General features: G+C 35.0%; 3 protein-coding genes and 4 long non-coding RNA genes across 8 annotated transcripts; all 7 read right to left on the minus strand.

Annotated features, from left to right (window-relative positions):
* Positions 1-7,704: 7,704 nt before the first annotated feature.
* Positions 7,705-98,455, minus strand: LOC116402692. The gene is made up of 11 exons (XM_031882465.1): positions 98,402-98,455; positions 68,199-68,333; positions 67,999-68,059; positions 67,425-67,517; positions 66,545-66,706; positions 66,372-66,455; positions 65,324-65,490; positions 11,129-11,198; positions 9,753-9,964; positions 9,391-9,430; positions 7,705-8,428 (listed from the first exon to the last, which is right to left on the minus strand). Exons 3-9 carry the CDS (start codon positions 68,008-68,010, stop codon positions 9,875-9,877), a joined length of 678 nt encoding a protein of 225 aa, XP_031738325.1. The 5' UTR covers positions 68,011-68,059; positions 68,199-68,333; positions 98,402-98,455; the 3' UTR covers positions 7,705-8,428; positions 9,391-9,430; positions 9,753-9,874.
* LOC116402693 (NAD-dependent malic enzyme 59 kDa isoform, mitochondrial-like) lies at positions 16,846-20,295 on the minus strand. The gene is made up of 8 exons (XM_031882466.1): positions 20,218-20,295; positions 19,510-19,643; positions 19,303-19,363; positions 18,732-18,824; positions 17,850-18,011; positions 17,678-17,761; positions 17,472-17,578; positions 16,846-17,237 (listed from the first exon to the last, which is right to left on the minus strand). The coding sequence occupies exons 3-8, from the start codon at positions 19,312-19,314 to the stop codon at positions 17,063-17,065; spliced, it is 633 nt and encodes a 210-aa protein (XP_031738326.1). The 5' UTR covers positions 19,315-19,363; positions 19,510-19,643; positions 20,218-20,295; the 3' UTR covers positions 16,846-17,062.
* LOC116402696 lies at positions 43,770-45,759 on the minus strand. The gene is made up of 3 exons (XR_004215198.1): positions 44,291-45,759; positions 44,140-44,202; positions 43,770-43,914 (listed from the first exon to the last, which is right to left on the minus strand). It is a non-coding gene; the product is annotated as an uncharacterized LOC116402696 (long non-coding RNA).
* Positions 51,548-80,276, minus strand: LOC116402444 (electron transfer flavoprotein subunit alpha, mitochondrial-like; the record flags this gene model as incomplete). The annotated part of the gene is made up of 15 exons (XM_031881691.1): positions 51,548-51,889; positions 70,777-70,865; positions 72,290-72,367; positions 73,091-73,495; positions 73,807-73,867; positions 74,014-74,147; positions 74,756-74,862; positions 76,670-76,739; positions 77,036-77,176; positions 77,828-77,880; positions 78,206-78,364; positions 78,646-78,809; positions 79,254-79,465; positions 79,761-79,970; positions 80,049-80,276. Coding segments are annotated over 10 exons (1,347 nt in total), but the record flags the coding sequence as incomplete, so codon positions are not given.
* A 9,813-nt stretch (positions 98,456-108,268) lies between the features above and the next one.
* On the minus strand, positions 108,269-119,911 carry LOC116402695. Of its 2 annotated transcripts, none has more exons than XR_004215197.1 (6): positions 118,778-119,911; positions 115,894-115,997; positions 114,501-114,571; positions 114,336-114,407; positions 114,185-114,247; positions 108,269-108,837 (listed from the first exon to the last, which is right to left on the minus strand). It is a non-coding gene; the product is annotated as an uncharacterized LOC116402695 (long non-coding RNA). The 2 variants fall into 2 exon arrangements; XR_004215196.1 differs by having other exon boundaries at positions 108,269-108,842.
* Positions 119,912-125,435: 5,524 nt separating this feature from the next.
* LOC116402694 lies at positions 125,436-133,697 on the minus strand. Its single transcript, XR_004215195.1, has 7 exons — positions 133,654-133,697; positions 132,662-132,761; positions 132,499-132,554; positions 127,900-128,034; positions 127,701-127,761; positions 127,131-127,223; positions 125,436-126,413 (listed from the first exon to the last, which is right to left on the minus strand). It is a non-coding gene; the product is annotated as an uncharacterized LOC116402694 (long non-coding RNA).
* A 4,436-nt stretch (positions 133,698-138,133) lies between these two features.
* Positions 138,134-141,230, minus strand: LOC116402604. Its single transcript, XR_004215051.1, has 2 exons — positions 138,528-141,230; positions 138,134-138,393 (listed from the first exon to the last, which is right to left on the minus strand). It is a non-coding gene; the product is annotated as an uncharacterized LOC116402604 (long non-coding RNA).
* Between the last annotated feature and the right edge of the window lie 1,027 nt (positions 141,231-142,257).

Consider the following 142,257-nt stretch of genomic DNA (forward strand, 5'->3'; position numbering starts at 1 on the left):
TTCTCTTAAGCACTGAATCCAAGTCTTGAACAAGGGGCCCACCCTCTCATTGGCCGAGAGGGATTAAGTTTATAGGTTGAACCTTAAACCAATTGTTCAATGGTGGATTAGTGGAACTTAAGGAGCAAGATGTAATCTTAGGGGTAAAACGATATTTTGACCCAGCCAAGGTTACGAGCAACCTGTGAATGATTAACTTACTGATTATGGTTTTATCAAATGAACACAAATATATCTATAGTGAGGGGAGTGCAACTACGAGACTTTAGTGGAATGACCCGTTAGTTAACGAATGTTGATTAACTCAGTTTAAAAGAGTTTAGCTAGTTAATCTTGAATCGTTGGAGCCCGTGATCTATAGGTCCATTAGGTTCCTTTGCTAGCTCATATGGATTAAACTTAGAACAGTGTGATGAAATAAGTCGAATTGTTCGAATTGGGAGAAGAAAGAGAAACCGACAAATATAGTGATATAGTCGTCGGTCTTCTAATTAGAAATAGAGCTTTATGTTTTACATACTATAAGTATGAATACAGATTCATACTAAGAAGCTCGGAATTGATGGAATTGGTCAAAAATAGTAAAAAGTCAAAATGTTGACTTTTGATTTTGAAAAGTCAAACTTTGACCGGCCTTATATTCAAATGTGATTTGAATTTTGGAAAAATGAATGCGGATTCATGCTCGGGAGGTTGGAATTAGTCAAGACGGACAAAATGGTAAAAAGTCAAAATATTGACTTTTGACTAAGAAAAGTCAAAGTTTGACTTTTGACTAGAAATATCTAATGACCATTTTACTCTTGGACTAAGTTAGTGGGAAAATCCAACATTTTGTTGGATAATCCCACTAACTCTTAGTGGGATATGTGGCTATATGAGATATAGACACCTAGCCCACTAAGTTCCACTAATTGTTAGTGGAACATTAGGTGTTGAGATTTGGCAAATGAATTGCATGCATTTTTGCATGTAATTAGGTTATAAATAGAGGTGTTTTCAAATGTTGAAGGACTTTTGCCTCTTTTATCATTTTCATCATCTCAACCAAAGAAAAAAAAGGAAACCTTCCAATCCCATTTTATCTCCATTACTTTCTACACCAAAATTGGGTCCCACAACCCGGTTCTTTGTCTAGAGGATAGCAGTTGAGTACTAGTGGTGGTCTCGGCTTGAATTGGTAAGAAGATATCAAACTTTTTGAAAGCTTCAAAGGTAATATTTCCTAAAACCCTAATTTGATTAGTTTATGGTTACATGTTAATTGTGGCAATTAGGGTAGAAATTCGATTATTTTTCCGCTGTGCATAACTTAGTTCTATCAAAGGGTACTTTAAGGTTTAGTGTTTAGAATTTTAGGGTTCGGGTTTCAAGATTAGGGATTGGGGTTTTGGGTTCGGGGTTCGTGGATTTGGGTACTTTAGGGTTTAGGGTTTAGGGTAGAGTTCTAGGGCTGTGTGTACTTAGATTCCGAGACGATGACCAATTTTAATCAAGTTTGATACCCAAAATGCATGTAATTCAAATCATAATAAGAAACTCAAAATTTCAAACCAATCCATAATACAAAATGCTTAAATATTCCCTAAATAATAGAAATTGTTATCTCCACCAATAAAGTTTGAAGTTAAGATTACAGGTTTCAGATTTCAAGTTTTGAGGTTTTGGGGTTTTGGAGTTTTGGGGTTGGGAGTTTGGAGGTTTGGAGGTTTAGGGGTTGGGAGGTTTGGGGGTTTGGGGGTTGGGAGTTTGGAGGTTTGGACGTTAAGGGTTGGAAGGTTTGGGGGTTGGGTTTAGGAGTTTTGGTTTTCGAAGTTAGACTTTTCAAGGTTTTGAGGTTGGGGGTTTGGAGGTTTGGGGGTTGAGGGTTTGAAGGTTTGGTTGTTGGGTTTAGGTGTTTTGGGTTTCGAGGTTTAGACTTTTCGAGGTTTCGAGGTTTGTGGTTTTGGGGTTTCAAGTTTCGAGCTCTGGGTTCGTGGTTTGAGGTTCGAGGTTTGAGATTCGGGGTTCGAGGTTCGAAGTTAGGTGCTTTAGGGTTTAGGATTTTCGGTTTGGGTTTTGAGATTGGGGTTTCGAGTTTCATGTGTCGGGGTTTTGGGCTTTTGGTGTTGGGAGTTTAGAGGTTTGGAGGTTGGGAGGTTGGAAGGTTTGAGGGGTTGGGGGTTGGGTTTAGTGGTCTCGGGGTTTAGGGTTTGGGGGTTGAGGGTTGGAAGGTTTGAGGGTTGGGTTTAGGGGTTTTGGGTTTCATTCGAGGTTTTGGGGTTTGGGGGTTGGGGGGTTTGGGAGTTGGGGATTGTTCTGCACCAAGATCACCTCTGACAACCATTGCCTAAAATGAAAATAAATGTTCTTCAATTAGCAACAAAGCCCCAGACTACCAACAAAATTGAAAACCTTTGAATGAAATTTAACATTAACGAAGCTATAAAAAAATTCAAACAATTACCCATCAGAAGCTGTAATAATTGAATGAAAATTTGGTATGGAGTATACACTTTCTATATTTACAATCACGTTAATATCAGCATCAAAACCTGTAGAGTCAGATAAGTTAATAAGTTTGTAGTAGAACAGACTAGCAGAAATGCAGCATCCAAATTGTATTTATAAGCACAACATAAAGATTTGAAGCTATTTACTCTTGAGATATTTCAACTCATGAAGTAGTTTGTTGTCAACTCCAAATTTAATATCATCCAAATCCTTCTCAGCAAGAAGTAGACAACAAATTCATTGAGTCACAGACAAAAAAATAAATTTACTTATAGAAAAATCCCGAAAAGAAGAAACTTCACGAAAAGGTGAAATCTATAGGATATGCTTATTCAATCCAACCAATAATTGAAGGAAGTGTAGCACTTTTCCCTCGAACATTTCAATGTCTCATGGACTTGAGCTCTCCTCCATCAATAACTTCACATAAGACAGAATCTTCTGTCTTAGACTTCACCATCAACGACATCATTCCACCTCTAATGGATTTAAATAGCCAATGTTTGTGCAAGCCACGAGATAATTAGAAAAAAGAAAGCACATGCGATGTAACATACATAAAAAAAATAATAATAAACATTATACATCATCTAAGATAGCAACAAGGAAATACTAAAGAACTTGGGCATCACAGAGGTATGGGTGTGGGTGTGGGTGTGGGAGGGAGATCAAACCATTTGCTATAGTCAATCCATCCAGTGAAAAAAGTCAATATGTCGTTTCCCTTGGCTAAAACCATTTGCTATAATCTGGCTCATTTAGAACTTATTTGAAAGTTCATTGCTGTGATATATATATATACATATGTCCTTTATTATAATTTTACATGGTCTCTAGGGTTTAGTTTATTCTCTATATAAATATGTAACATTGCTTTGACTCAAACATAATAAGACAGATACTTCTCTGAATTCTAGATTACATGGTATCAGAGCCATTAGGGTTTCGAATGGCCATTAGCTTCCTCCTCCATTAGGTTTGAGTTTAGGTTACATTCCGCTGACCATTTGTCGACACCGCCCATACCATAAGAAGCACCACCTCCGTCCGCCCAAGTCTGTCTTCGTCGATCGCCGGAAAACACCGCGCGTGACCGTCACGCGCCACCGAAATCATCGTCGCCTTCACCCACGAGTCGACCCGTGAGAAGTCCGATTTGTCTTCCGTCTTCTGGGCTTGTCTCGAACCATTGTTTCCTGTTAGTCTATACCATTGGGTCTATCAAATAACATTTGGGTTTGACGAAAACTGAAGGTTACACGATTGATTTTGGGTCTTTTTCCAATTTTACAGCTGTTTGGATTGATTTTCTCTTTGTTCGTGTGGACTACAATCAACGTGTGACTTCAATATGGCCGACATAAAAAATTTGGTAGTCTCCAACGTTATTCCCTTGGCCTCTAAGATCACAGAACATAAGTTAAATGGATCCAATTATTACGATTGGCGTCGGACAATTTTATTTTATTTGAGAAGTACTGATATGGATGATCATATGACTGAAGATCCCCCAAAAGATGCAAAGCAGAAGAAGGATTGGCTTCGTGATGATGCCCGTTTATATCTTCAGATCAAGAATTCAATTGAGAGTGAGATAATTGGATTGGTTGATCACTGTGAGTCTGTTAAAGAACTTTTGGAATTTTTGGATTTTCTATACTCAGGTAAAGAGCAAGTGCATAGAATGTTTGAAGTTTGTATGCAATTTTTTCGTGCGGAACAGAAAGCTGAGTCTGTCACCAGCTACTTTATGCGGCTTAAGAAGATCATTGCCGAGCTTGGCTTGTTGTTACCTTTTAGTCCTGATGTTAAAGTTCAACAAGTTCAACGAGAGAAGATGGCTGTTATGATTTTCCTGAATGGACTCTTACCTGAATTTGGAATGGCAAAGACACAGATTCTCTCTGACTCCAAGATTCCATCATTAGATGATGCCTTCACTCGAGTCCTTCGCATTGAAAGCTCTCCGACTAGTGTGTCTATTCCTCAACCCAGTAGTGCTCTCTTTAGCAAGAACAATAACCCTCGAGCACCTCAGAGGAATAGTACTGATCATCGAAAACCAGAGTCTGTAGAGATTGTTTGTAACTACTGTCGTAAGCCAGGCCATATGAAACGTGATTGTCGGAAATTGCTATATAAGAATAGTCAACGATCTCAACATGCTCAGATAGCCTCCACATGTGATATACCAGAGGCGTCAGTTACTATTTTTGCAAATGAGTTTGCTAAGTTTCAGAATTACCAAGAGTCATTACAAGCGTCATCTTCCTCTACTCCGATTGCATCCACTGTTGCCCCAGGTAATACAAAGTGTCTTCTTACATCATCTACCAAATGGGTCATAGACTCTGGTGCCACAGCTCATATGACAGGTAATTCTCACCTATTTTCTAGACCGTTGTCCCCTGCCCCTTTTCCATCGGTTACATTGGCCGATGGCTCCACATCTTCTGTTCTTGGCTCTGGCACTATTCACCTTACCCCATCCTTTTCTCTCTCTTCTATGTTACATTTGCCTAACTTATCCTTTAATTTAATTTCTACTAGTCAACTTACTCATGACCTAAATTGTGTTGTCATGTTCTTTTCTGGTTATTGCTTGTTTTAGGATCGTGTGACGAAGAAGATTATTGGTAGAGGATATGAGTCAGGAGGCCTTTATCTCTTTGATCATCAAGTATCGCAAGCTGTGGCGTGTCCTGTCGTTCCCTCTCCTTTTGAAGTCCATTGTCATTTAGGTCATCCATCTTTGTTTGTGTTGAAGAAACTTTATCCAGAATTTAGGTCTTTGTCCTCTTTAAATTGTGATTTGTGTCAATTTACGAAATTTCATCGTCTTAGTTCGAGTCCTCGAGTCGATAAACGTGCAATTGCTCCATTTGAGTTAGTTCATTATGATATTTGGGGTCCATGTCCAGTTGTATCTCAAACAGGCTTTTGTTATTTTGTTACTTTTGTTGACGACCATTCTCGTCTAACTTGGTTATATTTAATGAAAAATCGTTCTGAGTTATTATCTCATTTTTGTGCCTTTCATACTGAAATAAAAAACCAGTTTAATGTCTCTATCAAAACTTTGCGTACTGATAATGCGGGTGAATATTTTTCTCATTCTCTTGGCTCTTACTTGTGTGAAAATGGCATTATTCATCAGTTTTCTTGTGCTGACACTCCATCTCAAAATGGTGTTGCAGAGCGAAAAAATAGGCATTTACTTGAAACTGCCTGTGCTTTATCGTTTCAAATGCATGTTTCAAAAACCTTTTGTGTGGATGCTGTCTCTACAGCTTGTTTTTTGATTAATAGAATGCCTTCCTCTGTTCTTAATGGTGAGATTCCCTACCGTGTTCTTTTTCCTACCAAGCCTTTGTTTCCTATTGCTCCTAAGATATTTGGTTGTGTCTGTTTTGTTTGTGACGTTCGTCCTCATCATACTAAGTTAGATCCCAAATCCTTGAAGTGTATCTTCTTGGGTTATTCACGTGTTCAAAAGGGTTATCGTTGTTATTGTCCTACCCTTAAAAGGTATCTGGTTTCGCGTGATGTTGTTTTTTTTTAGGATACACCCTTTACTTCATCACCATCGAGTTCGTGTCAGGGGGAGGATGACAATCTTTTTATATATGAGGTTACCTCTCCCACACCATCCTTGTCTACTGATGTGCCTCCTTCCCGCCCGTTGATTTCTCAAGTCTACTCCCGACGACCTCCACCACAACCTTCAGACTCATGTCCTCCATCAATGCTTCCTTCATCATGTGATCCAGAGCCAAGTGATGATCTTCCCATTGCTCTTCACAAAGGTAAACGCAAGTGTACTTACCCCGTTTCTTCCTTTATTTCCTATCACCAGTTATCTCCCTCCACATATGTGTTTATTACGTCTCTTGAGTCCAGATCTATTCCTAACTCTGTTCATGAAGCTTTGTCTCATCATGGCTGGCAAAATGCAATGATTGAGGAGATGACTGCTTTAGATGATAATGGTACTTGGGATTCGTCTTGCAGGAAAGAAGGCCATTGGTTGTAAATGGGTGTTTGTTGTCAAGATGAATCCTGATGGAACAGTGGCTCGATTAAAGGCTCGCCTTGTTGCCAAAGGTTATGCTCAAATCTATGGAACTGATTATTCAGATACATTATTTCCGATTGCCAAGTTAACTTCCATTCACCTATTTCTTTCCATGGTTGCTACCAATAAATGGTCGTTGCATCAACTTGACATTAAGAATGTTTTTCTTCACGGTGATCTTCAAGAGGAAGTTTATATGGAACAACCACCAGGGTTTGTTGCTCAGGGGGAGAGTGATAAAGTATGTCGCCTTCGAAAATCTCTGTATGGTTTGAAACAGAGTCCTCGTGCGTGGTTTGGTAAGTTTAGTCAAGCCCTTGTATGCTTTGGTATGAAGAAGAGTACATCTGATCATTTAGTTTTCTATCGTCGATCTGATAAGGGTATGATTCTACTAGTTGTATATGTTGATGATATTGTTATTACTGGAAATGATGCATTGGGTATTTCGTCTCTCAAAACTTTCCTTCAGGGTCAGTTTTATACAAAAGATTTGAGCCAATTGAAATATTTTTTGGGCATTGAAGTGATGAGAAGCAAGAAAGGTATTTATTTGTCTCAATGAAAATATGTACTTGATTTGTTTAAAACAGGAAAATTAGGCGCCAAACCAAGTGGCACTCCAATGATGCCAAATCAGCAACTTGTTAAAGAAGGAGAATTATGTAAAGATCCTAAGAGATATAGGAGATTAGTTGGGAAGTTGAACTACTTAATAGTGACTCGACCAAACATTGCATATTCTGTAAGTGTTGTAAGTCAATTCATGTCTTCCCCTACAGTGGATCATTGGGCTGCAATAGAGCAGATTTTATGTTATCTAAAAGCTGCTCCTGGACGTGGGATCCTATACAAAGATCATGGACATACGAGAGTTGAATGTTTTTCTGATGCTGATTGGGCAGGGTCTCGTAAGGATAGGAGATCAACTTCTTGATATTGTGTTTTTGTAGGTGGAAACTTAGTTTCATGGAAGAGTAAGAAACAAAATGTTGTTTCTCGTTCGAGTGTTGAGTCAGAATATAGAGCTATGGCACAATCTGTGTGTGAAATAGTATGGATTCACCAACTATTATCTGAGATAGACTTCAGTATTACCGTGCCAGCTAAATTATGGTGTGATAATCAAGCTGCACTTCATATTGCATCTAATCCAGTATTTCATGAACGAACTAAACATATTGAGGTGGATTGTCACTTCATTCGTGAGAAAATCCAAGATGGGTTGGTGTCCACAGGATATGTGAAGACCGGAGAACAATCGGGAGATATTCTAACTAAAGCTTTAAATGGAACAAGGATAAGCTATCTGTGCAACAAGCTGGGCATGATCGACATATTTGCTCCAGCTTGAGGGGGAGTGTTATGATATATATATACATATGTCCTTTATTGTAATTTTACATAGTCTCTAGGGTTTAGTTTATTCTCTATATAAATATGTAACATTGCTTTGACTCAAACATAATAAGACAGATACTTCTCTCAATTCCAGATTACATTCATATCCTTATTAGGTACAAATATGTAAGGAAGGAATCAAGAAACTTACACTTCCTAGTAAATATATTTGATAAAGAACTCGAGAAAAGACTACTCTCATACTGAGAATTCATCGTATTGACTTCATTACTTCGAGAAAAATAATTGGATGTTTTTTCAGCTCCAACATGTCTATTCAGGATAAGACTTGCATTCTAGTCTCTCACAAGAAATGAAACATGATTTTCCAAGGAGTTCTCTGGCAGGCACTCACATATTGAAATTTTTTCCACAGATGATGAAGAACGTGATATGTTACTGGTTGTTCATAAACATTGAAGAAACACATCTTTCAGTTACATGAAAGTCCTCACCACACTACAACAGAATAGATAGGGTGAATGAGATAGTTTTGGAAATATAAATTCGACCTCCAATCCAATCCTTTAATTTGCTTTAAAAAAAAACCCTTTTGTTAGAAATTCCCATAAAAATGCACAGAGGAAGTCCATAAAATATATAAAGCAAAGTAAAACCAACTATATAGGTTTGGGAAAATTGAAACAGGCTAAACTATGCAAAATTGATGACTTTCTTTATATTTTTATTCTTTGGGTATGTGTGTGTGGTGGCAACCCAGAGGGAATAGAGTACTATACACTTTAAGTCAGGTAATGTTGTTTCAGCAAGAACCAATGTGGGTAGGCATAATCATCAAAGAAATGAACAAACTAAAAGTCTTTAAATAGTAGTGGGTCAAACCACAATGACCATCTATCTAGGAGGTCAATAAATCCTCCAAGATTCCTCACGCCAAACATAATAGGGTAAGAATTGTTATTTTGTGAGATTAGTGATGTTGCAAAAGTTGAGCCAAACAGTCATGACTATGAAACAAACAAAGCGTCATTACGAAATAAAAAACAACATAAAAAAAAATAATTCTTATAAAAAAATATACAAGTTATTTGAAATCTCTTGGAATTCATGAATTGTACATCATAAAAAAATGATAAATTTTGTTACTACTATGAAGTGGGATAATCACAGATTAGTGTCTTTCAAACATTGCACTTTTCATGCATTACATGTCATGTTAATGCTCCTAATTATGAGAATTACCTTCCACTATAATTAGATTCAAAATCATTTTAATTTCCAAATGCCTCTTTAGAACCCCTAGACATTCTACATTTCTCATGATATAGTACAGGAAATATGTGGTGGTCAATCAATTAATGACAAACTATATCCTGTCACTTGAAAGATCAAGTATACAAAGATAAAAACACAAGAAACCAAAAGTAATCAAAACAGAAAAAGAAGATAAATGCACTAACCGTGGTGATTTGGCACACTAGCTGACTTCCAAACTCCAACCTGCACAGGGAATGCAGGGAAGAAAAAAAAAAGAGAAATATGAAGTAAATAGAAATTATGTGTGGAGACACTGAAGAAAGATGCAGTACTATGAACTGCAAGAACAAGCAATCTCTTAAGCTAGAAAAAGAAGAAACATGAAAAACCAAGGATGTAATTGTTGATTTTATGGAATAAATCTATATTTCATTTATTATTTAGTAGAGATACAAGCCTATATATAACCATAGAGAAATACACTTAAGGAAATAATATCAAATAATATCTCCAGAATAATATCACCTAAGAATAATCTAATTATATTAATAGTTATTATCTATACCTCATTTGTATGACGTAAATCGTCGGAGAAGAAGGAAGATGAAGACAAACCCTTCAAGTCCAAAACTTTAGACGACATGATGGAACCGAAAAAGAACAAATCCCAAAATAAAGAAAGAAAACTCAAAGAAGCTCCGTAAAAAAGGACGCCAAAAATTGTAACCCCACTCCTTCAGAAGGCAATTCAAAAACTTCCCTCCAGCCTACAAAACTCTGCAGGTTGAGCAAAACATTTCATGAGTAGAAAAAGAAATAAAAGAAATTAAATTACAAAATGAAGAACCATTGATTAAACTAACTTAAACACCACAATTCATATGTACCACATAGTCAAACAAGAAAGTAATGCAACAAATTAAACAAAACAAATCATAAACATTAATTAAGAGATCGCCTCTCAAAAATTAAGTTTCAAAAACACAAAAAAACAACTGAAATAGAAGGAAATAAAAAGGTTCTCTCCAACACTATTTGTTATAACAAAATCCAGACAAGAAATGGTTTCCTAATTACTATTTCCTTTCTTCTATGGAGCTGCATAACACTTGGCTAAAACCATGAATGCTACTAATACTTTGGTTGAAAATGTTGGTTAAATGGTCAATGGAATCCCATATAATAAATACCCACATAGAGTGAGTGAGATCGAATAAAATTTCACATTTACATAAGAACTAGCAGTTGTAGGGTATGGAGAAGAAAGTTTCCTAATCATTAAAAAGTTGGAAGATTCTAAAAGTAGGGCTTATATTTGATAAAAAACAATACATAAACTTTAAGAACAACCAAATCAGACAAATAAGTAAAAGAGATAAATAACAAAACCCATGAAGAGCAAGGAAAAAGGTACCTGCAACGACAAGGAAATGTCATTTTTTTGATAAATTAAAATAATAAATCTTGAATGTTCATGTGATAAATTTTGGTTGTATACAATTACACAAGTTGTATAAATATATAAATATATAATTTATTTATGTAAATATGGTTGAAAGAATGAAAAGAAAATGTGGAAAAGATGATAGCATATAAGGAAATGTCATTTTTTTGGGGGAAGGAATTAAAAACTGCCCATGAGAATCAATACCCTGCTGCCTTAATGCCTTTGATTCTCAATCACAATATTCCTCTATATTTCACTTTTAAATTTCACTTATTAACAAAAATAGTTCCTATAATAAAAACTTATAAATTACCAATTCCAAAATTCATGGCACAACTTCTATTTTTATTATTTTGAAAGAAAAAAAGAAAGAAGCTTAACCTAATCAATGGAGATGGTCAAAAACTACTGAAGAGTAATGGCAGAATCCTCTGTGAGTGTTGAGGAAATTAGCTAAGTATCCCTAACCATGAAGGGAGTTTGAGAAAGCTTACCACTTCTAATAAATTGGCTCCTTCACTGAGTCCCTCGAGCTCTCTTGGATCTTGGTGAACAGGTACCACCCTAAATAGTCAGAAACATGGAACTATTTCTCATCTCTATTATCGTAATTATTTGTGAACTCTCAATGTTCAAGAGGCTGAGTAGCTTTATATGAAATAGGTGCAAGAGCGGTTTGAAGTTCTTAAAAAGAGAGAAACATCAGGAAGCTTCACAGAGCAAGGTAAAGCTTAAGAATTCAGAGTTAGTTAAGATCAAAACCATAATCATAGAACAATCAACAACAAACAAATCTCATATCTCATCAAATTTTTCAAAAAGATAAATAAAAGAAAACAAGTAAGAATTAGACAAGCAAACATACAATGTCTATTTTTCCATTTGAATTTTTCCTACATCTGTTAAGTTCCAAATATGTTTTTGAGTCATTGGAAATTACTTTTTATATTACAAAATCACTTTTAAAAGTAGACACAAACAAATGTTAATATGGCTAATGGAACAATAACCTACAAATTTGTAGGTACTCTACCCTACAAATTAAATTCACAATTCTTGCAACAATGCTTTTGACTTCATTTATATCAAGATATTGATGTCACACCAGTGATACTAATAACAAGAAACAAAACCAAGAATCAATAGTTTCATCATTTTTTCTTTTCTCTTGGGCATTGTCGGTTTCATTCTAAAGTGATTTTTCTTAGCCAAAACAACAATGAAATCAAATCACAGTTACTATGAATATGTTAGTGTAAAGTACGAAGCATTCTTCTTCATTTTTGGTTGATCCATTCTCCATTGTACTCAATGGAAAATTAAATAAAATTATGGAACTGTTTCTTCATCCATTTCCAATAAACCCAGTAAAGAAATCACTCAGAACAACAAAAAAATGATAATAAATATATAGCAACTTTGAACAAGAAAACATGTTTTTGAATTGAATCTTTCCCTTAGCCAATATCAAAGTTTTAATACAGTGGAAGAACACTTTTAACAAAACATTTATTAATAAAAATCAACTTTGTTAACTAGTTTCTAAAAACACTCTCAAATATGCCTTCCATAACCTGGTTTAAGTTTTGAAGAAAAATGACTAATGGGCTGGGATACTCATGCCATGGAATGGCAAAAAAGAGGCTGAGCTTTGTATTTGAAGTATCATGTTGGTGAAGACATGTAAAAGGTCTTATGAACATTTCAATTTAACTCTTTTGTCTCTTGAGTACTATAGCTTTAGACTAATGATTATTTTCCAGTTTGTCTCTACACAAAAGACCAGTTTGTCCATTTCTACTTTAATTGTCAGCCTTCCAAGCTTGTCAAATACATCAGTTTTTAAGATTTATGTGCACCCCATGTCATTAATCCCTTCCTAAGCTGATTTTCCTTCGTAAATATATATTACACTTAACACTTAAACACACATATTTCAAAGATTGATTCCAAAACGAAAATGAGAAATGAATGAAACTCAAATTAAAATAGAGAAATAGAGAGTGGAGGTGAAAATAACCAGAAAATTTTTACAATAATGCTATGGAGGAAAAGAAGATAAGTGACTGAAGGAAATGAGGACTCAGGGAAAAGACTCCTATTGGAAGAAGGAAACTAAGTTACCATTTTGAAATTTCAAGAAAGAAACTGATGGATCTGAAATGGGTGTATGTATCTCTTATTAGCAACCCAAACTACTGTTTGAACAGAGATTTTATTATACCAAATGCTTATGTAATACTTGGATGAAGAAGATGAAGATTTCATGAGTAGAAAAAAAAAAAAGAGAAATATGAAGGAAACAAAAATGATGTGGGGGGACACTGAAGAAACAGATCCAAAAACATGCAGTACTATGAACTGCAAGAACAATCAATCTCTTAAAGCTAGAAAAAGAAGAAACATGAAAAACCAAGGATGTAATTATTTATACCTCATCTGTATGACGTAAATCGTCGGAGAAGAAGGAAGATGAAGACAAACCCTTCAAGTCCAAAACTTTAGACAGCATGATGGAACTGAAAAAGAACAAATCCCAAAATAAAAGAAAGAAAACTCAAAGAAGCTCCATAAAAAAAAGGACGCCAAAAATTGCAACCCCACTCCTTCAGAAGGCAATTCAAAAAATTCCCTGGAGCCTATAAAAATCTACAGGTCGAACAAAACATTTCATGAGTAGAGAAAAAATAAAAGAAATCAAATTACAAAACGAAGAATCATTTATTAAACTAACTTAAACACCACAATTCATATTTTTTTAGGGTTACCCATTGTGCACCCACCAAATCATTCTTAAGAGATTTAAGTTTAACAGTAAAGACCAGAGATGGATCAAACTATTACACCATTGTTAAAAAGAAGAAAAGAAGGCCCATAGAAAGGGAAGCTATTAAGGAAGATATTTCATTGTTGGCAAAGAGCATTGAAAGGCTGGGTGTGCAGGCTGGACAACAACAGCAGCAGCAGCAACGAACTTTCATGAAAATATACTTAAAGAATGATTAAGGGAAAAACAACATGGGAAGAAGTTCCAGAAAGGTTCGTCCAACAAGAAAGAAACTATGATTGATGTCAGTGATTCATTTGTGATGGGAGGAAAATCGGAAGAAAAATACACCAAGTTGTATTTTTCTAATAATCCACTATTTTTCTATCTAGGGTCCTTACACATTTCTTCATTGGTGATCCTCAAGAAGGGGTGTGTATGGAGCAACCACTAGGGTTTTGTTGCTCAGGGGAAGAATGGAAAGGCGTGTCGCCTTTGTAAATCTTTAGATGGACTAAAACGTAGTCCACGGGCTTGGTTTGGGCAAATTTATTAAGGTGATCGAAAGTTTTAGAATGCAAAAGAGCCCGTTAGATCATTCAAACTTTTTTAAAAGATCCGAGAGTGGGGTGATCCTAATAGTAGTATATGTTGATGCAACTGTGGTTATTGGTGATGATTCTTTAGATATCCAGTCCCTGAAGACTTTTCTCTATTGCCAATTCCAAATAAAAGATTTGAGCATGTTGAAATACCTCCTAGGAATTTGAGGTATAAAACACAGGCAAGAAAGCAATAATACTTATATCACAGAGAAAAAATATGGACTTGTTGACTAAAACATGGAAGGTATGGGCTAAGCCATGTAGTACCCCAACGATGCCTAACTTATAGCTCACAAAAGATGGAGAATTGTTGAAAGATCTTGAAAGATATAGGAGGTTAGAGGGAAAACTTAATTACCTTCCAGTGGACTCGACTCGACATAGCCTATTTAGTAAGTATTATGAGCCAGTATATGTAATGCCCTAAAGTTGATCATTCAAGCTGCTTTGGAATGATTCAGTGTTATTTTGAAGGCTGCTCTCAGGCATGGTTTTATTATATAAGGATTATAGTCATACTAATATTGAATATTTCTCAGATGTTAATTGGTAAAATCTAAAGAAGACAAAAGATCAACTTCAGGATATTTTGTTTTTGTTGGTGGCAATTTGATGTCTTGGAAAAGTAAAGAAACAAAATGTGGTGTCACATTCAAGTGCATAATAAAAAATATAGCGCAATTGCACAGTTTTTGTATGAATTGGATATATCAAATTGATTTGGATATATCAACTTTTTGACTATTGTTGAGTTGGGATTTGAAATCACCACACTAGCAAAATTGTGGTGTGATAATTAAGCAACACTTGATATCGCATTTAATCCGGTGTTCCATGAAGTTAATGACAATTCTATCACTGGTTCTTTTTATTCTATACCAAGTTCAATAGCTTTTACCTCAAGTTCCTCTATACGATCATCCTCTTCCACTACTTCCAATTCCTCCTCATTTGCTTGAACAACTTAACACTCTGAGTTCCTTCTGATCCTTCACCTTACATCTATGGCCTGCACAAAATTTTTCCTCACAACAAAAGCAGATCCCTTTTCTCACATCTGGCTTTTGAAACTCAACATCACAAAAAGTCGTCTTGGTGGTCCTTCCCGTCAATTAATTTTCTGCAGCCCCTCGAAGTGTGATAGCCCTTACTGGAACAGTACCTTCTGACTTATTGTCATTTGGAAACTACATGAAATTGAGTATTTAAAGAAGTAGAAACCTGGGTTTTATCATCCCCTACACATTTTAAGTCAGATTCACCCTTATCACCTCTCGGTTCTCAATTTTCTGGGCCAATTTCATCATTTTGAGCAAAGCCCAACAGGTTCCCAACATTCCAATTTTGTCTTAATCCAAGGTTTCAAACCATTCATAAATGTCTCTTCTATAACTGTCTTATGCAGAAAAGGCAAAGGTGCCACCAATTTATCAAAAAAAATTATGTATTCATCCACTGTAGTGTCTTGTTTTATCGTTAAAAATCTGCCCAATATTGATCCCTCACGGTCTGATCGAAATCGAATAATAAGTCTTCTCTTTAAATCTTCCCAATTAACAAACGGTTCACGGTCTTCATGAGATCTATACCAATCCAAGGCTGCACCATCAAAACCTAATGATTGTCACCGTCATCTTCTCTGACTCAGTAAGTTTGTGTATCTGAAAATAACGTTCTACTCTAAATAACCAAGAATCCGGGCAATACCCGCGAAAACTGGCATGTCAATTTTCTTGAATTTGCTTCGATCCCCTGCAGATTCTTCTCCTTCCAACTTGGTGTATTTTTCTTCCGATTTTCCTCCCATCACAAATGAATCACTGACATCAATCATAGTTTCTTTCTTGTTGGACGAACCTTCTGGAACTTCTTCCCATGTTGTCTTTCCCTTAATCATTCTTTAAGTATATTTTCATGAAAGTGGTTTAAAAAAAGATGACGATTCTTTCAGTTTTCAAACCCACTGACTTCATGAAATTAATAAATAGAAGTGTGAAAGTAACATAGACATGAAATATATAAGCTAGAGCAAAGGCATGACTACTATACCTGACTACCATTACATAGCGCTAAAAGAAAATGTAATTTTCTTTTTCATTTAATATGTACTTTGACGTAATAGTAATAGTAATTCCTCTTTCAAACAACCACTTTTTTTTCAACAAAGAGGACAAGGCTTATGATCCCTAAATCGTTAGCAATTAAGATGCAGCAAATAAGGTAGTTAAGATGCAAAAAATAAGAAAACACCCCAAATCACTACAGTGCATAACAAATCTATCACATAAGCACAAAGATAAATACTGAGAGTATTAGTTGAAACTTAGCAAACACAAACAGGGCAAACTATTATTTAACGTGCTAGTTTAAATATATATCTAAACTAAACTACACAAGTATTTCAAACAGGCAAAACTAAAATTAGATTTATAGAAACAACGTGTCCTCATCCTTTCTCCCAAGGAATGCTATTCATTATGATTTTATCTTTTGAGTTTTAAAATAAGCTATTTATTATTCATATCTTTTCTTGTGCTATCTAGAAGCTAACCAAACAACATAGAGAAAGTACATTTGTATCACTAATCAATATTTGAAATGATGAAGCAGATTAAATAATACAAAATTCAGGAAGTAGAACTTGCCGACTTCAGCTGCTCCCTGAGTTCCTTGAACTTAAGGTTTCTCATGTTCTCAACAATGAAAACAAAAATTGAGTTGTAATTTTCCACACCCTGCCTGATCGATTCCACCATTGATTTCTTGTGGTCCCTTCCTTTTCTTCTTTGTTTTTGATAAAGTAATTGCATTTATCCCACAGACAATTAGATAGAAGACTTAAAACACTAATCTGCATAGGACTAAGTTCATATTTTCCCTCTTTCTTTTTATGTTAAAAACCACATGAGTTTGACACTGATTACTACCACCACAAGTCATTTAACTTCTTCAACTGCCTCATACTTTTCACAAGAAACTGCGTCATACAAATTAACCCATAATAAAGCTATCCAAATTTCGAACCCCATCTGATTGGTTTATGAAATCAGTAACTCTCATGGAAGGAAAAACTTGGACAGACTGATGCAGAAATTGAGAAATGAAAGTTTGAAAAAGATTCTTACATCTTTGTCTATTAGAAAAAAAAATTGATTTCTTGTACTAGAATCATTGTTCCCTGCCATTCTCGAAACAACCTGAATAGTCATGTTAAGAACACCGAGCCCTGCACTAAAGTTTAAAGAGGGGAAAAAACAGCATGTTGAAACAAATGAAGGTTAAATCAAAAGGATTGAACTATAGTTTCCAAAGTTTTCATTTATCTTATATTCACGTAATAGTAATAGTAATTCCTCTTTCAAACAACCACTTTTGTTTCAACAAAGAGGACAAGGCTTATAATCCCTAAATCGTTAGCAGTATTGCTATTTGGAGAAAATGTTTAAGTTAAACAGCTGACAATACCTTCCAGCCCCTACCACTACTATCTTTTCGTTAACAAAATCACTCAATGGCAGCCCTTGAGCTCTTACAGTTCCCAATAGTCCAACGAGAGCAACAGCAGCAGTTCCCTTTATGAAATCAAATAAACGAAAATGAATGTCCTTTTAAGTAATTATCAACTGCATGAATACATCATCAACTGCATGAATACATCATCAACTACTCACTTGTATGTCATCGTTGAACATGCAGAACCTCTTACGATAACATTGTAATGTTTCAAAAGCCCATTTCATTTGAAAATCCTCAAACTGGCATCATTCAAAATCAAATTACGAGATTACAATACTGATTACTCGCAGTGAACACAGTTAAAATTTGATATCTTAACCAATAAACCTGAACAATAGCTTTAGGCCAACATGTATGCACGACTTCCATAAAATCATCAACAATTGATAGATACTCTTCTCCCTCCAATCTAGGTATTCCTATTCCCTGAACTCGAAGGTCACCGAGGCCAAGAATACGACGTCCATCTGTCAAGACAATCATGTCAACCTGTAGTTGGAAGAAGAAAATACAATGAACTTCAAATATGGTGTTGCTGGAAATTAAAAGGGATTTTCATTTTTATTTTGCTCAAAATCAATGCTCTTGAGCTTTTAATGTCCCGAGGAAGGTGAAAGTTTCCCAATATATCGTGTATGGAAGTTTAAACTTTTCAAAGAAAACAAGGGTGATCAACATACAAAAGCCTCATGTGGATAGAAAATTAATCAAACAAAAATTCGATTGTTCTGTAGCAGTTTGACTTTGTTGTCAAGGAAATTAAGAGTGATAAGATGGCGAGGGAGTGACTTTGAGTGGTGGCAATTCGACAGCCAAGCAACTACACTCAAAGTTGCAGGTCGAATAGGCAGCAGGAAGAAACGAACGAAGAAGAAGAAGAAGAAAAGTTTTCGATCTATCAAACGTGATCATCATACAATAGAAAGTCATTTAAATTATCCAAATATATTTTGAAGTAATTTTAACATTTTCAAAATAACTCTTAATCATGCTCTAAATATGGAATGAATTATCTATCCAACTACAAATACAATAGTTTTTCTAAAATCACTCTAACTAATTATACAAATTCCACAACACATAGATCTCATGCTTCCCAAGAACCCACAAAATTGTTCAATGCGGCATTTCATCAAACAGTTGGTGGATGGAGACAACAAAAACAAGTGTTTAACAAAATTATCTTAGAAACAAACACATTAATATTACCTGAAGATGGAACTCCAATTGAACAGCCTTGAACAAGTGATGGAGAAACCAACAGAACATAAAGATTGTGGGACTCCTCAACTCCAATAAATCCTGCAATGGAAAAATGGGTTAGAAGGTGGAAAAGCATAGTAGAGGATTATGATAATGAAAATGGGTAGTGATGTTTTTCAGTAGCTATCTTTTTCTTCTTTTTTTATTCATGTTGTTGATGGTTGTTCTTGACTGTCTTTATCTTTTTTTTTTCTTTTTCCTTTTTTACATTTGGGAAAAAACAGTTTGTTGACTAAGAGGTGATGATGCTGGTGAGGGAATTTATTAAAGTAATGAATACTTTTTGGAGGACTTAAACAAGTAAAAGGACGAAATGAAGCAAGCTCAAGCAACAAATTTTCTGTTAAGTAAGCATAAATATTAACTAGAGGCTTAAATAAAATATTTCACCACCACCACCACAACAACAAAAAGCCCAGATATATCGCCATTGACAACAGAAACAGAGCAATATAAGCACAATATATTACAAGGAAAATATGGAGATAAAAGACATGAAGGTTTCCCTTTCACTTACAAAGAGGATCATTAAGTAACTTCTCGTTGTTAGAACCAATATCTAGCATTACTTGAAAAATCTGTCAATTAAACAAGAGTAAACTTAATGAAATTCAGAAAGTGGGGTTAAGAAAAGTTGCTAAAAAAATGTCACCATTAAATGATATTAATATTCTTAGATAGTCTACAAATTTCATGAAGAAAAGACAACAGACTTGAGAGTTACCCCCACTATCAGGAATACTTGCTTGAACGGGAAAAAGATATCGGCAAATTCTAAACACGGCACAATAAACTCTCACTCTCCTGGTTCTTGCTTAAAATCACATGTACATGTCATTGCCGATAGTGCCTCTTTCACTGAAACAAACAAAATTTCACTGAAACAAACAAAATTTCAGTACCAATTAAGATGCAGAAAATAAGGTATTTAAGATGCAGAAAATAAGGTAGTTAAGATGCAGAAAATAAGGAAACACCCCACATCACTACAGTGCATAACAAATCTATCACATAAGCACAAAGACAAACACAAAAAGGACATAAGCTTATTCTCAAATTTCAGTACATATACTCATCAAAATTCAGAATCTCACGTCACAAACCCGAGCTTAGTGCTCAAGGGTTGACAGTCATGCCTTTTATGCAAGATCTAAGAAGCTATGATGCTCATTATTGTAATGAAAAACTTTTGAAAATTTTTGAAATTTGAGCAAAATTTGAAATCCCCCAAGTTTAGACTAAACAAGCGAGCTATTATCCACCCTTCGCTTAAAAAATTGCTTGGAAGTTGCCCAACATGAGAAGAGAAAACTATCTGAATGTAGGCAATCCTATAAACAATTAAAACAATAGCCACAACTGATTGAAATCAAGTTGGATAAACAACCATTTGATGAAGGGAGGGCGTTGAGCTTGTCTAAGAAAAATATACTCTTTAAGGGTTTATGCCAGCAGCAGCAACATACATATCCAGCTTTCCTATAGGTATTCCTATTCCCTAAACTCCAAGGTCACCAAGGCCAAGAATACGACTTCCATCTGTCAAGACAATCATGTCAACCTGTAGTTTGAAGAAGAAAATACAATGAAGTTCAAAAATATATATATATCTACAAAGCATAACAATTATCCCATAGCTGAAAGAAATAATATTTGTTATGCTATGTATATAATTCACAAATTAATAGACCATCATCTCAATGTACAAATTGTGTGAAGCTAAGGTCTCTGAAACAACTTAAAGAGGATTGAAGAAGAGTACCAGAAGTTTTTCATTAGCCATCAACCCAGGAAATAAATGAAGCATCAAGCATGTCTAATAAACTGAACTGGGTCCTCAATATGTAACACAAATTACACAAAAATCTAGGGAGCGAGGATATGATTTAGATCCTTAAAATACTTAGAGGTTTGAGAGAGAATCAAAATAACTTATTGCATTCACTAAAGAAATATATATACAAGATGTTCTTTGTAAACTTAATCCTCAGTTTATCCAAGACCCAATGGTTAATTGATTCAATAGATGTTCTTCTAAAAGAACCAAACTGGAAGTTTTTCAACAAATATGTGAGTGATGAAACCGGAACAACATAGCTATCCAAAAGTGAAGTTTCCCATCATTTTTTTATGGGCTTTTTCTGATGTATAATGCATATGTTTGTTTTATTTTAGCTCTTAATTGTCTCGCTGTTTTAAGTTTTACATTTGCAAGTCTCTCTTTTCTTTCTTTGGTACGGACACAATAACCGGTGGGGTAACCTTTCTATGGTTCTAGACTTAGTTTCTAAGTTTGACTGCTCCCTTCAGAGTGACAACAAGCCTCATTTTCCTCCTACTATGGAACGGGGAGGATTCCCCCTCTTTTCAAAGCCCTCGTCAAACTCAATGCTAAGTTTGATTGCTCCCTTCGGAGTGACAACAAGCCTCGTTTTCCCCTAGTGTGGGACGGGGATGATTCCTCCTCTTTTCAAAGCCCTCATCAAACTCGATGCTATGACTAGAACACTAAGAGTAGGTGGTCTGGTTTTGCTTAGGCCATAAGTGAAGTTTCCCCTCATTTTTTTATGGGATTTTTCTGATGTATAATGCATATGTTGTTTGTTTGTTTTTTAGCTCTTAATTGTCTCGCTGTTCTACGTTTTACATTTGCGACCATCTTTTTTGTTTCTTTGGTATGCACACAAGAACCGGTGGGGTAACCTTTCTATGGTTCTAGACTTAGTTTCTAAGTTTGACTGCTCCCTTCGGAGTGACAACAAGCCTCGTTTTCCCCTACTATGGAACGGGGAGGATTCCTCCTCCTTTCAAAGCCCTCGTCAAACTCAATGCTAAGTTTGACTACTCCCTTCAGAGTGACAACAAGCCTCGTTTTCCCCCTAGTGTGGAACGGGGAGGATTCCTACTCTTTTCAAAGCCCTCATCAAACTCGATGCTATGTCTAGAACGCTAAGAGTAGGTGGTCTGGTTTTGCTTAGGCCACAAGTGAAGTTTCCCCTCATTTTTTTATGGGATTTTTCTGATGTATAATGCATATGTTGTTTGTTTGTTTTTTAGCTCTTAATTGTCTCGATGTTCTACGTTTTACATTTGCAACTATCTCTTTTGTTTCTTTGGTACGCACACAAGAACCGGTGGGGTAACCTTTCTATGGTTCTAGACTTAGTTTCTAAGTTTGACTGCTCCCTTCGGAGTGACAACAAGCCTCGTTTTCCCCCTACTATGGAACGGGGAGGATTCCTCCTCTTTTCAAAGCCCTCGTCAAACTCAATGCTAAGTTTGACTGCCCCCTTCGGAGTGACAACAAGCCTCGTTTTCCCCCTAGTGTGGAACGGGGAGGATTCCTCCTCTTTTCAAAGCCCTTATCAAACTCGATGCTATGTCTAGAACGCTAAGAGTAGGTGGTCTGGTTTTGCTTAGGCCACAAGTGATGTTTTCCCTGATTTTTTTATGGGATTTTTCTTATGTATAATGCATATGTTGTTTGTTTTTTTTGGCTCTTAATTGTCTCGCTATTTTACGTTTTCTATTTGCAACTATCTCTTTTGTTTCTTTGTTACGCACACAAGAACCGGTGGGGTAACCTTTCTATGGTTCTAGACTTAGTTTCTAAGTTTGACTGTTCCCTTCGGAGTGACAACAAGCCTCGTTTTCCCCTACTATGGAACGGGGAGGATTCCTCCTCTTTTCAAAGCCCTCGTCAAACTCAATGCTAAGTTTGACTGCTCCCTTCGGAGTGACAATAAGCCTCGTTTTCCCCCTAGTGTGGAACGGGGAGGATTCCTCCTCTTTTTCAAAGCCCTCATCAAACTCGATGCTATGTCTAGAACGCTAAGAGTAGGTGGCCTGGTTTTCGTTAGGCCAAAAGTGAAGTTTCCTCTCATTTTTTTATGGGCTTTTTCTTATGTATATTGCATATGTTGTTTGTTTTTTTAGCTCTTAATTGTTTCACTGTTTTATGTTTGCAAGTCTCTCTATTCTTTGTTTGGTATGCAATGTGGTAACTAGGTCTTGCTAGAACCGGTGGGCTAACCTTTCTATGGTTCTACACTTAGTTTCTAAGTTTGACTGCTCCCTTCGAAGTGACAACAAGTTTTGTTAATGTCCACCCTTTTCTAGAGGGATTTAGTTCATTGTGGCTAGACAAACGGCTCCTAACTCATGTTATTTGTTAAAACCATCTCAATTTCTAAAGAGTACCTCCTATCCTTTTTTAACTCTATCTATGCTAGGTTTGGACCAAGTGCATCATAGGTAAGTCACAGCAACGCAACAAAGGAAGACAAAGCTAGAAAAGTATCCATGCAATCAAGCATTCACAACACACATACCATTTTCTCAATCATGCATTCACATCTGAACAAGATATCGCTAACATCTCAATAAGATATCGCTAAAAAGGGACGTAAACCAAAAAAGACGGCAGCTTATGCTCAAATTTCAGCACATATAATCATCAACATTCATAATTTTACATCACAAACCCAAGTTCAGTGGTCAAGGGTTGTTAGTCATGCTTTTTATGCAAGATCTAAGTAAGCTAATAAGGTATAATGCTCCTTATTGTAAGGAAATTTTTTTTAGAAATTTAGAAATTTGGGCAAAATTTGAACCCCAAGTTTCGACTAAACATGCAAGCTTTTGAAAATCAAAGTAAAGAGAGAAAAATAAGGGGGAACTTTGGACTCCCCTAGAAGGATCGACGTCCTTGACTTTTGTTTGAAGCTTGCATGGATAAACCTCTTCATTTCTTTTCCATTGATTAATTATCCTTGTTCCTGAAAATCAAAGGAAATTCTCTCAATTTCATTTATTACTAAAATTAGGATAATTATAGTAACGGTATTTTTAACTCTTTTGGTAGTTTACGTCTTGAGTGTGTTTTCAATGGTATTTTTATATAAAGTACAAAGTTTAGGGGTATTCTGTATAATGGAACCTCTTTGACAAAAAAAAAAAAAAATTTAAACCCATGAAGTCTAACTAACCGAACACAATTAGATTTCTAGTAGCAGTAATTTACCACAGAAACAGAAATCAAAGGTTAGAAAATAATTTAATGGCATTTCTATAAATTTATCACATGATCTTTCTTCTTCTTTTTTTTCTTTCCTTTTTTGATAAAGCTCTAACCATGTAGTTAAGCTTCTACCTGTAGCAGTTAATTAAAATAGAGACATAAACTATAGATTAACAAACAATTGGAAGGCCTCTCGATCAATTTAATACACAATAAGTTCATACTTATGTCTTTTTGGAAGTATAAAAAATGAAAAATCGCTATTTTCCCAAAACGAAACCTCTTCATTCCTCTTTCGTCGATTATTCATCCTTGTTCTTCAAACCTCAAGCCTTAAAATTGAGGAAGTAGAGGAAATTCTCTCAATTTACTTCAAAGGAAGGATCATGTTCTCTCCTACAAATGGTGTCTTTCTAATTTTCATAACTTTATGACTTAATATGGCAGTGTTGTATAATGCAAATCCATATAGAAGAAACACCATTTACAGCACAGCCAAGGAAAATGAAGATTCAATATCTTTTTCAAAAAACGCTCTATCTCATTTGCACTTATTTCTCTCTTCTTCTTCCACGCTCAATGAAGAAAACCCTTAATGAAGAAAAAAATAAGAAATCAACCCTAAACCCCTCAACCCAACATCCTGGTGTGCTTTCTCAATCTACATCCTTCTCAATGAAACATACTGATGTGCTTTCTTAATCTACATCCTTCTCAAAGAAATGAATTGAAAAATCTCTAAAAGTTTCCTCATCAAACAATACCATGCAACAATGTTTAAAAAGGATAGTAAAAAGGAAGAACAATGACGTAATGGTGTTTAAAGAGAATGGTAAAAAGGAACAAAGATGGTGAGAAGAAATTTATTTTCAACTTAACCATGAAGAACAGTTCAACAAAAAATAAATAATAAAATAAAGGCACTTGGGAAAGCAACAAACCTGCTTCTGTAACTCAAGAAGCTGCCGCTCTTTCTCATGAATGTGTTCTTCAAGTTCATGCAAATGTTTTATTTGCTAAGCTCTTTCAGCTTCAGAATGATCATGTTCCTCCTACAAATGATATGTTTCTAATTTTCATAACTCAATGACTTAATATGGCAGTCTTGTATAATACAAATCCGTAATAGAAGAAACACCACTTACAGCAGAGCCAAGAAAAATGAAGATTGTGTGTAATGTACTGCAATAAAATTAAAATACTAAAGAATGTGTTAGGATGTTAGCGTAAGCAAAAAGTAAAATCAATGGCAAAAGAAGGGAAAAATTGAAGGGCATCAACAAAAAATGTAAACCTTTAAGTTGCTATTTCCTTATCTTGTTCCTGCAGAAGATCATCCTTGGCCCAAGCCTATGAAGAAATTATAGAATAAAAGGGTTGGTGAAGAAAAAAACAGATCATTGCAAAACATTCTTATGCAAGCAAATCAAGCATGAGGGGGAAAAAAAAACACACCGCGTCGTTGTCTAATTTAATTGATTGCAATTCCCTATCTTTATCTTCTATTTTCCTTTCCAGTTTGAGAATAGCCTGGTGTCTTTCACATAGCCTGTTCCTGTACAGCCACAAAATGTCTCATTGAAGTATTAAAGTAGACCGCATCTAAATAGTGATTTGCCTAATTCTTCAAAAATAAACATTAAGTTTTGAGTTGTGGCAATATGAACTAGGATCTCCTTTACAATTGTGCTCTAAAGATATTGAAGACAATTTATAGAATAAATCAATCTTATTAATGATAATAATAGAATTAGTAATGACGATATTACATATCCTTTAAAATTTTTTGTTAAGTGAAAATTATGAGGTTTCTTTCCGCTTTTGTGTGTTCTCATGTTTAATTGTACTTTATCGTACCAATTTAGAATTTTAAAATGTTTTTAATTCACTATTTGAGGCTTCATCTTGCCTCTTCAAGTCAAAATACCTCACAGCCTGCCTTTGTTGAGTTATTTTCTATTGAATAATAGATTGTGTTTTCTTTTTTGGTCAAGAGACCAAAGTAGATTAGTTTACAATTAGAAACAAAAAGGTGGATTTCGATTTCCCATAATAAACAATAAGAGTGGATCACCAACAAGTCATAAACCTACTATCATTTATGTTCCACTTGATCCAAACATAACAAACAAAAATGAAAGGTTTGGACTTACTTGAGAATTAGTGTTGAAAAAAGATAGTTGTATGACCTTTGTTAGCATAGGAGTAACAACTTGAAAATGCATCAAGAATCTACAAAATTATTTAACATTAGTAGTTAAGAATGCAGAAAATAAGGAAACACCCCACATCACTACAGCGGATAACAAATCTGCCACATAAGCACAAAGATATAAATACTGAGAGTATTATTTGAAACTTAGCAAACTCAAACAGGACACTGATTTGTAGCTATGCCTGAGGGAAAAATAAATCATGAACACTGATTTCAACTCCAAGATGCTTCTAAAAGGCTTGTCTTACACCGATTGAGGCAAGTCCTTGCTAAACTTTCTCTTTCTTGTATCTTTTTCAAAAAACGCTCTATCTCATTTGCACTTATTTCTCTCTTCTTCTTCCACGCTTAATGAAGAAAACCCTTAATGAAGAAAAAATAAGAAATCAACCCTAAACCCCTCAACCCAACATCCTGGTGTGCTTTCTCAATCTACATCCTCCTCATTTTTTTTATGACAAATCTTTAATTAACGAAATTCAAGTAAAGAATAGGTTTGCTTTCAAGTAATCCTCTGATTAGGTTTACCTCATTAAAGAATTCATCTGCATCTGCCCACTGTCCGCTAACTTCATCGACACATAATCTTCTGTATTATATTATCCCCTTCATCTCCGTCCTTGGATGGCGGCAGCAAGAGCACTACCACCTGAAAATCACAGAGACAGTTCACACTAGGCAAAACTTCCAAACTTGAATCTTAAACTAAAAACTGTCACTACACCACCGAAATTAAGACAAATAATCCAAAACCCCCATAATCACACCACAACACGTAAAGTACCTTCACACCCGAATCAGACAATCCAGAGATGGAATTCTCAGGAACGGTCTTCATACCTCTCGCTTAAGTGGGTTAGAAGAGGGAGGCCCGCTTCCACCTAGCCAGCGAGGGTTTGGAATCAGGAACCATGGAGTCGGGATCTGACGGTGATGGTGGAACAAAAGGACTTTGGAAGACGAATTGGGTTTCCGAGGGGTCTGCCGCTCTTGATTCCGGCGCCGTTAGGGCTAGGAGAAGACGATGGCGTGGATCGGCAAGATGGGCAACTCACAGAGAGCGAAAGAGAATGAGAGAGGAAGAGGAAGTAGAGAGAGTTACCGTTGGAAGAAGGATGGGGAATTATAAAAAATAGGATAATTTTGAAGGATGTAAAGAGATTTGAGATGAATTTTAAAAATTATGACTGTTAGGACAAATTAGTTGGAAAAAGTCTATATTACCCTCAAGTTAAAAAATATCCTCAAATCAATTTATGAATCCTCTCTTCTCCTTCTCCCTCTATTTTTCCACTTTCTAAAAATATTTCATTTTTCTCTCATCCCTTCTTGTATTTCATTTTCCCTCATTTTCACAAAATTTCCTTTTTCTTCCTTTTCCATTCTTTAATTCGTTTTCTTGAAATTCCTTTCTCAAACTCCTCCCATGGTCTCCCACCGGCCTTTGAAAACCATGTCGTTCCTTATCACCTCATTCTTTGCCTTTTTCAAGCTTCTTCCTTTCTTGAAATCAAATCCTCTTTCATAGAAGTCATTTAAGCTCTCACAGCTCGTTGTCATGGTTGTCTCCCACTATGTATCATCTTCGATATCTTTCTTAGTTGGACTACGTAGCCAAACAACTCGACATCTACCACACAATGTTTAGCGGCATTGGAGGTTTTTGCCTAGCTTGCTATGTCTCTCTTTGGCTCAACCTTCCTCACCGGAACGTCGTCGCCCACGACATTCTCTGTCAGATTTTAAAGAAGGTATCGTTCAGCTCCATAAGACCTAATTGTCGACTAACATCGCGGAAGCAAATGGTGAAGATGGTTGGTCGATTTTTCAAAATCTGTCTATTTTAGAAACTTGCAGGTTGTTACTGTAGCTAAAATTGAGCAATAATTTAAAAATTTTGGTAGATTTCTACCTAATGATGTGTATTTATTAGGTCTCGGAGGCCCTTGTTTTTGATTATTTGTTTGGATTGGCTCACATGGATGGTTCTTGATGCATTTGTTGGTGGTGCCATGAATAGGAAGGGAAAGAGGGAGAGGTAGTTACCAGTCAGATGCTCCTAAGGGACGGTTTGGTTCTCATAGTTTGGGTCGAGGAAGTAGCCAAGATGCCTATGGTCAGTTGAGAGGCAACGGTTTCCCTCAGTGGTATCACAAGGTTCAATAGTAATGTTAATTTGTGGGGAATTGATTATCAAGATAAGATGGTACTTTTCCCCCTTAGATGGTTTTTAAGATGCAATTCAAGTGGAAATTTTTTGACATTTCAAGTACAAGCACTAGTTAGACAATGGGAGGGAAATAGACTTGAGAGATGAAGACCCTTTTCATTAAATTTTACCCTTTTGTAGTAGTTCCGTAGTCATTAGGTGAATATTGTTGCCATTTTACAATCAAATAATGTATAATTGAGTGAGCATCTTGCCAAATAAATGAACAATTTAGATCCTTGAATGCCATTTTTTCATCATGCTTTATAGTGAGATTTCGTTAATCAAAATCAATGAACAACTTGATTTATGAGATGTTTGAATTTTGAAGTTTAGTTTGAAAAAAAAAACTCATGTGTTGTGTATAGTTGTTTTTCAAGGATAACGTTGGATCATGATACATGTAAGTCTTTCGATATGTAACAATATCATAGTGGAGTATGGAAAAAAAATTAAGTGAATTTATTTTATGTTTTAGTTATTTTTCTAATTTTACAAACATATATATCCCTTTTAAGTGGGTCTATTCCGCACGCATCTCAAACCTATCTCACAACATTTTGCACATTTCAAACTTTCACTATGAGTTTCACAATCAAATTGCTACCGCTTCTAAGTTATCTCGCACACATCTTGCACCCATCTCGCACCTTTCTCGTACACAGGTTAATTTGTCCTAAATGTCCTAAATCTTGCACCTATCTCGCACCTATCTCCTACCTTTTCTTCTTCTTAATTTGCTTTCGTCAATTTGTGCAATTCATTCTCAAATCTTTCTTACTCCATTTGTCACTGACCATCAGGTGCAATGGAGCAACAAAGCAAACAGCAAAGAGTGAAAGCAAAAGAAAAAGGTCAATTCTCACATAATTATTTTTAACATTCTACTTCCACCATAAGAAAAATTGCCATAACAATTCATGTGAAGCATACCTTGATCTTCAATGCTCGATTCTTGCATGCTTATCTTGATACTCGTTTCTTATTTTTTGATTGCTCAACTTTAATTTCTATCAATATGATAGAGTGGGAATCAAGAACAAGTAGCAAAAGCGAGCAAGTGTCAAGTCATCACGAGCTATAACAAGATTAAGTTGCAAGAATCAACTATTAAGAGTTGTCATACATATTTGTTATTGGTAATTTCACTTATAATAGCAAATGCAAAAAAAAATCTAAAATATGGATCCTTTTTAAATTTTAATGGATGATCCATCAACATTCGAAATTTATCGAACTTTGTGTCCACAAAAACATTGTGCCATCTAAAAAAAATCTTATATACATGACGTCCTTGATATTCTAAAAAAGAAAGTTTGAAGACTTCAAATATATGTGTAAATCTTATATACTCTAAAAGATATTTTCAAGGCCTATATACACATATACACATGTACACTGTAGTCAAGTAGGCTTGGTTGGATGTTATTGTGACTGTACGAAATCAATTAGAGAACTTTGAGATGGGTTTTTGATGTTGTATTGAAGTGAGTTCAATCAAAGCTTGGAAAAAGCTTTCTTACGCGAAGGTAAGGGGGCGGTCATACACTCAATTGAGGGGAGTATAAGTACATTATATTGATGGGATCCATACAAAGCTTGAAGAAGAGAGTAATGTAGGAGTGAGGAGGGAGAAGTTAAAGTTAAAACTAAAGAATAAGCTATACAGATAAATACTCCATTGTAATTTAACTCTTTATAAGTTGATTTTTTTTTTCTATTAGGGCATACAATCCTCCAAATAGTAAGTAATATTGCACTAAACGAGTTATGAATATTTTCGTCTCACAATCTCTTTGTTCTTCTTTGATATTATGTTATTATATTTGTCGGCAATTTTGTTACGCAACCATACCCTATTTCTTAGTCATCTCTAAAAACATCTCTTTTTTTCCATATATTGACTTTTCTATGTAATTTCTTTTCAAAGTGCATTTAAGAACTAAGTCCCGTAATTTAATTTGCCACTAAAACCACTTACTTGAACAATTGATTCATTCGTGAGAGAAAATTAAAATTTAATCGAAGGAAGAACTTTTTTTAAAAAAACAAAAAAAGAAAAAGTTAATATATTTCAAAAAAAGAGTAGGTAAGATTTAGAGAACGTGTTTTAGGTCGGTCAAAGAAATTATGTTTTGATCTCGATTAAATTTATTTTTTTAGTACAATAAAGATCAAAAGATGTGAACTACAATTTTTTTGGTCACAACTCATCGACACATTTATATTATCCATAATATGATACTTAACTATTTTACTATTCAAAGCAATCAAATTTACATAGGAATCTTTTTGTAAGAATGATTTGTTCACGAGGTCTTTTACGATTAATAAACTCGTCCCGTCGTAAAGGATTCTAACATTTTTCTTACATCATAGTGCACTACTACATTTTATAACGCGATAACCATTCCTATTACGGTTTTAGATGAGAAAAATGAAAGAATGTGCTAGAGATGATCGTCAAGTTAAGGCCATGTGTACATTATAAAAAGCAATAGTGTGTTCTAAGGATAAGTATAAGTTTGTGAGGGAGAAGTGTTACATGGGAAATTAACAAAAAAATAGGATAATTTTTAAGGGTTTAAAAAGTTCTAGGATAAATTTTAAAAAATATGACATTTAAGACAAATTAACTAGGAAAAGTCTATATTACCCTTTGGTTATAAAAAAACCTAAAAAGCAATTTATGGAATTCCTTCTTTTTCCTCCATTTTCTCACTTCCAAAAAGAATATTTCATTTTTCTCTCATCTCTCCCTGTGCGTATTCCATTTTTCCTCATTATCACAAAACCTTTGATTTCTTTTTTCTTCCTTTCCCATTTTTCATTCACAAAACTACAAAAACAATGATAGTTTCGGTGATTTCATTGTGGAACATTCACAAAGATGTGTATGAGATAGGTGTGCGAGATGTGTACGAGATAGGCTAAGAGGGATTAAAGAAAAGTTCAATCAGTTTACAAGCCTAGAGGATTAATAGTGGAGAAGAAATGGATGGAAGAGAAGAAACGTAGGCACCAAAAGTTGAAGGAAGGAAAAAGAAAAGAGGAAGGAGGAAATTAAATGAGAGTATTTTCGTCATTTCACCTCTAATTTGTCCTAAATGTCAACTTTTTTACAATCAATCCTAAAAATCTTTATCTACCTCATCTTTTGCCTATTTTTGTCAATTCCCCAAGAAGGATGGGGAAGAAATTTGACGGGGAATTGCCAAGAAGAGTACAAATTTGACCACATTTAAGACTTTTGTGACCAAATTTTAAAAAGAAGAGTTTTGGGACAAATGGGTATGTGAAATATCTAAATTACCCTTTAGTTTAAAAAAGCTCTAAAATTTTGAAACCCACGATTTCTCCTCACGCAACACATATTATGCTGCTCGCAGGTGACTCCATTTACAGAGATAACAAATCCCAACCAACAAACGGAGACAATCGATCAGATGGAGTGGCGATGACTTGGGTAGCAACGACATCTATTGGGCGACTTGGACAACAACAACAATTTCTATGGATTGTGTGTCAACAATTTCTATATCTTTCTTTACATAGATTTTTTTCCTCATTTTTATTGCTTATATGTTACTTATGTATACCAGGTAGGAAATTTGGTTGCTCTAGTTGAAGATTGGACAACTAGTGGAAAGCAAGTATCAAACAACGCTTGATGGCTTATTAAAAGCAAAAGATATGGACACACATGGTGTAATTAGCTTTAGGGTAGGCATTACAGAAACTGGAGTTATTGTTTTGTATTTATATTGAACTTATGTCGAACCATTTAATTGTATTCTTGAAGTTGATCATTTGTGATATAGATATTATAATCGATGTAGTTGAGAAGAATTTTGTTCTTTCATTATCTTTAATGTATTATTCCAACCCTTACTAGATAGGTGCGAGATGTGTACGAGACAGTAGGGATAACAATTTGATTTTGAAATTATTAGTAAAAGTTTTGAAAATGTGCAAGATAGGTGTGAGATGTGTACGAGATAGGTGCGAGATGTGTACGAGATGTGTACGAGATAGGCTAAAAGGGATTAAAGAAAAGTTCAATCAGTTTACAAGCCTAGAGGATTAATAGTGGAGAGTTGTGGAGAAGAAATTGATGGAAGTGGAAAAGAAATGGACGGAAGAGAAGAAACATTCACCGGAGGCACCAAAAGTTGAAGGAAGGAAAAAGGAAAGAGGAAGGAGGAAATTAAATGAGGGTATTTTCGTCATTTTACTTCTAATTTATCCTAAATGTCAACTTTTTTACAATCAATCCTAAAAATCTTTATCTACCCATTTTTGGCCTATTTTTGTCAATTCCCCAACTTTGACGGAGAGGGTTTTGTATAAAAGGCAATAATAATAATTCCTATTCTTTTTAATATTATTTATTAATAAAAATAATTAAAAGTTTAAATAATCCATCACACATATACTTCTTATCAGTTATTAGAATTAAAAAAAAAAAGTCAACAAATAAAATTTATAAAATTATCATACATCAAGAACAAAAAAAAATACATTTGTGAAATAAAAAAAAATGTATAAAAGATAAAAAATGAATCACCTTAATTTTAATAATATTTTATATCTTATCTCGAAAGATATAAAAAATATTAAAATGTATCTATCTCGAAATAGGTTTTCAACTACGTCCCAAGTGGAATAAAAAATTGTTACCAAACTCTTAAATATAGAATTTCATAATCTCTCCATAATTTGTATGTTAGTATGAGTTTGTAGGGTGTGTTTGTCCCATGAAGTTAGAAGTAGTGTATAAAAGTTGAAGTTGTAAAATCCAGTTCTTGTTTGACTTAAATAGTTGGCGGATCATTATTAGAAATTTAATTCTAAGCACTCTACTTGTCCAACATTACAATTTATTCAATTAGATAGTTAAAAAAAATGACGTCACAAGGTTCTTTATTAATGTCCCTACAATTCCTTCTTCCATCTAATGCTACAAATATGAACAATCAGCATTCACGAAAGGACAAAAATTGAACTACATACAGTACAACAAGAAAACAGATAAAGTCAAAGCCAAAGTACATTGTATTGATGCCAAACTTGTTTACGAAGCTCATGAAATAGAAGTTGATGCAGACCATTGGTTGTTTCACACCAACTACTTTTCTATAGAAAAATAGCTTACCCATAAATTAAGAGACAATAACCGAGGAGAGCATAGAAGTTGGAAGGTATTTACATTGTTGTTGATGCAAAGAGATAGTAAGCAGAGGTTGTTAGAGGATGTGGAACTTAAGATCTACAGTATGGTGGATAAATTATTTGGGTCAACAGTAATATTTCAGAGTTTGGAATGGTGAAAAGAGTTTATATACTGTGATATTCCATTCAATGCACTTACCATAAAAACGAGGTAGAAGAAAGGAAGAAGAAAGACTAACCTTGAATCATTAGCTTCAAGTGTCTAACAGTAGCAGAGGATGGGCTGGTAGACGACGAACCCTAAGCAAAACCAATGTGGACGACGGTGAGAGATCAGCATGTTGTTGTGAAACAATCGTGAGAGGCAGGGTATCGCAGTCGTCGTGTTGGGTTTCAACGTGGCTTTCGTAGTCGTGCTAGAGCGCACTAGAGAGCAAAATGAATTAGATTGAAAGAGGCCGAAAATGGGGGAAAATATTTAGAGGGAACTTAAATATTTATTTCCCGCTTTTTCTTTGTTGTTCTTTTCCACATCCCATTTAAAATAATGGGCTATTAAAAGTTCATTTTGGTGTAGTGCTATTTGTGTCTCGATCGTCCATTTTCGTTCAAACTACTTTAAAGATACAAGTATGATAACCAACAACACGATCGAAAGAATTGGTCTATGCAACTTCAACCTACGTGGCTTTATCAGGTTCACACACACAATGAGTGACTTTCCTTCGTTTGGATCCATTTCGAAAATTGTACTCTATGGCCCAAAATGAAAGGCCCATCGTCTATTTACTCAAATCCTAGCAATAATTTATTCTCACTTAAAATTTTAAACGTATATGGAAAGTCCACAATGCTCGACCCAAAATTAACTTATAAAAATACCAAACCATAGTCTTGCCTATTTGGTAGTTAATTTGAGTCTCAAAGCCCGACCCCAATTACAAGAACACTCTCTCATGAGAGACCCCATTATAAGAACACATTCTCAAAGTTTTTAACCACTCACATTTTTTATCCACTCTCCAACTAGATAATACAGAAGGAATTTAATTAGAGTAATCACACTAAAACTTAAAATGTTTATAAGTGAGAATTTCTAAATAAATGAAATAGGTTTCTTTTATAGTCTTTGAGTCAAACTTTTCTATAAAAAAAATGGATGTGAGATAACCACATCTTGCCAAACCCAATACTTAAAAACAAACAAATCAAATCATTATTTTTACAAAAAAAAAAAAAACTAAAAAAATGCAAGTCGATTCCTATTTATTAAAATAATAAAGAAAACCAGTTACCAAAATATGAAATTTGTTTTTAAAAAATCTACATCTAAAGATCTACCATATTCATAAATTAATAATTCTTGTGTGATTTCACATTGAGATCATAAATAACTTAAAATTACCATGTCGAAGGAAATTTTTTTCGACAAGAGCCTAACTTATAAAGGAATGATGGAAAATAATATGGTGCAACCTTCAAAACAACATAAATAAGAAAATATTGCAACATAGTTAGCAAATAAGAGAGAAAGAGAATGTAACCTGAAAAGGAAGTTTATGATTAATTTCATAATTGTTGTGGTTTTGTCCATGATCTCTTTAATATTTTCTATTATCTTCATTGCACTCCTAGTAATTGATACCCTTAGGCAACCACGGCTCAACATCCTTCTTACAAAAAAAATAGGCAAAAGACGAGGGGGCTTGTAGAGGTTAATAAAAAAAAGGGGCAGAATAGTAAAGGATAATGAAAACACAAAGAAATGTAATTACAGGGCGAACTTTTTGTGGGAGAAATGGTAGAATAATTTGTAGAAATTTGATCGTCTTTTTTATGTGAAGAAGACAAGAAGAACAAAGGATAACATAAAAGCAAATTAGAAATTCGTGGAGTTATTACGGGAAAAACTAGCTCTGAGAGAAAGCTTGAAGAGAGAAAATAAATGAAAGGTACTCTGATTTTGTGGACAATGGCAATCCACAACTCTCTTGTACATTATTTAAAATAGAAAATAGAAACTAGAACATGAACCCCATTGATAAATAAACCGCTAGCCTAACAAAAACCGTAAACCCCGAATCCCTAACCCCTAAACCCCTTTGCTATAGTAAATGGTATTTAAAAATCTCAAATTAACTATCTTAAACACTATTTCAAATCCTCAATTTCCTATAATATTTATTATTTACTACGATATTTGTTAAATTATTTTTTTGTGAAGTTACAAAACTATACTTGTTGAAATACTTTGAAAATTATTCAAAAGAGATGGAAAAAAAAAAGATGCAGTGGAAAATACATCCACGTATATTTTCACAATTTCAAAATTAATTTGACTAAATACAATTTAATTTAGTCAAACCCTAAACCCTAGACCCGTAAACCCCTAAACAAACTCTTTTGTGAATGATATCTTTGCGCCTATAGCTCCTTTGACCGGAGTTATCCCCTTTCCTCTCATACTCTACTAGACTCTATAAACTCCTAATACTAGGATTTTCATAATTCGAGATCCGAACAAGGAGTTAGCTATTTTAGTCAACTCCCTTCCTTGCAAATCTGGACCCAAACACCCCAACATGGTAACAAACGACTATAAAAAAAAAAAAAAGTAATATCCACAAAAATAGACATGGTCCAAATTCGAAAAATACCTGTTTCTTGGTGATGGAATGGAGGGTTTGAGAGTGATTGTGGTGTCCCCATAGTTAGCAACCATATTGGTGGAGATCAAGTATTTGGTGTAAGTTAACAGAAGGTATGAAGTAGATGTTACATATTGCATATTACTGTCGCTCATTCTGAACAGCAACCCTCCTTCACAAAACGGTAGGGGGAAGGGGTTAAACTTCATTTTCTTTTTACCATTTTACCGATAATAAAAATAAAAAAGTAGTCGTTGATCATCAAAATAAAAAAAGACATGGAGTGTATTTGGGGCAGGAGAATGATTCTCCGAGAATGATAAAGCAAATGGCGCTGTTGTTGGGGGTTCTTGGCACGGTGTAGGAACTTTAGTTGAACCTTGCTGAAACTTTTGTTAGTTAAACAATTGAAAGCATATTTTTATTTTTACAATAATAGCAGCCATACACACATATATAATAAAAGTTTTACATATTCTTATCTCTTGAATTTATCTTTTCTTAAATAGTACCATATAGAAGAGAAAATATAAAAAGATCGCATGCTCCCTTTTCCTCTTCTTGCTTATAGTTTTGCACGATCTTTACTCTCTCCTTGGTTTTTGATGCATGTCTTCTGCTCTAAATAACATAGAAAATTTTGAAGACATGATATGATTAAATAAAGAAGATTAAGAAGAAGAAGAAAGAAACTTAAAAGATAAATTAGTTTAGGGCAAAACAATCTTCAAGAAGATCCACCCTTAGAAACACATACCTGAAACCGAAACTTGAAACAGAACCTTGAAACCTAAACCTTGAACCCCAACAAACGAACCACAAAACCCCAAACCTTCAAACCCCAAAACTCCTAAACCCAAAACTTGAAACTCCAAACGCTCCATCCCGATGCTCGAAATCACGAACCTCGAACCGATCCATGCACCCTAAACCCCGAAACCTGAAACCCTAAAATCCAAACCCCCAAACCCCAAAACTTCTAAACCCAAAAAACCTCAAAACCTCAAACGCTCCACCCCGGAGCCTGAAATCACAAACCCCAAATCGATCCATACATCTTAAACCCCGAAACCTAAAACACGAAACCCTAAATCCCTAAAAACCGTAAACCGTAAACAATAAACCCTAAACTTTAGCCCCTAAACCATAAACCCTAAAGTACCCCAAAACCACAAACCTCGAAAGCTCGAAAGCTCGAAAAGTCTAAACCTTGAAACCTAAAACCCCTAACCAACCCTCAAACCTCCAAACCCCCAACCCCCAAACCCAAAAACCTCGAAACCTGAAACTTGAAAACCGAAACGCTCTACCCTGAGACCTGAAATCCAACGAACTCCCATAACCCTGAAAACCCCTAAAAACCTAAAACCGTAAACCATAAATCCTAAATTTTAACCCTTAAACCATAAACCCTAAAGTAACCAAAGTACCAAACCACGAACCACGAACCCCGAACCCCAAACCACGAACCCTGAACCCCAAACCCCAATCCCCAATCTCGAAACTCGAACCCTAAAATCCTAAACACTAAACCCTAAAGTACCTTTAACCTCAAACCCCAAACCCCGAACCTTGAACGTCGAACCTCCAACCTTGAACCCTGAAACGAAACCTAAAACCCAAAAACTACAAACCTCGAAACCCAACCCACAAACCTTCAAACCCAACCCCAAACCTTCCAACCCCAAACCTCCAAACCCCAAACCCAACCCTGAAAATCGATATCTAAAACCTGTAATCCTAACTTCAAACTTTGTTGGTGGAGATAACAATTTCTATTATTTAGGGAGTATCTATGCATTTTGCATTATGGATTGGTTAGAAATTTTTAGTTTCTTATTATGATTCGAATTACATGCATTTTGGGTATCAAACTTTGATTAATATTGGTCATCGTCTCAGAATCTAATAACACACAACCCTATAACTCTAACCTAAACCCTAAACCCTGAAACCCCAAACGCTCCACCCTGAATCCCAAAATCACGAACACTGAACCAATCCATGCACCTTAAACCTCGAAACCTAAAACCCTAAACCCTAAACCCCTAAAAAACCGTAAACCATAAATCCTAAACTTTTAACCCCTAAACCGTAAAACCTAAAGTAACCCAACCACGCAACCCGAACCAACCCGAACCCAAAATCCTAAATAATAAACCCTAAAGTACCCCAAACCCAAACCCCGAACCTCGAACCCGAACCTTGAACCCAGAACGTGAAACCTATAATCCCAAAACCACAAACTTCGAAACCTCGAAAAGTCTAAACCTTGAAACCCAAAACCTCTATACCCAAACCCAAAACCTTCCAACCCTCAACCCCCCCAAACCCCAAAACCTCAAAACCTCGAAAAGTCTAAACCTCGAAACCCAACCCCAACCTCTCAAACCTTCCAACCCTTAACCCCTAAACCTTCCAACACCCAAACCTCCAAACTCCCAACCCACCACACAAAACCCTAAACACCAAAACTCAAAATCTGAAACCTGAAATCCTAACTTCAAACTTTGTTGGTGGAGATAACAATTTCTATTATTTAGGGAATATCTATGTATTTTGTATTATGGATTGGTTTGAAATTTTAAGTTTCTTATTATGATTCGAATTACATGCATTTTGGGTATCAAACTTTAATTAATATTGGTCATCGTCTCGAAATCTAATAACACACAGCCTTAAAACTCTACCCTCAACCCTAAACCCTGAAACCCCAAACGCACCACCCCAAAGCCCAAAATCACGAACCTCGAACCAGTTCATGCACCCTAAACCCAAAAATTGAAACCGTAAATCCCAAATCCTCTAAACCCCTAAACTCCTAAACCTCAAAACTCCTAAATCCGAAATCCGAAACCTGTAATCCTAACTTCAAACTTTTTTTGGTGGAGATAAAAATTTTTATTATTTAGGGAATATTCATGGATTTAGTTTGAAATATTGAGTTTTTTATTATGATTCGAATTACATGCATTTTGGGTATCAAACTGTTGTTTAATATTGGTCATCGTCTCAGAATCTAATAACACCCAGCCCTATAACTCTAACCTAAACCCCAAACACTCCACCCAAATCTCGAAATCACGAACCCCGAACCGATCCATGCACCCTAAACCAGAAATCTGAAATCGCAAACCATAAATCCTAAACTTTAACCCCTAAATCATACACCCCAAAGTACCCCAAACCTCAAACCACGAACCCCAAACCTCAATCCCGAAACTGGAACCCAAAGTCCTAAACACTAAACCCTAAATACCCCTAACCCTGAACCCTAAACCTCGAACCTCGAACCTCGAACCTTGAACCTGAAACCCTGAAGCCAAAACCACCAACCTCGAAACCTCGAAAAGTCCAAACCTCGAAACCCAAACCGCAAACCTTCCAACCCTCAAACCCCAACCCCAACCCCAACCCAAACTCCAAAACCCCAAACCTCAAAAGTTCGAAAACCTAAACCTCGAAACCCAACCCCTACCTCTCAAACCATCAAACCCTAAACCCTAAACCCTAAACCCTAAACCCAAAACCACAAAACCCCAAAACGACCAAACAATCCTTAAGTGTAAGTTCGTAACTCACAAACTAACAAAAAGTTCAAAATGTGTGAAAATGCACTTTGAGACCTAAAATGGCAACCAAGTATGCAAGTGAAACAAACCTAGTCTTAAACAAATCTAAAATTTGTTCAAACTATGTTTAAGTATCACTTGAACTTTCAGAACGACCTAAGAACGTTTACTTGTAAGTTTGTCACTCATAACCTACCAAAAAATTCAAAAAGTACGGAAAAGAAAAAAACACTACAGGACCCAAAATGGCAACCAAGTGTGCAAGTGCAACAAACTTAGTTCCAAACGAACCTAAAAAGTGGTCAAGGCGTGTCTAAGTATTACTTGGACTTTCAAAACGACCTAACAAAGCTTAAGTGTAAGTTGGTAACCCATAGCCTACCAAAAAGTTCAAAAAGTGTGAAAAGGGCACTTCAAGACCCAAAATGGCAACCAGGTGGGTAAGGTCAACAAACTTAGTTTCAAACCAACCTACAACGAGTTCAAAACGTGTCTCAGTATCACTTGAACTTTTAAAACGACCTAAAAATCTTACGTGTAGGTTCGTAACTCATAACCTACCAAAAAAGTTCAACTAGTGTGAAAAAAGCACTACAAGACCCAAAATGGCAACCAAGTGTGCAAGTGCAATAAACTTAGTGCAAACCAAGCTAAAACGTGCTCAAAACGTGTCTAGGTATTACTTGAGTTTTCAAAATGACCTAGCAAATCCTAAGTGTAAGTTTGTAACTCATAATCTACCAAAAAGGTTGAAAAAAGAATTTCAAGAACAAAAATGACAACCAAGTGTGTAAGTGCAACAAACGCAATCTAGCCTAAAATGTAATCAAAATGTGTGTAAGCATCACTTGAATTTTCAAAACGACCAAACAATGCTTAAAATGTAAGTTTGTAACTCACAACCTACCAAAATTTCAAAAAGTGTGAAAAAAGTACTTCAAGACCCAAAACGGAAACGAAGTATCTAAGTGCAACGAACTTAGTTTCAAGCCATCCTAAAAAGAGGTCAAAACGTGTCTAAGCTTTCAAACCGACCAAACAATACTCAAGCGTAAGTTCGTAACTCACAACCTACAAAAATTTCAAAAAGTGTGAAAAAAAAGCACTTCAAGACCCAACATGTCAACCAAATGTGTAACAAACATAGTTCCAAACAAACACAAAATGTGTTTAAAAGGACCTAACAATGCTTAAGTGTAAGTTCGTAACTCATAAACTAACAAAAAGTTCAAAATGCTTGTGAAACAAGTATGCAAGTGAAACAAACTTAGTCTTAAACAAATCTAAAAAATTTCAACGTGTTTAAGTATCACTTGAACTTTCAGAACAACCTAAGAATGTTTATTTGTAAGTTCGTCACTCATAACCTACCAAAAAGTTCAAAAAGTATGGAAAAAAAAAACACTCGAGGATCCAAAATGGCAACCAAGTGTGCAAGTGCAACAAACTTAGTTCCAAACCAACCTAAAAAGTGGTCAAGGCGTGTCTAAGTATCACTTGGACTTTCAAAACGATCTAAGAAAGCTTAAGTGTAATTTGGTAACCCATAGCCTACCAAAAAGTTCAAAAAGTGTGAAAACAGCACGTCAAGACCCAAAATGGCAACCAAGTGGGTAGGTCAATAAACTTAGTTTCAAACCAACCTAAAACGAGTTCAAAACGTGTCTAAGTATCACTTGAACTTTCAAAAGGATCTAAAAAAGCTTATGTGTAGGTTCGTAACTAATAAGCTACCAAAAAGTTCAAAAAGTGTGAAAAGAGCACTTGAAGACCCAAAATGACAACCAAGTATGTAAGTGCAACAAACTCAATCTAACCTAAAATGTATTCAAAACGTGTGTAAGTATCACTTGAACTTTCAAAACGACCAAACAATGCTTAAGTATAAGTTTGTAACTCACAAAGCCTACCAAAATTTCAAAAAGTGTGAAAAAAGCACTTCCATGACCCAAAATGGCAACCAAGTGCACAAGTGCAACAAACTTAGTTCCAAACCAACCTAAAAAGTGATCAAGGTGTGTCGAAGTATCACTTGGACTTTGAAAACAATCTAGCAAAGCTTAAGTGTAAGTTGGTAATGATAGAACTAAGACATGCACAGCAGAAAAAAGAATCGAATTTCTACCCTAATTGCCACAATTAACATGTAACCCTAAACTAATCAAGTTAGGGTTTTAGGAAATATTACCTTTGAAGCTTTCAAAAAACTTTGATACCTTCTTGTCAATTCAAACCGAGACCACCACTAGTACTCAACTACTATTCTCTTGGACAAAGAACCGGGTTGTGGGACCCAATTTGGTGTAGAAAGAAATGAAGATAAAATGGAATTGGAAGGTAGAAATTTTTTTCTTTTGTTGAGATGTTGGAGGATAATAAAAAAGGCAAAAGTCTTCAACAATTTGAAAACTCCCCTATTATCCTAATTACATGCAAAAATGCATGTAGTTAATTTGCCAAATCTCAACACCTAATGTTCCACTAACAATTAGTGGAACTTAGTGGGCTAGGTGTCTATATCTATAGCCACATATCCCACTAAGAGTTAGTGGGATTATCCAACAAAAATGTTGGATTTTGTCACTAACTTAGTCCAAGGGTAAAATGGTCATTAAATATTTCAAGTCAAAAGTCAAACTTTGACTTTTCTTAGTCAAAAGTCAACATTTTGACTTTTTACTATTTTTGACTAATTCCATCAATTCCGAGCTTCTTAGTATGAATCCGCATTCATACTTATAGTATGTAAAACATAAAGCTCTATTTCTAATTAGAAAGCTCTATTTCTAATTAGAAGACCGACAACTATATCACTATATTTGTCGGTTTCTCTTTCTTCTTCCAATTCGAACAATTCGATTTATTTCATCACACTGTTCTAAGTTTAATCCATATGAGCTAGCAGGGGAACCTAATGGACCTATAGATCATGGCCTCCAACGATTCAAGATTAACTAGCCAAACTCTTTTAGACCGAGTTAATCAACATTCGTTAACTAACGGGTCATTCCACTAAAGTCCCGTAGTTGCACTCCCCTCACTATAGATATATGTGTGTCCATTTGATAAAACCATAATCAGTAAGTTAATCCTTCACAGGTTGCTCGTAACCTTGGCTGGGTCAAAAATACCGTTTTACCCCCCAAGATTACATTTTGGCTTCTTAAGTCCCACTAATCCACTATTGAACAATTGGTTTAAGGTTCAACCTATAAACTTAATCCCTCTCGCGGCGCAATGAGAGGGTGGGGGCCCCTTGTTCAAGACTTGGATTCAGTGCTTAAGAGAACAACCTATCTACTAAACCTAAAGCGGGTAGGAGTGAATTCCATCTTGTACCCTATGTTCCCAGTTATCCACTAGATCTTACCCCTGAAATGGGAGGCTTATTGGGTCAACCCTGATGAGCTGCCCTCATCTATGCAGATCTAAGGATAATCTCGTGTGAACAGGAGTTCATAGTTAACTCAGAATTAAGATTAAGTTACCTAGGTCATCAATAATCGAGATAGTCAGTTTTAAACAGTAAACGGTGTTATAACGTAAAAAAGACTAATTCATGGTTTAGTCTTATGTAAACACTTTACATAGGATGCCCCCACTTTCATGTCTCTACATGAACGATTCAGGATCACCTCGTTTGTACTACAAAGTGGGCCGCATCCATAGTTTCTCTAAATAAGGCGCCCAACCTTTATTCATATACTATAGACTATTTAGGCTATATATACTCGAACTTGATCCACGTTTATATTTACACATAAAGTTCAAGTTTATTCAAAAAATAGCCTTGGAACTTGATTTATTGGATTTAGGATTATTTAATTTCTCAATAACAACTTTATTGAAACAAAATATGATTACAAACTACGAGTTTTAGGACAAAAAATTCCAACAGGTAACTCATAGCCTACCAAAAAGTTCAAAAAGTGTGAAAAGAGCACTTTAAGACCAAAATGACAACCAAGTGAGTAAGGTCAACAAACTTAGTTTCAAACCAACCTAAAACAAGTTCAAAACGTGTCTAAGTATCACTTGAATTTTCAAAACGACCTAAGAAAGCTTACGTGTAGGTTCGTAACTCATAAGCTACCAAAAAGTTCAAAAAGTGTGAAAAGAGCACTTCAAGATGACAACCAAGTGTGTAAGTGCAACAAACTTAGTATCAAACCAACCTAAAACGTGCTCAAAACGTGTCTAGGTATTACTTGAGTTTTTAAAACGACCTAGCAACTCTTAAGTTCTTCTGCCTTCTCCTTCAACGCTTAGACAGATTGTTGAAATTCTGTGTTTCTGCAATGTTTCCCAGAACATGAAACATTCGTTACAGAAATAAATACCATGAATACAAACCGTGAAGAAACAGTAAAAAACAGTCAATACAAGAAGCAAGTGGAAACTCAGAAGTTTCATATTTCATCAGGATGATTTTCATTCTGATTGTCTAATATTCAACTCTAATTACATAAGGTGCATTAGTGTGTAAGCAAAGACGGAAACAAAAGAAACATAACTCACATTACCGCCTTCTCTAATTGATCCATTTGCATCACGTATGCAGTAGACCTGTTGCGTTTGGAACTGTTGAAATTCAATAAAAAGGAGTTAACATCATCTCATCCTACAAAACAAAATCCACAACTATAGAATAAAGATTGTCAGAGCATACAACTACAATGATAATGGGAGTGCTTCCCATCATCTTGGTCTCTCGCACCTCAACATCTGAAATGTGCAGAATCTGTTTATTATAACAGAAATAATTACTTTTAAGTCATAGAAAAAAGCCTTACATTAATTAGAATACCATCCACCTATCAAGGTGTGTACAGACCTCAAACAATAGCCAAAGCACAAGGGGTGTGTTTAATGCAATTATGAACCCTTCAATATAAAAAAAATGATTAATAATAAAATACTCAGATGTTTTCTTTCACTCTCGTACTATTGTTTAAGTGCTTCTTGGTCAAGCACCTAGACCAAAAGGCTATCTATGAGCGTTTTCTAGTTTCTGAAAAAAGAAATACTCTAATGTGTGGTCGTACTAGCATAAACAGTCGTAGATAATTATGAGATGATACCCTTCGTAATGGGATAAGATAATACTTACTATTATTTAGTATTTTCTTTTATTTAATTGAAGAAATAATTGGAAAATAAAACAGAAAGTACAAAAATGAGTAATAACCCCTAGTAGAGACCAATACGATTCAATTCAACATTTTGTTTGGTCTCTCGACATGATGATAATTTTTACCTAGAGTGCTTTTGCTTTACCTAGAGTGCTTCTAGGCCATAATGCAATTATTAACACGTGACAGAGTTCCCACATATGACTTTATTCTCTCATTGTTGCCCATTATGTAAAGTTGTCGATGAAACACCAGCCAGTTTATTAGTTGCCATTTTGCTGAAAAATTTAGGAAGCAGATCTATCTCTCCTTTGGTTAATGCCACCCTATGAAACAAATATTATGAACCTTCTTTTATGCACCCTCACTGGCACTCTTTACTGACTTTAAAAGAATTATGTGGATGCATCTTATTCGGAAATTTTTACAAATTCGCATGGAAGGAACATGAACAATCGCCTCCTTAGTGAAAAGGCATGCCTTAAGATAGGTTTTTTATTCTTTTTAAAATATAATCTATCCTGCTATGACTTAGTGCAATTTTTCATGTCTCTATAGCTATTCCAATCTCTATTCTTGCATCTCTTCTGACTGATTGGAGAAATCTCTTGTAAACTCTATTGGCGTGGGTGTTCCACCAAACCTTTTGTAAATTTCATACATCAATAAAATTACTTCTTATAAAAAAAAAATAAGGGGAAGAAACTACGTTTTAGAGACAGATGGCTCTAAAGCACATACAAACAATCTCCATCTCACTCTCTATCTGCCCTGTTTCCAATTTAATCCGACATTCATTTGAGGTTATTGTAGGTTCATATTTAGAAATAGTCATTCATGTTGTGATGCAAAATCCTTTTTATGTATCTAAAACTAAAATCACGAAAATCATCGTGGACATGCAGCACAACAAACTAAATTTTCACGGGAAGCCTTTGCTAACAAAATCATAGACAATAATTACTCAAACAAGAGAGAAAGACTATAATTAATTAACAGAAGTACAAATCAATATAGGTGCACAACCACCAAGCAAGAGAGAAGAAACAATAAACTTCAATAACAAAAGAAAGGTAGTATCAGGACTATCCTTACTTGTTATCGAAGAAGATACCTTGGCCCTGGTAAGCCCGATACTCTTCCATACAACGTTCAATTACCTCAGTACTACAGCGTTTTTTTCAAAGTTTGGGAATCTACCTAAAACATAAATATATATTACAACTTGAAAACCTCCATGTCAGAAACTTTACTTTAATTATCAAACCAGATGCTATGCAAGAATTAGTTAGCAGAAATACAACATAAATAGTAATGATATTCTTTGGGGAGGGGATAAAAGCATCTTTCATCTTAGAAATAAGCTTAGCAGTTAGCATTAACCTTTATATTTTGATTACGTCTTAAACTTCATCTACAAAATCTGGTAAACAGAAAGACCTAATCCATAATGCTAAAGAGGAAAAGACCAAGTCAGATTCCTTTATTCAAACAGGTTAGTATCACAGCTCCAAAAGGAAAAAACTTACGGATCTCTACGACGAATTCCTTGAATGATGTAGCAGCATCTGATGCTTGAAACACGGTTTCATTTATGTTGTGAAAAATAAGATCGATAAATAAAACTTTTGGCTACAATTAGCCACAGAAACATAAAGTTGTGACAGGAAAATAAAAGCTAACAGATAATTAACTATACAGTTTGTAGGCAAAATACCAAATAGCCCATAATCAAGATCACAACTCAAGCAGACAATAATGTGTAGTTTATCATTTCCAACCAAATAATTCAATAATACATAAGGTCAAATGGCCAAATAATATGGCCTTTCACATAAATACTTGCTCCCTGAATATTTTGAACGATAATGTTATCGTTTCTCTCCCACGTTTCACGAAGGTGTTGGAATTTTTTGTCCTAAAACTCGTAGTTTGTAAATCATATTCTGTTCAATAAAGTTGTTATTGAGAAATTAAATATTATAATCTTAAATCCAATAAATCAAGTTCCAAGACTATTTTTGAATAAACTTGAACTTTATGTGTAAACATAAACGTGGATCAAGTTCGAGTATATAGCCTAAATAGTCTATAGTATATGAAATAAAGGTTGGGCGCCTTATTTAGAGAAACTATGGATGCGGCCCACTTTGTAGTACAAACGAGGTGATCCTAATCGTTCATGTAGAGACATGAAAGTGGGGACATCCTATGTAAAATGTTTACATAAGACTGAATCATGAATTAGTCTTTTTTACGTTATAACACCGTTTATTGTTTAAAATTGACTATCTCAATTATTGATGACCTTGGTAACTTAGTCTTAATCCTGAGTTAACTATGAATTCCTGATCACACGAGATTATCCTTAGATCTGCATAGGTGACGGTAGCTCATCAGCGTTGGCCCAAAAGCCTCCCATTTCAGGGGTAAGATCGGGTGGATAGCTGGGCACATAGGGTACAAGATGAAATTCACTCCTACCCGCTTTAGGGTTAGTAAATAGGTTGTTCTCTTAAGCACTGAATCCAAGTCTTGAACAAGGGGCCCCACCCTCTCATTGGCCCGAGAGGGATTAAGTTTATAGGTTCAACCTTAAACCAATTGTTCAATAGTGGATTAGTGGGACTTAAGGAGGAAGATGTAATCTTGGGGGTAAAACGGTATTTTGACCCAGCCAAGGTTACGAGCAACCTGTGAAGGATTAACTTACTGATTATGGTTTTATCAAATGGACACAAATATATCTATAGTGAGGGGAGTGCAACTACGGGACTTTAGTGGAATGACCCGTTAGTTAACGAATGTTGATTAACTCGGTTTAAAAGAGTTTAGCTAGTTAATCTTGAATCGTTTGAGCCCATGATCTATAGGTCCATTAGGTTCCTCTGCTAGCTCATATGGATTAAACTTAGAACAGTGTGATGAAATAAGTCGAATTGTTCGAATTGGGAGAAGAAAGGGAAACCGACAAATATAGTGATATAGTCGTCGGTCTTCTAATTAGAAATAGAGCTTTATGTTTTACATACTATAAGTATGAATGCGGATTCATACTAAGAAGCTCGGAATTGAAGAAATTGGTCAAAAATAGTAAAAAGTCAAAATAGTAAACTTTTGGCTTTGAAAAGTCAAACTTTGATCGGCCTTATATTCAAATGTAATTTGAATTTTGGAAAAATGAATGCGGATTCATGCTCGGGAGGTTAGAATTAGTCAAGATGGACAAAATGATAAAAGTCAAAATATTGACTTTTGACTAAGAAAAGTCAAAGTTTGACTTTTGACTAGAAATATCTAATGACCATTTTACCCTTGGACTAAGTTAGTGGGAAAATCCAACATTTTGTTGGATAATCCCACTAACTCTTAGTGGGATATGTGGCTATATGAGATATAGACACCTAGCCCACTAAGTTCCACTAATTGTTAGTGGAACATTAGGTGTTGAGATTTGGCCAATGAATTGCATGCATTTTTGCATGTAATTAGGTTATAAATAGAGGTGTTTTCAAATGTTGAAGGACTTTTGCCTCTTTTATCATTTTCATCATCTCAACCAAAGAAAAAAAAGGAAACCTTTCAATCCCATTTTATCTCCATTACTTTCTACACCAAAATTGGGTCCCACAACCCGATTCTTTGTCTAGAGGATAGCAGTTGAGTACTAGTGGTGGTCTCGGTTATAATTGGTAAGAAGATATCAAACTTTTTTGAAAGCTTCAAAGTTAATATTTTCTAAAACCCTAATTTGATTAGTTTATGGTTACATGTTAATTGTGGCAATTAGGGTAGAAATTCGATTCTTTTTCTGCTGTGCATAACTTAGTTCTATCAAAAGGTACTTTAAGGTTTAGTGTTTAGAATTTCATGTGTCGGGGTTTTGGGGTTTTGGTGTTGGGAGTTTAGAGGTTTGGAGGCTGGGAGGTTGGAAGGTTTGAGGGGTTGGGGGTTGGGTTTAGTGGTCTCGGGGTTTTAGGGTTTGGGGGTTGAGGGTTGGGTTTAGGGGTTCTGGGTTTCGTTCGAGGTTTTGGGGTTTGGGGGTTGGGGGTTTGGGAGTTGGGGATTGGAAGGTTTGGCAGTTGGGTTTAGGGGTTTTGGGTTTCGAGGTTCCAAGGTTTGTGGTTTTAGGGTTTTCGATTTCGAGTTTAGGGTTCGAGGTTCAAGGTGCGAGGTACGAGGTTCATGATTCGAGATTTGGAGTTAAGGGTACTTTAGGGTTTAGTGTTTAGGATTTTAGGTTTGGATTTCAGGATTGGGGTTTGGGGTTCGGAGTTTGTGGTTTGGGGTACTTTGGGGTTTATGGATTAGGGGTTAAAGTTTAGGATTTATGGTTTACGGTTTTAGGTTTTTGAGGGTTTAAGGTTTAAGGTTTAAGGTGCATGGATCGGTTCGGGGTTCGTGATTTCAAGATTCGAGGTGTAGCGTTTGGAATTTCAGGGTTTAGGGTTTAAGATTTAGGTTAGAGTTATAGGGTTGTGTGTTATTAGATTCTGAGACGATGACCAATAATAATCAAAGTTTGATACCCATAATAAGAAGCTCAATTTTTCAAACGAATCGACAATACAAAATGAATAGATATTCCTTAAATAATAGAAATTGTTATCTCCACCAGCAAAGTTTGGAGTTAGGATTACATGTTTCGAATTTCGAGTTTCAGGGTTTTGGGGTTTTGGGGTTGGGGGTTGGGGTTTTGGAGGTTTAGGGGTTAGGGGTTAGGGGTTGGAAGGTTTGAGGGGTTGGGGGTTGGGTTTCGAGGTTCAGGCTTTTTGAGGTTTCGACGTTTTGGGGTTTTGGGGGTTGGGGGTTTAGGGTTTGGGGGATGGGAGGTTGGAAGGTTTGGGGTTTGGGTTTAGGGGTTTTGGTTTCGAGGTTCAAACATTTTAAGGTTTTGAGGTTTGTGGTTTTGGGGTTATAGGTTTCGAAGTTCGAGGTTTGACATTCGAGGTTCGAATTTCAGGGTTCGGGTTTAGGGTTTGGGGTTAGAGGTTAAGGGTACTTTAGGGTTTAGTGTTTAGGATTTTGGGTTTGGATTTCGAGATTGGGGATTGGGGTTTGGGGTTTACGGTTTAGAGTTAAGTTAAAGTTTAGGATTTATGGTTTTAGGGGTTTAGGGTTTAGGGTACATGGATCGGTTCGGAGTTCGTGATTTCAAGATTCGGGGTGGAGCGTTTGGGGTTTCATAGTCTAAGGTTTAGGTTAGAGTTAAAGGGTTGTGTGTTATTAGATTATGAGACGATGACCAATATTAATCAAAGTTTGATACCCAAAATGCATGTAATTCGAATCATAATAAGAAACTCAACATTTCAAACCAATCCATAATACAAAATGCATAGATATTCCCTAACTAATAGAAATTGTTATCTCCACCAACAAAGTTTGAAGTTAGGATTACAGGTTTCAGATTTCGAGTTTCAGGGATTAGGGGTTTTGTGGTTGGTGGTTGGGGGTTTGGAGGTTTGGAGGTTTGGGGGTTGGGTTTCGAGGTTTGTGGTTTTGAGGTTTTAGGTTTCGTGTTCAGGGTTCGAGGTGCGAGGTTCGAGGTTAGGGGTACTTTAGGGTTTAGTGTTTAGGATTTTAGGGTTCTGGTTTCGAGATTGGGGAGGGTTTCGGGTTCAAGGTTCGTGGTTTGGGGTACTTTAGGGTTTATGGTTTAGGGGTTAAAGTTTAGGTTTTATTGTCTACGGCTTTAGGTTTTTAGGGGTTTAAGGTTTAGTGTTTTAGGTTTCAGGGTTTAGGGTGCATGGATCGGGGTTCGTGATTTCGAGTTTCTGGGTAGAGCGTTTGGGGTTTCAAGTTTTAGGTTTCGGGGTTTTGGGGTTTTTGGGTTTTTGGGTTTGGGGGTTGGGTTAGAGGTTTTAGGTTTCGAGGTTTAGACTTTTCGAGGTTTCGAGGTTTGTGGTTTTGGGGTTTCAGGTTTCGTGTTCGGGGTTCGAGGTTCAGGGTTTGGGGTTCGAGGACTATAGAGGATTGAGGCTAACCACCAATCAGGATGAAAAATGAAAACAAATTATATTATAAACATTCTCAAATCTAATCCGATATAATAATAAAAGTTTGAAAAAGTAGCACCACTCAACAAATAAAAACAACAAAATTTTGTGGGAAATTGTCTGTATGGCCAAAAACAATATTCCAAAAGTTCTTCAATGCTAAAAAGAAAGAGGATAAAGAAGATAATAAACATTAAACTGGAGAGTATCATTTCCTATACCATCCAACGTGTAGCTAATAGAGTGACGCATCGGTAAGAGTATAAATAAAATTGAAAACTAAGAGTGCTCAGTTTTACTTTGATCGTGCAAATGGTCTATCTTTCTCGAGTTCTAACTCCATAAGTTTAGCTTCTACTTCTCAGTTTTTAGCTAAGCCCATGCCCCATTCCAACTTTATCTCCTGTGACCGGAGACCAGCATCACAAGCAGCCACAGTGAGATTTGATAAAAGCATTGATAAGAACTATAACTTCTGAGAAGTACATAGTTTAAAGTAGAATTTTAATTAAATCTTAACTCTTGAATACCACCCTAAGACTTCAATACTATACTTTAATTCAACCAACCACTAATAAACATAGAACAAGAAATTGGAACAAGTCTGAATTATTAATATCACAAAGCCTAAATATTAGAATTATCAATATGAAAAAAGATGAAACAAGTCTCAACTCAAGATAGCTAGTTTTGAGAAGCTTTAAGTTTGTAGCTTTTCAACATAGTCAACAAAACATGAAGCATACCTAAAGAAAGAGAAAGTCTCATGCTATTAAATTAATTGAAACCACAAGCAACAACAAAAAAATTAGCTTGATTAAACAAGTTCTTAATAATCTTTTGATTGAGCCAAACAAGCTAAACCACACCATTCAGACTAGTCAAAAGCAAACAACCCAAATGCTGAATTTCATTATGATTCGTCCTAACATGTATATATATCTAAACATGAAACTAAAACTTCCCAATTTTGCATAAGCTTAAAAAAGACATGAATTTAAGATAATTAAAAAAGTTATCTAAGGTACCCAAAGGATCGCTTCTTTTTTTAATATTATTATTATTGAAAAAGTTAACTACAGGAGGAACCTCTTCAATAAAAAGTTCTGCACCAAGATCACCTCTGACAACCATTGCCTAAAATGAAAATAAATAATGTTCTTCAATTAGCAACAAAGCCCCAGACTACCAACAAAATTGAAAACCTTTGAATGAAATTTAACATTAACGAAGCTATAAAAAAATTCAAACAATTACCCCATCAGAAGCTGTAATAATTGAATGCAAATTTGGTATGGAGTATACACTTTCTATATTTACAATCACGTTAATATCAGCATCACAGCCTGTAGAGTCAGATAAGTTAATAAGTTTGTAGTAGAACAGACTAGCAGAAATGGCAGCATCCAAATTGTCTTTATAAGCACAACATAAAGATCTGAAGCTATTTACTCTTGAGGTATTTCAACTCATGAACTAGTTTGTTGTCAACTCCAAATTTAATATCATCCAAATCCTTCTCAGCAAGAAGTAGACAACAAATTCATTGAGTCACAGACAAAAAAATAAATTTACTTATAGAAAAATCCCGAAAAGAAGAAACTTCACGAAAAGGTGAAATCTATAGGATATGCTTATTCAATCCAACCAATAATTGAAGGAAGTGTAGCACTTTTCCCTCGAACATTTAAATGTCTCATGGACTTGAGCTCTCCTCCATCAATAACTTCACATAAGACAGAATCTTCTGTCTTAGACTTCACCATCAACGACATCATTCCACCTCTAATGGATTTAAATAGCCAATGTTTGTGCAAGCCACGAGATAATTAGAAAAAAAGAAAGCACATGCGATGTAACATACATAAAAAAATAATAATAAACATTATACATCATCTAAGATAGCAACAAGGAAATACTAAAGAACTTGGGCATCACATAGGTGTGGGTGTGGGAGGGAGATCAAACCATTTGCTATAGTCAATCCATCCAGTGAAAAAAGTCAATATGTCGTTTCCCTTGGCTAAAACCATTTGCTATAATCTGGCTCATTTAGAACTTATTTGAAAGTTCATTGCTGTGATATATATATATATATATATATATATATATATATATATATATATATATATGTCATTTATTATAATTTTACATGGTCTCTAGGGTTTAGTTTATTCTCTATATAAATATGTAACATTGCTTTGACTCAAACATAATAAGACAGATACTTCTCTGAATTCTAGATTACATGGTATCAGAGCCATTAGGGTTTTGAATGGCCATTAGCTTCCTCCTCCATTAGGTTCGAGTTTAGGTTACCTTCCGCTGACCATTTGTCGACACCGCCCATACCATAAGAAGCACCACCTCCGTCCGCCCAAGTCTGTCTTCGCCGATCGCCGGAAAACACCGCGTGTGACCTTCACGCACCACCGGAATCATCGTCGCCTTCACCCACGCATCGGCGCGTGAGAAGTTTGATTTGTCTTTCGTCTTCTGGGCTTGTCTCGAACCATTGTTTCCTGTCAGTCTGTACCATTGGGTCTATCAAATAACATTTGGGTTTGACGAAAACTGAAGGTTACACGATTGGTTTTGGGTCTTTTTCCAATTTTGCAGCTGTTTGGATCGATTTTCTCTTTGTTCGTGTGGACTACAATCAACGTGTGACTTCAATATGGCCGACATAAAAAATTTGGTAGTCTCCAACGTTATTCCCTTGGCCTCTAAGATCACAGAACATAAGTTAAATGGATCCAATTATTACGATTGGCGTCAAACAATTTTATTTTATTTGAGAAGTACTGATATGGATGATCAATATGACTGAAGATCCCCCAAAAGATGCAAAGCAGAAGAAGGATTGGCTTCGTGATGATGCCCGTTTATATCTTTAGATCAAGAATTCAATTGAGAGTGAGATAATTGGATTGGTTGATTACTGTGAGTCTGTTAAAGAACTTTTAGAATTTTTGGATTTTCTATACTCAGGTAAAGAGCAAGTGCTGATAGAATGTTTGAAGTTTGTATGCAATTTTTTCGTGCGGAACAGAAAGCTGAGTCTGTCACCAGCTACTTTATGCGGCTTAAGAAGATCATTGCCGAGCTTGGCTTGTTGTTACCTTTAGTCTTGATGTTAAAGTTCAACAAGTTCAACGAGAGAAGATGGCTGTTATGATTTTCCTGAATGGACTCTTACCTGAATTTGGAATGGCAAAGACACAGATTCTCTCTGACTCCAAGATTCCATCATTAGATGATGCCTTCACTCGAGTCCTTCGCATTGAAAGCTCTCCGACTAGTGTGTCTATTCCTCAACCCAGTAGTGCTCTCTTTTAGCAAGAACAATAACCCTCGAGCACCTCAGAGGAATAGTACTGATCATCGAAAACCAGAGTCTGTAGAGATTGTTTTGTAACTACTGTCGTAAGCCAGGCCATATGAAACGTGATTGTCGGAAATTGCTATATAAGAATAGTCAACGATCTCAACATGCTCAGATAACCTCCACATGTGATATACCAGAGGCGTCAGTTACTATTTTTGCAAATGAGTTTGCTAAGTTTCAGAATTACCAAGAGTCATTACAAGCGTCATCTTCCTCTACTCCGATTGCATCCACTGTTACCCTAGGTAATACAAAGTGTCTTCTTACATCATCTACCAAATGGGTCATAGACTCTGGTGCCAAAGCTCACATGACAGGTAATTCTCACCTATTTTCTAGATCGTTGTCCCCTGCCCCTTTTCCATCGGTTACATTGGTCGATGGCTCCACATCTTCTGCTCTTGGCTCTGGCACTATTCACCTTACCCCATCCTTTTCTCTCTCTTCTGTGTTACATTTGCGTAACTTATCCTTTAATTTAATTTCTACTAGTCAACTTACTCATGACCTAAATTGTGTTGTCATGTTCTTTTCTGGTTATTGCTTGTTTTAGGATCGTGTGACGAAAAAGATTATTGGTAGAGGATATGAGTCAGGAGGTCTTTATCTCTTTGATCATCAAGTATCGCAAGCTGTGGCGTGTCCTGTCGTTCCCTCTCCTTTTGAAGTCCATTGTCGTTTAGATCATCCATCTTTGTTTGTGTTGAAGAAACTTTATCCAGAATTTAGGTCTTTGTCCTCTTTAAATTGTGATTTGTGTCAATTTGCGAAATTTCATCGTCTTAGTTCGAGTCCTCGAGTCGATAAACGAGGAATTGCTGCATTTGAGTTAGTTCATACTGATATTTGGGGTCCATGTCCAGTTGTATCTCAAACAGGCTTTTGTTATTTTGTTACTTTTGTTGACGATCATTCTCGTCTAACTTGGTTATATTTAATGAAAAATCGTTCTGAGTTATTATCTCATTTTTGTGCCTTTCATACTGAAATAAACAACCAGTTTATTGTCTCTATCAAAACTTTGCGTACTGATAATGCAGGTGAATATTTTTCTCATTCTCTTGGCTCTTACTTGTGTGAAAATGGCATTATTTATCAGTCTTCCTGTGCTGACACTCCATCTCAAAATGGTGTTGCAGAGCGAAAAAAAAGGCATTTACTTGAAACTGCCCGTGCTTTATCGTTTCAAATGTATGTTTCAAAAACCTTTTGTGTGGATGCTGTCTCTACAGCTTGTTTTTTGATTAATCAGGAAGCTTCACAGAGCAAGGTAAAGCTTAAGAATTCAGAGTTAGTTAAGATCAAAACCATAATCATACAACAATCAACAACAAACAAATCTCATATCTCATCAAATTTTTCAAAAAGATAAATAAAAGAAAACAAGTAAGAATCAGACAAGCAAACATACAATGTCTATTTTTCCATTTGAATTTTTCCTACATCTGTTAAGTTCCAAATATGTTTTTGAGTCATTGGAAATTACTTTTTATATTACAAAATCACTTTTAAAAGTAGACACAAACAAAGGTTAATATGGCTAATGGAACAATAACCTACAAATTTTTAGGTACTCTACCCTACAAATTAAATTCACAATTCTTGCAACAATGCTTTTGACTTCATTTATATCAAGATATTGATGTCACACAAGTGATACTAATAACAAGAAACAAAACCAAGAATCAATAGTTTCATCATTTTTTCTTTTCTCTTGGGCATTGCCGATCTCATTCTAAAGTGATTTTCCTTAGCCAAAACAACAATGAAATCAAATCACAGTTACTATGAAAATGTTAGTGTAAAGTACGAAGCATTCTTCTTCATTTTTGGGTTGATCCATTCTCCATTGTACTCAATGGAAAATTAAATTAAAATTATGGAACTGTTTCTTCATCCATTTCCAATAAACCCAGTTAAAGAAATCACTCAGAACAACAAAAAAATGATAATAAATATATAGCAACTTTGAACAAGAAAACATGTTTTTGAATTGAATCTTTCCCTTAGCCAATATCAAAGTTTTAATACAGTGGAAGAACACTTTTAACAAAACATTTATTAATAAAAATTAACTTTGTTAACTAGTTTCTAAAAACACTCTCAAATATGCCTTCCATAACCTGGTTTAAGTTTTGAAGAAAAATGACTAATGGGCTGGGATACTCATGCCATGGAGTGGCAAAAAAGAGGCTGAACTTTGTATTTGAAGTATCATGTTGGTGAAGACATGTAAAAGGTCTTATGAACATTTCAATTTAACTCTTTTGTCTCTTGAGTACTATAGCTTTAGACTAATGATTATTTTCCAGTTTGTCTCTACACAAAAGACCAGTTTGTCCATTTCTACTTTAATTGTCAGCCTTCCAAGCTTGTCAAATACATCAGTTTTTAAGATTTATGTGCACCCCATGTCATTAATCCCTTCCCAAGCTGATTTTCCTTCGTAAATATATATTACATTAACACTTAAACACACATATTTCAAAGATTGATTCCAAAACGAAAATGAGAAATGAATGAAACTCAAATCAAAATTAGAGAAATAGAGAGTGGAGGTGAAAATAACCAGAAAATTTACAATAATGCTATGGAGGAAAAGAAGACAAGTGACTGAAGGAAATGAGGACTCAGGGAAAAGACTCCTATTGGAAGAAGGAACTAAGTTACCATTTTGAAATTCAAGAAAGAAACTGGTGGATCTTGAAATGGGTGTATGTATCTCTATTAGCAACCCAAACTACTGTTTGAACAGAGATTTTATTATACCAAATGCTTATGTAATACTTGGATGAAGAAGATGAAGATTTCATGAGTAGAAAAAAAAAAAGAGAAATATGAAGGAAACATAAATGATGTGGGGGGACACTGAAGAAACAGATCCAAAAACATGCAGTACTATGAACTGCAAGAACAAGCAATCTCTTAAGCTAGAAAAAGAAGAAACATGAAAAACCAAGGATGTAATTATCTATACCTCATCTGTATGACGTAAATCGTCGGGGAAGAAGGAAGATGAGGACAAACCCTTCAAGTCCAAAACTTTAGACAGCATGATGGAACTGAAAAAGAACAAATCCCAAAATAAAGAAAGAAAACTCAAAGAAGCTCCATAAAAAAGGACGCCAAAAATTGCAACCCCACTCCTTCAGAAGGCAATTCAAAAACTTCCCTGGAGCCTATAAAAATCTACAGGTCGAGCAAAACATTTCATGAGTAGAGAAAAAATAAAAGAAATCAAATTACAAAACGAAGAATCATTTGTTAAACTAACTTAAACACCACAATTCATATTTTTTTAGGGTTACCCATTGTGCACACACCAAATCATTCTTAAGAGATTTAAGTTTAACAGTAAAGACCAGAGATGGATCAAACTGTTACACCATTGTTAAAAAGAAGAAAAGAAGGCCCATAGAAAGGAAGCTATTAAGGAAGATATTTCATTGTTGGCAAAGAGCATTGAAAGGCTGGGTGTGCAGGCTGGACAGCAACAGCAGCAACAACGAACTTTCATGAAATATACTTAAGGAATGATTAAGGAAAGACAACATGGGAAGAAGTTCCAGAAGGTTCGTCCAACAAGAAAGAAACTATGATTGATGTCAGTGATTCATTTGTGATGGGAGGAAAATCGGAAGAAAAATACACCAAGTTGGAAGGAGAAGAATCTGCAGGGGATCGAAGCAAATTCAAGAAAATTGACATGCCAGTTTTCGCGGGTATTGCCCGGATTCTTGGTTATTTAGAGTAGAACGTTATTTTCAGATACACAAACTTACTGAGCCAGAAGAAGATGACGGTGATAATCATTAGGTTTGATGGTGCAGCCTTGGATTGGTATAGATCTCATGAAGACCGTGAACCGTTTGTTAATTGGGAAGATTTAAAGAGAAGACTTATTATTCGATTTCGATCAGACCGTGAGGGATCAATATTGGGCAGATTTTTAACGATAAAACAAGACACTACAGTGGATGAATACAGAATTTTTTTTGATAAATTGGTGGCACCTTTGCCTTTTCTGCATAAGACAGTTATAGAAGAGACATTTATGAATGGTTTGAAACCTTGGATTAAGACAAAATTGGAATGTTGGGAACGACTGTTGTTGGCTTGCTCAAATGATGAAATTGGCCTAGAAAATTGAGAACCGAGAGGTGATAAGGGTGAATCTGACTTAAAATGTGCAGGGGATGATAAAACCCAAGTTTCTACTTCTTTAAATACTCAATTTCATGTAGTTTCCAATGACAATAAGTCAGAAGGTACTGTTCCAGTAAGGGCTATCACACTTCGAGGGGCTGCAGAAATTAATTGACGGGAAGGACCACCAAGACGACTTTTTTGTGATGTTGAGTTTCAAGCCAGATGTGAGAAAGGGATCTGCTTTTGTTGTGAGGAAAAATTTTGTGCAGGCCATAGATGTAAGGTGAAGGATCAGAAGGAACTCAGAGTGTTAGTTGTTCAAGCAAATGGGGAGGAATTGGAAGTAGTGGAAGAGGATGATCGTATAGAGGAACTTGAGGTAAAAGCTATTGAACTTGGTATAGAATAAAAAGAACCAGTGATAGAATTGTCATTAACTTCATGGAACACCGGATTAAATGCGATATCAAGTGCTGCTTAATTATCACACCACAATTTTGCTGGTGTGGTGATTTCAAATTCCAACTCAACAATAGTCAAAAAGTTGATATATCCAAATCAATTTGATATATCCAATTCACACAAAAAACTGTGCAATTGCTCTATATTTTTTTATTATGCACTTGAATGTGACACCACATTTTGTTTCTTACTTTTCCAAGACATCAAATTGCCACCAAACAAAAACAAAATATCCTGAAGTTGATCTTTCGTCTTCTTTAGATTTTACCAATTAACATCTGAGAAATATTCAATATTAGTATGACTATAATCCTTATATAATAAAACCATGCCCGAGAGCAGCCTTCAGATAACACTGAATCATTCCAAAGCAGCTGAATGATCAACTTTAGGGCATGACATATACTGGCTCATAATACTTACTAAATAGGCTATGTCGAGTTGAGTCACTGGAAGGTAATTAAGTTTTTCCTCTAACCTCCTATATCTTTCAAGATCTTTCAACAATTCTCCATCTTTTGTGAGCTATAAGTTAGGCATCGTTGGGGTACTACATGGCTTAGCCCCTACCTTCCATGTTTCAGTCAACAAGTCCATATTTTCTCGTGTGATAATAGTATTGCTTTCTTGCCTGTTTTTACCTCAAATTCCTAGGAGGTATTTCAACATGCCCAAATCTTTTATTTGGAATTGGCAATAGAGAAAAGTCTTCAAGGACTGGATATCTACAGAATCATCACCAACAACCACAGTTGCATCAACATATACTACTATTAGGATCACCCCACTCTCGGATCTTTTAAAAAAGTTCGAATGATCTAACGGGCTCTTTTGCATTCCAAAACTTTCGATCACCTTAATAAATTTGCCAAACCAAGCCCGTGGACTACGTTTTAGTCCATCTAAAGATTTACAAAGGCGACACGCCTTTCCATTCTTCCCCTGAGCAACAAACCCTAGTGGTTGCTCCATATACACCCCTTCTTGAGGATCACCATGAAGAAATGTTAGAAATTAATAAGCTAGATACATTATGGATAACACATTAATAGATACATTTCTAGTTTCAAGATACATATGCATTTCTAGATACATGTAATTATTCAAGTACATGAATGGTATGTATTCATGTACTTCATTTATTTTGTGTCTTTTAGGAAGTGTCTCTTGAATACTATATATAGAGATCATTTCCTTCATTTGTATACAAGAAAAAAGAATCAAATCAATAGAAGCAAATTGAGTTTCAAGAGAACAACATTCTTCTCTTGTGTGTTATTGAGTTTTCTAAGAGAACAAATTTCTTCTCTTAAAAGTTTGTGAGATTTAGAGTAAATTTAGAGTGGGCTCGTCAACGCCTCCAACAAGAAATGTGTAAGGACCCTAGATAGAAAAATAGTGGATTATTAGGAAAGATGGAAGAAGACTCGACCGCAGTTGAGAGAGGACTTGGGAGCAAGCACTTAAAATGGGCTGCTAATTGCAAACTTGAGGTGGATGAGAGGGAGAAACTCCATGGACATGGGAGCATATGCAGAAATGGATTGTGGATTGCAAGGCAGAAAGAATACAGAGGAGTGCTCAAACAATACATCAAAAGCTTTCTGAAGGGCTGCAAAGAGATAAAGAAAGAGCGGAGAAGAAACTAGAAGAAATTAAAGTTGAAGAAAAACAGAAATGGAACAATGACTTAAAGATGAAGGAATCGAAGAACGACCATGAAAAAGATGAAGGAGGAGGAAGCCAAATCTAACTGTGTATTCCCATGGCCGACAACTAAGGGTGAGGTGGTCGGAGACAAACACTTGGTGGAAATGGAAACACCGAACAGAGAAGGCGGAAGCATGGGAAAGGAGGCAAACACTATGGATGAGAAGGAAGGCAAAGAAACGATTGAGGAAGCGATCATTGATACTTGGTGGTAGTGAAGAAAACAAAAAGAAGAATCAAACAGTACATGTGTGGAACAAGTCGACCTGGATACGATCTGTGAAAATAGAAGAAACGACTCATTGGAGTGGCAGTATTGAGAGGCTGATCATATATATAGGCCAAGATTTTGTTGAGGTACGTTACTTTCCTTGCCTTTCTTTTGTGGCGTGCGAGTTATATCAAAGTAGGGAAGGGATGAGGAAGCTAGGCAATGAAGAAGATGAACAAAGGAATTTCGAAGGACATCGAAGTAAGATAGAATGGGTAACGACAAGGAAGAAAATGGCAATGGAATTAGTACAGGATCACAGAAGAGGCTGGCGAATGGAAACATATTGGGTCGTGACAGAAAATCGAGGCGGGATGAATAGAAACCGCGGCGGAGGAAAGATTCTGAGTCGGTCACCAGTGGCCAGAAAAAGAAGAAGATGGATTGTCGAAAAGTCCAGTTACAGGAAGAGGAGATGGAGACAGGGTGCGTTGGAGCTAGTCGACCTAAGCCACAAAGGGAGTTTGTCGGAACGCGAATAGCAACGAAGCTGCAAGTGAGATCGGAAATTGTCGGGAAGAATGCTTTGATATTTGCAGAGGAGTGAGCAGCTACGGACAAAAAAAATTCAGAAAGGAGGGGAAGATTTCTTGAAGAAAAACGATTCTTCAACCCACGTGAAGCGTCAGACGTTAGGGCGAAAAATTAGAGACAGTAGTAGTTATGATTTGTTTAATGGGCTGAAATTAAATGAAAAGGCCCAGATTTTCTCAAATGAGCTTGGCCTAGTGGAGAAATTGGGGATCAAATTCCTAATAAATGTCCAGGAAAACAAAGTGGAGGCTAGGAGAAGGATTGGCACATGCAAACCTCAATGGTTAAAGTATATCACGTGGGATGGCAAATAGGGAAAGAATTTAATCAAAAGTGGGCCAAAATGTTGCTTTTTGGGCTGATTGCAAAAGTAAGGGATGAGGCCCATTATACCTCAAAAAAAAATAAATTGATGGCTTTATCTAAGGAAGTGGAAATCCTATTGGAATATGGATGGTGGGCCAAACATGAGATGATAAACAAAGAAATACAGCCTTCATAAAGAAAGAAAGGAAATTAATGGGCTTGAATTTGCTAAATTCATTGAGACCCATTTGTTAGTGTGGCTGAAAGTAACTTGAAACTGGATCGAAATTGCCTGAAGCTCATTGGTAATTTTAAGAAAGATGGTGTATGGGCCGTGAAATTGATTTGGGGATGGGGTTATAAAGTTAATTGTGGGCTTAGCCCATTAGAGAGGAAGAGCTTCAAATTAAAATGCAAGTGGCATGGAATTAGGCTCAGGAAATGGCAGTTGGTTAATTGGGATCACTTTCCGTGTGAGAAGAATGAAGATTGGGGAAGTTCTTGGAGTCTAAAGGGTTGGATGCATGCAAATGTAATTATTACAACGCAATAGAATTTCAAGGTAAAGCTGAATAAAATTTCTTCCAAGAAGGCAGGGGTATGGTAGAGAGTTCAAGGTTTGTAGGTCGTAAGCACACCTTGAGGACAATGTGTCTTCGAAGGGCGGAGTAATGTAAGGACCCTAGATAGAAAAATAGTGGATTATTAGGAGAAAATGAAAATGGTTGTTAGTAAGGTCATATTAGTAAATAGATGGGTTAGGTCTTTTTGTTATAAATAGTAGGAGAGGGGTTGGGGAGAGGTGTGAAGAATTTTGAGAAAGTTTTCCTTGTAAGGGAACCTTGGGAGAGTCTAACCCTCTCGAAAGGCTAGGGTTACTTGTTACTTGTTATTAAGATCTAATATATATTTCATGTGTAGATGTTTTTTAAGTATTCTTGAGTTCATCTTTTCTTCTTGAGGTAATCCTTGTTAGGTGGGATCCTAACAAATTGGTATCAGAGCCGTAACATCTTGAGAATGACACGGGCTTGGATGCAAAAACAAATGGAGGAGAGGAATTGGAGAAGAATAAGGACATTAGGGAACTTAAAGATGTAACTTTGGAGTTGTCCAAAAGCATCGAAAGACTGGCAGAGGAATTACGAGAAACCAAAGTTAGTTGCCAACGGGAAGAATCTGCTACATCGTAGGGATCAGTGTTGAAAATGAACGGAAAGATGGAAGATGACTCGACCGCAGTTGAGAGAGGAACTTGGGAGCAAGCACTTAAATGGGCTGCTAATTGCAAACTTGAGGTGGATGAGAGGGGAGAAACTCCATGGACATGGGAGCATATGCAGAAATGGATTGTGGATTGCAAGGCAGAAAGAATACAGAGGAGTGCTAAAACAATACATCAAAAGCTTTCTGAAGGGCTGCAAAGAGATAAAGAAAGAGCGGAGAAGAAACTAGAAGAAATTAAAGTTTAAGTATTCTTGAGTTCATCTTTTCTTCTTGAGGTAATCCTTATTAGGTGGGATCCTAACAAAATGCACTTTTAATATCAAGCTGATGTAAAAAAGTTGGAAACAAATATTGAACCTCTCCTCTCCTCTCACCCACCCTCTTCTCTCTTCATTCCGGCCACACCTTCTCACGGTGACGTCGACGGCAACGCCAAACCCAGGGAGTTACAACTCCATCTTTTTCAGAAATGGAAGTCAAAAGTTGAAAAATGGTAGACACTTTCTACTGTATCTAGTTCGAAAAGGGGAGGTTCAATATTGAAGATGTAGACTTCCAAAAAATCCTCACTTTATCCAAGATCCAATTAGAGTGGTTCATTGATTCAATAGATGTTCTTGTAAAAGAACCAAACTGGAAGTTTTTCAACAAATATGCGAGTGATGAAACCGAAACAACAAAGCTATCCAAATTCTGAACCCCATCTGATTGGTTTCTGAGGTGTGTTGCTCGAAACTTCTCTGGAATACAATCCTTCATCCATCTACTCATGAGAAACCAGACAAGGTTGGGTCTCCTTCCTCAACATGATCAGGTCCTTTTTATTGACTCATAATTACACCTCCTTTTCAAAAATATCAAGCTGATGTAAAGGCCAGTGACTGATTGAAGTTAGTGAAATAAACAACCTCACAAATGTCATTTTTACTACTCGAGAAAAAGTATCAGCATAGTTAACGCCATGTTTGTGCGTAGCCTTTCACTACAAGGTGTACTTTTAATTGAGCGACAAAACCATCAGGATTAACTTTAATTGTAACCACCCATTTGCAACTGATATACTTTTTTCGTGCAGGGAGAGAAACTAAATCCCAAGTACAATTATCATCTAAAGTAATCATCTCCTCCACCATTGCAACACACCAACCAAGATGAGAATAGGCTTAATGATACAAACTCTAATGATGCAATGAAAGAACATGCAGAAGACAACTAATGGTTATATGAAACAGAAGAGGAAATAAGATGAGCACACTTAAGTTTACCTTTACGAAGAGCAATAGGAAGATCATCACTCATTTCTGGATCCAATGACGAAGAAGCCTTAGGGGTAGGGCATGGAATTGAAGAAGGTTGTCGTCGATCATAGACTTCAGTGATGGGTTGACAAATAGAAGTAAACACACGTGAAGATGAACCACAAAGAGGATTAGAAGGAGAGATAACATTGTAGATAAAGAAATCATCCTTTGACTCTTGATACTCCCTCGACTCATATTCGAAGAGAAAGAAGGTGAGGAATAAAAGGAGGAATGTTCAAAGAACACGAGAATAACCAAAAAGATATATTTTAAGGTCTTTGGATCCAACTTTGTATGTTGAGGCCGAACGTCTTGGACAAATCAAGTATAACCAATTATTTTGGGTGGAATGAGAAACAAATGTTGTTTGGGGCATAAGATACAAAAAGGTATCTCACCCTTAAAAATGGAAGAGGGCATGCAATTTGTTAAGAAACGGGCTATGGAAACATCAGCCCAAAAAGAAATTGGAAAATTCATTTGAAACATTAGGACTAGTGGTTTAAAAAGGATGACGATTCTTTCATTTTGCAAACCCACTGACTTCATGAAATTAATAAATAGAAGTGTGAAAGTAACATAGACATGAATATATAAGCTAGAGCAAAGGCATGACTACTATACCTGACTACCATTACATAGCGCTAAAAGAAATTGTAATTTTCTTTTTCATTCAATATGTAATTTGACGTAATAGTAATAGTAATTCCTCTTTCAAACAACCACTTTTTTTTTTCAACAAAGAGGACAAGGCTTATGATCCCTAAATCGTTAGCAATTAAGATGCAGCAAATAAGGTAGCTAAGATGCAGAAAATAAGAAAACACCCCAAATCACTACAGTGCATAAGAAATCTATCACATAAGCACAAAGATAAATACTGAGAGTATTAGTTGAAACTTAGCAAACACAAACAGGGCAAACTATTATTTAACGTGCTAGTTTAAATATATATCTAAACTAAACTACACAAGTATTTCAAACTGGCAAAACTAAAATTAGGTTTATAGAAACAACGTGTCCTCATCCTTTCTCCTAAGGAATGCTATTCATTATGATTTTATCTTTTGAGTTTTAAAAATATGCTATTTATTATTCATATCTTTTCTCGTGCTATCTAGAAGCTAACCAAACAACATAGAGAAAGTACATTTGTATCACTAATCAATATTTGAAATGATGACGCAGATTAAATAATACAGAATTCAGAAAGTAGAACTTGCCTGCTAGCTGACTTCAGCTGCTCCCTGAGTTCCTTGAACTTGAGGTTTCTCATGTTCTCAACAGTGAAAACAAAAACTGAGTTGTAATTTTCCACACCCTGCCTGATCGATTCCACCATTGATTTCTTGTGGTCCCTTCCTTTTCTTCTTTGTTTTTGATAAAGTAACTGCATTTATCCCACGAACAATTAGATAGAAGACTTAAAACACTAATCTGCATAGGACTAAGTTCATATTTTTCCTCTTTAAAACACTAATCTGCATAGGACTAAGTTCACATTTTCCCTCTTTCTTTTTAAGTTAAAAACCACATGAGTTTGACAATGATTACTACCACCACAAGTCATTTAACTTCTTCAACTGCCTCATACTTTTCACAAGAAACTGCGTCATACAAATTAACCCATAATAAAGCTATCCAAATTCCGAACCCCATCTGATTGGTTTCTGAAATCAGTAACTCTCATGGAAGGAAAAACTTGGACAGACTGATGCAGAAATTGAGAATGAAAGTTAGAAAAAGATTAATTGCTATAGAAAAAAATGATTCTTGTACTAGAATCGTTGTTCCCTGCCATTCTCGAAACAGCCTGAATAGTCATGTTAAGAACACCGAGCCCTGCACTAAAGTTGAAAGAGGGGAAAAAACAGCATGTTGAAACAAATGAAGGTTAAACCAAAAGGATTGAACTATAGTTTCCAAAGTTTTCATCTCTTATATTCACGTAATAGTAATAGTAATAGTAATTCCTCTTTCAAACAACCACTTTTGTTTCAACAAAGAGGACAAGGCTTATGATCCCTAAATCGTTAGCAGTATTGCTATTTGGAGAAAATGTTAAAGTTAAACAGCTGACAATACCTTCCAGCCCCTACCACTACTATCTTTTGGTTAACAAAATCACTCAATGGCCGCCCTTGAGCTCTCACAGTTCCCAATAGTCCAACGAGAGCAACACCAGCAGTTCCCTTTATGAAATGAAATAAACGAAAACGAATGTCCTTTTAAGTAATTATCAACTGCATTAATACATCATCAACTACTCACTTGTATGTCATCGTTGAACATGCAGAACCTCTTACGATAACGTTGTAATGTTTCAAAAGGCCATTTCATTTGAAAATCCTCAAACTGGCATCATTCAAAATCAAATTACGAGATTACGATACTGATTACTGGCAGTGAACACAGTTAAAAATTTGATATCTTAACCAATAAACCTGAACAATAGCTTTAGGCCAACATGTATGCACGGCTTCCATAAAATCATCAACAATTGATAGATACTCTTCTCCCTCCAATCTAGGTATTCCTATTCCCTGAACTCCAAGGTCACCGAGGCCAAGAATACGACTTCCATCTGTCAAGACAATCATGTCAACCTGTAGTTGGAAGAAGAAAATACAATGAACTTCAAATATGGTGTTGCTGGAAATTAAAAGAGATTTTCATTTTTATTTTGCTCAAAATCAATGCTCTTGAGCTTTTAATGTCCCGAGGAATGTGAAAGTTTCCCAATATATCGTGTATGGAAGTTTAAACTTTTCAAAGAAAACAAGGGTGATCAACATACAAAAGCCTCCTGTGGATAGAAAATTAATCAAACAAAAATTCGATTGTTCTGTAGCAGTTTGACTTTGTTGTTAAGGAAATTAAGAGTGATAAGAAGGCGAGGGAGTGACTTTGAGTGGTGGCCATTCGACAGCCAAGCAACTACACTCAAAGTTGAAGGTCGAATAGGCAGCAGGAAGAAACGAAGAAGAAGAAGAAGAAAAGTTTTCGATCTATCAAACATGATCATCATACAATAGACGAAAGTCATTTAAATTATCCAAATATCTTTTGAAGTAATTTTAACATTTTCAAAATAACTCTTAATCATGCTCTAAATATGGAATGAATTGTCTATCCAACTACAAATACAAAAGTTTTTCTAAATCACTCTAACTAATTATACAAATTCCACAACACATAGATCACATGCTTCCCAAGAACCCATAAAATTGTTCAATGCGGCATTTCATCAAACAGTTGGTGGATGGAGACAACAAAAACAAGTGTTTAACAAAATTATCTTAGAAACAAACACATTAATATTACCTGAAGATGGAACTCCAATTGAACAGCCTTGAAAAAGTGATGGAGAAACAAACAGAACATAAAGATTGTGGGACTCCTCAACTCCAATAAATCCTGCAATGGAAAAATGGGTTAGAAGGTGGAAAAGCATAGTAGAGGATTATGATAATGAAAATGGGTAGTAATGTTTTTCAGTAGCTATCTTTTTCTTCTTTTTTTTTTCATGTTGTTGATGGTTGTTCTTGATTGTCTTTTTTTTTTTTTTTTTTTCCTTTTTTGCATTTGGGAAAAAACAGTTTGTTGACTAAGAGGTGATGATGCTGGTGAGGGAATTTATTAAAGTAATGAATACTTTTTGGAGGACTTAAACAAGTAAAAGGACGAAATGAAGCAAGCTCAAGCAACAAATTTTCTGTTAAGTAAGCATAAATATTAACTAGAGGCTTAAATAAAATATTTCACCACCACACACCACACACAACAACAAAAGAACCCAGATATATCGTCATTGACAACAGAAACAGAGCAATATAAGCAAAATACATTACAAGGAAAATATGGAGATAAAAGACATGAAGGTTTCCCTTTCACTTACAAAGAGGATCATTAAGTAACTTCTCGTTGTTAGAACCAATATCTAGCATTACTCGAAGAATCTGTCAATTAAACAAGAGTAAACTTAATGAAAAAGTGTGGTTAAGAAAAGTTGCTAAAAAATGTCACCATTAAATGATATTAGTATTCTTAGATAATCTACAAATTTCATGAAGAAAAGACTGCAGACTTGAGAGTTACCCCCACTATCAGGAATACTTGCTGAAACGGGAAAAAGATATCGGCAAATTCTAAATACGGCACACTAAAACTCTCACTCTCCTGGTTCTTGCTTAAAATCACATGTACATGTCAATGCTGATAGTGCCTCTTCCACTGAAACAAACAAAATTTCAGTACCAATTAAGATGCAAAAATAAGGTATTTAAGATGCAGAAAATAAGGTAGTTAAGATGCAGAAAATAAGGAAACACCCCACATCACTACAGTGCATAACAAATCTATCACATAAGCACAAAGATAAATACTGAGAGTATTAGTTGAAACTTAGCAAACACAAAAAGGACATAAGCTTATTCTCAAATTTCAGTACATATACTCATCAAAATTCAGAATCTCACGTCACAAACCCGAGCTTAGTGCTCAAGGGTTGACAGTCATGCCTTTTATGCAAGATCTAAGAAGCTATGATGCTCATTATTGTAATGAAAAACTTTTGAAAAATTTTGAAATTTGGACAAAATTTGAAATCCCCAAGGTTAGACTAAACAAGTGAGCTATTATCCACCCTTCACTTAAAACATTGCTTGGAAGTAGCCCAACATGAGAAGATAAAACAATCTGAATGGCAGGCGATCCTATAAACTATTAAAACAATAGCCACAACTGATGAAAATCAAGTTGGATAAACAACCATTTGATGAAGGGAGGATGTTGAGCTTGTCTAAGAAAAACATACTCTTTGAGGGTTTATGGCAGCAACAACAACATACATGTCCAGCTTTCCTGTAGGTATTCCTATTCCCTAAACTCCAAGGTCACGGAGGCCAAGAATACGACTTCCATCTGTCAAGACAATCATGTCAACCTGTAGTTGGAAGAAGAAAATACAATGAACTTCAAAAATATATATATATCTATAAAGCATAACAATTATCCCACTGCTGAAAGAAATAATATTTGTTATGCTATGTATATAATTCACAAATTAATAGACCATCATCTCAATGTACAAATTGTGTGAAGCTAAGGTCTCTGATACAACTTAAAGAGGATTGAAGAAGAGTACCAGAAGTTTTTCATTAGCCATCAATCCAGGAAATAAATGAAGCATCAAGCTTGTCTAATAAACTGAACTGGGTCCTCAATATGTAACACAAATTACACAAAAATCTAGGGAGGGGGGCTATGATTTACATACGTAAAATACTTAGAGGTTTGAAAATAACTTATTGCATTCACTATACACCGAGTAAGAAGAGAACGAAGGCGACGGGAGAAAGGAAAGGGGATAAGGAAAAGAGGAGAACAGAAAGAGAACAACGACAAGAGGAACCAATTTATTTTGGGGAAAGAGGTATTTTAGGAATTTTCATTTTTATTGAGGGACCGACTGTGATTTTAACTAAACGGGATAGTTGCAAATTTAGCAATTAACTAAAAGAGGATAAAGAAGATAATAAACATAAAACTGGAGAGTATCATTTCCTAAACCATTCAACATGTAGCTAATAGAGTGGCACACCGGTAAGAGAAATAATCTTTGATATTCTAGAAGTATAAATAAAATTGAAAACTAAGAATGCTCAGTTTTACCTTGACCGTGCAAATGGTCTATCTTTCTCGAGTTCTAACTCCATAAGTTCAACTTCTGCTTTTTGGTTTTTAGCTAAGCCCTTGCCCCATTCCAACTTTATCTCATGTGACCGGAAGACCAGCATCACAAGCAGCCACAGTGGGATTTGATAAAAACATTGATAAGAACTATATCTCCTGAGAAGTATATAGTCTAAAGTGGAATTTTAATTTAAATCATAACTCTTGAATACCACCCTAAGACTTCAATACTATACTTTAATTCAACCAACCACTAATAAACATAGAACAAGAAATTGGAACAAGTCTGAATTATTAATATCACAAAGCCTGAATGTTAGAATTATCAATATGAATAAAGATGAAACAAGTCTAAACTCAAGATAGATAGTTTTTAGAAGCTTTAAATTGGTAGCTTTTCAACATAGTCAACAAAACATGAAGCATACCCAAAGAATACTTTAATTAGCTTTATGCATAAAGTAGCTAAAAAGTAAGAGAAAGCTTCATGCTATTAAATTAATTGGAAACAGCAACAACAGAAAATCAGCTTGATTAAACAAGTGCTTAATAATCTTTTCATTGAGCCAAACAAGCTGAACCACACCATTCATCCGATCTAGTCAAAAGCAAACAACCCAAATGCTGAATTTCATATTGATTCCTCCCAACATGTATATATATCGAAACATGAAACCAAAACTTCCCAATTTTGCATAGGCCTAAAAAAGACATGAATTTAAGATAATTAGAAAAGTTATCTAGGGTACCCAAAAGATCGCTGGTTTTTTTAATATTATTATTATTGGAAAACTTAACTACCTGCAAGAGGAACCTCTTCAATAGGAAGTTCTGCACCAAGATCACCTCTGGCAACCATTGCCTAAAATGAAAAGAAATAATGTTCTTCAATTAGCAACCAAGCCCCAGACTATCAACAAAATTGAAAACCTTTTAATGAAATTCAACATTAACGAAGCTGTGAAAAAATTCAAACAATCACCCCATCAGAAGCTGTAATAATTGAATGCAAATTTGGTATGGAGTATACACTTTCTATTTTTACAATCACATGAATAGCAGCATCACAGCCTGCAGAGTCGGATATTAAAAATTCAAACCCATAAAGTCTAACTAACTAAACACAATTAGATTTCTAGTAGCAGTAATTTAACACAGAAACAGAAATTAAACATTAGAACATTATTGCATGGCATTTCTATAAATTTATCACATGTTCTTTCTTCTTCTTTTTTTTCTTTCCTTTTTTGATATAACTCTAACCATGTAGTTAAGCTTCTCCCTGTAGCAGTTAATTAAAATAGAGACAGAAACTATAGATTAACAAACAATTGGAAGGCCTCTCGATCAATTTATATAATAATAAGTTCATACTTGTGTCTTTTTGGAAGTATGAAAAACGAGAAATCACTATTTTCCCTAAACGAGAAACCTCTTCGTTCCGTTTTTGTTGATTATTCATCCTTGTTCTTCACAGGAAATTCTCTCAATTTTCTTCAAAGGAAGGATCAAGTTCTCTCCTACAAAGGGTATGTTTCTAATTTTCCTAACTTTATGACATAATATGGCAGTGTTGTATAATGCAAATCTACAATAGAAGAAACACCATTTACAGCAGAGCCAAGAAAAATGAAGATTAAATATAATGTACTGCAATAAAATTAAAATACTAAAGAATGTGTTAGGATGTGCTTTCTCAATCTACATCCTAAACCCCTAAACCCATAAACCTCTAAACCCAACATCCTGATGTGCTTTTTCAATCTACATCGTTCTCAAAGAAACATCCTGATGTGCTTTCTTAATCTACATCCTTCTCAAAGAAATGAATTGAAAAATCTCTAAAAGTTTCCTCATCAAACAATATCATCCAACAATGTTTAAGAAGGATAGTAAAAGGGAAGAAGAATGATGTAATGGTGTTTAAAGAGGATAGTAAAACGGAACAAATAGTGATTTGCCTAATTCTTCAAAAAAAACATTAAGTTTTGAGTTGTGGCAATATGAACTAGGATCTCCTTTACAATTGTGCTCTAAAGATATTGAAGACAATTTATAGAATAAATCAAACTTATTAATGATAATAATAGAATTAGTAATGACGAAATTACATATCCTTTAAAATTTTTTGTTAAGTGAAAATTATGAGGTTTCTTTCCGCTTTTGTGTGTTCTCATGTTTAATTGTACTTTATCGTACCAATTTAGAATTTTAAAATGTTTTTAATTCACTATTTGAGGCTTCATCTTGCCTCTTCAAGTCAAAATACCTCACGGCCAGCCTTTGTTGAGTTATTTTCTATTGAATAATAGATTGTGTTTTCTTTTTTGGTCAAGAGACCAAAGTAGATTAGTTACAATTAGAAACAAAAAGGTGGATTTCGATTTCCCATAATAAACAATAAGAGTGGATCACCCAACAAGTCATAAACCTACTATCATTTATGTTCCACTTGATCCAAACATAACAAACAAAAATGAAAGGTTTGGACTTACTTGAGAATTAGTGTTGAAAAAAGATAGTTGTATGACCTTGTTAGCATATGAGTAACAACTTGAAAATGCATCAAGAATCTACAAAATTATTTAACATTAGTAGTTAAGATGCAGAAAATAAGGAAACACCCCACATCACTACAGCGGATAACAAATCTGCCACATAAGCACAAAGATATAAATACTGAGAGTATTATTTGAAACTTAGCAAACACAAACAGGACACTGATTTGGAGCTATGCCTGAGGGAAAAATAAATCATGAACACTGATTTCAACTCCAAGATGCTTCTAAAAGGCTTGTCTTACACCGATTGAGGCAAGTCCTTTCTAAACTTTCTCTTTCTTGTATCTTTTTCAAAAAACGCTCTGTCTCATTTGCACTTATTTCTCTCTTCTTCTTCCACGCTTAATGAAGAAAACCCTTAATGAAGAAAAAAATAAGAAATCAACCCTAAACCCCTCAACCCAACATCCTGGTGTGCTTTCTCAATCTACATCCTTCTCAAAGAAACATACTGATGTGCTTTCTTAATCTACATCCTTCTCAAAGAAATGAATTGAAAAATCTCTTCTCACAGAAATGAATTGAAAAATCTCTAAAAGTTTCCTCATCAAACAATACCATGCAACAATGTTTAAAAAGGATAGTAAAAAGGAAGAACAATGACGTAATGGTGCTTAAAGAGAATGGTAAAAAGGAACAAAGATGGTAAGGAGAAATTTATTTTCAACTTAATCATGAAGAACAGTTCAACAAAAAATAAATAATAAAATAAAGGCACTTGGGAAAGCAACAAACCTGCTTCTGTAACTCAAGAAGCTGCCGCTCTTTCTCATGAATGTGTTCTTCAAGTTCATGCAAATGTTTTATTTGCTGAGCTCTTTCAGCTTCAGAATGATCATGTTCTCTCCTACAAATGATATGTTTCTAATTTTCATAACTCAATGACTTAATATGGCAGTCTTGTATAATACAAATCCATAATAGAAGAAACACCACTTACAGCAGAGCCAAGAAAAATGAAGATTGTATGTAATGTACAGCAATAAAATTAAAATACCAGAGAATGTGTTAGGGTGTAGAGCAAATCATCTTCACTGCAATTATTCGGGAGGTTCTGTAAAGATAATTCCAATACCAGAACCTTCTTACCTCATATATAGTCCTTTCATCCAACTCTGTCAACTTTGCTCTTTCCGTTTCCTGCACATCAAATAAGCTTCAATTTCAACCAAACTCGTAAAGGTTACAACTCTCAGGTGATGCTAATTGAACGGAAGTTTAGAAACTGGGACAGGGTATGAGCTAACTTCATTATGCTCAAGCAACAAATTTTATGTTATGTAAGCATAAATATTAACTAGAGGCTTAAATAAAATATTTCACCACCACCACCACAACAACAAAAAGCCCAGATATATCGCCATTGACAACAGAAACAGAGCAATATAAGCACAATACATTACAAGGAAAATATGGAGAATAAAAGACATGAAGGTTTCCCTTTCACTTACAAAGAGGATCATTAAGTAACTTCTCGTTGTTAGAACCAATATCTAGCATTACTGGAAGAATCTGTCAATTAAACAAGAGTAAACTTAATGAAATTCAGAAAGTGGGGTTAAGAAAAGTTGCTAAAAAAATGTCACCATTAAATGATATTAGTATTCTTAGATAGTCAACAAATTTCATGAAGAAAAGACAACAGACTTGAGAGTTACCCCCACTATCAGGAATACTTGCTTGAACGGGAAAAAGATATCAGCAAATTCTAAACACGGCACAGTAAACTCTCACTCTCCTGGTTCTTGCTTAAAATCACATGTACATGTCATTGCCGATAGTGCCTCTTTCACTGAAATAAACAAAATTTCAGTACCAATTAAGATGCAGAAAATAAGGTATTTAAGATGCAGAAAATAAGGTAGTTAAGATGCAGAAAATAAGGTAGTTAAGATGCAGAAAATAAGGAAACACCCCACATCACTACAGTGCATAACAAATCTATCACATAAGCACAAAGATAATATACTGAGAGTATTAGTTGAAAGTTAGCAAACACAAAAAGGACATAAGCTTATTCTCAAATTTCAGTACATATACTCGTCAAAATTCAGAATCACACGTCACAAACCCAAGCTTAGTGCTCAAGGGTTGACAGTCATGCCTTTTATGCAAGATCTAAGAAGCTATGATGCTCATTATTGTAATGAAAAACTTTTGAAAAATTTTGAAATTTGAGCAAAATTTGAAATCACCCAAGTTTAGACTAAACAAGCGAGCTATTATCCACCCTTCGCTTAAAAAATTGTTTGGAAGTTACCCAACATGAGAAGATAAAACAATCTGAATGCAGGCAATCCTATAAACAATTAAAACAATAGCCACAACTGATTGAAATCAAGTTGGATAAACAACCATTTGATGAAGGGAGGGTGTTGAGCTTGTCTAAGAAAAACATACTCTTTGAGGGTTTATGCCAGCAGCAGCAACATACATATCCAGCTTTCCTATAGGTATTCCTATTCCCTGAACTCCAAGGTCACCAAGGCCAAGAATACGACTTCCATCTGTCAAGACAATCATGTCAACCTGTAGTTTGAAGAAGAAAATACAATGAACTTCAAATATATATATATATCTACAAAGCATAACAATTATCCCATAGCTGACTATTTTAGGAATAATCATTAAGGATATAGCAACATTTTAAAAAAAAATGCAAATATAGCAAAACTATCCCGATAGACCAATATTTGCAACATGATCTATCAAGGATAGATTTCTATCATTTATAGAATTTGACAAATTTTGCTATGTTTGCAATTTTTTTAAATGTTATATACTCAATTATTTTGAATCTAATTGCTAAATTTGCAACTACGTGTTTTTTTTTAATATATATTTTAGGTTTGTTCTTCTTGTTTTTTTTCTTTACATCATCTTTTCCTCTTCTTCTTCTGTAGTTTTTTTTTCCAACTGTTATTTAATTGTTCCAAATATAGAAGGTCGTGCAAAAAGATAGTGAAAAAAAATTAAATATTGAATCGATCATGTACAAAGAAATTTGAAAAAAATTGCAAATCTAAATGTACATACAATAGCCAAATCTAAACCAAACAATCTTGGATCAAATATAAACGATCATATACGAAGAATAACCAAATAATAGCCAAATCTAAATAATAGTTTTAGAAATATACTACGGTCACTTGATATTATTTAATCACAAGACCTTTTTGGTATTTTTTATTGTGGATGGGTAAACTTTTCCGTTTTCAAAATTATTTTATAGCATGTAAATATTTATTTCTTTGTTATATTTTTAAATTTTTGCAATATGCATGTTTATGTATTATTTTAGTTTCAATATCTTTAATATATGATCTGATATCTAGTAGAATTTCTTTACCGAAAACCAAGTAGAATTTAACCATTTTCCCACTAAAACATTTAGCATGACTTTAATATTTTCCAACCATGATATTTACATAATTACATAATTAAATTGAATTCAACAATTAAATTGAATTCGACTCAACATTATTTAAGACAAATAACTTGAGTTGGGATAACAATGTCAAGACAAATAACTTGAGTTGGGATAACAATGTCGATCCAATTTGAAGAACATATAAATGATATAATATAAGTCTATTATTCTATTTTAGATGTCCTAAAATTCATATGATGACATAATCTTTTGATAAAATACTTTTTATGTTCAATGTGGAACATATATATTATTGTTGCAAAAAAACAAGAAACAGGAAATATGAAAGTTATCCTTACACAGTCTTACTTTTATTTTCAAAAGAAACAGAAAATGAAAAACAGAGAAGAAACAAAGACAAAAATAAATAGAAACGTTATCAAACAGACTCTTATTAAACTGAAAAACAAACACTTGTTCAATAACTATTTTGTCTCCAATTTTCTTACCATAATTTCACATCACAAACAAAAACAAGTTTTTAAAAACAACTTTCTTAATTCTCAAATTGGATTATGAAAACATTTTTAAAAAGATGTTTTAAGGTATTGTCTATATATATGATTAGCAAACAAAGCCTCAAGGATTATTTTTCTAACTAAAAAAGAATACGAAAATTTAAAGGATCAATACACCAAGTTCATTATACTTTCACATCACACATTCTCAATAGAGGCTACATCCATATATTTGGAAAGATGTATATTTTTATTTCCTTTGAATATTTACATCCTTAATTTAAAGATTTCGTGGTGAGGGGTTTGATTTTCTCAAAGTAACATTCCTTTTTGTTTGTATTTAATATAAATGACCCAAATACTCAGATAATGGAATGCCCTTTGAACTCGTTCCCGCACAATACAGTTAGTGATAAGGTTACTTACTTTCAGGAAGCTTTTCAAGCAACTTGGGTATAACCTCAAACAGATCCCCAACGACTCCATAGTCAGCAACCTGCATATTAGAGACAATTAATTCATTGGAATGTAAAAACAGCGGTCAGACCAACCTCGGATACATTTATATGAAATCTAACAATGCATAAACTTACACTACGTTTTGAAATACTTATAATCTAGTCGTACTGATTCGGAATAAATAAGAGGATGTTGAATTTGAACACGACAAGACTAAGACTGATTTTACCACTTCAAACATGACCTTAAGCATCCAAGTTCGCCCTGTGGCCTAAACTAACAGTGATTTTTTTCCTTTTTCTGTGTGTGTGTTTTAGGGGAGGGGGAGCTGACCTTAAAAATTGGTGCATCTGCATCTTTATTCACAGCCACAATAACCTTAGAATCTCTGATTCCTGCCAAATGTTGAATGGCTCCTGATACACCAAAAGCCATATATAGTTTTGGTGCTACAATTTTACCAGTTTGTCCAACCTGATATACACAAGAGTTTTAACTAGGAATCATCGAAGAAATTTGCACTCGATAAAAGAATAAAAAACTATGGATAAATTCAACCCACGTTAATATGTGTTATGGCACTATCCATATAAAATATTTGCACATACCAAGTATATTTTCCACAAAAAGAATTACAAAGGAAAAGAAAGGGCAAGAGAGAAGGAATTGGACAATTTTTTTGTTTTAGTTTTTTTTTTTTAATTTTATTTCTCTTTGAACTTCTGGTGGGTGGGGTGATCTAAAAGTTCACCTTCCCTTCAGTCAAGTTCCAGTGAAATGCCTAACTTAGTAACTTCAATGTTCACTTTTAATTTGGATTAGGTACACTAACTTTTTTCTATATCCGTGAGTATCCAAGCTCACGTACTATGACTAATCTAACAAGACAACCTGTATGATCCTACAATATTTTGGTGTCAAAAAAACTCATAGGAAATTAATTCCAAAATAGCTGATCACCGTAGATTGAATCCATGACATTTTGCCAATTTATTGAGACTTTGTCTCCTTTTTCATTATAGACCAACCCATGATGGTTAATTTGGATTAGGCAAACTACAATTACAAAATTCAGATGTAATAATACTCTCAACTTGGAAGGAAAAGCACCAAGAAGGCAATTACCTGAAGGTCATTGGGAACAAATCCAGCATCAACAGCAGCACGTGTGGCACCAACTAAACAAATAAGAGAAGAAACATCAAATTAGGTTATAGGATTAGAGAATGAAGAAAGCAACATATTCATTATTTGTGTGTTGACAAAATTGATTACTTTGATACTGTAGAATAAATAGAAAACAGTACTCTATGCAAAGTGTTTTGAGATCTAATGTTTTCTGTTCTCATTAATAGGCTCCGTGTGCCCCCAAGTTCCATGATATTTTTAGGAAATTTGACAATCAATATTTTATAACCAGAGAAAAAATTAAAATAAATGATGAAGGCGATGCAGAAGGAAAAACAACTTGAAGTTCAATTCAAAAATTCAAACTGAATCAACCTGCAGCACCAAGTTTCTCGGCAAGCTTCTCAATCATTTTGAAGTTCTCAGCGGTTTTCAAACCACGTCCTCCAGTGACAACAACACGTGCATTTGCAAGATCAGGACGTTCTGCTTCCGGAGATGTTTGCTTTACGTATCTAGATTTTCCAATAGAATCTGAAAGATTGATATCACTCATTAGACCTAAACCAAGTATCACTCATTAGACCTAATTACATGTCCTAATCCTTTGGCAGGCCACTAAAGTAATATAACAGAAATTAAAATGATCCAGAGAAGTACTATGGAAAGTGTTCCCTTAATAGGATGGAACAATCATCAAAACTAACTTGGGTTAATCAAATAAGCAGAAGCATTCAATTCTTGATGTTATTATGGCTTCCTTTTTCTAGAGTGTGGAGAATTATTGGAGATGGAAAAGTAGGCTGTAGGCTTACCTCCACCAAGCATTGAGAGATCAACCTGAGATATAGCGGACTTATTTGATGCCAACTCAACAGATCTTGCAGGCACTGGGAATGATGTAGATCTTATGGTCAACATACAAGGGTCAGCTCCTGTGTATCTAACTGTACAAAGCGCATTGCCAGCATATATGGGCCTATTATGAGTTCCAAATTGTATTGTCAGTCATCCTTCTTCTTTTGTAAGGAAAAAAACTATTGCACATCAATTTAGAATGTACTTAACTAAAAATTAGGACATGGACAATTTAAGTGCTCCATCATAGTCACAAGACGAAATTGGCATACAAAAAAATGCAAACTGAGGTTCGAAAATAAAAAAAAAAACAAAACAAAACATGGAAATTGGAATGTTGAAAAACAAGGATTAGAGAATTTAAGTATTTCTCCACTGAATGAAGTTCTCCACCATAAACAACATCAGCAGTGAAAATTATGTTTTTCTACATACACAAGGAAGGTTAAATTAGTGGGAAACACATTTGTTAGGATTAATGTAGACTGTAGGTACTTAAAACAGTTCACAAAGTTGCATAAATGTCAATATAATCAAGGATTTAAGTCTAAAAAACAGGATAAACCTCACAAATTGTCGAGATTCAGATATAGCTACGACATCCGTAACCGGAGAAACATCTAAAAGAGCGGCAGCGCGTGGAAGAATGTTTTTCCCAAAAGAACCTGAAGCCGCAATTACATGAGAAAACCCATTCTTCTGTTGAACCAATTGGACTAACTGAGCCCAAGGTTCTGCCAAGGGGTATGTAAATTTATCAGAATCAGCAACAAGCACCTAAATAACATTTAACCTCCGATATCAGTAATAAGGAAACGACGAAGAACACAGATCACTCTAATTACTCTATCTTGATTCTAAAAAGATGGCATAGGACGAAGGTTATAACTCATCAAATGTTCGAATGAGAATAGAACAAAGCAACAACCACCATAAAATTCCTGGAATTTGGACTAATTCTAGGAGGTAATGCATAAAAAAAAAAAAAAAAAAAAAAGAATATGTGAAGAAAAAATGTTGGGCGGTCGAATCTCCATGTAAAAGGCGATAGATAGAGAGTAAATGATAATACCTGAGAAATAGATGGGTGGCAAGAGGCAGCATGTTGAGCAGCTTGATGAAGCGAAGGCCCAGAGCCCGCCAAGAGGAGGGAAATGGAAGTGTGAGTGCTCAAGGAAGCGGCAGCCGCTATAGCGCTAAGGGAAGCGGCAGCCGCTATAGCGCTAAGGGAAGCGGCATTGATGGAACCGGAATCGTGTTCCGCCAAAACCAAGGTGGTGACCTACAATTCCATAGCAAAATGTTGGAGAGAAATGAAAAATGATGAAACGGAAATGAAAGAAAGGAGAGAAGAGCATACAGATCGACAAGGTGAGGAGGAGAAGAGGGGAGCAATTGGGAGGAAGAGGATGGAAGAATGGATGTCTTGAAAGCAGTGAATAGAGTTCGAGCAATCATGTTGATGGATGAGGGATACTCTCTCCTCTCTCTGAAATGAATAATAATAGTGTTTAGAAGAAGAGGGTGGGCGGAGGAGAGAATGGTTCAATGGAGGTTTGAAAGAGGAATGCGGCACTGCTCCATCCAGCGATTAAAAGTTTCTCTAATTTGATTTTGTTACCCATAGTGTTTATCAGATCCACTAGGTGGGAATACCTTATAACAATTTCCTTCCCCCCAACACAAACCCTCCCGAGTTTCTTTTTAAGAATTTTTAGACAACATAATTAAATTTAAACCACATTTCAACAATTGGTTACTTCTCTTTTCTATTATTTGTGATTTATTCATCATCTATTTCACATTTTTTCAGTTCATTTTTTTTTTAATCTTCTTTTTCTTTCTTTCTTCATCTTCTCTTTCTTTCTTACAAGTACTCCTCTTCCACAATGTCAACATCATTTAAATATCACTTTGACATGATCTAAACGATCACTTACTTATTCAACACAAGCGTTTAACATGGTCAACACAACCGTTTAGATTAGAAAATTTTTTCCATCGTTAAAAATAACTACAGGATCGTGTATACTTGCATAATCGCGTATCATGATCCTTTCAAGTGCGTGTGTGGTCGATGTTGATACTACCTACACAATCGTGTATAATTTCTTACACAATCGCGTATCATGATTGTTTAAAAGAAAAATTACACACACTGCGTGTGGCCGATTAATTGCGTGTTGACTTGGACATTTTTGGTATAACTCATTGTGAGCATGTGTGGGCTTTTTTTTTGTTTTCAAAATTGTTCTATATAGTGTAAATTTTTCGTCGATTTATTATATTTAAAAAAAAAATCCATTTATTTATGAATATAATTTATGTTTACAAAATTGATTAAATTGCAATTTAGTTTCTATCGTTTGAAGAAAGTTGGAGTTTAACCTATAGTTTTGATAAAACCTCATATATCATCTTTATGATTTGAAAACCTTCATAAATAGTCCATACAAGCGACACTACTTTATATGATTTATCAAACCAAAATGACTAAATTTTAGTAAACTATAAAGACTAAATTCTATTATTTTAAAATTATGAGGACCAAATTTGTAATTTAACCTAAAAAGTTATATAATTATTATTTTATATTGTTATAACGTATAATACATTAGATAATGCATATTATTATTGAAAAAATGAATTGAGTTTATAACCCAACATATATTCTAATAAATGACTACTATATGATAGATCATGAAATCACATCGCACACCCTAAATCCGGTACACCTAAACAAAATTAAAGTAATAAGAGATGTTACGTAGGGACAAATTTAAAATGATTTTTGGGCTCAGAATGTACTATTTAAGTTGTACTTCATGGTTTAATCTTACTAATAACTGATTATTGATTTTTCATAGACGGGTTGTTAATCATGGTTTGAACAATTTGTGGTCATTTTCACAATCTAGCATGTGTTAAGTTTAATTGGTGGTTCACTAGAGTGGAAACTTCCTTTGGTACAACATAGTAGATTGAATACACTGCACGACATGTTTACACTGTTTACCTCTCTAAAGAATTATGTTTAAAAAAATGCTAAATTGAATTGGACATTTAGTTTAGCATGCATCAAAGCAGAATCTAAGTGCTGAGAAGGCTAAGGGACATCATGATTTCATTACAACAGCATAGGACGTCTTACAACCTAGGAATAGAAAAAGTTGACTCACTTTAGGGATAAAGAATTTTTCAATAAAATGCATGCATGAATTAGTTAACTATGGAAAGTGGAAGTTAAGCACTGGGAGCCAAGTCAAATGATCCAAAGGATTATTATACAGAGATACATTCTGACCAAGTTATGTTAGTCATGATTGATGTGATCTCATTAGCTGTTTTGCATTGCTAGGAATGTTGAGGCACTACTACCCTTACAAGTTTGGGTTATCCTTGAAACACACTCATCACCAAAATTGGTGTTTTGCAAAATAATTTCAAACTACTCCTTGTGGAGCTTCGACACTTGGGAATATCTAGGAATTATCACTTCTTCACCGTGTATACTTGCATTTAGACCTTCCTCACTTATCATATCTTCATTTATACACAAAAGGGAAATCAAATGTTACTCTTGTCAGACAAACATCATGATTGTCAACGACCAACCATTATCATCATTAATGATCGATTGTCGTACCTATTCACAAACGATATTAATGATGGTCAATGACCAAATGTCATGACTTTTGATGATTGATTTTCATGACAGTTGACTACCAACCAATCATCTCTATAGTTGGTGATCATTGACAATCTTCACCATCAACAAACGATCATTGACCGTCTTTACCATCAATCGGTGACCATTGATCGTCTTTACATCGGCAGGTGGTCGTCTTGATCATTGATATCGATGCTTGATCGTCATGACTACTAACAATTGATTGTTAATATCAAATTTTTTACTAGAAAAATAAAATTACAAAGTATAAATATATACTTAATCCATAAAAGAAACTGCTGCAACTAATGAGTGGCATATACGATATAATATTTTTTAAAACGTTGGCAATCAAATACTCCAATAATTTTTTTTCACGATCTTAAAAAACTAAATAACAGTTTGAAAAAATAGCATGATCTTGAGCCAAATAACAATTTGAAAAAAAAAATTACAGATGAAGAGAAAAAGACGATGAGAAGGAAAAAAAATTGCAGAAGAAAGATATGAAAAAGAATGGCAAATGGAAATATTTAAAAAAATTGCAGAAGAAGATAAAAAGACGATGAAAATAAAAAATATCGCAGAAGAGAAGAAAAGAAAGACGATGATAAGAAAGGGTAAACCCATAATTTTTTTTTAAAGAAAATGATCGGTGTTGTGGATCTTTTCATTTTGTTACATGGACCGTAAATATTTTACTGGTTTATTATTTTTATGAAACTTAACGTTTTATAATTCTAATAATCATTATATATTATTATTATTTTAGTCCCCATGCCTAATAGATAGTAGCGGCATGTGAAAGTGTAGAGATATTGACAAACCTATATTTACCTATCTCTCCACTCCTTCCAAAACTTGGGTGTCCCATGGACAAGTAGTCCTTAGTTCAAATCTATATAGAAAAAGAATAATTATTAGAATTATAAAATATATTAAATAATAATTATTATTAATTTCCAATTAAAACATCAATTATAAATCAATACAATGATAGTCATTCCCCACACAAATTAATACAAATACCTCTATTTAGTAATATAACAAATGTAAACGATCTTGTACAAAAAATAATAACCAAATATAAATGATAGTGTATAAAAAAATCTTGAAAATAAATTGTTGAGATTTGGCTACCCAAATTTAAACGATTAAATTAAACGACCGTGTACCAAATATAAACGATCGCGTACCAAAAAAATCTTGAAAAAAATCGTTTAAATTTGACCCAAATCTAAATTATCGTATAGGGAAAAATAGTCAAATCTAAATTTTTGTTTCCCAAATATATTAGGCGAGTTGGATGTCAATCAATCACGGGACATTTTTTGGTATTTTCCATTGTAGGCCCGTGAGTTTTTTTTGTTTTCGAAATTGTTGTATGTCGTGTAAATATTTTGTCGCTTTGTTATATTTTTTAAAAGATCTCATTATAAAACGTATTGAATAATTATTATTATTAATTTTCAATTGAAACATCAATTATAAATCAGTACAATAATAGTCCATTTGCAACAATTTATTGTGACATTTTTAAACGCTATAAGTAATTGTTGCAATCAACTCTATTGCAACCGTTGTTAAAATTATTGCAACTTAAAATATCAAACTTCGAAGAGATGTCGAGATATTGCCGACAAACTTGAATATTTTTTAAAAAACAAAATTGAAAAAACACTAGGGTAAACGTGAGAGATGGACGCTTACCTCACGTTATCTCTTTTCTTTATTTTCTTAATTATTATTATTATTTCTTTATGATTGGTTCATGCCATAGTTTTTCTTTTTTGGAAAATATTGCATCAGATAACAAAAAAAACAACTCATAACACCTATTTTTTGCATATTGCAAATATGACAGCTATGATAAGTAATTAATCATATCAGACGGTTATCAAATGAATATCAGACAGTTATCATAAGACTATCAGAGGATTATTGCTTTTAAATTTGCTACTTTTGCAAATTTAGAAAATGTTTTGACATTGACTTTATTATCATAATTTTTTTTGCTATTTTTGCAAAAGTCACTTAGAGAATTGAAAACAAAATGAATTGGGTTAAAATTTTCCATCACCATCAACAAAAATAAATTTCCACAAACAAAAACATGTATAGAAAAATTACAATAAAATAACAAAATATATATGACAAAAAGAAAGTGAAACAATTAATATAAATATTAATATTAACTTTATATTTTTGCCCATCAAGGAAGGTACTTGATTGTGGTTGTCTATCAAGAAAAACAATTTGAAAAATAAATTACTTACTTAATTTCTTTAAGAGTTCATTACCATTAAGAAAGGTTTTCCTTGATGGTCAATGCTCATAGAGGAAGAGTCGTTTTTGTAAAATGGGCTCATCAACAAAATTAATTCTTTGCCCATCAAGGCAAACCAAATTGTTTTTCCATGAGTTCTTGATGGGCAATGCTCATCAAATAATAATGTATTTTTTGTATGTATTGTCCATCAAGCAATGCTTTTCTTGAAGGTTTTATCGTCAAGAATCGCCCCAACCCAAAAACTTACGTATTTTACTATTTTTGCATATGTGTCTACAAAATAAGGGATCTTTTCTTAACGGTCAGGACTATCAAGATAAATCTAGAAGAGAAGATAAATAAATCGAAAAAAAAGAAAAAGAAAAAGGGGAAAAATACATAATAATAAATGGAATTTATGAAAAAATAATCGGACTTCATGGACTTTTTTTATTTTATTATACGGGTCATAAATATGTAGAGGTTTTGTTACATTTATGTAAATTAAACTAAAATAAATGAAAAATATGAAAAAAAAACGAAAAAAAAAAGTTAATTTTCATAAATATAACAAAACACCAAAATATTTACAACGCGTGTAACAAAATAAAAAAAAGTACATGAAGTCGACTATTTTTTAAAAATATTTTAGGTTTGCCCTTTCTTTCCATCTTTCTTCTGCAATTTTTCTTTTCCTTTCCATTGTCATTTTCTCTTCTACTTTTGCAATTTTTTCAAACTCTTATTTGGTTCAAAATTGTATACCAAATATAAAAGATCTATTTTTTTTATAAAAAAATTCAAATTTTTATTTAATTGTTCAAGATCGTGTGCCAAATATGAAAAATCATGAAAAAAAACATTGTAATATTGAGTAGACAAATCTAGACGATGAATCTTAAAAAAATCGTTTAGATTTGGGTAGTTGAATCTAAACGATCTTGTACCAAAAACTCTTTTAAAAAACCTGTTTAGATTTAAATCTAAATGATGGTATACAAAAAATAATTGAATCTAAAGAATTGTGTACAAACAAAATCTTGAAAGAAAATTGTTTAGATTTGGATACCTAAATATTTAAACAATCAAATCTAAACGATCGTGTACCAAAAAATCTTAAAAAATAATCGTTTAGATTTGTGTAGCTAAATCTAAATGATCAAATCTAAACAATCATGTATCAAAAAATAGTCAAATCTAGACAATCGTTTATCAAATATATTACTTGCACTGGGTGCTAATTAACAATCATGTGTCAATTAATAACGAACATTTTTGGTATTTTCTATCGTGGACATGTGGGTTTTTTCCGTTTTCGAAATGGTTCTATATCGTGTAAATATTTGGACGCGGGGTTATATTTTTTAAAATACTCCAACAAGAAAAAGGTTTTTAAAAATATATATACATAAAAAGAAACTGTTTACGATCAAACAGAAAAAACCAACTAAAACACACCAAAATCTATTACACATCCTAAATATTTCATCTATTTTACTTCTTTTTTAACAATTTTTCATATATATATATATTTGTTTTAAGTTTAATGGAGTATTATTGAAATCTCAACTATAAAAATGTTACATTTGGAAACAAAAAAAAAAAACTAAATAGAAATTATATCTAAAACAAAGGGAACAGATAGATACTTTTTCAAAAAAATATTAACAATAAATGTATTAGAATTTATTATAATAGATTTGAAAGTATAACAATTTAAAAATTTTAAAAATCAAAAGTTTATTTATGCATAGATTGATACGTATATTGCAAAGAAAATAAATTATTTGGTAGCTTTAATTTATGAAAACTATAGCAAAGACCACAATTTAGTAAATAAACTAAAAAATTTGCACAACCATAAAATATTTATAAAAATAACAAACATTGATCAGTGAATTTAATTTTTTTTTATAATGTTAAGTTTACCATTACGTGACTATCTAATAGAAGTTATCACTAATAGTTGCTATCAATAATAGCAACTGATAACATATTTCTCAAATCGAAAGTTATCACTAATAACATCTATCATTGACAGCAGCAACTATAAATTGCTATCACTGATAATTGCTACAAATGATAGCTTTCAATTTTAAAAAACTCAAGAAGAAGCACTTGTAATGGTGGTAAATGAAAAATTATCATTGATATCATTAATTATCAAAGATAGCAACTCATAACAGCCATCGGTGATAATAGTTTATAATAGTTATTGGTGACAACAACTTATAGTAACTATATGTGATATTCACTAATTGTCGCTCTTAGTGATAACACTTAATGGTAACTATCAGTGGCTATCATTTATAGTTGTTATTAGTCATAGCTTTCAATGTGAGAAAATCAGAAATGTGTGAAGCTAGTCATTTCTAAAAAAAAAAACTATTAGTGATAACTTTTAATTTGAGAAATTTGGGAAGAAGTGCTCACAATGGTAACCGTGTGTATTTAGTATGTTACTAAATTTTGTGCTATATATATAATTTATTTTATCATTGTATTATACATGTGTGTGGTTTTTTTTTTCAAAAATAGAACAAAACGCGAAAATATTTATACTACATAGAATAATTTTAAATAGAAAAAAAATTACAACATGAAATAACAAAAATACATATTAATTGGTTAAACACGTGTAAAAAAATTATGCTGTACCCTCAATCCTAAAGCTAATAAATAGTTGGTTTTAAAACAATTTTAATGATAAAAAATTAAAATTAAATGACTATTTTTGCAATGTTAAGAGTGATTGAATCATAGTCATAAACTGATATATGAGTGTAATAAATAGTTGGTTTTAAAACAATTTTAATGATAAAACGTTAAAATTAAATGACTATTTTTGCAATGTTAAGAGTAGGATTGAATCATAGTCATAAAGTGATCTATGAGTGTAATTCAATCCTTTCACTTTGCCACGTGCATCACTATTATTAGCTGTCCACTATGCCACTTGTATGGAAAAGTTTGCTTTAAAACAAATTTAAACTTTAGGGGCTAAAACTTATTAAAATTTAGGGTTGATGGTCATTTTTATAATCTAAATTAAATTGTTTCAACATATTATATTCCTCATTTATCTTCAGAAAATAAGAATATTTGAAGAAATTAAATGATATTAAATCCTGTTGTTTAAAACTTGGGAGATAATTTTTGAAATGATGCTTGGATAAACGGCAAAGTTAATTCAATTAATTTTAAATATGGCAACACTAATATGAATTTGCAAGCACACTTATAAAAATATAAACTTAAAAAGGTGAAATTCACCGGCATAAAATTTCTCTCTCTTACAATGTATCTACTACATATGTCTAGCTCTAATTATACCAATTTTGTTTTAGATCTTTATTGTCAATTTACATATATCGTATATTGATGTGTGATTTCCCTCCAAGATGATTGTCGTCTGTAGTCGTAGATTCTAAATTCTTTAGATAGTACTTGGAGTTAGAACAACTAAAGGGAGTTGGAATTGTTAGATTTTATGTCCTAAAACACGTAGTTTGAAATTTAAAATCATATTATATCCAATAAAATGGTTATTAAGGGCTTATTTCTTGAAAAAAGAAGAAGCAAAAAGTTTTTCTTTCTTTGTAAAAGCAGTCTTGAGACGAGGGTAATTTTGGGAAAATTAAATGTAGATTTACCTTTTTGCCCTTTACTTTTCTCTCACCTTTTCAATATATTTGCAAGATGTCATCACTTTCCTTTCTTTGTATTTCTTTTGTTGCATGGTTCACCGAGAGAGTAAGGAAGAAGAAAAAAAATGTTTCGAAAGGGGGTTTCTTAATGGATGAAGTTTATAGATGAAGAGATGAGAAAAGTGAACAAGATGAAGTTTATAGTGATTCAACACATAGCCTACATCATCACTCTTCATAGGTAAAAATCCTTTTATTCAACATTCAGTGTGAAAGTGATAGAACTAAGTCATGCACAACGGAAAAAGAATCGAATTTCTACCCTAATTGCCACAATTAACATGTAACCATAAACTAATCAAATTAGGGTTTTAAGAAATATTACCTTTGAAGCTTTCAAAAGGTTTGATATCTTCTTACCAATTCTAACCGAGACCACCACTAGTACTCAACTGCTATCCTCTAGACAAAGAACCGGGTTGTGGGACCCAATTTTGGTGTAGAAAGTAATGGAGATAAAATGAGATTGGAAGGTTTTTTTTTCTTTTGTTGAGATGATGAAAATGATAAAAGAGGCAAAAAAGTTCTTCAACATTTGAAAACACCTCTATTTATAACCTAATTACATGCAAAAATGCATGCAATTCATTTGCCAAATCTCAACACCTAATGTTTCACTAACAATTAGTAGAACTTAGTGGGCTAGGTGTCTATATCTCATATAGCCACATATCCCACTAAGAGTTCGTGGGATTATCCAACAAAATGTTGGATTTTCCCACTAACTTAGTCCAAGGGTAAAATGGTCATTAGATATTTCTAGTCAAAAATCAAACTTTTGACTTTTTACCATTTTGTCCGTCTTGACTAATTCCAACCTCCCGATCATGAATCCACATTCATTTTTCCAAAATTCAAATCACATTTGAATATAAGGCCGGTCAAAGTTTGACTTTTCAAAGTCAAAAGTCAACATTTTGACTTTTTACTATTTTTGACCAATTTCATCAATTCCAAGCTTCTTAGTATTAATCCGCATTCATACTTATAGTATGTAAAACATAAAGCTCTATTTCTAATTAGAAGACCAATAAGTCTCCCACTTGTCCTAGTGGTATGAGAGATGTGGTGTGAGAGAATATAAAACTAGGGCACATGGCCAATAAGTCTCCCACTTGTCCTAGTTTACAAACATCGTAGACCTAAACTGTGTAGGTGACCCTCAAACACTTTAGCCGTGAGGGCTTTTGTAAAATGATCAGCTATACAAGTTTGCTTTATGCTTCTCCAAACTACTGCTCCTCCATTTAGAGTAAATACTGATCCTGATGTAGACTTTCTAACATCTTTATCAGTTTGGAAATCTGAATCAGTGTATCCAGTAAGGATCAGATCCTTTGTACGATACATGAGCATGTAGTCGTAAGATATAGAATGTTTTTAACGGCTGTCCAGTGATCACGTCCATGATTGGATTGATACCTACTGACCATCCCTACTGAGTAGCAAATGTCAGGTCTAGTACATAACATTGCATACATTAAACTTCCAACAGCGGAAGCATAGGGAATATTTCTCATATCCTCAACTTCTTGAGGTGTCTTAGGACATTGTTCCTTTGACGAATGAATTCCATATCTATACGGCAACAGACCTTTTTTTTGGAATTCTGCATTTTATATCTAGACAACATTTTGTCTATGTAAGATGCTTGAGACATGGCTAGTGTTTTGTTCTTACGGTTTCGAACAATTTGGATTCCGAGAACGTATTGTGCATCTCCCAAATCTTTCATTTGAAATTGCATAGCTAGCCATTTCTTGATATCAGTAAGATATCCTACGTCATTTCCAATAAGTAGAATATCATCTACATATAAGACTAAAAATGCTATAATGGAATTGACGACCTTTTGTAAACACAAGGCTCGTCAACATTTTGTTCAAAGCCATAAGATTTGATCGCAGTATCAAATCTTATATTCCAGGATCTAGAAGCTTGTTTTAATCCATAAATGGATTTTTTAAGCTTACAAACCTTTTGTTCTTGATCTTGTTCTATAAACCCCTCTGGTTGAGACATATAGATACTCTCTTCAAGATTACCGTTCAAAAAAGCTGTCTTGACATCCATCTGCCAAATTTCATAATCATAAAAAGTGGCGATGGATAAGAGTATTCTAATTGACTTTAACATGGCAACGGGAGAGAAAGTTTCCTCATAGTCTACTCCCTCTCTCTGGTATAACCCTTTGCCACAAGTCGAGCCTTGAAAGTCTGTACTTTACCGGCATGGTCTCGTTTTCTCTTGTAGATCCATTTACAACCAATAGGTTTTACGTCATTTGGTTGATCTACTAGAGTCCAGACAGAATTAAAGTACATAGACTCCATTTCGAGGTCCATGGCTTTGATCCATTGGTCACGATCTACATCTTTCATTGCCTGTTTATAGGTTAATGGATCCTCTATGCCATCGTCAGGTATGACGACTTGAGTTTCAATTAAACCCAAATAGCGATCAGGCTGATGAACAACCCTCCCACTACGTCGAGGCTCTCTCAACTGTTGAGAAGGATGTGATTGACCAGATTTCCTAGTCTTATCAACTACCTTAGTGGATGAACTAGGTTTATCTATAAGCACTTTTTGGGAAATTTCTTTTAATACTAGTTTACTACGAGGTTGATGATCCCTGATGTGGTCTTCCTCTAAGAATGTGGCATTTGTTGACACAAATATTTTATTTTCTTGAGGATCATAAAACAAACCACCTCTTGATTCTTTTGGATAACCTATGAAAAAGAATTAAAATAAAAAGCATAATTTTGAACGATGTTCCAATTTCTTAGGATTTTGTACCAACACGTGTGCTGGACAACCCCAAATTCTAAAATGACGTAAACTTCCTTTACGCCCTTTCCATAGCTCATAAGGTGTTTCTGAAACACTTTTAGAGGGAACATTATTCAAAATATAAACAGCTGTTTCTAAAGCATATCCCCAAAAAGAATCTGGCATCTGAGAAAAACTCATCATAGAGCGAACCATGTCTAACAAGGTCCGGTTTCTTCTTTCTGATACACCGTTCTGTTGAGGTGTACTAGGTGCAGAGAGTTGTGACTGGATTCCATTTTCTATTAAATAGTCTCGGAATCGTAAGTCCATATACTCTCCACCTCGATCTGATCGAAGTATTTTTATTGTTTTACCTAATTCGTTTTCTACTTCAGCCTTATATTCTTTGAACTTTTCAAGACTATTAGACTTATGATGTATTAGGTAAATATGACCATACCTTGAATAATCATCAATGAAGCTAATGAAATATTCATATCCACCTCGAGCTTTGACATTCATTGGTCCACAAAGGTCCGAATGTACGAGCTCTAAGGGTCCTTTTAGCTCTTAGACTTTCCAGTAAAAGATCTCTTGGTCATTTTTCCTTCAAGACAAGATTCACAAGGAGGTAAAGTATTATTTTCTAACTGACTTAGAAGCCCACTTTTAACTAATCTCCCAATCCTATTGAGATTTATGTGACCAAGTCTTAAGTGCCATAAATAGGCATTAGAAGAAACTTTTTGTCTTTTATTCTGAGTTTCAGCTGTTCTGAATATTTCAGTATTTAAGACAAAATTTGCTCTGGTTGGTCTTAACTTATATAAGTTGTCTTCAAGTATAGCAGAACAAACTAGAATACCTTTATAGAAAACGAACGCTTCATTAATTTCAAAAGATATTCTATACATTTGTTCCAAAATACAAGAGATAGATATTAAATTTCTTTTCATTTGAGGTACATATAAGACATTCTTAAGTATGACATATCTATCTCTAAAAAACAACTTTAAATCTCCCACTGCTGAAGCTGAGACCATCTCTCCTGTTCCAACCTTGAGAGTGATCTCGCCTTCTGAAAGCTTTTTCCAAGAACTATTTTCCTGAAATGAGAAGCAAATATGGTTTAGTGGCTCCTGAATCTAGTATCCAGGTACAATTTTCATATTCCACTAAACATGTTTCTACAACTAGTAAATCATATTTACCTTGTGTTTCCTTCTCTGCCTTTTTTTCTGCAAGGTATTTTGGGCAGTTTCTTAACCAGTGCCCGTTTTGGCCACAATGGTAACACTTACCTTTTTCTGCACCTTTCTTACCCTTGTTCTGTTTGGGAGTCTTTCCCTTTCCCTTCTTTTTTATTTGAGCATTAGGTTTTGAGGGTCCAGCTTTGGTTTTAGAGGACGATCCTCTTATAAATTTTCTTTTTGTGGTAGCAACATTTGCTTCCACTTGTTTTCCTTTACCCATAGTAAGGTTTTGGAATCGCTGGAGTTCATTCAGAAGGGTTGTCAAGTTAAATTCTATCTTGTTCAAAGACGCATTCGTTTGGAATGGAATGAAGCTCTTCGGAAGAGACTCTAAGATAAAACTAACTTGATTAACCTCTTCGATGGGACCACCATTCACTTCAGCGATGTTGAAGTGCATCATCATGTCCAGAACATGTTCTCTAACAGAGGTCCCTTCCTTCATACGCTTAGTGTAAATGTATTTGACTGCCTCGTGTCTTAAGGACCATTCTGGTTGCCCAAACATTCCCCTTAATGAATCCATAATCTCTTTAGCCGTGGCTAAGGATTCATGTTTCTTTGCCAATACATCAGACATGCTGGCAAGAATGTAGACACGGGCTTTTTCATTAGCTTTTATCCATCGATCATATGCATCCCGACTAGTTCGGTTAGCATTAGAGGCAGGGTTTTGAGGACATTCCTCAGTTAAGACAAATCTTAAATCGTCAACCACTAGTATTGTGTTAAGATTTGATTTCCAAGCCGCATAATTATCGCCATTAAGTTTTTCGGAAGCTAAAAGTTGAACTATTGAGCTATTCATGCTGAAAAACAAACATATTCTTTTTAGGAAAAAACTATAATCATAAAAAATATTCAATCTAATTTAGCAATTACTAATAATGTACCCTTTCATTATTTGTATTTTGCAACAATATTTCAAAGGTTTAGAACAACCTTCTCCGAAGGGTAGTTGATTATTCCTCCTTTGAACCAAGACAATCTTCACTAGATGGTATCTCTAGAATAACTGCTTATTCTTTATAGCACTTAGTTATCGCTACTTTAGTCAAGAATAGTGAAGTTTCCTCTCATTTTTTTATGGGCTTTTTCTTATGTATATTGCATATGTTGTTTGTTTTTTTTAGCTCTTAATTGTTTCACTGTTTTATGTTTGCAAGTCTCTCTATTCTTTGTTTGGTATGCAATGTGGTAACTAGGTCTTGCTAGAACCGGTGGGCTAACCTTTCTATGGTTATAGACTTAGTTTCTAAGTTTGACTGCTCCCTTCGGAGTGACAACAAGCCTCGTTTTCCCCCTACTATGGAACGGGGAGGATTCCTCCTCTTTTCAAAGCCCTCGTCAAACTCAATGCTAAGTTTGACTGCTCCCTTCTGGAGTGACAACAAGCCTCATTTTCCCCCTAGTGTGGAACGGGGAGGATTCCTTCTCTTTTCAAAGCCCTCATCAAACTCGATGCTATGTCTAGAACGCTAAGAGTAGGTGGCCTGGTTTTCGTTAGGCCAAAAGTGAAGTTTCCTCTCATTTTTTTATGGGCTTTTTCTTATGTATATTGCATATGTTGTTTGTTTTTTTAGCTCTTAATTGTTTCACTGTTTTATGTTTGCAAGTGTCTCTATTCTTTGTTTGGTATGCAATGTGGTAACTAGGTCTTGCTAGAACCGGTGGACTAACCTTTCTATGGTTCTACACTTAGTTTCTAAGTTTGAGTGCTCCCTTCGAAGTGACAATAAGTTTTGTTAATGTCCACCCTTTTCTAAAGGGATTTAGTTCATTGTGGCTAGACAAACGGCTCCTAACTCATGTTATTTGTTAAAACCATCTCAATTTCTAAAGAGTACCTCCTATCCTTTTTTAACTCTATCTAGGCTAGGTTTGGACCAAGCGCATCATAGGTAAGTCACAGCAACGCAACAAAGGAAGACAAAGCTAGAAAAGCATCCATGCAATCAAGCATTCACAACACACATACCATTTTCTCAATCATGCATTCACATCTGAACGAGATATCGCTAACATCTCAATAAGATATCGCTAAAAAGGGACGTAAACCAAAAAAGACGGCAGCTTATGCTCAAATTTCAGCACATATAATCATCAACATTCAAAATTTTACATCACAAACCCAAGTTTAGTGGTCAAGGGTTGCTAGTCATGCTTTTTATGCAAGATCTAAGTAAGCTAATAAGGTATAATGCTCCTTATTGTAAGGAAATTTTTTTTAGAAATTTAGAAATTTGGGCAAAATTTGAACCCCAAGTTTAGACTAAACATGCAAGCTATTGCCCACCCCCACTTAAAAAGTTGCAAGCTTTTGAAAATCAAAGTAAAGGGAGAAAAATAAGGGGGAACTTTGTATTGGCCAAGTGCCCTAGTTTCATATATATTCTCTCACACCACATCTCTCATACCACTGGGAATTTTAGTCCAAGTGGGAGTTTGTTGGAATTTTTTGTTCTAAAACTCGTAGTTTGTAAAATCATATTCTGTTCAATAAAGTTGTTATTGAGAAATTAAATATTATAATCTTAAATCCAATAAAACTAAGTTCCAAGGCTATTTTTAAATAAACTTGAACTTTATGTGTAAACATAAACGTGGATCAAGTTCGAGTATATAACCTAAATAGTCTATAGTATATGAAATAAAGGTTGGACGCCTTATTTAGAGAAACTATGGATGCGGCCCACTTTGTAGTACAAACGAGGTGATCCTAATAGTTCATGTAGAGACATGAAAGTGGGGGCATCCTATGTAAAATGTTTACATAAGATTGAACCATAAATTAGTCTTTTTTACGTTATAACACCGTTTACTATTTAAAACTAACTATCTCAATTATTGATGACCTAGGTAACTTAGTCTTAATCCTGAGTTAACTATGAACTCCTGTTCACACGAGATTATCCTTATATCTGCATAGGTGAGGGCAGCTCATCAGCGTTGGCCCAATAAGCCTCCCATTTCAGGGGTAAGATCGGGTGGATAGCCGAACATAGGGTACAAGATGGAATTCACTCCTACCCGCTTTAGGGTTAGTAGATAGGTTGTTCTCTTAAGCACTGAATCCAAGTCTTGAACAAGGGGCCTCACCCTCTCATCGGCCCGAGAGGGATTAAGTTTATAGGTTGAACCTTAAACCAATTGTTCAATAGTGGATTAGTGGGACTTAAGGAGCAAGATGTAATCTTGGGGGTAAAACGGTATTTTGACCCAGCCAAGGTTACGAGCAACCTGTGAAGGATTAACTTACTGATTATGGTTTTATCAAATGGACACAAATATATCTATAGTGAGGGGAGTGCAACTACGGGACTTTAGTGGAATGACCCGTTAGTTAACGAATGTTGATTAACTCGGTTTAAAAGAGTTTAGCTAGTTAATCTTGAATCGTTGGAGCCCATGATCTATAGGTCCATTAGGTTCCTCTGCTAGCTCATATGGATTAAACTTAGAACAGTGATGAAATAAGTCGAATTGTTCGAATTGGGAGAAGAAAGGGAAACCGACAAATATAGTGATATAGTCGTCGATCTTCTAATTAGAAATAGAGCTTTATGTTTTACATACTATAATTATGAATGCGGATTCATACTAAGAAGCTCGGAATTGATGGAATTGGTCAAAATAGTAAAAAGTCAAAATGTTGACTTTTGACTTTGAAAAGTCAAACTTTGACCGGCCTTATATTCAAATGTGATTTGAATTTTGGAAAAATGAATGCGGATTCATGTTCGGGAGGTTGGAATTAGTCAAGGCGGACAAAATGGTAAAAAGTCAAAAGATTGACTTTTGACTAAGAAAAGTCAAAGTTTGACTTTTGACTAGAAATATCTAATGACCATTTTACCCTTGGACTAAGTTGGTGGGAAAATCCAACATTTTGTTGGATAATCCCACTAACTCTTAGTTGGATATGTGGCTATATGAGATATAGACACCTAGCCCACTAAGTTCCACTAATTGTTAGTGGAACATTAGGTGTTGAGATTTGGCCAATGAATTGCATGCATTTTTGCATGTAATTAGGTTATAAATAGAGGTGTTTTCAAATGTTGAAGAACTTTTGCCTCTTTTATCATTTTCATCATCTCAACAAAAGAAAAAAAACCTTCCAATCCCATTTTATCTCCATTACTTTCTACACCAAAATTGGGTCCCACAACCCGGTTCTTTGTCTAGAGGATAGCGGTTGAGTACTAGTGGTGGTCTCGGTTAGAATTGGTAAGAAGATATTAAACTTTTTGAAAGCTTCAAAGGTAATATTTCTTAAAATCCTAATTTGATTAGTTTATGGTTACATGTTAATTGTGGCAATCAGGGTAGAAATTCGATTATTTTTCCGCTGTGCATGACTTAGTTCTATCACTTTGGACTCCCCTGGAAGGATCGACATCCTTGACTTTGGTTTGAAGCTTGCATGGATAAACCTCTTCATTTCTTTTTCATTGATTAATTATCCTTGTTCCTGAAAATCAAAGGAAATTCTCTCAATTTCATTTATTACTAAAATTAGGATAATTATAGTAACTGTATTTTTAACTCTTTTGGTAGTTTACGTCTTGAGTGTGTTTTCAATGATATTTTTATATACAGTACAAAGTTTAGGGGTATTCTGTATAATGGAACCTCTTTGACACAAAAAAAATAAATTCAAACCCATGAAGTCTAACTAACCGAACACAATTAGATTTCTAGTAGCAGTAATTTACCACAGAAACATAAATCAAAGGTTAGAAAATAATTTAATGGCATTTCTATAAATTTATCACATGATCTTTCTTCTTCTTTTTTTTTCTTTCATTTTTTGATAAAACTCTAACCATGTAGTTAAGCTTCTACCTGTAGCAGTTAATTAAAATAGAGACAGAGACTATAGATTAACAAACAATTGGAAGGCCTCTCGATCAATTTAATCCACAATAAGTTCATATTTGTGTCTTTTTGGAAGTATAAAAAATGAAAAATCGCTATTTTCCCAAAACGAAAAACCTCTTCATTCCTCGTTGATTATTCATCCTTGTTCTTCAAACCTCAAGCCTTAAAATTGAGGAAGTAGAGGAAATTCTCTCAATTTACTTCAAAGGAAGGATCATGTTCTCTCCTACAAAGGGTGTCTTTCTAATTTTCATAACTTTATGACTTAATATGACAGTGTTGTATAATGCAAATCCATATAGAAGAAACACCATTTACAGCACAGCCAAGGAAAATGAAGATTCAATATCTTTTTCAAAAAACGCTCTGTCTCATTTGCACTTATTTCTCTCTTCTTCTTCCACGCTTAATGAAGAAAACGCTTAATGAAGAAAAAATAAGAAATCAACCCTAAACCCCTCAACCCAACATCCTGGTGTGCTTTTTCAATCTACATCCTTCTCAAAGAAACATACTGATGTGCTTTCTTAATCTACATCCTTCTCAAAGAAATGAATTGAAAAATCTCTTCTCACAGAAATGAATTGAAAAATCTCTAAAAGTTTCCTCATCAAACAATACCATGCAACAATGTTTAAAAAAGGATAGTAAAAAGGAAGAACAATGACGTAATGGTGTTTAAAGAGAATGGTAAAAAGGAACAAAGATGGTAAGGAGAAATTTATTTTCAACTTAATCATGAAGAACAGTTCAACAAAAAATAAATAATAAAATAAAGGCACTTGGGAAAGCAACAAACCTGCTTCTGTAACTCAAGAAGCTGCCGCTCTTTCTCATGAATGTGTTCTTCAAGTTCATGCAAATGTTTTATTTGCTGAGCTCTTTCAGCTTCAGAATGATCATGTTCTCTCCTACAAATGATATGTTTCTAATTTTCATAACTCAATGACTTAATATGGCAGTCTTGTATAATACAAATCCTTAATAAAAGAAACACCACTTACAGTAGAGCCAAGAAAAATGAAGATTGTATGTAATGTACTGCAATAAAATTAAAATACTAAAGAATGTGTTAGGATGTTAGCGTAAGCAAAAAAGTAAAATCAATGGCAAAAGAAGGGAAAAATTGAAGGGCATCAACAAAAAATGTAACCTTTAAGTTGCTATTTCCTTATCTTGTTCCCACAGAAGATCATCCTTGGCCCAAGCCTGTGAAGAAATTATAGAATAAAAGGGTTAGTGAAGATAAAAACAGATCATTACAAAACATTCTTATGCAAGCAAATCAAGCATGAGGGGAAAAAAAAACACCTCGCGTCGTTGTCTAATGTAATTGATTGCAATTCCTTATCTTTATCTTCTATTTTCCTTTCCAGTTTGCGGATAGCCTGCTGTCTTTCACATAGCCTGTTCCTGTACAGCCACAAAATGTCTCATTGAAGTATTAAAGTAGTCTACATCTAAATAGTGATTAAGTTTTGAGTTGTGGCAATATGAACTAGGATCTCCTTTACAATTGTGCTCTAAAGATATTGAAGATAATTTATAGAATAAATCAATCTTATTAATGATAATAATAGAATTAGTAATGACGATATTACATATCCTTTAAAATTTTTTGTTAAGTGAAAATTATGAGGTTTCTTTCCGCTTTTGTGCGTTCTATGTTTAATTGTACTTTATCGTACCAATTTAGAATTTTAAAATGTTTTTAATTCACTATTTGAGGCTTCATCTTGCCTCTTCAAGTCAAAATACCTCACGGCCAGCCTTTGTTGAGTTATTTTCTATTGAATAATAGATTGTGTTTTCTTTTTTGGTCAAGAGACCAAAGTAGATTAGTTACAATTAGAAACGGTCTTCATACCTCCCGCTTAAGTGGGTTAGAAGAGGGAGGCTCGCTTCCACCTAGCCGGCAAGGGTTTGGAATCAAGAACCATGGAGTCGGGATCTGACGGTGAGGGTGGAACAAAAGGACTTTGGAAGACGAATTTGGTTTCCGAGGGGTCTGCCGCTCTTGATTCTGGCACCGTTAGGGCTAGGAGAAGACGATGGCGTGGATCGGCAAGATGGGCAACTCACAGAGAGCGAAAGAGAATGGGAGAGGGAAGAGGAAGTAGAGAGAGTTACCGTTGGAAAAAGTCTATATTACCCTCAAGTTAAAAAATATCCTCAAATCAATTTATGAATCCTCTCTTCTCCTTCTCCCTCCGTTTTTCCACTTTCTAAAAATATTTCATTTTTCTCTCATCCCTTCTTGTATTTCATTTTCCCTCATTTTCACAAAATTTCCTTTTTCTTCCTTTTCCATTCTTTAATTCGTTTTCTTGAAATTCCTTTCTCAAACTCCTCCCATAGTCTCCCACCGGCCTTTGAAAACCATGTCGTTCCTTATCACCTCATTCTTTGCCTTTTTCAAGCTTCTTCCTTTCTTGAAATCAAATCTTCTTTCATAGAAGTCATTTAAGCTCTCACAGCTCGTTGTCATGGTTGTCTCCCACTATGTATCATCTTCGATATCTTTCTTAGTTGGACTACGTAGCCAAACAACTCGACATCTACCACACAATGTTTAGCGGCATTGGAGGTTTTTGCGTAGCTTGCTATGTCTCTCTTTGGCTCAACCTTCCTCACCAGAACGTCGTCGCCCACGACTTTCTCTGTCAGATTTTAAAGAAGGTATCGTTCAGCTCCATAAGACCTAATTGTCGACTAACATCGCGGAAGCAAATGGTGAAGATGGTTGGTCGATTTTAGAAACTTGCAGGTTGTTACTGTAGCTAAAATTGAGCAATAATTTAAAAATTTTGGTAGATTTCTACCTAATGATGTGTATTTATTAGGTCTTGGAGGCCCTCGCTTTTGATTATTTGTTTGGATTGGCTCACATGGATGGTTCTTGATGCATTTGTTGGTGGTGCCATGAATAGGAAGGGAAAGAGGGAGAGGTAGTTACCAGTCAGATGCTCTTAAGGGACGGTTTGGTTCTCATAGTTTGGTCGAGGAAGCAGCCAAGATGGAAGTGACTATGGTCAGTTGAGAGGCAACGGTTTCCCTCAGTGGTACCACAAGGTTCAATAGTAATGTTAATTTGTGGGGAATTGATTATCAAGATAAGAATGTACTTTTCCCCCTTAGATGGTTTTTAAGATGCAATTCAAGTGGAATTTTTTTGACATTTCAAGTACAAGCACTAGTTAGACAATGGGAGGGAAATAGACTTGAGAGATGAAGACCCTTTTCATTAAATTTTACCGTTTTGTGGTAGTTCCGTAGTCATTAGGTGAATATTGTTGCCATTTTACAATCAAATAATGTATAATTGAGTGAGCATCTTGCCAAATAAATGAACAATTTAGATCCTTGAATGCCATTTTTTTCATCATGCTTTATAGTAAGATTTCGTTAATCAAAATCAATTAACAACTTGATTTATGAGATGTTTGAATTTTGAAGTTTAGTTTGAAAAAAAAAAACTCATGTGTTGTGTATAGTTGTTTTTCAAGGATAACGTTCGATCATGATACATGTAAGTCTTTCGATGTGTAACAATATCATAGTGGAGTATGGAAAAAAAAATTAAGTGAATTTTTATTTTATGTTTTAGTTATTTTTCTAATTTTACAAACATATATATCCCTTTTAAGTGGGTCTATTCCGCACGCATCTCAAACCTATCTCACAACATTTTACACATTTCAAACTTTCACTATGAGTTTCACAATCAAATTGCTACCGTTCCTAAGTTATCTCGCACGCATCTCGCACACATCTTGCACCCATCTCGCACCTATCTCGTACACAGGTTAATTTGTCCTAAATGTCCTAAATCTTGCATCTATCTCGCACCTATGTCCTACCTTTTCTTCTTCTTAATTTGCTTTCGTCAATTTGTGCAATTCTTTCTCAAATCTTTCTTACTCCATTTGTCACCGACCATCAGGTGCAATGGAGCAACAAAGCAAACAACAAAGAGTGAAAGCAAAAGAAAAAGGTCAATTCTCACATGATTATTTTTAACATTCTACTTCCACCATAAGAAAAATTGCCATAACAATTATGTGAACCATACCTTGATCTTCAATGCTCGATTCTTGCATGCTTATCTTGATACTCGTTTCTTATTTTTTGATTGCTCAACTTTAATTTCTATCAATATGATAGAGTGGGAATCAAGAACGAGTAGCAAAAGCGAGCAAGTGTCAAGTCATCACGAGCTATAACAAGATTAAGTTGCAAGAATCAACTATTATGAGTTGTCATACATATTTGTTATTGGTAATTTCACTTATAATAGCAAATGCAAAAAAAAATCTAAAATATGGATCCTTTTTAAATTTTAATGGATGATCCATCAACATTTGAAATTTATCGAATTTTGTGTCCACAAAAACATTGTTCCATCTAAAAAAATCTTATATACATGACATCCTTGATATTCTAAAAAAGAAAGTTTGAAGACTTCAAATATATGTGTAAATCTTATATACTCTAAAAGATATTTTCAAGGCCTATATACACATATACACATGTACACTGTAGTCAAGTAGACTTGGTTGGATGTTATTGTGACTGTACGAAATCAATTAGAGAACTTTGAGATGGGTTTTTGATGTTGTATTGAAGTGAGTTCAATCAAAGCTTGGAAAAAGCTTTCTTACGAAGGTAAGGGGGCGGTCATACACTCAATTGAGGGGAGTATAAGTACATTATATTGATGGGATCCATACAAAGCTTGAAGAAGAGAGTAATCGTAGGAGTGAGGAGGGAGAAGTTAAAGTTAAAACTAAAGAATAAGCTATAGAGATAAATACTCCATTGTAATTTAACTCTTTATAAGTTGATTTTTTTTTCTATTAGGGCATACAATCCTCAAAATAGTAAGTAATATTGCACTAAACGAGTTATGAATATTTTCGTCTCACAATCTCTTTGTTCTTCTTTGATATTATGTTATTATATTTGTCGGCAATTTTGTTACGCAACCATACCCTATTTCTTAGTCATCTCTAAAAAATCTTTTTTTTTCCATATATTGACTTTTCTATGTAATTTCTTTTCAAAGTGCATTTAAGAACTAAGTCCCGTAATTTAATTTGCCACTAAAACCACTTACTTGAACAATTGATTCATTCGTGAGAGAAAATTAAAATTTAATCGAAGGAAGAACTTTTTTTTAAAAACAAAAAAAGAAAAAGTTAATATATTTCAAAAAAAGAGTAGGTAAGATTTAGAGAACGTGTTTTAGGTCGGTCAAAGAAATTATGTTTTGATCTCGATTAAATTTATTTTTTTAGTACAATAAAGATCAAAAGATGTGAACTACAATTTTTTTGGTCACAACTCATCGACACATTTATATTATCCATAATATGATACTTACCTATTTTACTATTCAAAGCAATCAAATTTACATAGGAATCTTTTTGTAAGAATGATTTGTTCACGAGGTCTTTTACGATTAATAAACTCGTCCCGTCGTAAAGGATTCTAACATTTTTCTTACATCATAGTGCACTACTACATTTTATAACGCGATAACCATTCCTATTACGGTTTTAGATGAGAAAAATGAAAGAATGTGCTAGAGATGATCGTCAAGTTAAGGCCATGTATACATTATAAAAAGCAATAGTGAACTAAGGATAAGTATAAGTTTGTGAGGGAGAAGTGTTACATGGGAAATTAACAAAAAAATAGGATAATTTTGAAGGATTTAAAAAGTTTTAGGATAAATTTTAAAAAATATGACATTTAAGACAAATTAACTAGGAAAAGTCTATATTACCCTTTAGTTATAAAAAAACCTAAAAAGCAATTTATGGAATTCCTTCTTCTTCCTCCATTTTCTCACTTCCAAAAAGAATATTTCATTTTTCTCTCATCTCTCCCTGTGCGTATTCCATTTTTCCTCATTATCACAAAACCTTTGATTTCTTTTTTCTTCCTTTCCCATTTTTCATTCACAAAACTACAAAAATAATGATAGTTTCGGTGATTTCATTGTGGAACATTCACAAAGATGTGTATGAGATAGGTGCGAGATGTGTACGAGATAGGTGCGAGATGTGTACGAGATAGGCTAAGAGGGATTAAAGAAAAGTTCAATCAGTTTACAAGCCTAGAGGATTAATAGTAGAGAAGAAATGGATGAAAGAGAAGAAACGTAGGTACCAAAAGTTGAAGGAAGGAAAAAGAAAAGAGGAAGGAGGAAATTAAATGAGAGTATTTTCGTCATTTCACCTCTAATTTGTCCTAAATGTCAACTTTTTTACAATCAATCCTAAAAATCTTTATCTACCTCATCTTTTGCCTATTTTTGTCAATTCCCCAAGAAAGATGGAGAAGAAATTTGACGGGGAATTGCCAAGAAGAGTACAAATTTGACCACATTTAAGACTTTTGAGACCAAATTTTAAAAAGAAGAGTTTTGGGACAAATGGGTATGTGAAATATCTAAATTACCCTTTAGTTTAAAAAAGCTCTAAAATTTTGAAACCCACGATTTCTCCTCACGCAACACATATTCTGCTGCTCGCAGGTGACTCCATTTACAGAGATAACAAATCCCAACCAACAAACGGAGACAATCGATCAGATGGAGTGGCGGTGACTTGGGTAGCAACGACGTCTATTGGGCGACTTGGACAACAACAACAATTTCTATGGATTGTGTGTCAACAATTTCTATATCTTTCTTTCCATAGATTTTTTTCCTCATTTTTATTGCTTATATGTTACTTATGTATACCAGGTAGGAAATTTGGCTGCTAGTTGAAGATTGGACAACTAGTGGAAAGCAAGTATCAAACAACGCTTGATGGCTTATTAAAAGCAAAAGATATGGACACACATGGTGTAATTAGCTTTAGGGTAAGCATTACAGAAACTGGAGTTATTGTTTTGTATTTATTTGAACTTATGTCGAACCATTTAATTGTATTCTTGAAGTTGATCATTTGTGATATAGATGCTATAATCGATGTAATTGAGAAGAATTTTGTTCTTTCATTATCTTTAATGTATTATTCCAACCCTTACTAGATAGGTGCGAGATGTGTACGAGACAAGAGGGATAACAATTTGATTTTTAAATTAATAGTAAAAGTTTTAAAATGTGCAAGAAAGGTGTGAGATGTGTACGAGATAGGTGCGAGATGTGTACGAGATAGGTGCGAGATTTATACGAGATAGGCTAAAAGGGATTAAAGAAAAGTTCAATCAGTTTACAAGCCTAGAGGATTAATAGTGGAGAGTCGTGGAGAAGAAATTGATGGAAGTGGAAAAGAAATGGACGGAAGAGAAGAAACATTCACCGGAGGCACCAAAAGTTGAAGGAAGGAAAAAGAAAAGAGGAAGGAGGAAATTAAATGAGGGTATTTTCGTCATTTCACTTCTAATTTATCCTAAATGTCAACTTTTTTACAATCAATCCTAAAAATCTTTATCTACCCCATTTTTGGCCTATTTTTGTCAATTCCCCAACTTTGACGGTAGAGGGTTTTGTATAAAAGGCAATAATAATAATTCCTATTCTTTTTAATATTATTTATTAATAAAAATAATTAAAAGTTTAAATAATCCATCACACATATACTTCTTATCAGTTATTAGAATTAAAAAAAAAAAATTAACAAATAAAATTTGTAAAATTATCATACATTGAGAACAAAAAAAAAAAAAACATTTGTGAAATAAAAAAAAAACTGTATAAAAGATAAAAAATGAATTACCTTAATTTTAATAATATTTTATATCTTATCTTGAAAGATATAAAAAATATTAAAATGTATCTATCTCGAAATAGGTTTTCAACTACGTCCCAAGTGGAATAAAAAATTGTTACCAAACTCTTAAACATAGAATTTCATAATCTCTCCATAATTTGTACGTTAGTATGAGTTTGTAGAGTGTGTTTGACCCATGAAGTTAGAAGTAGTGTATAAAAGTAGAAGTTGTAAAATCCAATTCTTGGTTGACCTAAATAGTTGGCGGATCATTATTAGAAATTTAATTCTAAGCACTCTACTTGTCCAACATTACAATTTATTCAATTAGATAGTTAAAAAAAAATGAAGTCACAAGGTTCTTTATTAATGTCCCTAAAATTCCTTCTTCCGTCTAATGCTACAAATATGAACAATCAGCATTCACGAAAGGACAAAAAATGAACTACATACAGTACAACAAGAAAACAGATAAAGTCAAAGCCAAAGTACACTGTATTGATGCCAAACTTGTTTACGAAGCTCATGAAATAGAAGTTGATGCAGACCATTGGTTGTTTCACACCAACTACTTTTCTATAGACAAATAGCCTACCCATAAATTAAGAGACAATAACCGAGGAGAGCATAGAAGTTGGAAGGTATTTACATTGTTGTTGATGCAAAGAGATAGTAAGCAGAGGTTGTTAGAGGATGTGGAACTTAAGATCTACAATATGGTGGATAAATTATTTGGGTCAATAGTTATATTTCAGAGTTTGGAATGATGAAAAGAGTTTATATACTGTGATATTCCATTCAATATACTTACCATAAAAACGAGGTAGAAGAAAGGAAGAAGAAAGACTAACCTTGAATCATTAGCTTCAAGTGTCTAACAGTAGCAAAGGATGGGCTGGTAGACGACGAACCCTAAGCAAAACCAATGTGGACGACGGTGAGAGATCAGAATGTTGTTGTAAAATCGTGAGAGGCAGGGTATCACAGTCGTCGTGTTGGGTTTTAGCGTGGCTTTAGCAGTCGTGCTAGAGCGCACTAGAGAGCAAAAAGAATTAGATTGAAAGAGGCCGAAAATGGGGGAAAATATTTGGAGGGAACTTCAATATTTATTTCCCACTTTTTCTTTGTTGTTCTTTTCCACATCCTATTTAAAATAATGGGCTATTAAAAGTTCGTTTTGGTGTAGTGCTATTTGTGTCTCGAATCGTCCATTTTCGTTCAAACTACTTTAAAGATACAAGTATTATAACCAACAACACGATCGAAAGAATTGGTCTATGCAACTTCAACCTACGTGGCTTTATCAGGTTCACACACACAATGAGTGACTTTCCTTCGTTTGGATCCATTTCGAAAATTGTACTCTATGGCCCAAAATGAAAGGCCCATCGTCTATTTACTCGAATCCTAGCAATAATTTATTCTCACTTAAAATTTTAAACGTATATGGAAAGCCCACAATGCTCGACCCAAAATTAACGGATAAAAATACCAAACCATAGTCTTGCCTATTTGGTAGTTAATTTGAATCTCAAAGCCCGACCCCGATTACAAGAACACTCTCTCATGAGAGACCCCATTATAAGAACACATTCTCAAAGTTTTTAACCACTCATACTTTTTATCCACTCTCCAACTAGATAATACAGAAGGAATTTAATTAGAGTAATCACACTAAAACTTAAAATGTTTATAAGTGAGAATTTCTAAATAAATGAAATAGGTTTCTTTTATAGGCTTTGAGTCTCACTTTTCTAAAAAAGAGATAACCACATCTTGCCAAACCCAATACTTAAAAACAAACAAATCAAATAATTATTTTTACAAAAAAAAACTAAAAAAATACAAGTCGATTCCTATTTATTAAAATAATAAAGAAAACCAGTTACCAAAATATGAAATTTGTTTTTAAAAAATCTACATCTAATGATCTACCATTTTCATAAATTAATAATTCTTTTGTGATTTCACATTGAGATCATAAATAACTTAAAATTACCATGTCGAAGGAAATTTTGTTCGACAAGAGCCTAACTTATAAATGAATGATGGAAAATAATATGGTGCAACCTTCAAAACAACATAAATAAGAAAATATTGCAACATAGTTAGCAAATAAGAGAGAAAGAGAATGTAACCTGAAAAGGAAGTTTATGATTAATTTCATCATTGTTGTGGTTTTGTCCATGATCTCTTTAATATTTTCTATTATCTTCATTGCACTCCTAGTAATTGATACCCTTAGGCAACCACTGCTCAACATCCTTCTTACAAAAAAAATAGGCAAAAGACGAGGGGGCTTGTAGAGGTGAATAAAACAAAGGGGGCAGAATAGTAAAGGATAATGAAAACACAAAGAAATGTAATTACAGGGAGAACTATTTGTGGGAGAAATGGTAGAATAATTTGTAGAAATTTGATCGTCTTTTTTATGTTAAGAAGACAAGAAGAACAAAGGATAACATAAAAGCAAATTAGAAATTCTGTGGAGTTATTACGGGAAAAAACTAGCTCTGAGAGAAAGCTTGAAGAGAGAAAATAAATGAAAGGTACTCTGATTTTGTGGACAATGGCAATCCACAACTCTGTTGTACATTATTTAAAATAGAAAATAGAAACTAGAACATGAACCTCATTGATAAATAAACTGTAGCCTAACAAAAACCCTAAACCCCGAATCCCTAACCCCTAAACCCCTTTGCTATAGTAAATGGTATTTAAAAATCTCAAATTAACTATCTTAAACACTATTTCAAATCCTCAATTTCCTATAATATTTATTATTTACTACGATATTTGTTAAATTATTTTTTTGTGAAGTTACAAAACTATACTTGTTGAAATACTTTGAAAATTATTCAAAAGAGATGGAAAAAAAAAAGATGCAGTGGAAAATACATCCACGTATATTTTCACAATTTCAAAATTAATTTGACTAAATACAATTTAATTTAGTCAAACCCTAAACCCTAGACCCGTAAACCCCTAAACAAACTCTTTTGTGAATGATATCTTTGCGCCTATAGCTCCTTTGACCGGAGGTTATCCCCTTTCCTCTCATACTCTACTAGACTCTATAAACTCCTAATACTAGGATTTTCATAATTCGAGATCCGAACAAGGAGTTAGCTATTTTAGTCAACTCCCTTCCTTGCAAATCTGGACCCAAACACCCCAACATGGTAACAAACGACTATAAAAAAAAAAAAAAGTAATATCCACAAAAATAGACATGGTCCAAATTCGAAAAATACCTGTTTCTTGGTGATGGAATTGAGGGTTTGGGAGTGATTGTGGTGTCCCCATAGTTAGCAACCATATTGGTGGAGATCAAGTATTTGGTGTAAGTTAACAGAAGGTATGAAGTAGATGTTACATATTGCATATTACTGTCGCTCATTCTGAACAGCAACCCTCCTTCACAAAACGGTAGGGGGGAAGGGGTTAAACTTCATTTTCTTTTTACCATTTTACCGATAATAAAAATAAAAAAGTAGTCGTTGATCATCAAAATAAAAAAAGACATGGAGTGTATTTGGGGCAGGAGAATGATTCTCCGAGAATGATAAAGCAAATGGCGCTGTTGTTGGGGGTTCTTGGCACGGTGTAGGAACTTTAGTTGAACCTTGCTGAAACTTTTGTTAGTTAAACAATTGAAAGCATATTTTTATTTTTACAATAATAGCAGCCATACACACATATATAATAAAAGTTTTACATATTCTTATCTCTTGAATTTATCTTTTCTTAAATAGTACCATATAGAAGAGAAAATATAAAAAGATCGCATGCTCCCTTTTCCTCTTCTTGCTTATAGTTTTGCACGATCTTTACTCTCTCCTTGGTTTTTGATGCATGTCTTCTGCTCTAAATAACATAGAAAATTTTGAAGACATGATATGATTAAATAAAGAAGATTAAGAAGAAAGAAAGAAACTTAAAAGATAAAATAGTTTAGGGCAAAACAATCTTCAAGAAGATCCACCCTTAGAAACACATACCTGAAACCGAAACTTGAAACAGAACCTTGAAACCTTGAACCCCAACAAACGAACCACAAAACCTCCAAACCTTTCAACCTCAAAACCCGAAAACTCCTAAACCCAAAACTTGAAACTCCAAACGCTCCATCCCGATGCTCGAAATCACGAACCTCAAATCGATCCATGCACCCTAAACCCCGAAACCTGAAACCCTAAAATCCAAACCCCCAAACCCCAAAACTTCTAAACCCAAAACCTCGAAACCTCAAACTTCAAACCTCAAACGCTCCACCCCGGAGCCTGAAATCACAAACCCCAAATCGATCCATACATCTTAAACCCCGAAACCTAAAACACGAAACCCTAAATCCCTAAAAACCGTAAACCGTAAACAATAAACCCTAAACTTTAGCCCCTAAACCATAAACCCTAAAGTACCCCAAAACCACAAACCTCGAAACCTCGAAAAGTCTAAACCTTGAAACCTAAAACCCCTAACCCAACCCTCAAACCTCCAAACCCCCAAACCCCATGATATAACTAAATCATGCAAACCGGAAAAACGAAACGCATTTCTACCCTGAGAGCCTGAAATCACATGTAACTCCAAACTGATCCAATTACACCCTAAACCCTGAAAACCCCTAAAAACCTTAAAACCGTAAACCATAAATCCTACCAATTTTAACCCTTAAACCACTAGTACTCAACCGCTAAAGTCTAACCAAAGTACCGGGTTAAACCACCGAACCCTGAACCCCAAACCAACGGAGATACCCTGGAACCCCAAACCCTCAATTCCCCAATCTCGAAACTCTGAAAACCCTCAAAGATCCTAAACATCTTAAACCCTTGAAAGTACCTCTATTTATAACCTCAATACACGCAAAAACCCCTGAACCTTGAACTGTCGAACCTCCACACCTAATGAACCACTGACAATTACTGAAACCTAAAACCCAAAAACTACAAACCTCGAATAGCCACATATCCCACTAAGACCTAGTCCGATTACCCCACAAAACCTTCCAAACTCCCAAACCCCTAAACCCTGGGTAAAATCGATATCTAAAACCTGTAATCCTAACTTCAAACTTTGACTTTGGTGGTAGATAACAATTTCTATTATTTAGGGAGTACCATTCTATGCATTTTGCATTATTGGAATCTGGTTAGAAATTTTTAGTATTCATTATTCCATGATTCGAATTACATTTGCATTTTGGGTAGGTCAAACTTTGACTTTTCAAAGTCATTGGTCAACATTTTGACGTCTCAGAATCTAATAACCAATTCCATCAATTCCGAGCTTATAACTCTGAATCCGCATTAAACCCTAAACCCTGAAACCCATAACGCTCCACCCTGAATCCCAAAATCGACGACTATATCACTGAACCAATCCATGCACCTTAAACCTCCGAAACCTAACAACTCGACTTAAACCCTAAACCCCTAAAAACCTAAAACCGTAAGACCTATCAGAGGATCCTAATGGACTTTTAGACCCTGGGCTAAACCGATAAAACCTAAAGTACCCGAACCCGATTAACCCGAGTTACCCAAAATTCCTTAAATAACGGGTAAATCCACTAAAGTACCCCAATTGCACTCCGAACACTTGAACCAGAACTGTGAAACCATTTGATAATCCCAAAACCACAAACTTCGAAACCTCGAAAAGTTGCTAGTAACCTTGGAAACCTCAAAATACCTCTATACCCAAACCCAAAACCTTCCAACCTCAACACCCACTAATCCACTATTCAACAATTGGTTTAAGGCTTCAACCAATAAACTCAAAACCTCTCGGGACAATGAGACGGGTGGAGCCCTCGTTCAAGACCCAGACCCCCAACCTCTCGAGAACAACCTATCTACTAACCCTTAACCCCGTAAGACCGAATTCCAACTTGTACCCAAACCTCCAAACTCTCCACCACAAATTACCCCTGAAACGCCAAACTTACTGGGCAAAATCTGAAGACCTGAAATCACCTAAGCATATCAAACTTTGATCTGGTGGAGATAACAATTTCATAGTTATTTAGGGAATAATACTATGTTATTTTGGTCATCAATAATTGAGTATAGTCAGTTTGAAATTTTAAACGGTGTTCTTACATTATGATTCGAATTACATGCATTTTGGGTATCAAACTTTAATTAATATTGGTCATCGTCTCGAAATCTAATAACACACAGCCTTAAAACTCTACCCTCAACCCTAAACCCTGAAACCCCAAACGCACCACCCCAAAGCCCAAAATCACGAACCTCGAACCAGTTCATGCACCCTAAACCCAAAAATTGAAACCGTAAATCCCAAATCCTCTAAACCCCTAAACTCCTAAACCTCAAAACTCGAAATCCGAAATCCGAAACCTGTAATCCTAACTTCAAACTTTGTTGGTGGAGATAAAAATTTCTATTATTTAGGGAATATTCATGGATTAGTTTGAAATATTGAGTTTTTTATTATGATTCGAATTACATGCATTTTGGGTATCAAACTTTGTTTAATATTGGTCATCGTCTCAGAATCTAATAACACCCAGCCCTATAACTCTAACCTAAACCCCAAACACTCCACCCGAATCTCGAAATCACGAACCCCGAACCGATCCATGCACCCTAAACCAGAAATCTGAAATCGCAAACCATAAATCCTAAACTTTAACCCCTAAATCATACACCCAAAGTACCCCAAACCTCAAACCACGAACCCCAAACCTCAATCCCGAAACTGGAACCCAAAGTCCTAAACACTAAACCCTAAATACCCCTAACCCTGAACCCTAAACCTCGAACCTCGAACCTGAACCTTGAACCTGAAACCCTGAAGCCAAAACCACCAACCTCGAAACCTCGAAAAGTCCAAACCTGGAAACCCAAACCGCAAACCTTCCAACCCTCAAACCCCAACCCCCAACCCCAACCTCAAAAGCTCGAAAACTCTAAACCTCGAAACCCAACCCCTACCTCTCAAACCATCAAACCCTAAACCCTAAACCCTAAACCCAAAACCCTAAACCCTAAACCCCAAAACCCCAAAACCCCAAAACCCCAAAACCCCAAAATGACCAAATAATCCTTAAGTGTAAGTTCGTAACTCACAAACTAACAAAAAGTTCAAAATGTGTGAAAATGCACTTTGAGACCTAAAATGGCAACCAAGTATGCAAGTGAAACAAACCTAGTCTTAAACAAATCTAAAATTTGTTCAAACTATGTTTAAGTATCACTTGAACTTTCAGAACGACCTAAGAACGTTTACTTGTAAGTTTGTCACTCATAACCTACCAAAAAATTCAAAAAGTACGGAAAAGAAAAAAACACTACAGGACCCAAAATGGCAACCAAGTGTGCAAGTGCAACAAACTTAGTTCCAAACGAACCTAAAAAGTGGTCAAGGCGTGTCTAAGTATTACTTGGACTTTCAAAACGACCTAACAAAGCTTAAGTGTAAGTTGGTAACCCATAGCCTACCAAAAAGTTCAAAAAGTGTGAAAAGGGCACTTCAAGACCCAAAATGGCAACCAGTGGGTAAGGTCAACAAACTTAGTTTCAAACCAACCTACAACGAGTTCAAAACGTGTCTCAGTATCACTTGAACTTTTAAAACGACCTAAAAATCTTACGTGTAGGTTCGTAACTCATAACCTACCAAAAAAGTTCAACTAGTGTGAAAAAAGCACTACAAGACCCAAAATGGCAACCAAGTGTGCAAGTGCAATAAACTTAGTGCAAACCAAGCTAAAACGTGCTCAAAACGTGTCTAGGTATTACTTGAGTTTTCAAAATGACCTAGCAAATCCTAAGTGTAAGTTTGTAACTCATAATCTACCAAAAAGGTTGAAAAAAGAATTTCAAGAACAAAAATGACAACCAAGTGTGTAAGTGCAACAAACGCAATCTAGCCTAAAATGTAATCAAAATGTGTGTAAGCATCACTTGAATTTTCAAAACGACCAAACAATGCTTAAAATGTAAGTTTGTAACTCACAACCTACCAAAATTTCAAAAAGTGTGAAAAAAGTACTTCAAGACCCAAAACGGAAACGAAGTATCTAAGTGCAACGAACTTAGTTTCAAGCCATCCTAAAAAGAGGTCAAAACGTGTCTAAGCTTTCAAACCGACCAAACAATACTCAAGCGTAAGTTCGTAACTCACAACCTACAAAAATTTCAAAAAGTGTGAAAAAAAGCACTTCAAGACCCAACATGTCAACCAAATGTGTAACAAACATAGTTCCAAACAAACACAAAATGTGTTTAAAAGGACCTAACAATGCTTAAGTGTAAGTTCGTAACTCATAAACTAAAAAAAGTTCAAAATGCTTGTGAAACAAGTATGCAAGTGAAACAAACTTAGTCTTAAACAAATCTAAAAAATGTGAAAAACAAAACAATGTTTAAGTGTAAGTTTGTAACTCACAACCTACCAAAATTTCAAAAAGTGTGAAAAAAGCACTTCAGGACCCAAAATGGCAACAAAGTGCGCAAATGCAATAAACTTAGTTCCAAACCAATCTAAAAAGTGGTGAAGGTGTGTCTAAGTATCACTTGGACTTTCAAAACGATCTAGCAAAGCTTAAGTGTAAGTTGGTAACTCATAGCCTACCAAAAAGTTCAAAAAGTGTGAAAAGAGCACTTTAAGACCAAAATGACAACCAAGTGAGTATGGTCAACAAACTTAGTTTCAAACCAACCTAAAACGACTTCAAAACGTGTCTAAGTATCACTTGAACTTTCAAAATGACCTAAGAAAGCTTACGTGTAGGTTCGTAACTCATAAGCTACGAGAAAGTTCAAAAAGTGTGAAAATAGCACTTCAAGATGACAACCAAGTGTGTAAGTGCAACAAACTTAGTGTCAAACCAACCTAAAACGTGCTCAAAACGTGTCTAGGTATTACTTGAGTTTTTAAAATGACCTAGAAACTCTTAAGTTCTTCTGCCTTCTCCTTCAACGCTTAGACAGATTGTTGAAATTCTATGTTTCTGCAATGTTTCCCAGAACATGAAACATTCATTATGGAAATAAGTACCATGAATACAAACCGTGAAGAAACAGTAAAAAACAGTCAATACAAGAAGCAAGTGGAAGCTCAGAAGTTTCATATTTCATCAGGAAGATTTTCATTTTGATTGTCTAATATTCAACTCTAATTACATAAGGTGCATTAGTGTAAGCAAAGACGGAAACAAAAGAAACATAACTCACCTTACCGCCTTCTCTAATTGATCCATTTGCATCACGTACACAGTAAACCTGTTGCGTTTGGAACTGTTGAAATTCAATAAAAAGGAGTTAACATCATCTCATCCTACAAAACAAAATCCACAACTATAGAACAAAGACTGTCAGAGCATACAGCTACAATGATAATGGGAGTGCTTCCCATCATCTTGGTCTCTCGTACCTCAACATCTGAAATGTGCAGAATCTGTTTATCATAACAGAAATAATTACTTTTAAGTCATAGAAAAAAGCCTTACATTAATTAGAATACCATCCACCTGTCAAGATGTGTACATACCTCAAACAATAGCCAAAGCACAAGGGGTGTGTTTACGAGTGCTTGTAGCACAAGTAATGCAATTATGAACCCTTCAATATAAAAAAAATGATTAATAATCAAATACTCAGATGTTTTCTTTCACTCTCGTACTATTGTTTAAGTGCTTCTTGGTCAAGCACCTAGACCAAAAGGCTATCTATGAGCGTTTTCTAGTTTCTGAAAAAAGAAATACTCTAATGTGTGGTCGTACTAGCATAAACAGTCATAGATAATTATGAGATGATATCCTTCGTAATGGGATAAGATAATACTTACTATTATTTAGTATTTTCTTTTATTTAATTGAAGAAATAATTGGAAAATAAAACAGAAAGTACAAAAATGAGTAATAACCCCCAGTAAAGACCGGTATGATTCAATTCAACATTTTGTTTGGTCTCTCGACATGATGATAATTTTTACCTAGAGTGCTTCTAGGCCATAATGCAAATATTAACACGTGACAGAGTTCCCACATATGACTTTATTCTCTCATTGTTGCCCATTATGTAAAGTTGTCGATGAAACACCAGCCAGTTTATCATTTGCCATTTTGCTGAAAAATTTAGGAAGCAGATCATCTCTCCTTTGGTTAATCTGCCGCCCTACCAAACAAGATTATGAACCTTCTTTTATGCACCCTCACTGGCACCCTTTACTGACTTTAAAAGAATTACGTGGATGCATCTTATTCGGAAATTTTTACAGATTCGCATGGAAGGAACAGGAACAATCGCCTCCTTAGTGAAAAGGCAGGCCTTAAGATAGGTTTCTTATTCCTTTTAAAATATAATCTATCCTGCTATGACTTAGTGCAATTTTTCATGTTTCTATAGCTCTTCCAATCTCTATTCTTGCATCTCTTCTGACTGATTGGAGAAATCTCTTGTAAACTCTATTCGCGTGGGTGTTTCACCAAACCTTTTGTAAATTTCATACATCAATAAAATTACTTCTTATAAAAAAAAATAAGGGGAAGAAACTACGTTTTAGAGACAAATGGCTCTAAAGCACACACAAACATTCTCCATCTCACTATCTATCTGCCCTATTTCCAATTTAATCCAGCATTCATTTGGGGTTATTGTAGGTTCATATTTAGAAATAGTCATTCATGTTGTGATGCAAAATCCCTTTTATGTATCTAAAACTAAAATCACGAAAATCATCGTGGACATGTAGCACAACAAACTAAATTTCCACGGGAAGCCTTTGCTAACAAAATGGTAGACAATAATTACTCAAGCAAGAGAGAAGGACTATAATTAATTAACAGAAGTACAAATCAATCTAGGTGCACAACCACCAAGCAAGAGAGAAGGAACAATAAACTTCAATAACAAAAGAAAGGTAGTATCCAGACTATCCTTACTTGTTATCGAAGAAGATACCTTGGCTTCGGTAAGCCCGATGCTCTGTCATACAACGTTCATTTACCTCAGTACTGCAATGTTTCTTCAAAGTTTGGGAATCTACCTAAAACATAAATATATATTACAACTTGAAAACCTCCATGTCAGAAACTTTACTTTAATTATCAAACTAGATGCTATGCAAGAATTAGTTAGCAGAAATACAACATAAATAGTAATGATATTCTTTGGGGAGTGGATAAAAGTATCTTTCATCTTCGAAATAAGCTTAGCAGTTAGCATTAACCTTTATATTTTGATTACTTCTTAAACTTCATCCACGAAATATGGTAAAGAGAAAGACCTAATCCATAATGCTAAAGAGGAAAAGACCAAGTCAGATTCCTTTATTCAAACAGGTTAGTATCACAGCTCCAAAGGAAAAAACTTACGGATCTCTACGATGAATTTTCTTGAATGTGAAAAATAAGATCGATAAATAAAACTTTTGGCTACAATTAGCCACAGAAACATAAAGTTGTGACATGAAAACAAAATCTAACAGATAATTAACTATACAGTTTGTAGGCAAAATACCAAATAGCCCATAATCAAGATCACAACTCAAGCAGACAATAATGTGTAGTTTATCATTTCCAACTAAATAATTCAATAATACATAAGGTCAAATGGCCAAATAATATGGCCTTTCACATAAATACTTGCTCCTGATTTTTTTGAACGATAATGTTATCACTTGTCTCCCACGTTTCACGAAGGCGCCCTCAACCATCTATCAATTCCAATATAAGAAAATTATTTTACATATTATATTAAACATTGAAAATTCTTTTACATATGATTTTTTTTTTTTACGTATTCCTATTGAAGAATCTCATTTGAGCATTTTATGCTCAATTTGACTTGAAAGAAACAACAGACTTTCAATTAGAAGTAAGCAAGATGCCAAGTTTTTTTGAACAACTGTTTTTTTTTTTTTTTTTGCTTTAACTTGTTGTAAATTGGAGATGTTTTCCATAACTACTTCGGCTTGGAGCTCTCCTTATGTAATTTCAAGAAATAGATAAAATCCAAGTTAAACTAGATAAGTAGAAAAGATATAATCTCTCTAGTGGAGGTCGGGGCACACTTTGTAAGTCAGTTTTTTCCTATATACCTACATATTATATGTCTATATTCTTAATGCCAAAAAAGATGATTCATAAAGTGATTAATTGGAAGGTGGTGTCTTGCTCGCAAGAGGATGACGGACTCGACGTCGATGGTGTAAAGTTGAAAAAATGCAACCTTCTTGCTAAATGGGTATGGAGATTTATAAATGAAAAGAATTCCCTTTGGGCTAAAAAAGTGGTGAAGAGTATCCATGGAGAAAGTTAATTTGGATGGCATACTAAAGGAATTGTCACTTGCAGTCTCCATAGTCCCTGGATTAGTATTTCGAGATGCTAGCTTCAAGTGGATTCCTAGGCATTCATCAAGTTCGGTGATGGTTGAAGAATAGCATTTTGGAATGATTCTTGGGCAGATGTTTCTTTTCCAAGATTGTTTCGATTGTCTTTGAACTCTAATAATGGAGATGTAAAGAAGTTTTGGGACTCTTCCACTACTTCATGGGCTCAAAATTTCAGTAGACTTCTAAAAACTTCAGACTAGATGGAAGGAAACACCAAGGGAGAGCTAACAACAATGCAGCTTTGTTGAAAAAAATATCCCTCCCAAGTCATCCTTCGATCTTGAGTGAGTGACTAGAACCAGAATATTTCATAAGAACTTTAGAGGGCCAAAATAATAAAAGCATTCGTCGAACCTCATGTGATCCACTAAAACAAACCTAAAAGATAATTGGCTGAAAAACCAAGATCAAGTTATTCTATACTCAAACCAAAGTAGTTCCACATTGCTCAACAATTGACTTCAAGCGATCTGGAACTTCACATTGTCGAGCTTGTGAGGGAAATAAAGAGACTTGTTTCTCAGTAATTAAATCCTCCCTTGTCTGAAAGCGGTATTAAGATCAGATTCTAGAGGATCCTTAATTGACTGATCAATGTTTACAATGAGTAGTGGAGGCACTTTTGATTCAGATTTTACCGAAGGAGCTCAAGGTATCGTGCAATGTGATCGATTTTCTTGGGACACATAAATAAATCTAACGCCAATTGAAACATAAGGACTAGTATTTGGAGCATGATATTTCTTCCTATCTCTACATGTAAAGATCACAAGAAAAATAAGAATTTCACAAAATAACAGAAAACAAAATTAGACAAAATCAGGGCATGGCCGAGGATGAGATTAGAGATGAAGCGGTGATTAGTATTTATTGAGAATGGGAGAAAAGTAGAATGTCAAACCAATCCAAGAACATACCTCACAAATCTTCGGAGAGACGATCGTGGTCAAAGCAGTGGTTGTGGTCGAGGATGAGATTAGGGATGAAAGGATGTTACGAAAGGTATATCAACAAGAAGAAGGATAAAACAACAACATCCTGTCAAAAATCACTTAATGTGATTGAGATCTTTTAACATGACTGCTTGCGAACTAAAGAAAAATTTAGAATGTGACTGAGAACTTTTAGCACAACCGGGCAGCATCTTCAATAACAGAAAAACATGCATAATGTAGGAAGACAGCAGATTTAAAATTATGACAGTGTATTTATGAATGTCAGGCGATACATTAATGTTCCAAAATTCAACCAAAGTATGGGATGAAAGATATACAAGAATCTTCCATGATAAGGGCAAGACCAGGATATCCTTATCCAAAAGAAAGAAAAAAATAATCAACCAAAGTAAATTCCATGTATGATTGGAAATTATGGCCAAGGCGAAGGATGAAGTGGAGAATAGAAGGAATATTGAGCAGGGTACGACTTACCATTAGCTTAGATCAAAACCAGCATCCGCATTTATGGCATAAAGAAATTTGTTTGCCAGCTGCTCCTTGCTGCATTGATCACAAATCATAGAGTTGTGAAAATGAAAACTTATGCAAGTTTTTTTTATCCTTTTTAGAAAAGATGTATATGTTTTAGTTCATCCACAAATCAACAGACTTAATAAACTGATGTAATTCAAGTTGGACTTAGTTTTTCACAATGAATTCTCCACCAATAGTGGCTAAGAGATGGAGTATATATTGAGGATTGTAAGTAGTTACAAGTAGTTGAAATAACAGTTTTTATGAAACAGTTTTAATTGCAGTCTTAACAGCTAAACAGTTTAATTATTTAAACTGTTTTACTAACTAACTACAGCTGTTTAGCCATGGCATTCTATATTACATCATTCCACCCCTAGCATGGAACTCGACCCGAGTGACTTAGTTGACAAGGCAGAAATCATCTGGGGCATAGTACTGTTTCAGGTCTGCCACGTTAAAAATAGGATGAATGTGCAAGTCTGGTGGTAGTTCAATTCTGTAAGCGTTATCTCAAATCTTTTCTAGGACACGAAATGGTCCTAATTGTCTGTCTTTCAGTTTGTGTTCCAGTTGGAAATCAAATTTTTCTGAGGTGAATCATTACTAAGTCTCCCTCAGTAAAGGTAGCTTGTCTTCTCTTTTTGTCTGCTGCCTTTTTGTAGGACTGAGTTGATTCTTTTAGGTGGTTATGGACTTCTTCGTGTAAATTCTGAATCTTTTCTACCATCTTTTCTGCTTCTGAGCTAGTGTCAATAGTTGTGGGGAGTGATGCTAGGTCAAAGGTTGTTAGTCTTGGCTGTTTTGTGTATACGACCTCAAATGGACATTTGCCGGTTGATCTATTCTTCATATTGTTGAAGGCGAATTCTGACTGTGCAAGAGCTAAGTCCCACTGTTTTGGTTTGGATCCACTAAGACAGCATATTAAGTTGTCGACAGTTCTATTTGTAACTTCTGTTTGGCCATCTGTTTGAGGGTGTGATGTTGTGCTATATTTCATTCAAGGTTGTGTCAAATTTGCTCCATAATGTCTTCCAGAAATGGCTTAGGAACTTGACATCCCGATTAGAAACAATGGTCTTTGGTACTCCGTGCACCGAGCGAACTATCTCTCGACAGAATAAATTAGCTATGTAGGTGGCATCATTTGACTTCTTACAAGCCACAAAGTGTGCCATTTTACTGAATCTGTCGACTACAACCATGACTCAGTCATACTGCCTTTGAGTTTTTGGTAATCAGAGCCGAAATCAATTGATAGATCTTCTCAAATGGAAATTGGGGTAGGTAATGGTGAGTACAGGCCTGCGTTTATACTTGAACCTTTAGCTCTTTGGCAAATAGGGCACCTTTTAATAAAGTTGTTACAGTATCTTCTTAATTAAGGCCAGTAGTATCTCTTAAAGATTATTTCAAAAGTTTTATCCTGCCCGAAGTGTCCAGCCAATCCTCCTGAATGAGCCTCTTTTAGTAGTGCTTCTAGAAGTGATGTGTGTGGGATACACAACTGATCTCCTTTGAATAGATATCCTTCCATTATATGGAAGTCTTCCGCCTTGGTAGTGGCTGCATTTGGTCCATGTCATGGCGAAGTCAACGTCTTCCCCATATAGGTTAGGTAAGTGTTTGAATGCCTCGATCTCCATGGATAGAATAGTGAGTAAGGAGCTCTTCCTGGATAGTGCATCTGCCACCTTGTTCTCCTTACCATTTTGGTGCCTAATGACAAAGTCGAACCTTTGTAGGAAGGAGATCCATCGTGCGTGCATCCGAGTAATATTCTTTTGTGACTAGAGATCTTTCAAAGAGAAGCGGTTCGTTAGGAGTACAAATTCCCTGCATAGGAGGTAATGTTCCTACTGTTTGAGTGCTCGGACAAGGGCATAAAGCTCTTGTTCGTAAGTGCTCCAGGACTGTCTTGTTGTGCTCAACTTCTTACTGAAGTATTCAATAGGGTGGCCTTGCTGTGATAACTCGGCTCCAATTTCGGTTCCGCAAGCATCAACAGCTACTTCAAAGGGTGATGCGAAGTTCGACAACTGTAGAATAGGGCTGGAAGTTAGTCTTCTTTTTATCTCTTCAAAGCTCTGCTGTTGCTCTTCGTTCCACTTATAGTTCCCTTTCTTTAGGCAGTCGGTTAAGGGGCCACTATTGAGCTGAAGTTTCTGATGAATCTTCTGTAAAAGGATGCCAAGCCAAGGAAGGCTTGTACCTCCTTGATGGAGGTTGGTATTGGCCAAGACTTTATGGCTTCTGTCTTCTTTGGTTCCATACCTACTTTTCCTTCTTTGATTACGAAGCCGAGAAAGACAATTTCCTTGGTGAGGAATGTACGTTTCTTTGGATTAATGTACAGTTCAGTTTCGGCCAGGACTTGGAACAATTTTCTTAAGTGCTGAATGTGGTCTTCAGTACTATTGTTGTACAAGAGGATGTCATCAAAGTAAACCACTATGAACTGGTTTAGAAACGAGCACCTGGTTCATCAACCTCATGAAGGTGCTCGGTGCATTGGATAAGCCAAAGGCCATCACCAACCATTCAAATAACACATGGACCATCAAGACGACTTTTTGTGATGCTGAGTTTCAAGCCAGACGTGAGAAAGGGCTCTGCTTTTGTTGTGAGGAAAAATTTTGTGCAGGCCATAGATGTAAGGTGAAGGATCAGAAGGAACTCAGAGTGTTAGTTGTTCAAGCAAATGGGGAGGAATTGGAAGTAGTGGAAGAGGATGATCGTACAGAGGAACTTGAGGTAAAAGCTATTGAACTTGATATAGAACAAAAAGAACCAGTGATAGAATTGTCATTAACTTCATGGAACACCGGATTAAATGCGATATCAAGTGCTGCTTGATTATCACACCACAATTTTGCTGGTGTGGTGATTTCAAATCCCAACTCAACAATAGTAAAAAATTTGATATATCAATTCACACAAAACTGTGCAATTGCTCTATATTTTTTATTATGCACTTGAATGTGACACCACATTTTGTTTTTACTTTTCCAAGACATCAAATTGCCAACAAAAACAAAATATCCTGAAGTTGATCTTTTGTCTTCTTTAGATTTTACCAATTAACATCTGAGAAACATTCAATATTAGTATGACTATAATCCTTATATAATAAAATCATCGAGAGCAGCCTTCAGATAACACTGAATCATTCCAAAGCAGCTGAATGATCAACTTTAGGCATGACATACACTGGCTCATAATACTCACTAAATAGGCTATGTCGAGTCGATTCGCTGGAAGGTAATTAAGTTTTCCCTCTAACCTCCTATATCTTTGAAGATCTTTCAACATTCTCCATCTTTTGTAGCTATAAGTTAGGCATCGTTGGGGTACTACATGGCTTGGCACCTACCTTCCATGTTTCAGTCAACAAGTCCATATTTTCTCTGTGATAATAGTATTGCTTTCTTGCCTGTTTTTACCTCAAATTCCTAGGAGGTATTTCAACATGCTCAAATCTTTTATTTGGAATTGGCAATAGAGAAAAGTCTTCAGGGACTGGACATCTAAAGCATCATCACCAACAACCACAATTGCATCAACATATACTACGATTAGGATCACCCCACTCTCGGATCTTTTAAAAAAGATTGAATGATCTAACGTGCTCTTTTGCATTCCAAAACTTTCGATCACCTTAATAAATTTTCCAAACCAAGCCTGTGGACTATGTTTTAGTCCATCCAAAGATTTACAAAGGCGACACGCCTTTCCATTCTTCCCCTGAGCAACAAACCCTAGTGGTTGCTCCATATACACCCCTTCTTGAGGATCACCATGAAGAAATGTGTAAGGACCCTAGATAGAAAAATAGTGGATTATTAGGAGAAAATGAAAATGGTTGTTAGTAAGGTCATATAGTAAATAGATGGTAAGTTGGTTAGTTCTTTTTGTTATAAATAGTGGAGAGGGGTTGGAGAGAGGTGTGAAGAATTTTGAGAAAGTTTTCCTTGTAAGGGAACCTTAGGAGAGTCTAACCCTCTCAAAAGGCTAGGGTTACTTGTTACTTGTTATTAAGATCTTCTAATATATATTTCATGTTTGGATGTATTTTAAGTATTCTTGAGTTCATCTTTTCTCCTTGAGGTAATCCTTGTTAGGTGGGATCCTAACAAATTGGTATCAGAGCCGTAACATCTTGGGGATGACACGGCTTGGATGCAAAAACAAATGGAGGAGAGGTTGGAGAAGAATGAGAAGGACATTAGGGAACTTAAAGATGTAACTTTGGAGTTGTCCAAAAGCATCGAAAGGCTGGCAGAGGAATTACGAGAAAACAATGTTAGTTGCCGACGGGAAGAATCTGCTACGTCGGAGGGATCGGTGTTGAAAATGAAAGGAAAGATGGAAGAAGACTCGACCGCAGTTGAGAGAGGGACTTGGGAGCAAGCACTTAAATGGGCTGCTAATTGCAAACTTGAGGTGGATGAGAGGGGAGAAACTCCATGGACATGGGAGCATATGCAGAAATGGATTGTGGATTGCAAGGCAAAAAGAATAGAGAGGAGTGCTAAAACAATACATCAAACGCTTTCTGAAGGGCTGCAAAGAGATAAAGAAAGAGCGGAGAAGAAACTAGAAAAAATTAAAGTTGAAGAAAAACAAAAATGGAACAATGACTTGAAGATGAAGGAATCGAAGAACGACCATGAAAAAGATGAAGGGAAGAGGAAGCCAAATCTAACTGTGTATTCCCATGGCCGACGACTAAGGGTGGGGTGGTCAGAGACAAACACTTGGTGGAAATGGAAACACCGAGCAGAGAAGGCGGAAGCATGGGAAAGGAGGCAAACACTATGGATGAGAAGGAAGGCAAAGAAACGATTGAGGAAGCGATCATTGATACTTGGTGGTAGTGAAGAAAACAAAAAGAAGAATCAAACAGTACCTATGTGGAACAAGTCGACCTGGATACGATCTGTGAAAATAGAAGAAACGGCTCATTGGAGTGGCAACATTGAGAGGTTGATCATATATATAGCCAAGATTTTGTTGAGGTACGTTACTTTCCTTGCCTTTCTTTTGTGGCATGCGAGTTATATCAAAGTAGGGAAGGGATGAGGAAGCTAGGCAATGAAGAAGATGAATAAAGGAATTTCGAAGGTCATCGGAGTAAGATAGAATGGGTAACGACAAGGAAGAAAATGGCAATGGAATTAGTACAGGGATCATAGAGAGGCTGGCGAATGGAAACATATTGGGTTGTGACAGAAAATCGAGCGCGGGATGAAAATGTGTAAGGACCCTAGATAGAAAAATAGTGGATTATTAGGAGAAAATGAAAATGGTTGTTAGTAAGGTCATATAGTAAATAGATGGTAAGTTGGTTAGTTTTTTTGTTATAAATAGTGGGAGAGGGGTTGGAGAGAGGTGAAGAATTTTGAGAAAGTTTTCCTTGTAAGGGAACCTTAGGAGAGTCTAACCCTCTCAAAAGGCTAGGGTTACTTGTTACTTGTTACTAAGATCTTCTAATATATATTTCATGTTTGGATGTTTTTTAAGTATTCTTGAGTTCATCTTTTCTTCTTGAGGTAATCCTTATTAGGTGGGATCCTAACAAAATGCACTTTTAATATCAAGCTGATGTAAAAAAGTTGGAAACAAATATTGAACCTCTCCTCTCCTCTCACCCACCCTCTTCTCTCTTCATTCCGGCCACACCTTCTCACGGTGACGTCGACGACAACGCCAAACCCGGGGAGTTACAACTCCATCTTTTTCAGAAATGGAAGTCAAAAGTTGAAAAATGGTAGACACTTTCTACTGTATCTAGTTCGAAAAGGGAGGTTCATTATTGAAGATGTAGACTTCCAAAAAATCCTCACTTTATCCAAGATCCAATTAGAGTGGTTCATTGATTCAATAGATGTTCTTGTAAAAGAACCAAACTGGAAGTTTTTCAACAAATATGCGAGTGATGAAACCGAAACAACAAAGCTATCCAAATTCTGAACCCCATCTGATTGGTTTCTGAGGTGTGTTGCTCGAAACTTCTCTGGAATACAATCCTTCATCCATCTACTCATGAGAAACCAGACAAGGTTGGGTCTCCTTCCTCAACATGATCAGGTCCTTTTTATTGACTCATAATTACACCTCCTTTTAAAAAATATCAAGCTGATGTAAAGGCCAGTGACTGATTGAAGTTAGTGAAATAAACAACCTCACAAATGTCATTTTTAGTACTCGAAAAAAGTATCAGCATAGTTAACGCCATGTTTGTGCGTAGCCTTTCACTACAAGGTGTACTTTTAATTGAGCGACAAAACCATCAGGATTAACTTTAATTGTAACCACCCATTTGCAACTGATATACTTTTTTCGTGCAGGGAGAGAAACTAAATCCCAAGTACAATTATCATCTAAAGTAATCATCTCCTCCACCATTGCAACACACCAACCAAGATGAGAATAGGCTTAATGATACAAACTCTAATGATGCAATGAAAGAACATGCAGAAGACAACTAATGGTTATATGAAACAGAAGAGGAAATAAGATGAGCACACTTAAGTTTACCTTTACGAAGAGCAATAGGAAGATCATCACTCATTTCTGGATCCAATGACGAAGAAGCCTTAGGGGTAGGCATGGAATTGAAGAAGGTTATCGTCGATCATAGACTTCAGTGATGGGTTGACAAATAGAAGTAAACACACGTGAAGATGAACCACAAAGAGGATTAGAAGGAGAGATAACATTGTAGATAAAGAAATCATCCTTTGACTCTTGATACTCCCTCGACTCATATTCGAAGAGAAAGAAGGTGAGGAATAAAAGGAGGAATGTTCAAAGAACACGAGAATAACCAAAAAGATATATTTTAAGGTCTTTGGATCCAACTTTGTATGTTGAGGCCGAACGTCTTGGACAAATCAAGTATAACCAATTATTTTGGGTGGAATGAGAAACAAATGTTGTTTGGGGCATAAGATACAAAAAGGTATCTCACCCTTAAAAATGGAAGAGGGCATGCAATTTGTTAAGAAACGGGCTATGGAAACATCAGCCCAAAAAGAAATTGGAAAATTCATTTGAAACATTAGGACTAGTGGTTTAAAAAGGATGACGATTCTTTCATTTTGCAAACCCACTGACTTCATGAAATTAATAAATAGAAGTGTGAAAGTAACATAGACATGAATATATAAGCTAGAGCAAAGGCATGACTACTATACCTGACTACCATTACATAGCGCTAAAAGAAATTGTAATTTTCTTTTTCATTCAATATGTAATTTGACGTAATAGTAATAGTAATTCCTCTTTCAAACAACCACTTTTTTTTTTCAACAAAGAGGACAAGGCTTATGATCCCTAAATCGTTAGCAATTAAGATGCAGCAAATAAGGTAGCTAAGATGCAGAAAATAAGAAAACACCCCAAATCACTACAGTGCATAAGAAATCTATCACATAAGCACAAAGATAAATACTGAGAGTATTAGTTGAAACTTAGCAAACACAAACAGAGGTCACCGAGGTAACCACCGAGGTATTCCTATTCCCTGAACTCCAAGGTCACCGAGGCCAAGAATACGACTTCCATCTGTCAAGACAATCATGTCAACCTGTAGTTGGAAGAAGAAAATACAATGAACTTCAAATATGGTGTTGCTGGAAATTAAAAGAGATTTTCATTTTTATTTTGCTCAAAATCAATGCTCTTGAGCTTTTAATGTCTCGAGGAATGTGAAAGTTTCCCAATATATCGTGTATGGAAGTTTAAACTTTTCAAAGAAAACAAGGGTGATCAACATACAAAAGCCTCCTGTGGATAGAAAATTAATCAAACAAAAATTCGATTGTTCTGTAGCAGTTTGACTTTGTTGTTAAGGAAATTAAGAGTGATAAGAAGGCGAGGAGTGACTTTGAGTGGTGGCCATTCGACAGCCAAGCAACTACACTCAAAGTTGAAGGTCGAATAGGCAGCAGGAAGAAACGAAGAAGAAGAAGAAGAAAAGTTTTCGATCTATCAAACATGATCATCATACAATAGACGAAAGTCATTTAAATTATCCAAATATCTTTTGAAGTAATTTTAACATTTTCAAAATAACTCTTAATCATGCTCTAAATATGGAATGAATTGTCTATCCAACTACAAATACAAAAGTTTTTCTAAATCACTCTAACTAATTATACAAATTCCACAACACATAGATCACATGCTTCCCAAGAACCCATAAAATTGTTCAATGCGGCATTTCATCAAACAGTTGGTGGATGGAGACAACAAAAACAAGTGTTTAACAAAATTATCTTAGAAACAAACACATTAATATTACCTGAAGATGGAACTCCAATTGAACAGCCTTGAAAAAGTGATGGAGAAACAAACAGAACATAAAGATTGTGGGACTCCTCAACTCCAATAAATCCTGCAATGGAAAAATGGGTTAGAAGGTGGAAAAGCATAGTAGAGGATTATGATAATGAAAATGGGTAGTAATGTTTTTCAGTAGCTATCTTTTTCTTCTCTTTTTTTTTTTCATGTTGTTGATGGTTGTTCTTGATTGTCTTTATTTATTTTTTTTTTCCTTTTTTGCATTTGGGAAAAAACAGTTTGTTGACTAAGAGGTGATGATGCTGGTGAGGGAATTTATTAAAGTAATGAATACTTTTTGGAGGACTTAAACAAGTAAAAGGACGAAATGAAGCAAGCTCAAGCAACAAATTTTCTGTTAAGTAAGCATAAATATTAACTAGAGGCTTAAATAAAATATTTCACCACCACCACCACAACAACAAAAAGCCCAGATATATCGTCATTGACAACAGAAACAGAGCAATATAAGCAAAATACATTACAAGGAAAATATGGAGATAAAAGACATGAAGGTTTCCCTTTCACTTACAAAGAGGATCATTAAGTAACTTCTCGTTGTTAGAACCAATATCTAGCATTACTCGAAGAATCTGTCAATTAAACAAGAGTAAACTTAATGAAAAAGTGTGGTTAAGAAAGTTGCTAAAAAATGTCACCATTAAATGATATTAGTATTCTTAGATAATCTACAAATTTCATGAAGAAAAGACTGCAGACTTGAGAGTTACCCCCACTATCAGGAATACTTGCTGAAACGGGAAAAAGATATCGGCAAATTCTAAATACGGCACACTAAAACTCTCACTCTCCTGGTTCTTGCTTAAAATCACATGTACATGTCAATGCTGATAGTGCCTCTTCCACTGAAACAAACAAAATTTCAGTACCAATTAAGATGCAAAAAATAAGGTATTTATGATGCAGAAAATAAGGAAACACCCCACATCACTACAGTGCATAACAAATCTATCACATAAGCACAAAGATAAATACTGAGAGTATTAGTTGAAACTTAGCAAACACAAAAAGGACATAAGCTTATTCTCAAATTTCAGTACATATACTCATCAAAATTCAGAATCTCACGTCACAAACCCGAGCTTAGTGCTCAAGGGTTGACAGTCATGCCTTTTATGCAAGATCTAAGAAGCTATGATGCTCATTATTGTAATGAAAAACTTTTGAAAAATTTTGAAATTTGGACAAAATTTGAAATCCCCCAAGGTTAGACTAAACAAGTGAGTTATTATCCACCCTTCACTTAAAACATTGCTTGGAAGTAGCCCAACATGAGAAGATAAAACAATCTGAATGGGATTTTTCTGATGTATAATGCATATGTTGTTTTGTTTTTTAGCTCTTAATTGTCTCGCTGTTTTACGTTTTACATTTGCAACTATCTCTTTTGTTTCTTTGGTACACACACAAGAACCGGTGGGTAACCTTTCTATGGTTCTAGACTTAGTTTCTAAGTTTGACTGCTCCCTTCGGAGTGACAACAAGCCTCGTTTTCCCCTACTATGGAACGGGGAGGATTCCTCCTCTTTTCAAAGCCCTCGTCAAACTCAATGCTAAGTTTGACTGCTCCCTTCGGAGTGACAACAAGCCTCGTTTTCCCCCTAGTGTGGAACGGGGAGGATTCCTCCTCTTTTCAAAGCCCTCATCAAACTCGATGCTATGTCTAGAACGCTAAGAGTAGGTGGTCTGGTTTTGGTTAGGCCATAAGTGAAGTTTCCCCTCATTTTTTATGGATTTTTCTGATGTATATTGCATATGTTGTTTGTTTTTTTTAGCTCTTAATTGTGTCACTGTTTTACGTTTTACATTTGCAACTATCTCTTTTGTTTCTTTGGTACGCACACAAGAACCGGTGGGGTAACCTTTCTATGGTTCTAGACTTAGTTTCTAAGTTTGACTGCTCCCTTCGGAGTGACAACAAGCCTCGTTTTCCCCCTACTATGGAACGGTGAGGATTCCTCCTCTTTTCAAAGCCCTCGTCAAACTCAATGCTAAGTTTGACTGCTCCCTTCGGAGTGACAACAAGCCTCGTTTTCCCCCTAGTGTGGAACGGGGAGGATTCCTCCTCTTTTCAAAGCCCTCATCAAACTCGATGCTATGTCTAGAACGCTAAGAGTAGGTGGTCTGGTTTTTGGTTAGGCCATAAGTGAAGTTTCCCCTCATTTTTTATGGGATTTTTCTGATGTATATTGCATATGTTGTTTGCTTTTTTTAGCTCTTAATTGTCTCGCTGTTTTACGTTTTACATTTGCAACTATCTCTTTTGTTTCTTTGGTACGCACACAAGAACCGGTGGGGTAACCTTTCTATGGTTCTAGACTTAGTTTCTAAGTTTGACTGCTCCCTTCGGAGTGACAACAAGCCTCGTTTTCCCCCTACTATGGAACGGGGAGGATTCCTCCTCTTTTCAAAGCCCTCGTCAAACTCAATGCTAAGTTTGACTGCTCCCTTCGGAGTGACAACAAGCCTCGTTTTCCCCCTAGTGTGGAACGGGGAGGATTCCTCCTCTTTTCAAAGCCCTCATCAAACTCGATGCTATGTCTAGAACGCTAAGAGTAGGTGGTCTGGTTTTGGTTAGGCCATAAGTGAAGTTTCCCCTCATTTTTTATGGGATTTTTCTGATGTATATTGCATATGTTGTTTGTTTTTTTTAGCTCTTAATTGTCTCGCTGTTTTACGTTTTACATTTGCAACTATCTCTTTTGTTTCTTTGGTACGCACACAAGAACCGGTGGGGTAACCTTTCTATGGTTCTAGACTTAGTTTCTAAGTTTGACTGCTCCCTTCGGAGTGACAACAAGCCTCGTTTTCCCCCTACTATGGAACGGGGAGGATTCCTCCTCTTTTCAAAGCCCTCGTCAAACTCAATGCTAAGTTTGACTGCTCCCTTCGGAGTGACAACAAGCCTCGTTTTCCCCCTAGTGTGGAACGGGGAGGATTCCTCCTCTTTTCAAAGCCCTCATCAAACTCGATGCTATGTCTAGAACGCTAAGAGTAGGTGGTCTGGTTTTGGTTAGGCCATAAGTGAAGTTTCCCCTCATTTTTTATGGGATTTTTCTGATGTATATTGCATATGTTGTTTGTTTTTTTTAGCTCTTAATTGTCTCACTGTTTTACGTTTTACATTTGCAACTATCTCTTTTGTTTCTTTGGTACGCACACAAGAACCGGTGGGGTAACCTTTCTATGGTTCTAGACTTAGTTTCTAAGTTTGACTGCTCCCTTCGGAGTGACAACAAGCCTCGTTTTCCCCCTACTATGGAACGGGGAGGATTCCTCCTCTTTTCAAAGCCCTCGTCAAACTCAATGCTAAGTTTGACTGCTCCCTTCGGAGTGACAACAAGCCTCGTTTTCCCCCTAGTGTGGAACGGGGAGGATTCCTCCTCTTTTCAAAGCCCTCATCAAACTCGATGCTATGTCTAGAACGCTAAGAGTAGGTGGTCTGGTTTTGGTTAGGCCATAAGTGAAGTTTCCCCTCATTTTTTATGGGATTTTTCTGATGTATATTGCATATGTTGTTTGTTTTTTTTAGCTCTTAATTGTGTCACTGTTTACGTTTGCAAGTCTCTCTATTCTTTCTTTTATATGCAATGTGGTAACTAGGTCTTGCTAGAACCGGTGGGCTAACCTTTCTATGGTTCTACACTTAGTTTCTAAGTTTGACTACTCCCTTCGAAGTGGCAACAAGTTTTGTTAATGTCCACCCTTTTCTAAAGGGATTCAGTTCATTGTGGCTAGACAAACGGCTCCTAACTCATGTTATTTATTAAAACCATCTCAATTTCTAAAGAGTACCTCCTATCCTTTTTTAACTCTATCTAGGCTAGGTTTGGACTAAGCGCATCATAGGTAAGTCACGGCAAAGCAACAAAGGAAGACAAAGCTAGAAAAGTATCCATGCACTTATTTATTATATACATGCAATCAAGCATTCACAACACACATACCATTTTCTCAATCAAGCATTCACATCTCAACAAGATATCGCTAACATCTCAATAAGATATCGCTAAAAAGGGACGTAAACCAAAAAAGACGGCAGCTTATTCTCAAATTTCAGCACATATAATCATCAACATTCAGAATTTTACATCACAAACCCAAGCTCAGTGGTCAAGGGTTGCCGGTCATGCTTTTTATGCAAGATCTAAGTAAGCTAATAAGGTATAATGCTCCTTATTGTAAGGAAATTTTTTTTAGAAATTTTGAAATTTGGGCAAAACATTTGAACCCCCAAGTTTAGACTAAACATGTAAGCTATTGCCCACCCCCACTTAAAAAATTGCAAGCTTTTGAAAATAAATATAAAGGGAGAAGAATAAGGGGGAACTTTGGACTCCCCTGGAAGGATCGACATCCTTGACTTTGGTTTTGAAGCTTGCATGGATAAAACCTCTTCATTTCTTTTTCATTGATTAATTATCCTTGTTCCTGAAAATCAAAGGAAATTCTCTCAATTTCATTTATTACTAAAATTAGGATAATTATAGTAACTGTATTTTTAACTCTTTTGGTAGTTTATGTCTTGAGTGTGTTTTCAATGGTATTTCTATATAAAGTACAAAGTTTAGGGGTATTCTGTATAATGGAACCTCTTTAACAAAAAAATAAATAAATTCAAACCCATGAAGTCTAACTAACCGAACACAATTAGATTTCTAGTAGCAGTAATTTACCACAGAAACAGAAATCAAAGGTTAGAAAATAATTTAATGGCATTTCTATAAATTTATCACATGATCTTTCTTCTTTTTTTTCTTTCCTTTTTTGATAGAACTCTAACCATGTAGTTAAGCTTCTACTTGTAGCAGTTAATTAAAATAGAGACAGAAACTATAGATTAACAAACAATTGGAAGGCCTCTCGATCAATTTAATGCACAATAAGTTCATAATTGTGTGTTTTTGGAAGTATGAAAAACGAAAAATCGCTATTTTCGCTAAAGGAGAAACCTCTTCATTCCTCTTTCGTTGATTATTCATCCTTGTTCTTCAAACCTCAAGCCTTAAAATTGAGGAAGTAGAGGAAATTCTCTCAATTTACTTTAAAGGAAGGATCATGTTCTCTCCTACAAAGGGTGTCTTTCTAATTTTCTTAACTTTATGACTTAATACGGTACTGTTGTATAATGCAAATCCATATAGAAGAAACACCATTTATAGCACAGCCAAGGAAAATGAAGATTCAATATAATGTACTGCAATAAAATTAAAATACTAAAGAATGTGCTAGGATGTTAGCGTAAGCCAAAAAGTAAAATCAATGGCAAAAGAAGGGAAAAATTGAAGGGCATCAACAAAAAATGTAACCTTTAAGTTGCTATTTCCTTATCTTGTTCCCGCAGAAGATCATCCTTGGCCCAAGCCTGTGAAGAAATTATAGAATAAAAGGGTTAGTGAAGAAAAAAGCAGATCATTACAAAACATTCTTATGTAAGCACATCAAGCATGAGGGGGGAAAAAAAAAACACACTGCGTCGTTGTCTAATTTAATTGATTGCAATTCCCTATCTTTATCTTCTATTTCCCTTTCCAGTTTGCGAATAGCCTGGTCTCTTTCACATAGCCTGTTCCTGTACAGCCACAAAATATCTCATTGAAGTATTAAAGTAGTCCGCATCTAAATAGTGATTTGCCTAACTCTTCAAAAAAAATATTAAGATTTGAGTTTTGGCAATATGAACTAGGATCTCCTTTACAACTGTGCTCTAAAGATATTGAAGACAATTTATAGAATAAATCAATCTTATTAATGATAATAATAGAACCAGTAATGAGATTTTAAAGCATATTTCTTTGCACCTCCTTCTTTATCTTCATTTAACTCAGTTATTGTTACTTTGGACGTACTCATTGTTTCTTTCCCATGAAATGTAATGTCTTGTTTTCAAATGTGTAGGATTCTTTTTCGTATTTCATTAAACTGTATATTCTGTTCTCAGGGCCACATCGTCTTGAACAGACCGTGGGCATTTGTGCAGTGGCTGGAAAAGGCTACAATAGAGGGAGAGTGAGAATTTTATGTAAAATCATTGAAGTGTAGAACTCTTAATAAATATTGCTATTTGAATTCTTAAGTATCTAATTCTTTTTGTTTTCTTTTGTTGTAGATATATACTGATGGCATAACCATATCATATATTTTTTAATCCGCTTCCTAATTTATCTGATGGAGGTTATCCACAGCTGCCTTTCCATATTTCTACATCAAACCAGATCAAAATCATAAAATTCTGAGAAAGTTTTTCCCTAAGGAATATGGCCCCATAAATAATATCGATCCAATTGGCAACTCCCCTCATCAAAATCGATGCTATGTCTAGAACGCTAAGAGTAGGTGGTCTGGTTTTGGTTAGGCCAAAAGTGAAGTTCCCCCTCTTTTTTTTTTTTATGACAAATCTTTAATTATCGAAATTCAAATAAAGAATAGGTTTTGCTTTCAAGTAATCCTCTGATCAGGTTTACCTCATTAAAGAATTCATCTGCATCTGCCCACTGTCCACTAACTTTCATCGACACATAACCTTTTGTATTATATTATCCCCTTCATCTCCGTCCTTGGATGGCGGCAGCAAGCGCACTACCACCTGAAAATCACAGAAACAGTTCACACTAGGCAAAACTTCCAAACTTGAATCTTAAACTAAAACTGTCACTACACCACCGAAATTAAGACAAATAATCCAAAACCCCCATAATCATACCACAACACGTAAAATACCTTCATACCCGAATCAGACAATCCAGAGATGGAATTCTCAGGAACGGTCTTCATACCTTCCGCTTAAGTGGGTTAGAAGAGGGAGACCTAGGTGGAAGCGGGCTCTTCAACTTAGCCGGCGAGGGTTTGGAATCAAGAACCATGGAGTCGGGATCTGACGGTGACGGTGGAACAAAAGGACTTTGGAAGACGAATTGGGTTTCCGAGGGGTCTGCCGCTCTTGATTCTGGCGCCATTAGGGCTAGGAGAAGATGATGGTGTGGATCGGCAAGATGGGTTACTCACAGAGAGCGAAAGAGAAGGGGAGAGGGGAGAGGAAGTAGAGAGAGTTACCGTTGGAAGAAGGATGGGGAAGAAATTTGACGGAGAGAGAGGGTTTTGTATAAAAGGCAATAATAATAATCCATATTCTTTTTAATATTACTTATGAATGAAAATAATTAAAAGTTTAAATAATCCATAAACATATACTTCTTATCGGTTATTAGAATTAAAAAAAAAAAAGTCAACAAATAAAATTTATAAAATTATCATACATCAAGAACAAAAAAAATACATTTGTGAAATAAAAAAAAATGTATAAAAGATAAAAAAATGAATCACCTTAATTTTAATAATATTTTATATCTTATCTCGAAAGATATAAAAAATATTAAAATGTATCTATCTCGAAATAGGTTTTCAACTACGTCCCAAGTGGAATAAAAAATTGTTACCAAACTCTTAAATATAGAATTTCATAATCTCTCCATAATTTGTATGTTAGTATGAGTTTGTAGGGTGTGTTTGTCCCATGAAGTTAGAAGTAGTGTATAAAAGTTGAAGTTGTAAAATCCAGTTCTTGTTTGACTTAAATAGTTGGCGGATCATTATTAGAAATTTAATTCTAAGCACTCTACTTGTCCAACATTACAATTTATTCAATTAGATAGTTAAAAAAAATGACGTCACAAGGTTCTTTATTAATGTCCCTACAATTCCTTCTTCCATCTAATGCTACAAATATGAACAATCAGCATTCACGAAAGGACAAAAATTGAACTACATACAGTACAACAAGAAAACAGATAAAGTCAAAGCCAAAGTACATTGTATTGATGCCAAACTTGTTTACGAAGCTCATGAAATAGAAGTTGATGCAGACCATTGGTTGTTTCACACCAACTACTTTTCTATAGAAAAATAGCTTACCCATAAATTAAGAGACAATAACCGAGGAGAGCATAGAAGTTGGAAGGTATTTACATTGTTGTTGATGCAAAGAGATAGTAAGCAGAGGTTGTTAGAGGATGTGGAACTTAAGATCTACAGTATGGTGGATAAATTATTTGGGTCAACAGTAATATTTCAGAGTTTGGAATGGTGAAAAGAGTTTATATACTGTGATATTCCATTCAATGCACTTACCATAAAAACGAGGTAGAAGAAAGGAAGAAGAAAGACTAACCTTGAATCATTAGCTTCAAGTGTCTAACAGTAGCAGAGGATGGGCTGGTAGACGACGAACCCTAAGCAAAACCAATGTGGACGACGGTGAGAGATCAGCATGTTGTTGTGAAACAATCGTGAGAGGCAGGGTATCGCAGTCGTCGTGTTGGGTTTCAACGTGGCTTTCGTAGTCGTGCTAGAGCGCACTAGAGAGCAAAATGAATTAGATTGAAAGAGGCCGAAAATGGGGGAAAATATTTAGAGGGAACTTAAATATTTATTTCCCGCTTTTTCTTTGTTGTTCTTTTCCACATCCCATTTAAAATAATGGGCTATTAAAAGTTCATTTTGGTGTAGTGCTATTTGTGTCTCGGATCGTCCATTTTCGTTCAAACTACTTTAAAGATACAAGTTATGATAACCAACAACACGATCGAAAGAATTGGTCTATGCAACTTCAACCTACGTGGCTTTATCAGGTTCACACACACAATGAGTGACTTTCCTTCGTTTGGATCCATTTCGAAAATTGTACTCTATGGCCCAAAATGAAAGGCCCATCGTCTATTTACTCAAATCCTAGCAATAATTTATTCTCACTTAAAATTTTAAACGTATATGGAAAGTCCACAATGCTCGACCCAAAATTAACTTATAAAAATACCAAACCATAGTCTTGCCTATTTGGTAGTTAATTTGAGTCTCAAAGCCCGACCCCAATTACAAGAACACTCTCTCATGAGAGACCCCATTATAAGAACACATTCTCAAAGTTTTTAACCACTCACATTTTTTATCCACTCTCCAACTAGATAATACAGAAGGAATTTAATTAGAGTAATCACACTAAAACTTAAAATGTTTATAAGTGAGAATTTCTAAATAAATGAAATAGGTTTCTTTTATAGTCTTTGAGTCAAACTTTTCTATAAAAAAAATGGATGTGAGATAACCACATCTTGCCAAACCCAATACTTAAAAACAAACAAATCAAATCATTATTTTTACAAAAAAAAAAAAAAAAACTAAAAAAATGCAAGTCGATTCCTATTTATTAAAATAATAAAGAAAACCAGTTACCAAAATATGAAATTTGTTTTTAAAAAATCTACATCTAAAGATCTACCATATTCATAAATTAATAATTCTTGTGTGATTTCACATTGAGATCATAAATAACTTAAAATTACCATGTCGAAGGAAATTTTTTTCGACAAGAGCCTAACTTATAAAGGAATGATGGAAAATAATATGGTGCAACCTTCAAAACAACATAAATAAGAAAATATTGCAACATAGTTAGCAAATAAGAGAGAAAGAGAATGTAACCTGAAAAGGAAGTTTATGATTAATTTCATAATTGTTGTGGTTTTGTCCATGATCTCTTTAATATTTTCTATTATCTTCATTGCACTCCTAGTAATTGATACCCTTAGGCAACCACGGCTCAACATCCTTCTTACAAAAAAAATAGGCAAAAGACGAGGGGGCTTGTAGAGGTTAATAAAAAAAAGGGGCAGAATAGTAAAGGATAATGAAAACACAAAGAAATGTAATTACAGGGCGAACTTTTTGTGGGAGAAATGGTAGAATAATTTGTAGAAATTTGATCGTCTTTTTTATGTGAAGAAGACAAGAAGAACAAAGGATAACATAAAAGCAAATTAGAAATTCGTGGAGTTATTACGGGAAAAACTAGCTCTGAGAGAAAGCTTGAAGAGAGAAAATAAATGAAAGGTACTCTGATTTTGTGGACAATGGCAATCCACAACTCTCTTGTACATTATTTAAAATAGAAAATAGAAACTAGAACATGAACCCCATTGATAAATAAACCGTAGCCTAACAAAAACCGTAAACCCCGAATCCCTAACCCCTAAACCCCTTTGCTATAGTAAATGGTATTTAAAAATCTCAAATTAACTATCTTAAACACTATTTCAAATCCTCAATTTCCTATAATATTTATTATTTACTACGATATTTGTTAAATTATTTTTTTGTGAAGTTACAAAACTATACTTGTTGAAATACTTTGAAAATTATTCAAAAGAGATGGAAAAAAAAAAGATGCAGTGGAAAATACATCCACGTATATTTTCACAATTTCAAAATTAATTTGACTAAATACAATTTAATTTAGTCAAACCCTAAACCCTAGACCCGTAAACCCCTAAACAAACTCTTTTGTGAATGATATCTTTGCGCCTATAGCTCCTTTGACCGGAGTTATCCCCTTTCCTCTCATACTCTACTAGACTCTATAAACTCCTAATACTAGGATTTTCATAATTCGAGATCCGAACAAGGAGTTAGCTATTTTAGTCAACTCCCTTCCTTGCAAATCTGGACCCAAACACCCCAACATGGTAACAAACGACTATAAAAAAAAGAAAGAAAGTAATATCCACAAAAATAGACATGGTCCAAATTCGAAAAATACCTGTTTCTTGGTGATGGAATGGAGGGTTTGAGAGTGATTGTGGTGTCCCCATAGTTAGCAACCATATTGGTGGAGATCAAGTATTTGGTGTAAGTTAACAGAAGGTATGAAGTAGATGTTACATATTGCATATTACTGTCGCTCATTCTGAACAGCAACCCTCCTTCACAAAACGGTAGGGGGGAAGGGGTTAAACTTCATTTTCTTTTTACCATTTTACCGATAATAAAAATAAAAAAGTAGTCGTTGATCATCAAAATAAAAAAAGACATGGAGTGTATTTGGGGCAGGAGAATGATTCTCCGAGAATGATAAAGCAAATGGCGCTGTTGTTGGGGGTTCTTGGCACGGTGTAGGAACTTTAGTTGAACCTTGCTGAAATTTTTGTTAGTTAAACAATTGAAAGCATATTTTTATTTTTACAATAATAGCAGCCATACACACATATATAATAAAAGTTTTACATATTCTTATCTCTTGAATTTATCTTTTCTTAAATAGTACCATATAGAAGAGAAAATATAAAAAGATCGCATGCTCCCTTTTCCTCTTCTTGCTTATAGTTTTGCACGATCTTTACTCTCTCCTTGGTTTTTGATGCATGTCTTCTGCTCTAAATAACATAGAAAATTTTGAAGACATGATATGATTAAATAAAGAAGATTAAGAAGAAAGAAAGAAACTTAAAAGATAAAATAGTTTAGGGCAAAACAATCTTCAAGAAGATCCACCCTTAGAAACACATACCTGAAACCGAAACTTGAAACAGAACCTTGAAACCTTGAACCCCAACAAACGAACCACAAAACCCCCAAACCTTCAAACCCCAAAACTCCTAAACCCAAAACTTGAAACTCCAAACGCTCCATCCCGATGCTCGAAATCACGAACCTCGAACCGATCCATGCACCCTAAACCCCGAAACCTGAAACCCTAAAATCCAAACCCCCAAACCCCAAAACTTCTAAACCCAAAACCTCGAAACCTCAAACTTCAAACCTCAAACGCTCCACCCCGGAGCCTGAAATCACAAACCCCAAATCGATCCATACATCTTAAACCCCGAAACCTAAAACACGAAACCCTAAATCCCTAAAAACCGTAAACCGTAAACAATAAACCCTAAACTTTAGCCCCTAAACCATAAACCCTAAAGTACCCCAAAACCACAAACCTCGAAAGCTCGAAAGCTCGAAAAGTCTAAACCTTGAAACCTAAAACCCCTAACCTCCAAACCCCCAACCCCCAAACCCAAAAACCTCGAAACCTGAAACTTGAAAACCGAAACGCTCTACCCTGAGACCTGAAATCAAGAACTCCAAACTGATCCATACACCCTAAACCCTGAAAACCCCTAAAAACCTAAAACCGTAAACCATAAATCCTAAATTTTAACCCTTAAACCATAAACCCTAAAGTAACCAAAGTACCGTAAACCACGAACCCCGAACCCCAAACCACGAACCCTGAACCCCAAACCCCAATCCCCAATCTCGAAACTCGAACCCTAAAATCCTAAACACTAAACCCTAAAGTACCTTTAACCTCAAACCCCAAACCCCGAACCTTGAACGTCGAACCTCCAACCTTGAACCCTGAAACGAAACCTAAAACCCAAAAACTACAAACCTCGAAACCCAACCCACAAACCTTCCAACCCCCAAACCTCCAAGCCCCAAACCCCCAAACCCTGAAAATCGATATCTAAAACCTGTAATCCTAACTTCAAACTTTGTTGGTGGAGATAACAATTTCTATTATTTAGGGAGTATCTATGCATTTTGCATTATGGATTGGTTAGAAATTTTTAGTTTCTTATTATGATTCGAATTACATGCATTTTGGGTATCAAACTTTGATTAATATTGGTCATCGTCTCAGAATCTAATAACACACAACCCTATAACTCTAACCTAAACCCTAAACCCTGAAACCCCAAACGCTCCACCCTGAATCCCAAAATCACGAACACTGAACCAATCCATGCACCTTAAACCTCGAAACCTAAAACCCTAAACCCTAAACCCCTAAAAACCTAAAACCGTAAACCATAAATCCTAAACTTTTAACCCCTAAACCGTAAAACCTAAAGTACCCCGAACCCGAAACCCAAACCCAAAATCCTAAATAATAAACCCTAAAGTACCCCAAACCCCGAACCTTGAACCCAGAACGTGAAACCTATAATCCCAAAACCACAAACTTCGAAACCTCGAAAAGTCTAAACCTTGAAACCCAAAACCTCTATACCCAAACCCAAAACCTTCCAACCCTCAACACCCAAACCTCCAAACCCCAAAACCTCAAAACCTCGAAAAGTCTAAACCTCGAAACCCAACCCCCAACCTCTCAAACCTTCCAACCCTTAACCCCTAAACCTTCCAACACCCAAACCTCCAAACTCCCAACCACAAAACCCCTAAACGCCAAAACTCAAAATCTGAAACCTGAAATCCTAACTTCAAACTTTGTTGGTGGAGATAACAATTTCTATTATTTAGGGAATATCTATGTATTTTGTATTATGGATTGGTTTGAAATTTTAAGTTTCTTATTATGATTCGAATTACATGCATTTTGGGTATCAAACTTTAATTAATATTGGTCATCGTCTCGAAATCTAATAACACACAGCCTTAAAACTCTACCCTCAACCCTAAACCCTGAAACCCCAAACGCACCACCCCAAAGCCCAAAATCACGAACCTCGAACCAGTTCATGCACCCTAAACCCAAAAATTGAAACCGTAAATCCCAAATCCTCTAAACCCCTAAACTCCTAAACCTCAAAACTCGAAATCCGAAATCCGAAACCTGTAATCCTAACTTCAAACTTTGTTGGTGGAGATAAAAATTTCTATTATTTAGGGAATATTCATGGATTAGTTTGAAATATTGAGTTTTTTATTATGATTCGAATTACATGCATTTTGGGTATCAAACTTTGTTTAATATTGGTCATCGTCTCAGAATCTAATAACACCCAGCCCTATAACTCTAACCTAAACCCCAAACACTCCACCCCGAATCTCGAAATCACGAACCCCGAACCGATCCATGCACCCTAAACCAGAAATCTGAAATCGCAAACCATAAATCCTAAACTTTAACCCCTAAATCATACACCCCAAAGTACCCCAAACCTCAAACCACGAACCCCAAACCTCAATCCCGAAACTGGAACCCAAAGTCCTAAACACTAAACCCTAAATACCCCTAACCCTGAACCCTAAACCTCGAACCTCGAACCTCGAACCTTGAACCTGAAACCCTGAAGCCAAAACCACCAACCTCGAAACCTCGAAAAGTCCAAACCTGGAAACCCAAACCGCAAACCTTCCAACCCTCAAACCCCAACCCCCAACCCCCAACCTCAAAAGCTCGAAAACTCTAAACCTCGAAACCCAACCCCTACCTCTCAAACCATCAAACCCTAAACCCAAAACCCTAAACCCAAAACCCTAAACCCAAAACCCTAAACCCTAAACCCCAAAACCACAAAACCCCAAAACCCCAAAACCCCAAAATGACCAAATAATCCTTAAGTGTAAGTTCGTAACTCACAAACTAACAAAAAGTTCAAAATGTGTGAAAATGCACTTTGAGACCTAAAATGGCAACCAAGTATGCAAGTGAAACAAACCTAGTCTTAAACAAATCTAAAATTTGTTCAAACTATGTTTAAGTATCACTTGAACTTTCAGAACGACCTAAGAACGTTTACTTGTAAGTTTGTCACTCATAACCTACCAAAAAATTCAAAAAGTACGGAAAAGAAAAAAACACTACAGGACCCAAAATGGCAACCAAGTGTGCAAGTGCAACAAACTTAGTTCCAAACGAACCTAAAAAGTGGTCAAGGCGTGTCTAAGTATTACTTGGACTTTCAAAACGACCTAACAAAGCTTAAGTGTAAGTTGGTAACCCATAGCCTACCAAAAAGTTCAAAAAGTGTGAAAAGGGCACTTCAAGACCCAAAATGGCAACCAGGTGGGTAAGGTCAACAAACTTAGTTTCAAACCAACCTACAACGAGTTCAAAACGTGTCTCAGTATCACTTGAACTTTTAAAACGACCTAAAAATCTTACGTGTAGGTTCGTAACTCATAACCTACCAAAAAAGTTCAACTAGTGTGAAAAAAGCACTACAAGACCCAAAATGGCAACCAAGTGTGCAAGTGCAATAAACTTAGTGCAAACCAAGCTAAAACGTGCTCAAAACGTGTCTAGGTATTACTTGAGTTTTCAAAATGACCTAGCAAATCCTAAGTGTAAGTTTGTAACTCATAATCTACCAAAAAGGTTGAAAAAAGAATTTCAAGAACAAAAATGACAACCAAGTGTGTAAGTGCAACAAACGCAATCTAGCCTAAAAATGTAATCAAAATGTGTGTAAGCATCACTTGAATTTTCAAAACGACAAACAATGCTTAAAATGTAAGTTTGTAATCACAACTACCAAAATTTCAAAAAGTGT

This window comes from Cucumis sativus, chromosome 3 (assembly GCF_000004075.3).
Source record: "Cucumis sativus cultivar 9930 chromosome 3, Cucumber_9930_V3, whole genome shotgun sequence".
In the NCBI taxonomy this organism is placed as follows: Eukaryota; Viridiplantae; Streptophyta; class Magnoliopsida; order Cucurbitales; family Cucurbitaceae; genus Cucumis; species Cucumis sativus.

Excerpts from the sequence above, each read along its gene's own strand:
- LOC116402692 (XM_031882465.1), bottom strand. Across the intron at positions 66,456-66,544 it reads GGCCTAAAGCTATTGTTCAG|TTTGAGGATTTTCAAATGAA; the intron begins GTTTATTGGTTA and ends GAATGATGCCAG. Across the intron at positions 65,491-66,371 it reads TGTTCAACGATGACATACAA|TTACTTTATCAAAAACAAAG; the intron begins GTGAGTAGTTGA and ends GGATAAATGCAG.
- LOC116402693 (XM_031882466.1), bottom strand. Across the intron at positions 18,012-18,731 it reads AATTGGAGTTCCATCTTCAG|GTTGACATGATTGTCTTGAC; the intron begins GTAATATTAATG and ends TTCCAACTACAG. Across the intron at positions 17,579-17,677 it reads TGTTCAACGATGACATACAA|GGAACTGCTGCTGTTGCTCT; the intron begins GTGAGTAGTTGA and ends GATTTCATAAAG.